Source organism: Ctenopharyngodon idella, chromosome 7, assembly GCF_019924925.1.
Source record: "Ctenopharyngodon idella isolate HZGC_01 chromosome 7, HZGC01, whole genome shotgun sequence".
Lineage (NCBI taxonomy): Eukaryota > Metazoa > Chordata > Actinopteri > Cypriniformes > Xenocyprididae > Ctenopharyngodon > Ctenopharyngodon idella.
Genome location: NC_067226.1, coordinates 27,363,947 through 27,478,314, shown reverse-complemented (window position 1 = coordinate 27,478,314; position 114,368 = coordinate 27,363,947). Strand labels below are relative to the sequence as shown.

At 37.8% G+C, this 114,368-nt stretch overlaps 11 protein-coding genes across 15 annotated transcripts in view; 7 read left to right on the top strand and 4 right to left on the bottom strand.

Moving 5' to 3' along the window:
* The first annotated feature begins 576 nt into the window (after positions 1–576).
* Positions 577–17,290, top strand: slc12a10.1 (solute carrier family 12 member 10, tandem duplicate 1). Its single transcript, XM_051900509.1, has 27 exons — positions 577–734; positions 988–1,328; positions 2,608–2,748; positions 2,832–2,907; positions 3,224–3,319; positions 4,752–4,891; positions 4,979–5,089; positions 5,917–6,028; positions 6,548–6,678; positions 6,849–6,933; positions 8,666–8,823; positions 9,510–9,617; positions 9,715–9,838; positions 10,157–10,258; positions 10,449–10,604; positions 10,693–10,792; positions 12,130–12,241; positions 12,374–12,505; positions 12,787–12,893; positions 13,600–13,682; positions 13,762–13,827; positions 13,908–14,012; positions 14,114–14,225; positions 14,918–15,004; positions 15,107–15,242; positions 15,320–15,387; positions 15,569–17,290. The coding sequence occupies exons 2-27, from the start codon at positions 1,020–1,022 to the stop codon at positions 15,705–15,707; spliced, it is 3,096 nt and encodes a 1,031-aa protein (XP_051756469.1). The 5' UTR covers positions 577–734; positions 988–1,019; the 3' UTR covers positions 15,708–17,290.
* On the bottom strand, positions 16,967–32,912 carry LOC127516150 (solute carrier family 12 member 3-like). Its single transcript, XM_051900511.1, has 26 exons — positions 32,198–32,912; positions 31,994–32,083; positions 31,443–31,518; positions 30,349–30,444; positions 29,612–29,751; positions 29,156–29,266; positions 28,953–29,064; positions 27,697–27,827; positions 27,508–27,592; positions 27,246–27,406; positions 24,661–24,768; positions 24,458–24,581; positions 24,270–24,371; positions 23,666–23,821; positions 23,459–23,558; positions 23,264–23,375; positions 21,843–21,977; positions 21,656–21,762; positions 21,482–21,564; positions 21,297–21,380; positions 20,765–20,863; positions 19,570–19,681; positions 19,405–19,491; positions 19,185–19,317; positions 18,632–18,699; positions 16,967–17,769 (listed from the first exon to the last, which is right to left on the bottom strand). The coding sequence occupies exons 1-26, from the start codon at positions 32,441–32,443 to the stop codon at positions 17,631–17,633; spliced, it is 2,997 nt and encodes a 998-aa protein (XP_051756471.1). The 5' UTR covers positions 32,444–32,912; the 3' UTR covers positions 16,967–17,630.
* A 3,020-nt stretch (positions 32,913–35,932) lies between these two features.
* LOC127516149 (solute carrier family 12 member 3-like) lies at positions 35,933–50,266 on the bottom strand. The gene is made up of 27 exons (XM_051900510.1): positions 50,151–50,266; positions 49,436–49,818; positions 49,190–49,279; positions 46,875–46,950; positions 45,843–45,938; positions 45,495–45,634; positions 43,924–44,034; positions 43,723–43,834; positions 43,285–43,415; positions 43,105–43,189; positions 42,832–42,992; positions 42,437–42,544; positions 42,228–42,351; positions 42,040–42,141; positions 40,992–41,147; positions 40,760–40,859; positions 40,565–40,676; positions 40,043–40,177; positions 39,856–39,962; positions 39,682–39,764; positions 39,486–39,572; positions 39,227–39,325; positions 38,894–39,005; positions 38,722–38,808; positions 37,154–37,286; positions 37,004–37,071; positions 35,933–36,760 (listed from the first exon to the last, which is right to left on the bottom strand). Exons 2-27 carry the CDS (start codon positions 49,679–49,681, stop codon positions 36,622–36,624), a joined length of 3,000 nt encoding a protein of 999 aa, XP_051756470.1. The 5' UTR covers positions 49,682–49,818; positions 50,151–50,266; the 3' UTR covers positions 35,933–36,621.
* A 3,081-nt stretch (positions 50,267–53,347) lies between these two features.
* LOC127516812 (uncharacterized) lies at positions 53,348–55,281 on the top strand. The gene has a single exon (XM_051901698.1). It carries the CDS (start codon positions 53,947–53,949, stop codon positions 54,697–54,699), a length of 753 nt encoding a protein of 250 aa, XP_051757658.1. The 5' UTR covers positions 53,348–53,946; the 3' UTR covers positions 54,700–55,281.
* Positions 54,769–57,282, top strand: LOC127515630 (kelch-like protein 33). The gene is made up of 2 exons (XM_051899512.1): positions 54,769–54,776; positions 55,547–57,282. Exons 1-2 carry the CDS (start codon positions 54,769–54,771, stop codon positions 56,547–56,549), a joined length of 1,011 nt encoding a protein of 336 aa, XP_051755472.1. The 3' UTR covers positions 56,550–57,282.
* On the top strand, positions 57,262–57,831 carry LOC127515629 (kelch-like protein 33; the record flags this gene model as incomplete). The annotated part of the gene is made up of 1 exon (XM_051899511.1): positions 57,262–57,831. A coding segment is annotated over one exon (570 nt), but the record flags the coding sequence as incomplete, so codon positions are not given.
* A 5,791-nt stretch (positions 57,832–63,622) lies between these two features.
* Positions 63,623–67,922, top strand: cbln11 (cerebellin 11). Its single transcript, XM_051901411.1, has 3 exons — positions 63,623–63,896; positions 64,069–64,203; positions 64,452–67,922. Exons 1-3 carry the CDS (start codon positions 63,689–63,691, stop codon positions 64,748–64,750), a joined length of 642 nt encoding a protein of 213 aa, XP_051757371.1. The 5' UTR covers positions 63,623–63,688; the 3' UTR covers positions 64,751–67,922.
* A 3,953-nt stretch (positions 67,923–71,875) lies between these two features.
* On the bottom strand, positions 71,876–75,917 carry LOC127516129 (kelch-like protein 33). Its single transcript, XM_051900469.1, has 4 exons — positions 75,363–75,917; positions 74,263–75,202; positions 74,004–74,174; positions 71,876–73,386 (listed from the first exon to the last, which is right to left on the bottom strand). The coding sequence occupies exons 1-4, from the start codon at positions 75,895–75,897 to the stop codon at positions 72,864–72,866; spliced, it is 2,169 nt and encodes a 722-aa protein (XP_051756429.1). The 5' UTR covers positions 75,898–75,917; the 3' UTR covers positions 71,876–72,863.
* A 5,660-nt stretch (positions 75,918–81,577) lies between these two features.
* Positions 81,578–89,076, bottom strand: si:ch211-63p21.1 (uncharacterized). Its single transcript, XM_051900981.1, has 7 exons — positions 88,847–89,076; positions 87,807–87,905; positions 87,644–87,721; positions 84,965–85,042; positions 84,819–84,889; positions 84,568–84,739; positions 81,578–84,334 (listed from the first exon to the last, which is right to left on the bottom strand). The coding sequence occupies exons 2-7, from the start codon at positions 87,876–87,878 to the stop codon at positions 84,116–84,118; spliced, it is 690 nt and encodes a 229-aa protein (XP_051756941.1). The 5' UTR covers positions 87,879–87,905; positions 88,847–89,076; the 3' UTR covers positions 81,578–84,115.
* A 2,936-nt stretch (positions 89,077–92,012) lies between these two features.
* Positions 92,013–100,865, top strand: si:ch211-63p21.2 (FH1/FH2 domain-containing protein 1). Its single transcript, XM_051901663.1, has 9 exons — positions 92,013–93,105; positions 94,264–94,407; positions 94,616–94,798; positions 97,395–97,514; positions 97,601–97,762; positions 99,121–99,350; positions 99,726–99,945; positions 100,157–100,271; positions 100,369–100,865. The coding sequence occupies exons 1-9, from the start codon at positions 92,659–92,661 to the stop codon at positions 100,395–100,397; spliced, it is 1,650 nt and encodes a 549-aa protein (XP_051757623.1). The 5' UTR covers positions 92,013–92,658; the 3' UTR covers positions 100,398–100,865.
* Positions 100,866–101,241: 376 nt separating this feature from the next.
* LOC127515600 (heterogeneous nuclear ribonucleoprotein C) overlaps positions 101,242–114,368 on the top strand; it is a 14,006-nt gene continuing 879 nt past the window's right edge. The window contains exons 1-10 of one of the 5 annotated variants that reach the window (XM_051899439.1): positions 101,242–101,401; positions 103,371–103,404; positions 104,973–105,017; positions 106,680–106,816; positions 110,226–110,298; positions 110,397–110,444; positions 110,607–110,767; positions 113,243–113,356; positions 113,527–113,645; positions 113,723–114,368. The exon at positions 113,723–114,368 is cut by the window's right edge and continues 879 nt beyond it. In XM_051899439.1, coding sequence (XP_051755399.1) covers positions 105,013–105,017; positions 106,680–106,816; positions 110,226–110,298; positions 110,397–110,444; positions 110,607–110,767; positions 113,243–113,356; positions 113,527–113,645; positions 113,723–113,824 — 759 coding nt within the window. In that variant the 5' untranslated portion in view covers positions 101,242–101,401; positions 103,371–103,404; positions 104,973–105,012 and the 3' untranslated portion in view covers positions 113,825–114,368. Of the gene's footprint in view, positions 101,402–103,370; positions 103,405–104,972; positions 105,018–106,679; positions 106,946–110,225; positions 110,299–110,396; positions 110,445–110,606; positions 110,768–113,242; positions 113,357–113,526; positions 113,646–113,722 lie in introns of all 5 variants that reach the window. The other 4 variants (XM_051899436.1, XM_051899437.1, XM_051899440.1 and 1 more) reach the window with 4 other exon arrangements.

The following is a 114,368-nucleotide window of genomic DNA, read 5'->3' as shown; positions in this document are numbered from 1 at the left end:
CCATGCTATAAAGCTGCTTTGAACACCATATTTCAAATTTAAGATCACTAAATTTTTTACTCAAGTGAACTTGAGACCTCGAGGCCATAAAGTCTACAGAACGTTTGTAAAAGGAGTTCCTGCAAAAAGATCATAAACTCACAAAGCATAGCCTACTACTTATGTGTCATTTAGTGTACATTTCGAAAATTAAGGACCACTTGTGTATAAAGTGTATATAAAGTACTTCCAATGCAAACGTTTTAATCTCAGTACAATGTAACCAGAATAAGAAACTTTCAATCATATCATAATATCAGAAGTCCGACTATTTTTTAAGCTCTTTTTACCACCCATTGCTTTTATTGTCGCCTTCTGTGTAATGTCAGTCTCCTATTAGATGTTATTATTTGGGTTAATGATTTATCATAGCCAGTTGACTCAGATACCGTTATCAGGATAATCCGAAGAGGAAACAGAGGGCGCTTGACATCTTTTATGTCATCAATTACGCAGAAACACGTCTTAGAACTAGCGCGCGTCCACGTGGGATAAGAGGAGGTGTAACTTTTGCTATAAATTAAGAAAGCCGTGATGATAACGAAAGACAATACTGCATAGCTGCTCAAAATAGGATGAAAGCTCTTTAGAATAATTTTGTTGGTGGTGTTGTGCTCTGTTCATTTTTTTTTCTCCGTTCATTCAGGAATTAAGTTTAAAAAGAAGAGGAGATCAGCTGTCAACCATTACATAAAGTAAGTTCTTGAATATTTTGGAAAATATTTTCTCCCCCCTTAAAGCTTCTAGTTTGCCATGAGTCCATGTCACACGTTTGATTGAAGTAGCAGAATTAGATTAGAAGTAGTGCAGAATCTAAAAAAATAAAAAAAATAATGAGAGGATATTTAGTTATTAACCATTTACATTTAAAAAAATGGTCTTAAACAGGTCTTTACATTAAAACATTAGGTCTAAACATTCTTAAATGCAATATAATTTCCTTTACAGACAAAGCAGTTCAGGAGCTTCAGGGTGCGCAAATGGGTCACCGCTTCTCCAAACGCAGGCCGGCGGGCGCAGACAACTTAACCCCAGGTCGCTTTTCGACCGGTGAAGAGGCTCCGCCGCATTACTCCTCTTACAACAGTGGCAGTGAGACGGCCATCACCATGGAGACACCAGAACGAAAGACATCAGAAGTTCCGAACTCAAGGCAGGACAATAGGCGTCCTTCCATTTACAGCACCATGGATGCAATGCCGCATCTAGAGTTTTATGCCAACGCTACTGCCACGGGCCGCATCAGGCGCAGCAGACCATCACTGGAGACTCTGCGCAAGGCTTATGATGTGGGTCGTTTGTTGGAACAACAGAAAAAGTACCAGAGGCTGCAGTTTCAGGACCGCATTTGTTAGACCCTTGTTTTATGTGACAGCGCCATCTAACCAGATCTAATCTATCCGATGAAACCGCATTTAAAAAAAGAAGAAAACGAGCGCAAACACGATCGCTACGTAAAAAATTACATTTTTTACTTTTTATCTTTTCACCTTATTTTTAACGTAACATGTCCCGCCGTTTTAAACTTAAATGTGCAATGCTTCTCGTTATTTTAGCTGTGCAAAATAGTTAATTGTGCTGCTTAATGTTGCAAATTGTTATTTTATATATATTATTTTAATGCATTAGCCTATTGTAGGTAATTAATAAACACGTTTTACAGATGAATATAAACCGTTTGACAGTTCATGGCACTTTTTTTTTTTTAGAAGCCTAGACATCTTGACATCTTTTATGCAGACAGAAATATAGGCCCTAGGCCATATTGTGGCCACAAAGGAAGAATTCTTCTCTCGTTTTAGTAAAATCGCAGCTACGAATTAAGAATTCGTTTACTATTTAATTTGTTCCCACATTTTAGTAAATCGTGGCCTCCTTGAACAAATTCGTTCCCTCGTTTTGACTAAAACAAGGGAATGAATTATTACAATGTGGATCAAATTTAGTAGCCTATACCTAGGGGACGAATTATTATACCGTGCACACGATTTATTTAATGAGAGAACTATCAGTAAAATACCAGGTTTTCACAACAAAACTCGCCCAATTGCTACCGGGGTACGTTAAAAATGAAAAACAATCCGCGGCAACATTGTTAAAGTAAAAAAAATTCCAACACTGAGGACGATATACAATTTTCCCCCCCACATGTCATGTGCAGGGCTCCAAACGTAACTTACTTCTGGGTTGAAAAAAAAAAAAATCTTTCCAAGAAAATTGAATTTATAACCAGAATGCAGAGGCTAATAGAATTAAACAAATTTGTTTAAAAAATGTCAAGAGGGTTGTCAGCGGTTATGTTTAGCCTTAGGAGTTGGTTAGGACAATATATAAATGAAGTCTTAATATAATTAAAAAATTAAAACACTAAATTAAATTGAATAGTGAGTGCTATAAAACACTGTATATAAAGTACGAGTTAGCCTACATACAAAAAAAAAAAAAAAAATGTCCTATAACTGTAGCCTGAAGTACTGAAAGATCATCTGCTGTAACGTAAGCTACTTGATTCTGTATGTAAGCCTACTTACTATTTTGCGTTTAAATGGGCGTCTATTTATGGTTTAGGATGGAGAATCTGGTAACAAATGTGGCTCTAGTACGGGAAGCGTTTCAGCGCTTCAAGAGTGTGGAAAAGAGTCTGAGGAAAATGGCCCAGAAGAAAAGACCTACCAACCAGTGCGCTTTGGATGGGTGACTGGGGTTATGGTGAGAACCAGTGAAAAATAGACACTCATGCTTGCAAAAGGTCGCGTGCCCATATGAATACATGCTCTGTTATTGTATTTCAGATTCGCTGCATGTTGAATATCTGGGGAGTCATTCTGTTCCTGCGATTGTCCTGGATAACATCTCAAGCAGGAATCCGTGAGCCTTTTTTTTATTAATATATAAAGTGGTTACTTTTTGGTTACTCTACTTGGTAAAAGACAGTCCAAGATAAACCTTCTGTGCAATACAATAAAAACAACTTCCTTTAACGAACCACAGGCCAGACAAGCTATTTACTTTAGTAAAGATAATGTTGCTCAAGAAATTCTCAATGAAAAACTTTTATAGAAGCACTTCCCAGAAATGTGTGCGTAATCTCTTACACTTATCTTTGATGTGTTTTGTCTATTCTCTGAACTGGAGCTCTGTAGAGATATTGGGTCCTATTCATTTTTTATTTCCTCTACTTTAGTTCTTACATGGCTAATTATACTGATGTCAGTCCTTGTGACCTCCATAACGGCACTGTCTGTATCTGCCATTTCCACCAATGGGAGAGTCTCTTCTGGTGAGTCACTTGACAAGAGCATGACATCAAACTGATGAGATTGTACTGATTTTGATTATAGTTGATGCTGATGCTTAATTTGCCGCGTAACTTGTCCTTCGCTGTTTGTGCTAAGGTCATATAATGATGTGGCTTATTCAAGAGAAGTGTGCTGTAACTTTTTCTAAGCAATTGGGAAAATTGGGACCTGATTGAAGACAAAGTCATATTTAAAGACAAAAAGTTGAATCTGGATCAGAATGATCTGGATTTGGTAATCAAGTTTCGCTATCCAGAATCAGGCAGTCCATCTTAAATTTGTGCCGTTTTTCAAAGCAACATTGTAGATTGGATCACTCTGATCCAGATCCAGATACAAACTTTTCCAGATGACTTCCAATAATCCCCAAAACATTACTGTACTGAAAAGCTTAGTATGTAACATAATGTTTACTTTATCACTGTAATAGATAAACAGGTCAAGTGCAAAATATTATAATTATGTATGCTGCATGATTCAAATGTTATATCATCTGACCAATTTAAAAGGTTTTAAGGTTTTTTTTTGTTTGTTTGTTTTTTTTTTTTTTTTTTTTTACATTTTTGTCTCTGAAATCCACCCTGAATCCACCCCGGGATCAGGATTCATTGCAAAACCCATGCACGAAAGTTAAAATTAAATAAAAGTAAAATGTAAAATAAGCAGGAAAGATATTCATTGAAGTAACCAGTGCATTTTCATTTGATTCATATTGATGGTATGAATTGAGGAAAGAACTTCAAAGCGAACACCAATCCTACTAAGAAGTTTTCAACTGAAGGATTGATCCAGATCGGAACCAAAAACCAAAAGCTTTTTTTTTTTTTCTTTTGAAGAAGCCATTTTTAAGATTTGATCCAATCCAGTAGCTGAAATCAAATTACTTTTGAACAACTGGACTAAAAACACATTTTATCTTAAAGGAAATTTAAATTTTATAACTGAAGTTCAATTACATATTAATTACACATTAATTACATACATAGCAAATTCTGGTCATTAGAGTATATATAACCAATATGTAATTGATGGTAATAAAATTATGGCCACATGACGTTTCAGTTAATAAGTTATGAAATTATGAAAATAGTACGAATATATAGTACTTAATTGGAATGTTCTTGGTTCTTGTTCTTGGAGATTGTACTGACAAGATGGTAATTTGATGGTAATGAAATTACAAGCATGCAACGTTGTAGTTACACTGTCAATTAGCAAGTCATGAAATGACCAAAAAGTACTAATAAATGACGTAACTGGCACGTCTTGTGTTAACTGGGTACTTCTTTGGCCAGTAGGCAACCACCCAGAATGCCCTAACAAACACATAGCAGCCCACTAGAAACCACTCAAAAGACTTTAGCATTCACATAGCAATAATGGCTCTCCATATGTCTCTCCTCCACCCGGCAGGTGGTGCGTACTTCATGATCTCCCGCACACTGGGTCCTGAGTTGGGAGGTCCCATCGGCGTGGTGTTTTCATTCGCCAACGCTCTTGCTTGCGCGCTCAACACGGTGGGATTCTCGGAGACAGTCAGAGATCTTCTCATTGTAAGTCATGAACACAGTCATTTTGTTGCATGACATTATGTTGTGTTTATGCCGATTGTGATATGATGTTTGTTTATGATGCAACAGGAGTATGACTCCCAAATGGTGGATTCAATCAATGATGTCCGAATTATTGGATCCATCACAGTCACCATGCTGCTTCTTATCTCATTGGCTGGGATGGAGTGGGAGTCAAAGGTACATTCCTCAAAATAAACATGCATTTTACAATACAGTCACTTCAGTTCAGTTCAGTGAGGGAAAATCTTCTTCTGCTTATACACACACACACACACACACACACACACACATATATATATATATATATATATATATATATATATATATATATATATATATATATATATAAATGTAAGATGTATGTATCTGAATTGCATATAAAATTACATTCATTTGGATTACACAGTTTTAACATAAACTAATAAACTAAATATAATGCATATCTGTCAGTAACACATAAATGAGCAGGTATGAAACAGGTAAGATTTCTACACACAGAAAACCATGTCATAGTTCATTAAGTAAGTTGTTGTGTATTTAAAACTCATTCAGTTTATTAGTACTATTACAGAAATCTGACCTTTTTTTATTGAAAATGAATGATTTCTGGTTGGTTTATCACTGTTTGAATGTCCCTTTACTGAGTTCATGGGTTCCCGTCCTTTTTTCCCACCTGAATTCATTTGATCTAATTTATTTGCCTGAGATAAAGCTTAAGTAAATCTAACCTTTTACCCTTTAAAAATGTTTGAATGATCACTTGTGGAATATTTATATTATTTTTTTTCTTATTTTATCACATTAATGAACATTTTTTGCACTAATTCTTTGAAACTTATACAATTTAATTCAATTTATTTTGATATTGAGCAGCTTTATCCTAATCTCTTGAACCTGCAGTTCCCTCACTCTCCTCTAGAGGCTCACAAAGCCCTTGTTATGAAACTGAGCGTCTCACAAACAGTCAGCTCATAATCTAGCATTTTTCCTTTATTCTCTCACAGACTCAGATCCTGTTCTTCTTGGTTCTCATGGTGTCCTTCGTCAACTACTTTGTTGGCACTGTGATTCCAGCAACTCCCCAGAAACAGTCGATTGGTTTCTTCAGTTACCGCAGTGAGTGTCAAACGCTTCTGTGTCTGTTTTTGCATGTGCAGCATCCCAAAAATAACTGTCTGTCAAGATCCATGATTTTTGGGTCACTTCCTAGAACTTTAATTGATTTAGAAATGCTTAACTTCTATAAAACAAGACAAGAGCACTTAATACCATACAAATAGCTTTAAAGCTTTATGTAAAAGTTGCTTGAAAATTTATGAAACACAAAAGTACAAAATTGTGACTTTGAATTTGTGACTTAAATTTTGGTCTTTTTCTTACACAAAGCTATCATATGACTTAAGAAGACATGAACTAATTTTATGGTGTCTTTTTGGTCAGCATAAAAAACTTTCCATGAAAAACATTAAATTTTGGTAAATTATCCATTAACAGCTTACAGGTTTTGAAGCAACATGAGAATGAATTAATAATGACAGATGCTTCATTTGTGCTGAACTTTTTCTTTAACTCACTCCACAAATTATCTTGCAAAATGTAACTAAATTATTTTGATATCAACGTTGTTTTTGCCAGGAGAGATCTTCTTGGAGAACCTCCTCCCGAACTGGAGAGGGCCAGACGGCGACTTCTTCCGGATGTTTGCCATCTTCTTCCCATCTGCCATTGGGATCCTTGCCGGAGCAAACATCTCAGGCGACCTAAAGGTAAAGAAATCTGCAAACATGTCAAAACCAAAGTGACGCTACTACACTTTGAGATCTTTACACATGGAGCATAAATACATAAATGAATAAATAAGCTTTACGTTTTGTCACAATGTTTTTGAAACAACAAATATGGTATTAATCAAATAATGTGTTGGTAAATGTTTCAGGAGCCTGAGATTGCCATCCCTAGAGGGACACTAATGGCCATATTCTGCACAACCATGAGTTATTTAGCCATATCTTCAACTGTGGGTGAGTATTTAATCAAGCGTTTAACATAATTTACTGAGTTCATTACATAATTTTACTAAATTCATATGCCACTAGAGGCAGCGAGTATCAGAACCAATGTTCAGTAAGTCAATTTATTTCTAATTAATACAGTTTAAGGTCCCTATTTTAACGATCTAAGTGTATTTTCTAAAGCGCATGGCACAAGTGCACTTAGGGCATGTCCAAATCCACTTTTCCTAGTTTAAAGATGGGAAAAATGGTCAGCGCACTCGGTGCATTATCGCTGCTCTTAATGAGTAATGGGTGTGTTTTGGGCATGACATGCAATAAACCAATCAGAGTCTCATCTCCCATTCCCTTTTAAAGCCAGTTGTGCTCGCGCCATGGCGGATTGGCTATTTACATGGCGGAATTTGCAACTGATCGCTTCTCTAGCGAGGAAACGAATCTGCTTGTGCGCAAGGTTAAAGCGCACGAGCAGACCATCTATGCTGGACAAGCCGGATTCCACCAAAGCATTTTGATCTTTATGCACACAATAATTTACATTGTAATCATTTTATTTTTAATATTTGGCATGTTTGTGTGCTGCTGCACATCCCTGTGTTTGTAATAAGTGTACGCACGTTGTGCACCCGCATATTACTAACGCGCTCTTTAAATAACAAAAAAAAATATATATTGCACCATTGACTTTAGACCAGGTTTCAGCTGATCAATGGCGCAGTCATTTTCAGTTGCCTCAAAATAGCAACATGCCAACAATGCACCTGAACACACCTCGTTTTCAGACCAGCACGCCCATGGGTATACAAATGGGCGCAAATGCATTTGCTATTTAAATAACGTGGCACAGGACGTGAAAATGAGAACAGTGTCGGGCTGAAACTAGCAAAAAACACTTGCGTCGTGCCTGGCGCCGCATTGCACCAGGTATATGATAGGGCCCATAGTATGACACTGTGAGTTTTGATATTGTGTGTGGTGATATTCTTGGAGAAATAGTTGAATAAGCCTTGATTTTAGCCGAAAGTCGAACAAGCAATAGCCTCAAGGCCTGTTCACACCAAGGATGATAACTATAACGATACAATAAAGATATAGTTCTAAAAATCGTTCTGAATATAAAAGAATAGCAGAGTCCACACAACAACTATATAATGATAACAACACAGAGAAACAATATCATTGGAATCACTTTCAGAAGGATTTTTTTCCAGCTGATGAACAATAAAAACATTGACAGCCAATCAGAATCCATACCGCTTTAAAGAGCTTGAGGATTTAAAGTGACAGATGACAAAACTTCTGTGTGTACATATAATAAACAGAATGATAATGTCCCTTGGTGTGTGCGCTAATATAGTTATTGTTATATAGTTATCTTAACAGTTATCGTTCTTGGTGTGAACAGGCCTTAAACAGTTAGTTCACCCAAAAATGAAAATTCTGTCATTAATTACTAAACCCATAAGACTTTTGTTCATCTTTGGAGCATTTTGTTCCTCCATAGACAGCTACGCAACTGCTACTTTGACGCTTCAAAAAGTTCATAAAGAGATTGTAAAGCTAATCCATATGAATTGAGTGGTTTAGTCCAAATCTGAAGAGACTCGATCACTTCATATGATGAACCGATTGAATTTAGGCTTTTTATTCACATATATGCTTGCAGTGATAATAATGGCAGCATGAGAATTTCTGTTTTTATTCTAGAGCAGAAGTTCAGAAGTCTGTGTTTGTCCCACAGGAGCGTGTGTTCTGCGCGACGCCTCCGGAAACATGAATGACAGTTTGCCGCTGAACTTCACTGAGGAGTGTGAGAGTTTGAGCTGCAGTCTGGGCTGGAACTTCACTGAGTGCGAGCAGAGCGGCTCCTGCAGCTTCGGCCTCTCCAACAACTTCCAGGTGACCAGCTTCACTTCTAACGAATTTATGATGGTGTATGAATGTAAGATGGGTTGGACTATTGGTTATAGTTGATCTAAAACAGGGGTCTCCGATCTAGGTCCTTGAGGGCCACTGTCCTGCAGAGTTTAGCTCCAACCCCAATTAAACACACCTGAACCAGCTAATCAAGTTCAAACTAAGCATACTAGAAACTTCCAGGGAGGTTTGTTGAGGCAAGTTGGAGCTAAACTCTGCAGGACAGTGGCCCTCCAGGACCTAGTTTGGAGATCCCTGATCTAATATAAATAAACCAAAATGGCACTCAACTGGACAGCCAGTGATCACCAGGAATTAGTATGGAGCAGGACAGAACAGGAAAAAAGTTTTTATTTTTTTTATTTTTTTATTTATTAATTTTAACTAATTTATTATTTAGGTTACTGGAGTTAATTATAATTTATTTGTATTTATTTGAATGTATTTATTTATTACTTTGGTTAAAAGAGTTAATTATTATTTATTTATTTATTTTAATTAATTTATAATTTAGGTTACTGGAGCTAGTAATAATTTATGTTTGTATTTATTTAAATGTATTTATTAATTCAGTTACTAGATTACTAGACTCTTTTATTTATTTATTTATTTATTTATTCATTCATTCATTCATTCATTTAGTTGCATTTCACTTTCACAATCCGCAGGTTCTGATCCAGGTCTCCGGCTTTGGTCCACTGATCTATGCTGGCATATTCGCAGCCACCCTGTCGTCCGCCCTTGCGTTCCTTGTCTCCGCACCCAAAGTCTTCCAGGTGAAATACCACACCTTACACAGATAATATCTAATGTGTAACTTCATAAGATCATCAAAGTGAACATGGCTCTTTTTTCCATCTCCTCTTGGTACAGTGTCTCTGTAAGGACAATATCTACCCATACATTGGCTTCTTTGGAAAGGGTTATGGGAAAAACAATGAGCCACTGAGGGCTTATCTGCTGTGTTACATCATCGCCATGTGTTTCATTCTGATTGGTGAGTTAAAAATATATGTGATAAAGCTACAAAATATTCATCTCAACTTGCATTATTCAAAGATAATACTATATACATGTATGTTTTATATGCACATTTGTTGTTTATGCAGTTTCTGGGTAACTGGCATAAATTTCAAATTCGCAGGATCATTTCAAATGAACAAAAAGTGTTTAAATAAGTGACCAGTTTCAAATATACATTCATATAACCCTAAAATCTTGATGTTAAATAGAATATGTCAACTACCATTTTATACTGCACAATATGGTATATATTTTATTGTATAAATGTAATGTTTCCCTCTCATCTTGGTAGCTGAGCTGAACGTAATCGCTCCTCTGATCTCAAACTTCTTCCTCTGCTCTTACGCACTGATCAACTTCAGCTGTTTTCACGCTTCGATCACCAATTCACCTGGTGAGTTCAAAATACCAAATGAAAATCAGTCTGATTATCTGTTCTGTAAATATTTTGAAGAGTATGTCATAATCATGTAAACTTGTATTGAGTTACATTACTTTTGAAAGTTTGTTCAGTCCAGATATAAATATTATTATGCTTTTTTCTACCCTCTGTGATTTCTGGACATTTCTGCTGCTCACCACAGGATGGAGGCCATCGTTTCGGTATTACAGCCCCTGGACGGGTTTGTTTGGGGCCGTTATTTCTGTCGTGCTGATGTTCTTGCTCACCTGGTGGGCCGCGCTCATCTCTTTAGGTTTAATCATCTTCTTATTCGGCTACGTGACCTACAAGAAACCTGGTGAGCAGAACCACGTTGACCCGTCAGATTAAAGGTCACATTGAAACGGTGTGCTTTTACTGACAATGATATTTTTGTGTCGTTCAAGAGGTGAACTGGGGTTCGTCTGTCCAGGCCAGTACCTACAACATGGCTCTGTCCTACTCCGTGTCTCTGGCAGGAGTTGAAGATCACGTCAAAAACTACAGGTCAGATGCTAGAGGAGGTGTTAATGTGATGTGAATGAGAGACTGTAGATGCACAGTTTGTTCTTAATGCATGTTCTTGGTTTTAATGTGAAAAATTCATCAGTGCATGTTAAAGGCTATTTAATAATGATAACCAACAGCCAAATAGCCATATAGGCCTTGTTTTAGCAAATTCTCATCCCGGTTGATGGGTGAAATCTCATAATTATGAGATAAAAAGGCATTTTTGAAATAAAAAGTCATAATTATGAGATAAGAAGCAAAAATAATGATGTACTAAGCCATAATTATGAGATAAAAAGGCATTTTTGAAATAAAAAGTCATAATTATGAGATAAGCAAAAATGATGACGTACTAAGCCATAATTATGAGATAAAAAGGCATTTTTGAGATAAAAAGTCATAATTATGAGATAAGAAGCAAAAAATTATGACTTACTAATAATAATTAGGAGATAAGTCAATTATGAGTTTAAAAGTCTTCAACTTTATAATCTCATAATTTTGACTTTTTAATTTAATAATTTTTTCTACTTATAATAATCATGTCTTTGTGTGTCATAATTATGACCATTTGTCTCATTACTTTTATTTCATAATTATGACAAATTATTATAATGTCATAATTGCGTCTTTATAATCTCATAAATTACATTTTTATGTCATAATTTAGATTTTTCTATCTCGTAATCATGGCTGCAACTAATTATTATTTTTTTCAGTTGATTATTCTTTTTTTTTTCTGATTAGTCAAATAATCTATTTATTTCCCCTGGTGATTATTTTCTGAATAGTTAATTAATCCTTTTGGTTAATTTACCAATAAATAATAACCGTCACTTCTGCCATTTAATCTTTCAACATTTTATTCAAACATTTTCTCATTAAAACAAATAAAACAAATTAATGTACAAATAAAAAATTCTCAACATAAAAATATAAAAATAAAGTGCCAAGAATTAAAAAGAATTTATTAATAATAGAAATGTCCATAAATCCAACATAAATAGTGCAAAAAAATAAAAAAGGGTATCATTCATGGTGAAGATTTGTAATAAGTCAGCTCAGTATAAATAGTCACAACCATATTCTAACTCAGGTAATCATAGTATCAGAACCAAAGATGGCGTTGTCCATAACACCGGGAAATTCACGCACTACCTTTGAATTAAACTCATGAGCTTGGCGTTGCTAGCGTCATGATGTACTGCTTCACAGCAGTTTAACCCATTAAACAGCCTTATTTTCATTCACATTAAATGAAATGGTAAATTACATGGTGTTTACCCAGAATAAGACCCATACTGTATATTCACTTGTTGGTTTCGTCTCATCAGGCCTCAGTGTCTGGTTCTGACGGGTCCTCCGACTCTGCGTCCAGCGCTGGTGGACTTTGTGGGCTCTTTCACTAAAAATGTCAGTTTGATGATTTGTGGAGACATTCTCATGGTAAGAACCAGCTGTATCATGTAGAAATGCTTTATTTTTCTTCTTTGGCAATTAAAAACACTTCTAAATGAGGCCATTTTGCCCTTAGAGGAGCTAAAAACTAATATTATGGATCCGTTATTGTCTCTTCAGGAAGAGAAGTCGGTTGTGTCCCAGCGCAACACTAATGACATGATAAAGTGGCTCAATCAGAGGAAGGTTCGTTCCTTCTACACGTCCTTCAAAGCATCCAGTCTGAGAGATGGAGCCCGGCATCTTCTACAGGTTACAAATGCCATGATGCTTCTGCTTCAGTGAGCCTCGTTCATGAAACATGAGCAGAACGGATCACTGTGCAAATCTGTTTTTACATGAATTATTACAGCGAAACAATTACTCTATGTAAAAGTGTTTTTGTTAATGGCACATAATGACTGCTTGTGTTTCATGCATAAAGGCCAGTGATATTTATTGTCTTTGCTGTTTATGATGCTTTTTTTCCCCTAGTGAGTTTATGGTGTGTTTAATTTTAACATAGAAAATGTGATCATTTTTCCCCTCTTAAGGCCTCTGGTTTGGGAAAGTTGAAACCGAATGTACTAGTGTTGGGATTCAAAATGAACTGGCAGGAGACCAGCAGTCAAGGCATAGAGGACTACATCAACACTATATAGTGAGTGAAAACTACCTCACAATGCCTAAGATCTGTCCAGAAAGAAATATCAAACTATATTTGATCATCAAAATTAATCACGTGTCAAGTTTTTATTATACTACTTTAATTTATTCAGATTTTAATTAAAAATACACAATGTAAATAGCCTTTTCCAAAGAGAATCTCCACTGAGAATGAAAATTACAATTTGGAGGAAAAATGTGAAAATTTATGTTAACAATTTACATTTCACATCTATTACAATTCATAGCATAATTTTTAAAAGTAAAGAGTGATTGTAAGTCTGCTTGCATATTGAAAATTGACAAACACATGGCCAGAAATGCAAAAGAATATATAATTCTCTTTATTGTAATGGAAAAAAAAAAAAAAAAAAAATTTAATTGTAAATTGTTACACCATTAAAGTTTTTGTTATACTACTTTATTTTTAATTAAAATCAGCATAAATTAAAGTAATATAACCTTTTCTAAACAGAATCTCCATTGAGAATTAACAAAATTACAATTTGGAGGGAAAATGTGAAAATTTGTTATTAGAAACATCAGAATCAGGAGATTCATCCAAATTATTGGATCCATTGCACTATATATATATATATATATATATATATATATATATATATATACATATATATAGTACAGTGTTAATACACCATAGACTCTGCCAGAAGCAGAAATGAAGTATTTTTCTTTGGTCTCAGTGATTCTTTCGACTCCAACCACGGCGTGTGTGTTCTGCGCTTGATGGACGGACTGGACATCCGAGACGAGTTACAGACTGAGGGTATGTCCTGTTCATCAGTGTGTGTGTTGGTTTTGTACATGTGGATTATTGCGGTAATTCTGTCCTGTTTATCTCACAGTCAATCAGGCCTTTGAGATAGACGAGGCCACCGAGTCTGATCAGCAGAATTCAGACGCCGATTCAGGTGAATCAACTCAAACCGATCGATGCGTCTTCTCTTTGTTCTTCAATCCTTATCTCACTTCTTTGATTCTGCCCTTGTAGACGTCGACAACACAAAGAACATGGTGAATGATCATATCAAAACAGTGTTCCAGAGCAAACAAGGGAAGAAAACCATCGATGTGTACTGGATCTCTGACGATGGAGGTGAGATACGGACTGTAATCATTACTAGGCTTCAGTCTTCATAATTTGGCTTTAGTTAACTCTAAACAATAGGGTAATATGATCCTCACTCTCTGTCTAAGGTTTGACTTTGTTAGTGCCGTACCTGTTGACCAGAAGGAAACGCTGGAGTCGATGCAAAGTCAGAGTGTTCATCATTGGAGAACAGCAAACCATGGAGAACGAACGCAAAGAGTGAGACTCGTGAATCATTAATTATCAGAATCATCTGAACCCTTTGAATCATCACCAGTATGATAGAGGAGAATTGAATATCTCAGTTACTTCTTCTAGACAGCAGTTAGATTAAATGGAGAACTTTCTCCCACTTCCCAAATGTTTCTCCTGAGAAAAAAAAAAAGACTCAAATAAGCAGAAGAGATCTCAGTAATGTCTCAAACTATGCTCACATTTGCCAAGATTCCCAAAGTCTGCCATAAAAAAAGTCAGGCATCTCAATATGAACTCATTTCTCAATCAAATTCTCCCAAGATCAAATGATCTCTTACTCTATAATCATTTGAATTAGCAGATTCATCAAGAGCATTAGACCTCATTATTTCAAATCTTGCATCAGAATCATTAGTATGAGACTCAAATCATCAAATTCAGACTCGTTAGAATCTTCGAATCATCTGTTATTAGAAACATCAGAATTAGGAGAGTCATTGAATCGCTGGAATCATTAGAATCAGCAATTTCATTAAACTACACAAATACAAGATCCTTAAAAATTCAAAGCATAAATTTAAAAGCGACGAGTGTTTTCTATCTTCTAAGTCTGCTTGTATATTGAATGTACATAAAAGCTGTCAGTAATTCTATCCAGTAATTTTTCTCTCTTGAATATTAAGTAATTTATTGAAAAAATGTCTTTTTTTGCTCAGAATGATGACTTTGCTCCAGCGTTTCCGACTGGACGTTCATGATGTCATCGTAATGACGGACAGCGAACGGCCATCACTTCCCAAAAAGTAGGTTTACTCCAAACGGAGTTGTGTGAAATCAGCGTGAAATCAGATTAAAGTGAATTTTAACACCCAAACACAGTAACAGAACTTCTTTGTTGTCATTAGTACAAGGGTCTTTGAGGAAAAAGTCGCCCCCTTCAGGCTGAACGAGGCACAGCTGGATGAAAGGACAGCACAACAGCAAAGGACAGAGTGTCCATGGAAAATCACGGACAAACAGATGGACGCCCTGAGACTCAAGGTGTGTGTTTGACCTCAATGTCATGCTCAATCATAAATCCCACTTGGCAGCTCAATTTTTCTATTCTCTTTTAATAGTCGGAGAGAAAAGTGCGTCTGAACGAGATCATACGGAGAAATTCGAAGCACGCCGCGCTGATTCTAGTGTGAGTATTGACTGTAAGACCATTAACCATTACTGGCTGCTGGTCAATATGTGATTCATACACAAAGAAAGCACAATCTGATAATAATATAGCCTCATAAATCATTTACATCTGAAATGTTAAGAATCATAATCGGAGGGTAAACAGACCTGTTAATTATTAATAAACCTGTGTGTTTCAGGTCTCTCCCTGTACCGCAGACGGACTGTCCCAGTTGTCTCTATATGGCCTGGTTGGACACGCTTAGCTGCGGTCTACACTGTCCCGTCCTGCTCATACGAGGAAACCAGCAGAACGTCTTGACCTTCTACTGCCAATAAACTGCTCATGTGATTTACTCACTTATGCTGGCTCTTTAGGGCAAAACACTATAGGAAAAAAACATTTTTTTTTTTCATACACTGGTCAATTTTGAGATTTTTGGCTAGTTCTCTTATTTCAGACTGGTAGGGAAAAAATACATTCAAAATACACTTTTAAGTGTTTATTTTATTGTATTTTGTCTATTTACGTCTGTAGATTTCATTTACAATACATATATTTAAAAGCCGTTTTCTTAAAAAAAAAGTTTTTTCTCCACTTCATCAAAATTTACAGTTTTATTCTTATCTATATTCTAAAGGTTTTTACAGAAGGGTTTGTTCATATATCATTCATATCATTTTAAACAACATTTTATTACTACAAACATGATGAAAATTATTTTTGTCTGTCTGTTGAGAGTATTTTCTGATTTATAGAGTGATTAAAAAGAGTTATTCAAAATCCATTCTATAAAACCCTTTAACTGTAAAATGTCAACAAAATCAAACAAGAATTTCGAACCTGGCTTTATCCATTGTTTAGATTTATGTTCTGGAAACGTTTGCAAATTAGTGCATATTTAAGTACATATTGCCTCATATGCATATTTAAACATAACATTTCAGAAAATTTATAATGCAAAAAATGTTTGCAATTCTTAATGTAATCAATCAATCGACTGGGGAAATATGGTGATATCTATTATTTTTGACCCTATTCACCTGTGGTCTCGACTCACTTGGCAATGTGCAGTTCATGGATTTTGCCGTAAAAAACTATTTAAAATAAGGTACAGTGGCCTCAAATACTTATCACACTTTAAAATGTGTGCATGCAATTTTATTATTAAATATTAAATTACATTTTATTATTAAATATATGATATGAGTTCATGCATTCCCTGAGAACTGAACCCATGACTTTGGCATTGTATGAATCTCAATATATTTGAGGCCACTGTAAATTTACCTGCATAATATATTAACTCTTCAGTATATCAAATGTGTTTTTTTTGTGTTTGTTTTTTTGCAGATTTATCTTCTTGCTTAAAGCTCATTATATGTATTATTGTATTTCCACTTTTTTTTTTTTTTTTAGTGTGAACTCATGTCTGTATCAAGGTCTTATATGGTGAAGGGCTGAAGTTGCTAGAGTGAAAGTGTAATTTAAATATTTTGTCATTTTAATTATGCTAGTGAGAAATATTATGTCTTCAATTATTAATTATCATTTTTAAGCTTTGAAAGGAGGCCAAGACACAGAAACACACAAACACTCCATGCAATGTTTATGTTTATTTCAGCTATAATATATTCTGTAAGTTGTGATGCTTAAAATTTCCATGTGATTGAACAGCTTTTATAACTTTTTTTTTTTTTTTTCCCAGCTTGGTGTAATGAGACAATCAGTGTTCATCATTGTGCTAAATTGTATTTTTCACATTGAAAAGCAGATCAAGAACATACTTGTAAATTCATAATAATCTAGTATTTATATTCAGTCAAAATGTAACATTTTCTGAAATATTCATTATAATGTTTTGGTCTATGAAATGTAATTTTACGAAGAAAGAACAAATAAACATTTTATAATATAATAATTTTGTCTTGTTTAAATTGCATGAAATTTCTACACTGAAACAAAGTTTCATTGCTTCCCTCCTCCAGCATAACTGCACTGTATTTTTACAGTATTTCTAGTATATTCTTTCTAGTTGACTCTGTTTGACCTGACATCCTTGATATTATACAGACATGTGATATAAATATACATCCACAGTAATACAATCATTGTACAAGAGGATTAAGCAGCTCATTTCAGTTTAAAAGCTCTGATTCACAGCAGCACGTTTAACATCTTCACATCAGTGAAACTGACAGCAGCTTCACGTGCAGTAATAAATGTGTTTAATGATAAACAGTTACATTAATGTGAGTGTTTTACTGGCAGTAGAAGGTCATGACGTTCTCTTGGTTTCCTCGTATGAGCAAGACGGGACAGTGGATGCCGTAGCTCAGCGCTTCCAGCCAGGCCATATAGAGAGAACTGGGACAGTTGACATCAGGGACTGGAAGAGAACTGAAACACACACACACACACACACACATTATTAATGAAGAGACATTAAACACACACACAACCAGTCAAACACTTCTTTAAATGCTTTGAATTAGTTTTAGAGACAAATACAACCTGTGCTTATGAAGTTGTTAAAAACAATATAAATTATATTTTTCTTTTCTTTGTTACTTTCCTATTTTATTGTTAATTATGTTTCAGTTTAGCTGGTCAACCAGCACAAATTAGCTGGCAAAGATGGTCAGACACCTTTTCTGTTGACCAAAGTACTCTTTTTGGTTAAGAGAGTTAAGAAGCAACAGCCAATTTTGCTTTAAAAATATGCAAAATGTGACAAATTGCTTGTGATGTCACTCATTTGTAAGTTGCTTATTGGCTGAACAGGGAAAAATGGGATGGGTTAACTATTCTAACTATCTATACCAGTGTTATTTTAGTATCACTGATATACTATTATAGTTTTTGTTAATATTTTTAATTATTTCATGGTAATACTTTACAATCAGGTTTGAATTCTTAACATTAGTTAACATGAACAAAGAATGAGCAATACTTCTACAGCAATTAATAGTCTTTGTTAATGGTAATTTCAACATTTAATAATACATTTTTAATACTAATTTAATACTAATTTTTAATACTAATGTTAACATTAGTTAATTCACTGTGAAATGACATGAATCGAAAATGAACAATTGTATTTTTATTAACCAACATTAACAAGGATTAATAAATGCTCGTTAATAAAATAAAAACAGAAACATAAATGTTAATTTTGTTATTTTTGTCATTTTTATTAGTTTTTTCTTTTAAATTATGACTATTTTAGTGTTTATTAATTTAATTTGAAGTCTATACTCACATTACAACTAAAGCAGCGTGGATGGAGTTCTTCTTGATGATCTCGTTTAGTCTCACCGTCCTCTCCACCTGAAAATAAAAGAACTCTGGCTAACGTTCTGGCAAGGTTCTCTAACGTTTGGCTAACGTTCTTCCAGTAACAATAATAAAATGTTTGTTCAAAGTTATTTGGTCATTAATAAAGTTCTCAAAAGATTAGCACTAAAACATTATTTATACATCGTTCACGGAATGTTTTTATCTGAAACATTTTAGTTGAACACTCGTCTGTTTTTAAATGTTACTACTAGTTTCAGAAAATTCAGAGAACATTCAAAAGTAACCTTCGCAATGTTTGAAGCATGATAAAATGGAATGTTCCCTTAACATTCGTAAAACCAAGAAAAAAAAACATTTTTAAAATATTTAAAAAACATTTTGAACATTCAGGAAACATTCAGAAATTAAGAAAGGTTAGCAAAATCTTCTTATTAGCAAAAATATATTTCTGTTAGCTGGGATCATTCTTGTGTTCAAAACGCCACACACACCATCACACACACACACACACACACCTTGGGTTTTATGGCCTCCAGGTCTTTGACGGAAACTTTCCATGGACTAAGTCTCTTGAGCTCCTGTACGTCTCCTCCAGCCTGTTCTTCACTCAGTATGAAGGAGGCGATGGTTTCCTTGTACCGCTGCAAACTACAGGAGCAGGGAGTTAGCAAACCACGACAGTTACTATAAACCTGCATGTTTGTGTATGCATGTTTATTTGTGCACGTTTCTCACTTTTTAGCTAGAGGAGCTTTATCTACATCTGTTATCACGACGATGTCCTCAATCTCCAGCCGGAATCTCTTTAACAGCATCTTCATGCTGAAATGAGAAACACATTGACTTGTCTGCATATCAAAACTATCTAGTTACAAAAACGATGATCATCGTCTCTCTGACTCTGTACGGTCTTCCTTCGTGGTCTCCTGGTCTCCTAAGATAAACACTCTGATTTTGCTCTTTTTCCAGCGGTTTCTTCTGGTCAACAAATACGGCACTAAAAGAGTCAGACCTGAAAGAGAGCAAGAGCATTCAGAATAAAAAAATGGGAATGCAAATGAATAGCACTGGAGGTTTGTTAGACCCCCTTGAGTTTTTCCTGTTTATCAGAACAAAACCATGTTGGTCCAGCAGCTAGACCAACCCAGACTGAACCAGATTTGAATTTTATGCTGTAATTTTTTCCTCAGGGGGTTCAACGGATTAGTTCACTTCAGAATGAAAATGTCCTGATAATTTACTCACCCCCATGTCATCCAAGATGTTTATGTCTTTCTTTCTTCAGTCGAAATGAAATTAGAGTTTTTGAGGAAAACATTCCAGGATTTTTCTCCATATAGTGGACTTCAGTGGGGTACAACAGGTTAAAGGTCCAAATTGCAGTTTCAACGCAGCTTCAAAGGGCTCTACATGATCCCAGACGAGAAACAAGGGTCTTTTCTAGCGAAACGATCTGCCATTTTCTAAAAAAAAATAAAAACGTATATACTTTTTAACCACAAATGCTCGTCTTGCACTGCTCTGCGATGCGCTACGCATCATGTAGGAAAGGTCACGCGTGACGTAGGCGGAAGTACCGCGGTAGGGTGAAAAACTCATTTTATCCTCCAACTTCAAAATCATCTGACATCATTGTTTTACCTTTTTATGTAAAGGGCGTTTGACTTAGTCTTTGCACGTTCACTTTGTAAACACTTGCTCGGTACTTCCGCTTACGTCACATGTGACCTTTCCAATGTGATGATCGCATTGCAGAGCTACAGCAAGATGAGAATTTGTGGTTAAAAAGTATATACATTTTTATTTTTATTTTTAGAAAATGACCGACAGTTTTGGTAGATAAGACCCTTATTCCTCAGTCTGGGATCGTGTAGAGCCCTTTGAAGCTGCATTTAAACTGCAATTTGGACCTTCAACCCGTTCACTATATGGAGAAAAATCCTGGAATGTTTTCCTCAAAAACTTTAATTTCTTTTCGACTGAAGAAAGAAAGACATAAACATCTGGGATGACATGGGGGTGAGTAAATTATCAGGAAATTTCTATTCTGAAGTGAAGTAATCTTTTAAGTATCGTTCAGGCAGTCATGTCTCACCTCCATCATCAGAGATCCAGTAGATGTCGATAGTCTTCCTGCCCTGTTTCGCCTGAAACACAGATCTGACCTGATCATTTGAGCCATCATCAGAAATTTCTGGATGCGGAGTCAAAAAAAGGAGGTTTATAACAGTCAGGGGTCAGATCACACCAAATGAAGCTTGACTGAAACAACACAGCTTTGTTGATTATAATCGAAGCATTCTGATTGGCTGACTTGAGTGATGACATCAGGACTTGAAGTGTTGATTATAACATACTGTTATTTAACAGTAACAGTATATGATTATTTAAGGCCTGTTCACACCAAGAACAATAACAGTAAAGATAACTATAACCATTTTAGCATTCAGTCATCATTCTGTTTATTTTATGTGAATTTATATGTTACTTTATGTGAATTATTTCACATTTAGAATGATTTTTCAAACTAAATCTTTATCATTATCGTTATAGTTACTGACCTTGGTGTTATATGTCCTCAGGTTTTGTCAAATTATATTTATGAGTGTAGAAAAAAGACTGGTCACCTGAATTTCGGTCGGTCTCGTCGATTTCAGATTGCTTGACTTCATCTGCATCAAATGCCGGATTCTCAATTGCCAATGATCGGCCTTCAGCCAAAACAAACCCACATCAAATATTATCTTACACATTAAACTGCAGCATCAGTCCACTTTCAATCATTATACTGTATAAAACACACAGTACACACCTGAACTCTGTAAATCATCTGTAACGTCCAATCCATCCATCATTCTCAGAATCGCGGTGCCGTAGCTGCAGTCAAATGCATCACTAAACGAGAAACATTAAACAATGTAAAAATAGAAAGAAATTCATGACAAATAAACTGATATTTGTGAACAAAAGCAACATCTGAACTCACCTGATGGTGTTGACGTAGTCCTGTAGGCTCTCAGGTTTACATTCCTGCCAGTTCGTCTTGTATCCCATAACGAGGGTGTTCGGCTTCAGTTTACCGAGACCTGAAGCCTAGAAAGATGATTGATTCTTTGAGAAGCACGTAATGAGGAGAAGAAAAAGGTGTTAGAACAGATTAGCGACGGTCTTACCTGCATGAGATTGTGTGCGCCATCTTTCAGACAGTCGGCGTTGAAGGACGTGTAGAAAGAACGAACCTTCCTCTGATTCAGCCAGTCCACCAACATATCGGTGCTGTGCTGAGGAAAACTGGACTTCTCGTCCTCCTGAAAGCATGAGAGTGCAATAAACCCACAACACCTTCACTTCACAAGTGCACACTGAATAAGCCATTTGGTGTTAAATTCAAGGTGAAATTGGGGTAATAAGCTAATGTGTGTCAGTCAGGTTATCTGTAAATCATTTATGACCTTTCACCTATTAAAAACAATATATAAAGTCAAAATTAAACACTGTTTGCAGTCCAATTTTACATGCTTAATATCATGCATTTCTGACAAAAATGTAGGTTTTATCCATTGAGAATAGATTTGATCAGGGATATCCAGTAATTGTATCTCAAGCTATTATTTGTGAAGTATCATTAAATATTGAGTCAAATTAAAATGTAATGTACATGACTCTGTACATCACAAATGATTATTGCAATGTGCATTAAGTATGTGTCACAGATGGGATGTAGCAAAGGAGAGTTGAGGCAGGATCTAAAAGCAGCAGTCAACTTTAATAAACAAATTAAAATAAACACTCAGATGATCAAGATAATGCACAGGTTAGACACAAATGAGACAACTGAGAACACAAACTGAGAGCTATAAATACACCGGTTAACTAAGGCAGGAAACAAGAGACAGGTGGGGCAAATCAATCAAACAATGAATCACTATGGAAACAAAAGAGAAACACAGGAAACACAGACATATAAACTGAAGCCTCGTTCAGACTGTCAGTCCAAATTCAAATTTTGTGCATATCCGATTAGAATCCGATCATATATAACAAGTGTGAATGGCAAAAAAAAATCACATAAAATGAGATTTTTATGAATCCATTTTGAGCTACATTCATATGTGTTTTGAAATCCAATTCAAATTTATCACATTTATGTAAATTCGTTTCAGTCTGACTGCTCTGATCGAATTTTGCGTGGTTTATGTGACTTTCTCACTTTCTCTTTACGTCAAACGTAAACATGTTAGATGTTGTTATAGGAAACATGCTGAAAGTCGCTGCAGAAACAAGGTTGTGTTGGACAAGCAGAAAACGACAATATAATGAAGGCACGTTGAATTATGAGACTGGTGGAGATGAAAGCACAGAATAAAGCCACTCATACCAGCCTCTTATGTTTCTGCTACTACCTCATAAGACACAGTAGTCCAGCACAGTGGCTATACATTGTCATGATGTAAATAAGACAACATCTCTATTGCAAACATCTCCATGTTGCCGTTGTTGTTTTTTTGCGTATTTAACCAATACATTATCATACATATTGTCTGCCAATCTGTGTAAGATTTTGCATAAAAAATGGCCCAGCTCCAGTTCTTACCATGATAATGTTCCCACAGATCATCAGGCTGATGTTTTTGGTGAAAGTGCCCACAAAGTCCACCAGGGCAGGACGGGCGTTCGGAGGGCCAGTCAGAACGAGACACTGAGGCCTAAGAGAGAGTTTATACGTGAGCGGTTGGTGTATCGTTATCTGTCGCGGTCAGTTTGGTAATGTTTACTTTTACAGTCTCACCTGAAGTTTTTGACGTGATCATTCACACCAGTAAGAGACATCGAGAAGGACAAAGCCATATTGTAGAAACTAGCCTGATAAGATGTGCCCCAGTTAATCTCTGAACACACAATCAGACAACAGTCAGTGTGTTTAAATAACTGAACTTACAGTAAATGGTTATACTGATCATAATTTGAAAAGTCATAATCTGCATCATATACTCACGAGGCTTTTTATAGGTGACATATCCTAAGAGGCAGAGGACAATAGCGGACGTGACAAGAGCTGCCCACCATGTGAACAGAAACATGAGGATGAAAGACAAGAAAGCAGCAAACAGAGATGTCCACGGACTGAAGTAACGGTACTGCGGCCGCCAGCCTGTGAGAGACAGATGACAAACATGAATATTAGACGATGGACCAAATCACTGTACAGATATATTTTAAACCCCATTTTCAATCTCTCACAGAACCATGATTAACTTTATCTTTTAATTTCCATTAATTTATCAATAATCATATAATAATAAGGTTAAAGTGTCTAAACTTGACTGGAGCGTAATTCTGAATGCCTGTTTTATAAAAAATATTACCTTAGATGGCAAAACAAGACCTAAAAATAAATATAAATCTAAAAATAAATGTATAGTTCAAAAGGTGCTGCAAAACAGAAATGACCATTGAATTTATATTTGTATTTTATATTATATAATCTTAATATTTATTTATTTATTTATTCATTCATTTATTTATAAATAGTTTGTCTGTTAATCCAATCAGTCCTTTACACAATGCAAAACTGATGATGATGATGATGAAGTTCTCACCAGGTGACTTGGTGATCGACGCATGGAAGCAGCTGAAGTTAATGAGGCCGTAAGAGCAGAGGAAGAAGTTGGAGATCAGAGGAGCGATTGTGTTCAGATCACCTGAAAGATCAACATGACAGCAAACTTTAAAGCGTCCATTGAGAGAATCACCTCAGTAACTGATCTGGAGGAGAACCAGGACTCACCGATGAGGATGAAAGCCAAAGCGATGGTGAACATGAGCATGTATCCTCGTAGAGGCTCATTGTTTTTCCCATAACCTTTCCCAAAGAAGCCGATGTAGGGGTAGATGTTATCCTTACACAAACACTGTAAAAACGCACATACAATGTTAATTGACTGCATGCAGGGTAAACAAGTTTATTATCAAAACAGTCACATCATCTACCTGAAAAATTTTGGGTGCAGACACCAAGAAACCCAGCGCTGACGACAAGGTGGCGGCAAAGATCCCTATGGTAATCAAATGGCCAGATCCTGAAACAGTGGTAAGAATCTGGAGAAAAACAGCCTTAGTCAGTCCATCCATCCATCCATCCATCCGTCCATCCGTCCATCCATCCATCCATTAATCCATCCATCCATCCAGCCATTAATCCATCCATCCATCCATCCATCCATCCATCCGTCCATCCATCCATCCATTAATCCATCCATCCATCCAGCCATTAATCCATCCATCCATCCAGCCATCCATCCATCCATTCAGTCCTTAATCCATCCATCCACCCATCCATCCAGCCATTAATCCATCCATCCATCCATCCATCCATCCATCCATCCATCCATCCATCCATCCAGCCATCAATCCATCCATCCATCCATTAATCCATTCAGCCATTTCAGCCATTAATCCATCCATCCATCCAGCCATAAATCATCCATCCATCCATCCATCCATCCATCCATCCAGCCAGCCATCCATACCTAAATCATCCATAAATTATCCATCCATCCAGCCAGCCAGCCAGCCATTATTCCATCCATCCATTCATCCATAAATCATCCATCCATCCATCCATCCATCCATCCATCATCCATCCATCCATCCATCCATCCATTAATCCATTCAGCCATTTGAGCCATTAATCCATCGATCCAGCCATAAATCATCCATCCATCCATCCATCCATCCAGCCATAAATCATCCATCCAGCCAGCCATCCATCCATCCATCCATCCATCCATCCATCCATCCATCCAGCCATTAATCCATCCATCCATCCATCCATCCAGCCATTAATCCATCCATCCATAAATCATCCATCCATCCATCCATAAATCATCCATCCATCCATCCATTAATCCATCCATCCATCCATCCATCCATTCAGCCATCCATGCATCCATCCATCCAGCCAGCCAGCCATTAATCCATTCAGCCATTTCAGCCTTTAATCCAGCCATAAATCATCCATCCATCCATCCATCCATCCATCCATCCATCCATCCATCCAGCCATCCATCCATCCATCCATCCAGCCATTAATTCATTCATCCATCCAGCCATCCATCCATCCATTCAGTCCTTAATCCATCCATCCATCCACCCATCCATCCAGTCATTAATCCATCCATCCATCCATCCATCCAGCCATCAATCCATCCATCCATTAATCAATTCAGCCATTTCAGCCATTTCAGCCATTAATCCATCCATCCATCCATCCATCCATAAATCGTCCATCCATCCATCCATCCATCCAGCCAGCATCCATACCTAAATCATCCATAAATCATCCATCCATCCATCCATCCATCCATCCATCCATCCATCAGCCATCCATTATCCATAAATCATCCATCCATCCATCCATCATCCATCCATCCATCCATTAATCCATTCAGCCATTTGAGCCATTAATCCATCGATCCAGCCATAAATCATCCATCCATCCAGCCAGCCATCCATCCATCCATCCATCCATCCATCCATCCATCCATAAATCATCCATCTATCCATCCATCCATCCTGCCAGCCATCCATCCATCCATCCAGCCATTAATCCATCCATCCATCCATCCATCCATCCAGCCATTAATCCATCCATCCATAAATCATCCATCCATCCATCCATTAATCAATCCATCCATCCATCCATCCATCCATTCATTCATTCATCCATCCATCCATCCATCCAGCCATTAATCCATTCAGCCATTTCAGCCTTTAATCCATCCATCCATCCAGCCATAAATCATCCATCCATCCATCCATCCAGCCAGCCATAAATCCATCCATCCATCCATCCATCCATCCATCCATCCATCCAGCCATTAATCCATTCAGCCATTTCAGACATTAATCCATCCATCCAGCCATAAATCATCCATCCATCCATCCATCCAGCCAGCCAGCCATCCATACATAAATCATCCATCCATCCATCCATCCATCCATCATCCATCCATCCATCCATCCAGCCAGCCAGCCATTAATCAATCCATCCATCCATCCATCCATCCATCCATCCATCCATCCAGCCAGCCAGCCAGCCATTAATCCATTCAGCCATTTCAGATCCCTCCCACTAGTCCATTGTTATTTTTTGTAATATTTGTATGCTATTATAGTATTTGATATTTTGAATTAGCTTTAATTTTCATATTTTAAGTTTTCATTTTTAGTAATTTTGTTATGTGCTTTTGCCATTTTTATTCGATGTAGCTTGAATGTTTTAAGTTTTCAGTATTGTTTGTTACCAAAAATATTTTTTTAGTGTTTTTTTTTTTTAAATAGTTTTATTTAACATTAACAACACTGCACTAGACTTCGACACAAGTATGAGCAACAGCAATGCCAAGGTCATAGGTTTGATTCCCAAAGAATGTACATTCTGATAAAACACTTTAAAAATGTAGTCTCTAGTTATTGTGTTAAATGCATTGATGTGAATGTAAAATCTACTCCACTTTACAGCAGTCAGAGATCACCAAACTTAAAAATTGTGCTAACAGGGCTGATGCGCTCACCTGGAAGTTATTTGCCAGTCCAGAGCTGCATGTGTAGTTCTGTTCACATCGGTCAAAGTTCCAGCCAAATTGACATCCCAGACCACTGCAGTGGATTGAAGAATTTGATAGTGCTAAACTATCATTCACAATGCCAGAAGCGTCTCTTACAACAGTTGAAGCTGAGGGGGGAGAGAGGGAAGTGCTTCAGGGAGGAGGACGGTTCACTAATAAGACGCACATTTCACTAATTTCACTAATAAATTTAAATGTCTAATCTCACCACATGTGACTGCGATAAATAAATAGCTCAAGGTGGTCCAGAATATGGCCAGTAGGGTCCCTTTAGGAATCCCACCCGATGGATCCTGGAAAAACATGGACGCACACACACACACATCATTTTGGTAGCATTTTAAAGGCACGCTGACTTTCTTTCATTAAATGTTCCACCTGAAAACAGTAAAATTACCTTGAGATCTCCACAGATGTTTACGCCAGACAGAATTCCTGTGGCAGAAGGGAAGAAGATGGAAAACATCCTGAAGAAAGATCCGTCTTTACCCCGGAAGGAAGGCAGCAAATTTGATAAGAAAATCTCAGCTGGAAGAATAAAAACTGTGGTTAGATTTAGCTGTTCCTTCACGAAACACTTTGCAATTTTTTGCAATTAGATATTGATGATAACTGATGGTTTGACCAAAGAAGACCTTCAGAATACAAGTATGAATCTATAATCTTTGGATAATCAGTGCCACCACTGCTTTAAAGAAGCCATTATGCCCTTTTACAAAGTCTTGATTTTGTTTTTGGGCTCTTCTAGAATAGATTTTCATGCTTAAATATTCAAAATCAAATTATTTTTTCCCATATTTGGCACTGTTGCAGCTCCTCCTTTCACAGTCTTTCAGTAATGCTCTGTTTAGTACCTGTCTCTATGAAGCCCCTCCTTCTGAAAAGCTAAATGTGGTTTATGCTGGTCTAGCTGATATACCACCATCACTTGATAATGTAAGTCATAATTATGGAATAAAAATAACATAAAATGTCAAAATTGTCAAGTCATAATTATGAGATAAGGCATGATAAAGTCATGATTATGACAGTCTTTAAAAACCTTTTGTAATAATTTTGACTTGTCACAATTATGACTGTTTAATCTCATAATAATGACCTTTTAATCTTATAATTATGACTTAATATGTCATAGTTTTAATTAACGTTATAATTATGTATATAATATATTTATCAAAAACATGAGTTTTTTCTTGTTTTATGAGTTTTCCTTATGGTGGAAATCCCTTCTTATTGTGGGCTTCCATATTTATGTGTTTTGTTGTAGCAGGACAAAATATCGACTCCCCAAATTATAAACAGGAGTTTACTGGATGCCCTTAAAGGGATAGTTCACCCAAAAATGAAAATTCTGTCATAATTTACTCACCCTCAAGTTGTTCCAAACCTGTATGAGTTTCTTTTCTTCTGCTGAACACAAAAGAGGACATATTTTGAAAAATTTTGGTAAACAAACAGTTGATGGACCCCACTGACTTCCACAACTGTTTGGTTACCCATATTCTTCAAAATATCTTCTTTTGTGTTCAGCAGAAGAAAGAAATTTTTACAGGTTTGGAACAACTTGAGGGTGAGTAAATGATGACAGAATTTTCATTTTTGGGTGAACGATCCTTTTGATGCCTGCATTGTATCTGGATCTTGTTTACTCACCGTGGTAGCCGAAAAATCCAACAGACTGCTTCTCTATACTGGGGGGAATGACTGTCCCAACAAAATAATTAGCCAAGGAGAGCAAGAGCGCAATGAAGAAAAGGATCTGAGCCTGTGGTGGAGCGAAAACCAAGAACAAATGGCAGTCATGCCATCAAAAGAGGCAGTGTTGGAAAATGAGTAAAGACAGGAGCAGAGGTTACCTTCGCCTCCCAACTCATGCCAGCGAATGTGATGCAGAGCAGGATGACGACAGTAATCGTCCCAATGATTCTCACATCATTGACATCGTCCACCATCTGAGCCTTATTGTCCTGAAAAGAGAGAAAACGACTGTGAATGAGATATAAACAGCTGTACTGAGAATTAGATTTTTTTAAGAATGTCAAAATGCAAATATGCTTAATTTTCTTCATGCAAAAAGTAATTTCTTGCAATATTCTTTTCTCTCATTAAAAAGACTGTAAATGCATATTATATTTACATAATATTTACATTTTCTTCGTAGAAAATATGGACAGTGTCTCTCTCATAAATCTTTTTAGTAAAATATTGAAAGTGCTTGTATGGAATAAAATTTTTCTGCTTTTTCTTTCAAGCAGCTCTCTGAATTTCCTGAAACACAACAATAAATACAATTATTCGTAAGTGTGTCTCACTTTGAGAACATCTCTGACGGTCTCCGCAAACCCCACTGTGTTGAGTGAACAGGCAAGAGCGTTGGCGAACGCAAAGAGCAAACCGATGGGCGCTCCAAGCTCTGGACCCAGACTCCGAGAGATCATGAAGTAAGTTCCACCTGAAGCAAATATCACTGTAAAATCTCTCTACATTTGTTAAAAACAATGCATTTATTCTACACTTTTATTCTCAGGTGGTAAAACAACACAATCCCATGGCAATTCATAACTATTTAACGTTTTGGCGAATTGGTGGCTTATTCGTATCTCTTTTGTACGATTTACTTATGCCCCAGTGACAGGTATGTTTAGGGGTGTGGTTTAGGGTGGACCTTCATGCTTACTTTTTTCTAATAATCATACAAATTCACACCAAAATCCCGAACCCGTGTTGTTGAGGCATTTGTGTATTTGGGTTTCTGTAGATTCCCTTATTTAACTAATTTGGGCAGGTGTATTTGTGTCACATGTGTTCCACCTAAAACTGTTGAGTAAAAGCGTGCAAATGGCATTTGTTGTAGTCTGCCTGGTTAATATACAACAGTTACATTTCCCCGTGAGATTAGGTTGAGTAAAGTTATCTTGTTTTAAGCATGTTTATATATTTTTACTGGAAAACAAGACAAAGATCCTGAATAAAACCAACATGAAATCAAACAGGTCTTATTGACTTAAAACATGTTGCTTTCTCATGGCAAATGATTCATTTGACTCACCAGAGTAGACCTTCCCATTGGTAGAGATTGCAGACACTGACGTCGCTGTGATTGTTGTGATGGTGACAGACATAAAGATAATGACGTAGGTCAGAACTACAAGCAAAAAAGGCAAAATTTAAGGAATTCCTTGAGGCACATATGTAAAATATCTGTAAAAATGGCCTATCAGTTCCTTGAGAGAGGAAAATACTACTGTTTAAAAGGCATTTGAGAATGTAAAGTGACTTTAAAGGATTTTTTCACTTTCAGATGAAAATTAGCCCAAGATTTTCTCACCCTCAAGCCATCCTAGGTGTATGTGACTTCTTTCTGATGAACACAATCTGAGTTATATTAATAAATATCCTGACGCATCCAAGCTTTATAATGGCAGTGAATGGGACCAACGAGTATGAAGCTCAAGAAAGTGCATCCATCCACATCCATCCGTTATAAATGTTCTCCACATGGCACCGGGGGGTTAATAAAGTTCTTCTGAAGCGAAGCGATGCGTTTGTGTAAAAAAATTATTCATATTTAATAAGTTATGAAGTAAAATATCTAGCTTCCACCAGACCGCCTTCCGTATTCAAGTTACGAAGAAAGTAGAAACTGGCGTTGCGTAAGTTACACTTTTTCGGTAAGTTGAATAGGGAAGGCGTAAGACGTAGCGCAAGCTTTTTGAACCGCAAGAGTTTTACACTTTCTTCGTATGTTGAATACGGAAGGCGGTCTAGTGGAAGCTAGATATTTTACTTCATAACTTGTTAAATATGGATATTTTTTACACAAACGCATCGCTTTGCTTCAGAAGGCCTTTATTAACCCCCCTGTGTGGAGTACACGTTAATGATGGATGGATGTGGAAGGATGCACTTTCTTCAGCTCATACTTGTGAACCCTGTCCACTGCCATGATAAAGCTCGGATGCGTCAGGATATTTATTAATATTTCTCTGATTGTGTTCATCAGAAAGAAGAAAGTCATATACACCTAGGATGGCTTGAGGGTGAGTAAAGCTTCAGTTAATTTTCATTTGAAAGTGAACTAATCCCTTAACTGAAGTTTGGGTATGATCTGAATTAAATAAACCAGATGAAGGACTGACTCACTGATTCCGGCTTGAGACGTGATCCACGGCAGCCGCAGAAACATAATGACTCCCCAGATGTTCAACATACAGCGAATCTAAAATGCATGGCAAAAAATTACAAAATTCAGATGCATTATGACCATTTGGAGGAAATGTACTTTTTTGATTTCGTTTGACAATGATGTGAAAACTGATGTGAAATTCATTCATATCTACTCAGTTTAGACCATCTGCTTTTGGGAGAATTTAATGACAAGTAGTTGAGTTCTTCGAAGGAGGAATCTGGCTTTTGACTGCAGTTGTACTGCCAAATCTAAGCACAGTTTGAGACTTTTTTCAAGTTATATTTTTCAGGGTTTTGCCTTTTTTATCTGATAGGACAATGTGAGAGAAGACATTGGGAGAGAATCGACCCTAAGCACAAGCTTATGGCTCTAACATGGAGATGTCTTTAAAGCCTAGAGGAAAAAATTCTGAGAAGTGGGAGATGTAAGCATTAGATAACCATTTAACATCTAGGAGAAACAATTAATGTTAAAGAGGTCAAATTTATGATTCCTCTTTTCTCACCATGACTCCTAGAACCCATCCAAAGCGAACGAGTTTGACTTTGGGCCGTCCATCATCCTCTGGTGGTGGAGGAAGTTCATCAGGTTCCGGCTGTTGAACACAGAGAATCGAGGCCAAATTTAAAAGTGTTGCCATCTAAACAATATTATGCACAATATTCATTTAGACTCAATCAGATGTTTTTTCATTCACATAACCACTTACTGGTTTGCGCAGAACATCCAGTGGTGGTCTGGTGCTTTTTATACGTCCCGTCCATGTGTCTTTAGCATAATATTCATATTTTGGAACGGGGTCAAGCGGATTGTAGAACGACATTTTTCTCTTGTCCTGCTCCTTCCCGTAATCAAACTCTCCCATATCCACGGTAACACCTTGAGGTGGAAGGTTGTTGTCCGGACGTTGCCGACCTGGGATTAAGTTTCTGATGTGATCAATATATCTGACCATTGTGGATTCTGTGGTACTTTTGCCTGTGAACTTCCTGTCCCCTCCTGCCTTAATCCTTATGAAGATCACAAAATGATCCTTCAAATCCACAAAAATCACACCAGACGATCACAGTGCCAAGTCATTCCATGACTCTGGTGAGTCGAGTGGACATGAACTGACATGAGCTGTCAGGAAATGAGCTGCATTTTCTTTTATACCTTAATTGAGCCTACTTGCATACACCCACAAACATTGTTACAGAACCATGACTGGTGGTGTTTTTTCTTGCTATCTTTGAAATCTTGTTTGAAAATATCAACGGGCTGGTTTCACATAGATCTGTCAATTAGAGACTGCCAAAAGCTAAACTCTTACTCAGTCATGTAGAAAAAAACTTGATTAATATAAAACTAGTCAACATTACAAGCAAGAAAAGTAAAACAAACACTGAAGTTTGGACATCTGAAGATCAGATCTCCTTCACCAAAAGTCACCATCATAAATGAAATGATTACAGATCATGTTGATGTGCAGACAGACACTTGATTGAGTTTCCTGGTCTGAATGACTTGCATGACCACAAATCAGATAGGCCTGGAAACCTGGGATTTTCCATGATTTGAAGCAAGTTTAAAGTTTATCCATCTGTTATCAGAGCAGCATGCAACATCTCAAACCTCCTCACCTCAAAGGAAAGAAAAAGACACAGATGAGATATTTTTAATACATCAACTGACAATGACTGAATGGAAAGGCTCTTGCTCAGACATTGCTATTTCATATCTCGTCAAGTCTCAAATGTTTTGCCTGAAGTAAAAGACCCAAATGAGTCAATAGTTGTCCAACAGTAAGTGTCTAGTGCTATAAAATGAATGATTTGATGGGAAATGTTTGAGTTCATATTGAGATCTCTGACCTTTGATGGCAAACGTTGGTATCTTGGCAAATCTGAACACCATCTGAGATCGCTTTCGAAACTCTAGAGAAGACACGTGAGATTACTGTGTTTTTCCTCCGATTAAAAATTTGACAAGCAGGGCATTTGAAAGATTTCTTAATTTGAAAAAGCTCTATGAAGCGTGAAGCTCCAAAAAACTCCCTTACCCTATACCCTCGAAAGGGTCATGAGCGACAGTTAGATCCAGTCAACTGCCCTATTGGTACAGTGCTAGAGTTCTTACAAGATCGCTTTTCATCTGGGTTGACCCCATCTACACAGAAAGTGTATGTTTCAGCTATCTCTGCCTACCATGCCCATGTGGATGATACCACTGTGGGGAAAAACCCGTTAATGACTTGTTTCCTTCGTGGCACCCAGAGGCTGAGGCCTGCAACACGCACTAGGGTTCCTGCTTGGGATTTGGCGATTATGTTAGAAGGTTTATCTGCAGCTCCGTTTGAGCTGCTTGAATCTGTTTCAGAAAAGTTTCTGACTTTAAAAACTGTTTTCCTTCTTGCCATTTTTCCCCTAAAGAGAGTAGGAGACCCTCAGGCCCTATCTGTATCCCCTACTTGCCTTGAGTTTGCACCAGGGATGGTCAAAGCATTCCTTTAACCTAAGCTGGGTTATATTCCTAAGGTTCTGACCAATGTTCCACGGTCTATAATGCAACAGGCTTTCTGTCCTCCTCCATTCTTGAACCCAGACCAGGAGAAGTTGAATATTGTGTGTCCAGTGCGAGCAATCACCTGCCCTGTGGAGAAAATCAGATCAACTATTTGTTTGTTTTGGACCGCACAACAGGGGACGTCCTGCATCCAAACAAACAGTGAGTAAGTGGATAGTCGAGGCTGTTTCACTTGCCTATGAAGTCTCTGGTCAGCAGTGTCCTTTAGCTGTTAGAGCTCACTCTACCAGGAGTATGGCGGCCTTCAAGGCCTTAATTTCAGGGGTTTCCCTCAAAGAAGTTTGTGATGCGGCTGGCTGGTCCTCGCCACTCACATTTTAAGATATTATGATCTTGACCTGGATGCATCTCCAGGGTCTTCAGTGCTCATGTCTTAGTGTGCCACAGTTTCACACAGACAGGCATTTTGGAAGTATGGCGTTTTGGTATATTGTTCCCAAAGTGTCCTGACGGATGCAGCGCGAGTTCCCTCAAAAGGGAACGTCTCAGGTTATGACTATAACCATAGTTCCCTGAGAAGGGAACGAGACGCTGCGTCACGTTGCCATAATCCCTGCATCCCTGTGATCGATTTGCTTCGGCAATTGAAGCTGAGGCCGGTCTTACCGGATGTGTATTCATCCTTTCCTGGTCGTGACATCACCTGCCCGTGACGTTCACTCTCGCCATTGGACTAGTTGACAGACGTGCATCAGACGCAATCACACTGGAGGCGTTCCCAAAGTGTCCTAACGGATGCAGCGTCTCGTTTCCCTTCTCAGGGAACTATGGTTATATTCATAACCTGAGACGTTCTCGCGCCTGTTATCAGCGCTGTATTTGAGAGCTGAAAGTGAACAAGATTCGAAAACTATGTCTCCCAATACGCCTGTAGTGGCGACACACACTTTGACAACCATTTGGTTCATTAGTTTTGCCTGTCTGGGATATTACATTTTTGACAGTGAACGAAGCTGTGAGGGTTAGAAATTCAGTGTGTTCAATGGATTATATTGTTCTTTAACAAGACAAGCTAATTGTTCAGATGACAAAATATTTAATCCAAAACATGTTTAGTCGACAAAACCTCCATAAAACATTTAAAAAAAGTTTTGAAAATTACTTGTGATCATAATCTAGGACCTTTATACAGTGCATGCCATTGTAAAGACTGTCTATCTCTCATGGTCATTCATTGAATAATAGGGCAGTGAGGCAACAAGTCAGCTGCCCTTTTTTGGGACACAGCCAGACTGGCATGCTTCTCATAATAGTAAATCATCTAAAACAGTTATTTCAACAGTGTGCACATTTAAAATAAGATCATTCAGAATTCGGAAAGGGTTGACCAAGCTTGAAAAACTAATTTTAAAAGAGATCAGTAATGTCTCAAATTGTGTTCAGGGCTGTCTAGTCTGATCAAAAGTCTCAAAATGAACTCAAACATGTCTCATTAAATGATCTGAGCTGCATACCACATACATTTTAAAGCTCTAAGAGAATCATCAGAATCATTAAACCTTTCAAATCATCAAAATAGTCTTAAAAGAGTGCGGCTGAATGAGATCACATGGAAGAAATTGAACCACGCTGAGCTGTAGTTCTAGTGTGTGTATTGACTGTAATACTATTAACCATTATAGCCTATGTGATTTTTTTTTTTTTTTTTGGAAGAGGCTGCTGGTCAATATGTAAATTATGTACAAAGCAAAATCTGATAATATTGGATTCGTAAATCATTTACGTTTGAATTTTAAGAATCATAATTTAAGGTTAAACAAACACAGTTGTTAATTATTAAACCCAGAGAGTGTGTTTTAAGTTAGTAGCCCCAAAACACAGTGACGCTGTCACACTTCAAAATGTGTGCATGTCATTTTATTAAATGCAAAACACCAAGTTCACTTTTCTTCATCATTTTTGATGTCTCAGTGTCTTTTTTATTTCAACATTTACATTTATGCACTTGGCAGGCCCTTTTATCCAAAGCAGCTGTAATATATTGTTAAATACAGCATTAATGTAGTTTTTTTTTTTTTTTTTTTTTACTTGGTGTAATGAGACAATCAATGAATATTGCAATGTTCGCCACAGTACGCAATTGTATTTTTCACACTGAAAAGCACATCGAGAACATATTTGTAATCTAACATATTTGTAACAACAACCTAATAATCTACTATTCATATGCAGTAATGTATGAAACATAATGTAACATTGTTATAATATTATTGTGTCTTGCTTAAATGGCATGAAACTCTTTTATTCTACATTAAAATGAAGGTCCTGAGATAAGTGACTTCCCTCCACCAGCATAACACCACTGCATTTCTATTATATTCTTTCTAGTCGACTCTGTTTGACCTGTATCATCCTCAAAGATTATACAGACATGTTATATGAACATGATATAAATATACATTCGCAGGAATACAATCATTGTACAAGAGGATTAAGCAGCTCATTTCAGTTCAAAGGGTCTGATTTACAGCAGCACGTTTAACATCTTCACATCACTGAAACTGACAGCAGCTTCACGTGCAGTAATAAATGTGTTTAATGATGAATGGTCACATTAATGTGAGTGTTTTACTGGCAGTAGAAGGTCATGACGTTCTCTTGGTTTCCTCGTATGAGCAAGACGGGACAGTGGATGCCGTAGCTCAGCGCTTCCAGCCAGGCCATATAGAGAGAACTGGGACAGTTGACATCAGGGACTGGAAGAGAACTGAAGTACATACATTCTGTTTAGAGCTGGTATCAGGCATAAATGAGCAGTTAAATCTGGTCATATTAGTTAAGCGAGTTACGAAGCCTCAACTGGTTTAGCTTTAGTTTTCAAAGGCCCCAAAATATGCAAAAGTATGACCAATCGCTTGTGATGTCACTCATTTGGAAGTCACTTTGAATTAATAAATGTAAATGACATATCATATGGGATAGGTCAACTGCTCTAACTATCAATACCCACATTACAACCAGAGCTGCGGGGACGGAGTTCTTCTTGATGATCTCGTTTAGTCTCACAGTCCTCTCCACCTGAAAATAAAAATTAGAGGAACTGATGTATTGTACTCATGTTCAAAATGACAAACACCAGCAAACACACATACACACACACCTTGGGTTTTATGGCCTCCAGGTCTTTGTCGGAAACTTTCCATGGACTAAGTCTCTTGAGCTCCTGTACGTCTCCTCCAGTCTGTTCCCCACTCAGCACGAAGGGGGCAATGGTTTCCTCGTACCGCTGCATACTACAGGAACAGAGAGGAAGAAGATTTTTTATATACTGTACATTATTACGGTTCCTCTATTCCCAGTATGTTTGAAACGCGCTGATTGGCCAGCTGACCCAGTACGTTGTGCATGTATCGGAAATGTAATGCCCCTTTACCATTATCGCGAGCTTAAAGGAGTAGTTCACTTTCAAATTAAAATTTCCTGATAATTTACTCATCCCCATGTCATCCAAGATGTTTATGTCTTTCTTTCTTCAGTCAAAAAGAAATTAAGGTTTTTAATGAAAACATTCCAGGATTTTTCTCCTTATAGTGGACTTCAGTGGACTCCAAACGGTTGAAGGTCAAAATTACAGTTTCAGTGCAGCTTCAAAGGGCTCTACACGATCCCAGACGAGGAATAAGGGTCTTATCTAGCGAAACAATCGGTCATTTTCTAAAAAAAATTTAAAATTACATACATTATGACCCTTACTCCTCGTCTGGGATCGCATAGAGCTCTTTGAAGCTGCACTGAAACTGTAATTTTGACCTTCAACCGTTTGGAGTCCATTGAAGTCCACATTCTACTTGCGGAAAAAATGGAACTGGCGCCGTTCGTTCCGTAAGTTGAATAGGGAAGGTGTAGGACATTCAGCGTAAGCTTTTTGAAGAATACGGAAGTGTAGTTTTGGCAGAACCACTTGAAGGTGATCATTTCTTTATATAAAGCGCATACATTTAAAAAAATTTTAGAAAATGACCGATCATTTCAGATAAGACCCTTATTCCTCGTCTGGTATCGTTTAAAGCCCTTTGAAGCTCCACTGAAACTGTAATTTTTACCTTCAACCGTTTGGAGACCACTGAAATCCCCTATATGGATAAAAATCTTGGAATGTTTTCCTCAAAAACCTTCATTTCTTTTCGACTGAAGAAAGAAATACATAAATATCTTGGATGACATGGGGTGAGTAAATTATCATGAAATTTTAATTGGAAAGTTAACTAATCCTTTAACCTCTGAAAGCAAAGACGGTTTTGCTTTCGCATCCAACACACAGTATTTCCACGGCATGACGACAAGATTTCAATTCACTGAAACCTCACCTTCTTTCTTTGCATATGCCTTTGGGTGGGAATTATGGTAATATTTTACATTGAGACATGACGTTTGACGTTTGAGGAAGAGATATCTGGACTTCGATCAAGGCATTTTAGGCAGGTCTGGATCAGTGTTCTCTGTTAGAATAAATCGCCTTGTGGGAGACTATAAGCTTTGTAACTTTGCAGATTATAGGCTATACATCCACAAACAGATAAATCTACTATAATACTATACTATAATAGTATTTATTTACCAAACAGTGTTCAGAAGTGGTAAGTAGGATGTTTCCAATAGCACATGAAGGCAGCATTACTACAAAGCTGCAAGTTTTTGTATATGTGTTTATTTGTGAACATTTCTCACTTTTTAGGCAGAGGAGCTTTATCCACATCTGTTATGATGACAATGTCCTCAAACTCCAGCCGGAATCTCTTCAACAGCATCTTCATGCTGAAATAAGAAAAATATTTAAAGAACCACTATTTCTGCATATCAAAACTAGAAACAGATTATGATGATATAACGATCCACTGACTCTTTACGGTCTTCCTGCATGGTCTCCTTGTCTCCTAAGATATAAACTCTGATTTTGCACTTTTTCCAGCGGTTTCTTCTGGTCAACAAATATGGCACTAAAAGAGTCAGACCTGAGAAAGAGCAAAAGCGTTCAAAAAAAGAAAATGGGAATGCAAACGGATAGCACTGGAGGTTTGTTAGACCCCCTTGAGCTTTGGCCTGCTTTACCAGACCAAAACCATGTTGGTCCAGCAGCTAGACCAACACTAACCCAGACTGAACCAGTTTGGAATTTTATGCTGTGATTTTTTCCACTGTGAGTTTAAGTATCTTTCAGGTAGTCGTGTCTCACCTCCATCATCAGAGATCCAGTAGATGTCGATAGTCTTCCTGCCCTGTTTCGTCTGAAACACAGATCTAACCTGATCATTCGCACCATCATCAGAAATATCTGGATGGGGAGTCAAAAAGGAGGTGAGATGTGCGTAAAAACCATTTACATCACACCAGCCAAATCTAGGTTAAGGAAAATTTAGTGCACCTTCACTAGCAGTGTCGATGGGGTAAAAGTGCACACACACAAAAAAAAAGACTTCAAATGTATTTATAACCTGAATTCCCATCGGTCTCGTCTTTTTCGGATTGCGGAACTTCGTCTGCGTCGAATGCCGGATTCTCAATTGCCGATAATCTGCCTGCTGCTCCATTCAGTCAAAACAGACCCATGTCAAACTTTGTTTTATGATGCAAACTGCAGCACCAATGCATTATCAAATCATTATACTGTATAAAACACACAGTACACACCTGAACTCTGCAAAGTATCCGTAACATCCAATCCATCCATCATTTTCAGAATTGCAAGGCCGTAGCTGCAGTCAAAAGCAGTGCTGAACAAGAAACATTAAACAAAGTCAAAATAGAAATAAATTCATGACAAATAAACTGATATTTGTGAACAAAAGCAGCATCTGAACTCACCTGATGGTGTTGACGTAGTCCTGTAGGCTCTCAGGTTTACATTCCTGCCAGTTCGCCTTGTATCCCATAACGAGGGTGTTCGGCTTCAGTTTACCGAGACCTGAAGCCTAGAAAGATGATTGACTGTTTGAGAAGCATGTAATGAGGAGAAGAAAAAGGTGTTAGAATAGATTAGTGATGGTCCTACCTGCATGAGATTGTGTGCGCCATCTTTCAGACAGTCGGCGTTGAAGGACGTGTAGAAAGAACGAACCTTCCTCTGATTCAGCCAGTCCACCAACATATCGGTGCTGTGCTGAGGAAAACTAGACTTCTCGTCCTCCTGAAAGCATGAGAGCGCAATAAACCCACAACACCTTCACTTCACAAGTGCACACTGAATAAACCGTTTGGTGTTTTGATGAAATCAAGATGATCTAAGTGTGTCAATAAGGTTTTTTTGTAAATCATATTTCCTGAATAAATGATTTCTGAAGGATCATGTGACACTAAAGACGGGACTAATGATGCTGAAAATTCAGCTTTGGTCACAGGAATGAATTACATTTTAAAACATTCAAATAGAAAACAGTTCTTTTAAACTGTATAATATTACACTGTTTTTATTTTTGATCAAATAAATGCAACCTTCTTTCAAAATCATTAATAATCTCACTGATCTCAAACTTTTCAATGGTAGTGCTTTAAGTCGTCTGTGTAAGATTCTTACCATGATAATGTTTCCACAGATCATCAGACTGACGTTTTTGGTGAAAGTGCCCACAAAATCCACCAGGGCAGGACGAGCGAATGGAGGGCCGGTCAGAACGAGACACTGAGGCCTAAGAGAGAGTTTATACGTGAGCGGTTGGTGTATCGGTATCTGTCGCGGTCAGTTTGATAATATTTACTTTTACAGTCTCACCTGAAGTTTTTGACGTGATCATTCACACCAGTAAGAGACATCGAGAAGGACAAAGCCATATTGTAGAAACTGGCCTGATAAGACGAGCCCCAGTTAATCTCTGAACACACAATCAGACAACAGTCAGTGTGTTTAAATAACTGAACATAAATTATGTTTTGATGATCATAATTTTTAAAATGTAAGTCAAAGGTCATTGAAAGCAAAGCAGATAAACAATGAAGTTACTCACGAGGCTTTGTATAGGAAACATATCCTAAGAGGAAGAGGACGATAATGGACGTGACAAGAGCGGCCCACCATGTGAACAGAAACATGAGGGCGAAAGACAAGCAAGCAGCAAACAGAGACGCCCACGGACTGTAGAAACGGTACTGCGGCCGCCAGCCTGTGAGAGACAGATTAGACACACAGAGCAGCTGTTCTCAAAAAGGGCTTCAAAATAGAGAAATCAAGATATTTTTATTTCTATTTTAATTCACCCCTCAACAACTATTTGTTTTCTTTTTCTTTGAAGACCCAGAATTCACACAGTCTTGGAATACCAGGATATTAGATGAAATGTCATTTTAAAAGTATGATTTATAGACCTGGAAAAGTTATGCACAAAATCTTATGGGCATTTTATCATAATAAATTCATATTTTTATAGACATGCCAAGCTCTAAAATGTTTTATCAGGGGGAAATTGTGTGTAAAATATTTTTTTAGAAATCCTTATCAGGTAAACCATGAATGACTGGAATAGTCATGTAAATTCATTGGTTAAATACATTCAGGACTTCTGTAATCCTGAAATTTAATTGTTTACATTTTAATTATATAATATTTATTATTTTAGTTTTGTATATTTATATTTTATTTTAGTCAATTTATAGAAACTGGGAGATTTCATAAAGTAAACTAAGCTTAAGAACTAAAGTAAGAAACACTGATAAAAACGACAAACCAAATCAAATGGAAGCCTATTTTAAACCCTATTTTTAATCTCCCATGGAGCAACAACTAACTTTTAGCTTTTCGTTTCCATCCATTTATAAATAATCAAATTATAATGAATAAAGTTAGAGTCTGAATTTGACCAGATCATATTTCTGAATGTCTGTTTAATAAAAACATTATCTTAAATATTAAAACAAGCTGTAAAAGTCCCTTCGGGTTCAAAATGTGATGCAGAGCAGGAAGGACCCGTTAATATTATATTTATATTCACGTTACATTATTGTTTATCTGTTAATAAAGTCACAATGCAAAACTGATGATGATGATGAAGTTCTCACCAGGTGACTTGGTGATCGACGCATGGAAGCAGCTGAAGTTAATGAGGCCGTAAGAGCAGAGGAAGAAGTTGGAGATCAGAGGAGCGATTGTGTTCAGATCACCTGAAAGATCAACATGACAGCAAACTTTAAAGCGTCCATAGAGAGAATCACCTCAGTAACTGATCTGGAGAAGAACCAGGACTCACCGATGAGGATGAAAGCCATAGCAATGAGGAACGTGAGACAGTAGCCACGTAGAGGCTCGTTGTTTTTCCCGTAACCTTTTGCGAAGAAGCCAATGAAGGGGTAGATGTTATCCTTACACAAACACTGCATGAAAACACACATACAGAAATGTTACAGTCAACTGTATGCAGGATAAACAACATTAAATCAAAATGGCTGCACCCTCTACCTGGAAAACTTTGGGTGCAGACACCAAGAAACCCAGCGCTGACGACAAGGTGGCGGCAAAGACCCCAATGGTGATCAAAATGCCAGATCCTGAAACAGTGGTAAGAATCTGGAGAAAAAAAAAACAGAAATAGCTATTAGTCAGTCTATCCATCCATGCATCCATCCACACAACAATCACTTAATATTCAGCAATATTATTGATCTGACTGTACTGACGCTACTGGATGAGAACTGAACTGAGCTGGACAATGACATCACTGCTTTCTGTTAAAGTAGCTTTACAGCCGAAATGAACCGTTTGCGTTATTGAATCATTTTCCTGTTTATCACTTTGAAACAATCTGTATTGTATAAAGCACAATGTCTATGTATCAACAGGGCCGATGCTCTCACCCGGAAGTTGTTTGCCAGTCCAGAGGTACATGTGCGGTTCTGTTCACATCGGTCAAAATTATAGCCGAATTTACAGCCCAGACCGCTGCAGTGGGTCGTATAATTCGATAGTGCTAAACTATCGTTCAAACTTCCAGAAGCGTCTCTTACAACAGTTGCAGCTGAGAATAAAGAGAGGAAGTGCTTCAGTGAGAAGAATGGTTCACCAATTTCAATTCATTTTATAAGAGTTTATGATATGAAAAGGTGTGACAGAAAAATGTTTCATCTCACCACATGTGATTGAAATCAATAAATAGCTCAAGGTGGTCCACAATATGGCCAGCAGGGTCCCTTTAGGAATCCCACCAGTTGGATCCTGGAAAACCACGGACACACGTCATTTCTGTAGCGTTTTAAGGCATGGTGACTTTCCTACTTTACACGCTCTGCCTGAAAAATGGTAATATTTACCTTGAGATCTCCACAGATGTTGACACCAGACAGAATTCCTGTGGCAGCAGGGAAAAAGATGGCAAACATCCTGAAGAAATATCCATCTTTACCTCGGAAGGAAGGTAGCAAGTTATCCACGAAAATCTCAGCTGCAAGAAGAAAATTGTGGTTAGGTTTGATTGCTCCACCAACCAACGAACATCAAGTTGAATGTTCATAATTTGACAAAGTTTTTTCAAGTTTCAGGTCTGGATTTCAACAAACAAAGGTGCACGACAGAGCTACATGGTTAATGCATGACGCCATGCATGAATCATATATGTTGTGTTAACGTTATATGAAGATGTACTGAGCTTGATAAACAAGAGCTTGTCATCTACTGTTTATTTGTCTTGTTGTAGCACGTCAAAATATCATACTTGAAGGCCACATTAGATCCGGATCTTGTTTACTCACCACGGTAGCCGAAAAACCCTGCAGCTTGCTTATCTTGAGAGGGGGGAATGACCGTCCCAACAAAATAATTTATTAATGAGAGCATGATTGCGATGAAGAACAGGATCTGAGCCTGTGGTGGAGCGAAAACCAAGAAGAACAATAGTGTTACAAGAGGCAGCATTGGGAAATGAGTGAAGACAGGAGCAGAGGACAATATACCTTCGCCTCCCAACTCATGCCGGCGAATGTGATGCAGAGGAGGATGGCAACAGTAACTGCACCAATGATCCTCACGTCATTGACATCATCCACCATCTGAGATTTATAGTCCTGAGAATAAAGAAAACAATTGTGGACAGCTGTGCTGCCTATTAACTTTGAGCTCAAATGTATATGCTATACACATATACAATGTACTTTTTACTTTCTGTCTTTTACTTCTGGTAAAACCGATCGACCAACAATATGAAATGGAAGGAAAAAACATATTTCAATTTTTGCATTCTCTTGCAAATGCTTTGCGTCCCTCAAGAAGCTTTGCACTCAAAACTAACTTTTTTTTGCTAACTTTTGAGTTCTTTGCAGATTTTGGTCCAATCAAATGCTCTCTGAACTGGCATTTGCAAGTTGCAAACACTACAAACATAAACTTTCTGTTTTAAAAGAAAAGATGTCAATGCAAGAAAATAAAATCACTGACATCCCATTTAATGATTCTTTGGATTACGAAAACATTTTAATGACAGTAGAATTAAGAAAATTTACCTCTAAAAAGTTCAATACGGTGACACGTTTTTTCTCAGTAATCCTAATGGGGACAGATTTTTTTGATCTGGAATATTTTTAATATAGAGTTTTTAAGTTAATATTTTATTAATTTAACAACATATTCAAATGTTCATTGATGTTTCTTAATAGTCACATGACCTGCAATTTGGGAAACCCTGCATTACAGTAATTAGAATGGGATGTTTTTTTTTTTTTTTTTTTAAATAATGTCACAAATGAAAATATACTTTTTTTTTCTTTCTTTTCAGCATTAAAGGGTTAGTTCACCCAAAAATAAAAATAATGTCATTTATTACTCAACCTCATGCCGTTCCACACTTCGGAGTGTTATGAATCAGTGCGTCGAATCAGTGGTTCGGAGCACCAAAGTCACGTGATTTCAGCAGTTTGGCGGTTTGACACCCGATCCGAATCATGACTCGAGCATGATCCGTAATGCTCTGAAGCTTCATGAAGCAGTGTTTTGAAATCAGCCATCACTATATAAGTCGTTATTTTGTTTTTTTGGCGCACCAAAAATATTCTTGTCGCTTTATAATATTAATATTGAACCACTGTACTCACATGAACTGATTTAAATATGTTTTTAGTACTTTAATGGATCTTGAGAGAGGAAATGTCATTGCTGGCTATGCAGGCCTCACTGAGCCATCAGATTTCAACAAAAATATCTTAATTTGTGTTCCGAAGATGAACGAAGGTCTTACAGGTGTGGAACGGCATGAGGGTGAGTAATAAATGACATTATTTTCATTTTTGGGTGAACTAACCCTTTAATAGTCTGTGAATGAACCTTAATTCTACATATGCATGTTGACTGAATCATGTCAAATTTACTATGACTCAGGGCAACAGAGTTGAGTCATTCGCCATCTGCCTCATCAAGTTGCTCAGTAAAGTTTTGAAAGTTCTTGTATGGAATAAAATTAGAAATGCTTTTTTTTTCTAAAAAAGCTGCCCTCTGAGTTTCCTTCAAGCCCTACAATGTGTGTATGTCTCACTTTCAGAAGATCTCTGACAGTTTCAGAAAACCCCACTGTGTGGAGCGCACAGGCGAGAGCGTTGGCGAACGCAAAGAGCAAACCGATGGGCGCTCCAAGCTCCGGACCCAGACTTCGAGAGATCATGAAGTACGTGCCACCTGGAGGAAAGATCGCAGATGAGCAAGTCTGTTTTCACTTGTTTTGTCAAATTGGCTGCACTTGTTTAAAAAATACACCTCACTAAATGTGTTTAAGACAAATAAAAACAATGCATTTCTTGGGCAATTTTACAAATCTCAGGTAAACTTATATTGTTTTAAGTATTGGAAAACAAGACACAGATTCTAAACAATTCATTTGACTCACCAGAATAGATCTTCCCGTTGGTGGAGATTGCAGACACTGACGTTGCCGTGAGTGTTGTGACAGTGACAGACATGAAGATAATGACGTAGGTCAGAACTGCAAGCAGAAATGCACAAATGTGTGTCAAATGACTTTAAATAAGTCTAGATCCTTTCAGTTCTCTGAGGGAGGAAATATTTAAAGGTGGGGTAAGCCATTTTTCAAAAACGCTGTTGGACATTGTTGATATTTGAAATCAACCCAAACACCCCTCTCTTCATTGCTCCGCCTCCAAAACTCACCCTCCAATCCTAACCACCCTGTTCTGAGTTGGTCTCGAACTTCGGCACGATCGCTACTGGCAGGTGAGGCGAGAGCACTAACAATGATGCTAAACACCTCATTCTCTAGCGGTCGTCAGAATGCAGTGGTTTGCCTGCAAACTCTCACTAGCTGGCCACTGTTACACACGCAGTGAAAGAGTGGATGTCTGTTTATCACAGCTGACGTGCAAAAAAATAATGCTTCATGAAAAATAAAGCACAGATGATGAACGAACGACAAGGAAGCACAAAAAAATTAACATACAGTACGCAAGAGTAAATACAAACAAGAGTTTGTTGTTAGTTGCCAACAGCACAGCAGCTCCAGACAATCAATGACACTCAAACCCAGTGTTACTCACGTGTAAAGCGGAAACAAAGCAGCCTCCGCGTCTGTTTTCAGGCCTTCCCGCTTAGCTGTCTCTAGCGCTGGAAAGCTTTTCTAATATTAACGCGTGTCCTAAAGCACTTGCCCAGTCATAAACCTTAATTCCATTCCAAACCTTCATCTCTCTTTCTGCATCTCTCTTTCTGTTTTTCTGCAAATCTCCCTCATGCTCGTTCTCTCTCCTCGACTGTCATACGCCCCCTAATGCTGATTGGTTAGACATTTGTTGTTGGTGTCGGCCCGAAACAGTGTTTTTGAAAAATGACTTAGCCCACCTTTAACTGTTAAAAAGGCATTTGGGAAGTGACTTTAACTGAATTCAGTAAACCAGGATCAACTCACTGAGTCCAGCTTGAGACGTGATCCATGGCAGCCGCAGGTACATAATGACTCCCCAGATGTTCAACATACAGCGAATCTGAAACAGAATCACAGCAAACTCATCAGTGGTGTGTAGATGTAAGAATTTTTTTATTGCAACGTTATTTTGCAAACTGGTGAGACAATTCTGAAAAAATGCTTCAAATGGACTTTCTTATGAAAGAATAAGCTTCAATTTCAATTCAGCTACTCTGATTAAAGAAATATGTGATAAATTATTATGTTATACTTAATAATACAATTATGACAATTATATACACTTTTATTTGAGAGTGTTACCTAAATATGTTTAACACAAAACAATAGGCTAATATTCATAATGACCTTACATAACATATATAAACATTATGATTTCACAAAGCTCTCACATTAGGAGGTTTTCTTGTTTTGCTTCATAGCTAACTTACATACAGCTTAATTTAGCTTCTGTATTTGTATCTTTAAAAAATTACTAATGTCATAGAGGGAAAAGCCGCAAAACCTGCCGAACTCCTGCATAGACACAGAATCCCTTTGCGCGCGCTGCTGAGGTTAATCACGCGATTGGCCGCTGCTAAAGTCAGTCAGACACGTTCTTGTCCCTCACGCGATTGGCCGCTGCTCTTCTCAGAAGCGCGAATGTGAGACTCGTGATTGGCTACTGCTGGAGCCAGCCACACGATTAGCCGCTAATGTAGTCAAGCGAAAGCCGCGCAAAACGAACGTTTACAAAATGTGTTCGCGCCACAAACCCACCAAACAAAAACTCTTCGGTTCTGCAAGAATCAAGTAGGTGACAAATTTTACTTTCAAAACGGCGAATTAACTGAAAAGTGAGCAGTTTACATCCCTGTTAAGCATATTGTACTCCCAGTTCTCATCACTGTCTGTAATGAGAATCAAATGAGTATCACTGAGAAAAACGAGAAGGTGCTTTATGATAATGATAATTTGGGTGAAATGTAGTGAGAGACGTGAGAATAGCCTACTGTTTGTATATATATATTATCTTATTATTATTATTATTTTATTTCACTTTATATGTATGTAATTTGGCTATGGGGAGAAATGTGACCTGAAATATATACAGTGCCACTTGAAAGTTTGTGAACCCCTTGCAGAATCTGTGAAAATGTGAAAAATTTTAACAAAATGAGAGATCATACAAAATGCATGTTATTTTTTATTTAGTACTGTCCTGAGTAAGATATTTTACATAAAAGATGTTTACATATAATTCACAAGACAAAAAAAAAATAGCTGAATTTATTAAAATGACCTGTAACATGTAGGTATCTTCTGTTGCTTCCAAAGGGCAGTACTAAATGAAGAAAACTGATATTTAAACAAAATAAGAAAAATTTGGACATCTTCATCCTGTTCAAAAGTTTTCACCCCTGACTCTTAATGCATCGTGTTTCCTTCTGGAGCATAAGTGAATGTTTTAACCTTTTTTAATAGTTGTGTTTGAGTCCCTCAGTTGTCCTCGGTGTGAAAAAAATGGATCTCAAAATCATACAGTCACTGCTGGAAAGGGTTCAAATATGTAAAAGATGCTGGAAATCTGAAGAATCTGCAGGGCCTGGAGGATTTTTCTGAAGAACAGAGCTCAGTTTAACTGCTCAGAGCAAACAAGGGACTCATGAACAACCGTCACAAAACAAAAAAAAGTAGTAGATTATCCAGGTAACCACACACAGTATTAAGAATCAATGGTTCACAAACTTTTGAACGGGGTCATTTTAATAAATTCAGCTATTTTTTGTCTTGTGAATTATATGTAAACATCTTTTATGTAAAATATCTTAATCAGGACAGTACTAAATAAAAAATAACATGCATTTTGTATTATCTCTTTTATTTTGTTAAAATTTTTCACATTTTCACAGATTCTGCAAGGGGTTCACAAACTTTCAAGTGGCACTGTATACACAGATGTATAAAATAAATATGGACAGCAGCTCAGACCATTTGCTCTATCTTGGCAAATATGAGTAGAGACACATTTTTAAAGTTATATTTTGGTCTTTTTTATTAGATAGGATAGTATTAGAGGAGACATTGGGAGAGTACAGACGAGAACAGGACTGAGAAAAAAGACCTCAAGCTGAGATTTGAACTTGGGTCACCCAAAGCACTCTGATCGTGAGATCTCTCCTTTGTAACCCTAAAGGGGAGACAAACTGGGTCTTTTTCTCAGGAGAAAAATCTGAGAAGCTGGAGAATTAAACATTAGCTTGCCTAGGAGAAACTGCTTGAGATGTTAAAGAGATCAGATATGATTGCTTATTTCTCACCATGACTCCCAGAACCCATCCAAAGCGAACGAGCTTGACTTTGGGCCGTCCATCATCCTCTGGTGGTGGAGGAAGATCATCAGGGTCTGGCTGTTCCGGTAGCAACATACATAGAATAAAAAACAAATTTTAAAGTGTTGCCATCCAAACAATATTCAGGTACAACATTCAATAGACTAAAATGTATATAAATTTAATTAGACAATTATTTTCATTTAAATAACCACTTAATTCAAATTTACTTACTGGATTGCGCAGAACATCCAGTGACGGTCTGCTACTTTTTATACGTCCAGAGAATGTGTCTTTGGCGTAAAATTCATATTTTGGCACTGGGTCAAGCGGATTGTAGAACGACATTTTTGTCTTGTCCTTCTCCTTCCCATAATCAACCTCTCCCATATCAACGGTAACACCTTGAGGCGGGACATTGTTGTCCGGGCGGCGCAGGCCTGGGATTAAGTTTCTGATGCTATCAATAAACTTGACCATCGTGGATTCTGTAGGACTTTAAACTTTAATATGTTGACCTTTCCTGCTTTAATCCTTATTGAAATCACGGAAATGATCCAACACATCCACGGAAATCACAGCGCCGAGCCGAGTCGAGATGAACTGACCTTCCTCTGCTGTCAGAAAATGAGTTGCATTTTCTTTTATACCTTAATTGAGCCTACTTACACACCCATTATTAGACGTACACAAACATTGTTGCAGAACCATGACTGGCAGTTCTTTGTATTGTGTTCTCTTGCTATCTTTGAAGTCTTCTTCAGAAATATCTACAAACTGGTTTCCCAAGATATCACATCTATCAAATCTGTCAAATACAGTTTGTCTAGCAACAGTTTGGATATGTGTGAACATTAGATATCTTTCTCCCAAAGTGAGCATCATAAATGAAATGATTACAAATGATTATTATTGGTCTAAATTACTTGCATGACCCCATATGACTTACTTGGTTAGCTGGGCCTAGAAATTAGCCATAAACCTGTGATTTTTCCATGCCTTGAAGCAAGTTTAAAGTTTGTCCAGCTGTTATCAGAGAAGCATGTGCAACATCTTAAACCTCACAAAATCTGCCAGAAATAAAGAGACAAATTAGATATTTTTAATACATTATGGCCTGGTTTCACAGACGGGGCTTAGATTAAGCCAGGGTTAGGTCTTAGTTCAATTGGGACATTTAAGTACCTTTTATAAATGTACCTTAGAGAAAAACTTACTGGTGTGCATCTTGAGACAAAACAATGGCACTGACATATTTTAAGATATGTCAGGGCAAGTTTCTTTCAGTTAAAACAGCTCAAACATGCATTTTAGTCTGGGACTAGGCTTAAGCCTTGTCTGTGAAACCGGGTGTAACTGTTTCTCCTAACAATTACTTTAAATGGGGAGACTTTTGCTCAGATGTTGCTCTTTTATAGCTCATCAACTCAGTCTCACATAGATATCCTGAAATAAAACAAACACAAATAAGTCACCCATTGTCATCCAATAAGAGTATTAAGCTATAAACTGAATGCAGAAAGCAGCTCAGATCATTTGATGTGAAATTTTTGATGGCAGAATTTAGTATCTTAGCAAACCTGAGCAAAATTGAGATCTCTTCTGAAACTCTTGAGGTTACTAGGATCTCTTTCTCAGGAGAAACATTTGAGCAGCAAACTTTAAAAAGTCACAATTTGCTTTTTAATTTCACTGTTGAGATATTAAAGAGATACGGTTTCCAAATAATAAAAAACATTCCCCAATTATTTTTATTAAATGAAATTATAAAAGAGCCTTGTTGTTTTCATGGGAAAGACAATGATTTGAACCAGCAGTACCAGCACATGTGCATTGTCTGATATCTGCTACTTTGGCTTAGTGTTCCCATTCATTTGTTATGAGTACTAACATGGAAATGTTTTGTAGATGTGGGGTTTCTTTGGCAACGTGTACCAGCTTCATGACGATTGTTCCAACTATCTATACAGGGGTATTTAGTAAACACACCCACATCCCAATCTAACCAATCAGATCTTAGTATGCAGGTTGTGTTTACTGGAACCATCATGCTTTTCATGAGGGCAAAATATGGATGGCCAAAGGATATGTAATTTATAGAGTGGCCATTAGCCAATCAGTTAGTGTTTTTGTCCATTCCTAGAATTTCGATTTCAAAGAGCACTTGAGTCAACAATCAGAACGGGCCGAAAGAACACAATAAACCTTTTCCACTGTTAATACAAGTTTCATGGAACCGCATGCCATAAAGAAGTTCATAAAAGTTTATTTTTATGAACAGTAAAACTTATTACCATGGCTTTTTTTGTCATTTATTGGGCACGTCCTTTAACACGTAGCCCATTTGGGTGGGCTTGTCCACTTATTTGGGACTTGTGTAAGTGACCTTGGGTCTCAAAGCGTCATCTCTGTTAACAAGTAGAAAGAAAAGTACAAACAAGAAATTCTGTGATGTACAGTATGCATGTACAGAACATTTTCATAAATTATTCAATGAAAAATGAAAGAAAACAAAATCTGAGTAAAATGCTGGTGATTAAATGCTCATTTTTTCTGGGTCTCAGATCTCAAGACACTATTATCCAGCATGTGTAATGCTTATCTTCTTTTCCGTGCAAATAGATTAAAACTATCAGGTTGATACATGATTTTTCTTAATTTTATGAGATCTTTAATGTTACATGAATAAAGACAATGATTTTTCATATGGTCACATTGGTGTACATTGAGTTCACTTTGGTCAGTTGACTATTTTTGTTTGATTTGATGTGCTTTTCAACAGTGTGTTCTTCCTGAATTTCACCCCAAACAGAAACACTATGACTGTGCTAAATAAGAATCAGTTTTCTGAAAAGTGCACATCTACTTTGTGGTAAACAGAGGAAAAAATGTTCACGAAAGTTAGTCAGCTGGGTTACTGGTATTATGTAGCACCGTGGTTTCTGGAAGGGCAAACCACCAACTCTCATGAAAACATGTTTCATAACCTAAAGTTTGATTCTGAGCAACACAGTTCTAAGTATAACAAAATGACTATAATAAAAGTTAGTCTTTTTTTTTTTTTTTTCTCTCCATTATCATTACATGTAAATATCATTATTTATTACTAAAAATAATTTTTAACATTCTTGAATAATTACACATGCAGTTTTATGAACTCGTACTATATTAGAGAGTACATGAAAAAGTTTGACTATTTAAAAATGATTCAAATGAACATATACATATTCATTTGAATCATTTTGATAATATATATATGTATAATATATAATATATATATGTGTGTGTGAGAGTGTGTATATATATCTATATATATATATATATATATATATATATATATATATATATAAATAAATAAAAATAAATAATGAACAGTAAAACTTCTTACCATGGCTTTTTTTTTTTTTGTCATTTATTGGGCACGTCCTTTAACACGAAGCCCATTTGGGTGGGCTCGTCCACTTTGTGTATTTAGGACTCTTGTGTAAGTGACCTTGGGTCTCAAAGCGTCATCTCTGTTAACAAGTACAAAGAAAAGTACAAACAAGAAATTGTGTTGATGTACTATAGCAAATTAATACATCTGGCATACTAAATTTAATCAGTGGCTGTAATAAACACAAACAAGCATCTTAAATGTCTCTTTCATAAAAATGAGTTGCCGCTCTTTATTTTCTTTAAAATGTGAAATGACACACCAGATAATATCTGTAAATGCTGTGACAGGGATGAACTGGCCTACATGAAAAATTAAACATTATGAATATAGAGGTTAAAAATGTAAAAGGACACCTACACAACATAGTTAACGCTGCATTGGCAAACAATGTAAATTTACCAGCTCTCACTGGGGACGGTACTGTACGTACTGTGATAAACCTTTAACTTTTGCTGCAAATCCCTTTGATGTAGCAAATGATAATGTCAAACAGGCGGGTCCGGTTGAGCTTTTGGAAATGTGTTTTGCTGTATTTCTGCTTGACTTCAAACTGATCTGCCTCTTTCTAAATCTGAACCGTTTCTAATCTGTCAAACCAAAATGTAAATGTCTCTGATGATTTTTCGTTAAAATATCTAATTTATTACCAAACAGAATGCTGTTGATTTTTTTGTTTTCAAAATTTTACCAAAAACATGACTAAACAAACTATTGAGACATCATTTCATATTTTCTTTTAACTATTGCATAATGATCATATTAAACAAGAATAAAAAAAAAACTAAAACTTCATATTTTTTTCATAGTTTTCATATTTTCATTTCACCAAAAACATATATTCAAACTTTCACTCAAAAAAAGAAAACATTACATGATACATTATTTTATATTTTCTTTTAACTGACAATAATTATCATATTAAACAAGATAAAAAAAAATAAATAAATAAAAAAACCTAGTTTTCTAGTTTGAGAACTGATATATCTTTTAATATATTCCTGATAATCATCATCAGCTTTAACAAGATTTAAAAAAAAAAAAAAAAAAAAACTTTTAACACTATCTTTGGAATGATTGTGACTTATTAATTGTAAAATAATTGTGACCACTCTGTAAAGGCTGCGGGCCTATCGAAATAAGATCTACTGACTCAGAACCTATAATTAGCATGTTGACTTCAGGGACATACAGCGTACATAAGCGCCGACAAGAGTGAGTGCTGTGAACAGAGAACGACGGTAAGGAGAAGTATTGCTAAAACAAGAATAAAACCCAGATAAAAACACCAAAACATCTGTGAGTTTTCATGGAATTTACAAGAAAATATCTGCCCATGGAATGGGAGGAACGCTGGAGGAGAGAGAAAGAGCGCAGGAAAAGGATGATAGAAGAAGGAGGAGAGAAGTTTGAGGAAGAGAACAAGAAGCTAAAATGGATCATGTCCTACAATGACAGCAGGATAGGAATGAAAGAGAGGGCAGTGAGTGATAATATGGAGGAAGATGAACTGCTGCAAAGTTATCATAGACAAAGTTACCCAAGCGAAATCTTCCAGACTCTGGGGGAGATGAAGATGGAGAACCTCCTCACAGATCTGATTCTGAACACAGAGGATGGGCTGAGCTTCCATGTTCACTCGCTTGTCTTGGCTGCAGTGAGCTCCCTCATCCAGCAAAAGCTCCAGGAGAAAGAGGGAAATGAGAAGGAGATCTCGCTGAGACTGTGTCCTGAGGTTCACGGTTCGGGTTTGGCTGCAGTGGTGGAGTTTGCCTACACAGGAGCCATCAGCAATCTGAACAAAGACAACATGCTGCAGATTCAGACTGCGGCTCTTAGTCTGGGAGCTCCAAGAGTCCTGGAGCTCTCCAAAGAGGAGGAAGATGGAAGTAACAAGGAAGAAAAACTAAGAGAGATCTCAGCGGAAAAGCAAAAGAAAGTTGGCCTGCAGTCCATGAAGGACTTGTGGACCAAGAGAGTGGGATGTGATGTTGAACTGGTTGCAGAAGGAACAGTTTTCCATGGTAAGACCCCTAGAGACACAGTAACATCCAAAATATGATTAGATGACCCACACAAATCGAGACCATTTGTGCAAGAATGAGTGATGCTTTGCCCATGAGTCATCACAATGCTAGTGTTGTGATTGGTTGCCAGGATGTTGCCATATGGTTGCTTATTTGTTCAACATTCTGTGTGTTTGCTTATGGGCTTGTGTAAAAAGAGTCTACCCTAAAGTCTCTGTGATATTCTGGTCTCTAGATTTGTCTCCAGTCCCTCTTTTAAAGTTAGATTTGTTTACCATCCGCCAGGCAAAAATCACACACACACACAAAAACTACAAAGAACAATATAACTCAATATTGTGGGTTCTTGGAGCCACAATCTTTAAGAGTGAAGAACAGAGGTAGAAAAAAAAAGACAAATATGTCAGTGACTTTACAACCTTTTGATTCCACTTCATTCCATCCATTATTCAAATTTGAATGTTTCAAAAATTTGAATTTGAACAGAAGAAAATGACAACTGTTTTCTCCTCCATTTTGTCAACTGCTGGGTTTGACTTTTATCCAGCTGTATATAACAAACATAGGCTAGTAAGAGCTGTGCATGTAAACCTCACTCCCCTGATCTCAAAGAGATGCTCTAGCAACTGACGCTAGAGGTTGCAGCCTTTAGCCTACTTGTTAGAGTGTCCGACTCCCATGCGGACGGGCCCGGGTTTGCGTCCTGCTTGGAGCGGGAAGGTGCGAACTGGAGGGGTTACATGTTGAAAGACAAAAATAGTTTTATATAGTTAACAATAGTTTAGTTATGTCAGCGACCATTCAAGTTTGAATGTTTTAAAATCTAGAAAATTTTAATTTTAACAGGAAAAGAAAATGACGTTCAATATTGTCCTTAAACAGTGTTGATAAAGTAGTATCTTTAAAACACTCAATTCTTTGCCTTCATGAAGCTCACAGGGTGCTACTGGCAGCCAGCAGTGACTACTTCAGAGGCATGTTTACCAGTGGTATGAAGGAGAGCCATCAGGAGTCTGTGTCTCTGCTGTTAATCGGAGCCGCTGAGCTTGAGGCCCTCCTGCACTGCGCCTACAGCGGCACTCTGGTGCTCGGATGGGGCTGTGTGTTTGAACTCACCTGTACTTCCCTCCAGTTTCAGTTTCAGCCTGCAATCTCACTCTGCCTGAAGTTCCTGGAGCAAGAAATGGATGTCCACAACTGCCTGGACGTGGCATCTTTCGCAGAGGCCTACGGGATGGCTGAGCTAATGGAGCAGGCTGAGGATTTTGTCCTGAGACACTTCCAAGAAGTATCTGCCACCCCAAAGTTTCAGGACCTCCCGGCCGAGAAGCTTCTGGCGTTCCTCCGATGCGATGCGCTGTCCACTCCATCGGAGCTGGCTGTTTTCCGAGCGGTCGTCGCTTGGGTGGAGGCAGATCCTGCGGAACGGCTCCCGCAGGCCGAAGAGCTAATGCGAGCAGTGCGTTTTCCATTCATGACCTTCAGAGAATTTCAAGAAGTTCGCGCTGTAAACCTGAGCATGGAATGCAGTGGAGAAGTCGAGGTTGAACTCTACAAATCAGCGTTAAAGGAGTTTGGATTTGGCATCTCTGACCGCATAGTGCAGCAACGTGTACGTCACCCCAAAGATACACTGGTTTTGGTCGGAGGCGATCAGCTGAATCCAGACATGGATCAACGACTTCCCAGCAAGCAGCTCTGGTTTGCTAACTCTCTGAGAAGTGGAACAGGCCTTGTGAAGGAGATAGAGTGGAGAATGCTGGGAGAAATGCCAGATCAGGCCAGATTTAGACATGGTGTTGGGGTCCATAATGGTCAACTATATGTAGCAGGAGGTTGCTACTTTTACGCAAAGTATGATGTCATGAAATCTGTTTACAGGTAATACAAGTTATATTTAAAGACCCCACAAAATCCAAAGTGCAGTTTTGTGGCTTGATTCAACAAACAATTTAATGAAGTCTTTTCCTATTAATTTAGCTAAAAACATATATAACACAGAATTTGAATTGCATTACAGTTTTTCTGTGGTCATGTCAGCCTGTATTTGCTCCACTTTTCTTTCACCTGTTTTCACTTTTTTTTTCTCTAACAACACCTGCACATCTGCATAAACAGGTACGACCCTGTGCAAGACCATTGGAAAAGGCTGGCAGACCTTCTGGAACTAAGGAGTAACTTTACGCTGGTGGCAAGAGGAGACACACTATATGCTGTCGGAGGAGACAAAGACATCAACACAAATCTTGACAGTGTGGAAAAATACTCACTAGAAACAGATTCCTGGAGGTAGGAGAAAAACTTAAAACAGGATAAAAGAGCAAGCTAAGCATTTCTAAAAGATACCTTAGTAATAATTAACTATATTCTTCCTGTTAACACATGTAAACACAGAATGATTTTATATCAATGTACTTACTGACACCTAGTGGCTCTCAGAAGCACAATAACATACCTGTAAATGATGGAGAATTTTCTGATTTTTCAAAGGAAATTTTTTTTTTCTCAGAGGTTCTTCTTTTATCTTGGTCTCAACTATAATTAATTGGGAGAACATAGACAGAACATATTCATGAAACAGACAAAAATGAGTCATTTGTAAGAGTATAGAGCTATTAAATATTGAGTTTTCTGTCCTATGGAACAGCTTCACCCATCCTTTGGACCAGGCCTTAAGTGGTCATGCTTCCACTGTCTGGGGAGGTGAAATCTTCATCTCTGGAGGCTTCAACTGCAAGTACCAATGCCTGCTGTCGATGTTTCTCTACCACCCAGTGAGAGGAACCACATACCTCGCTGACATGACCCATGATCGGGCCCAGCACTGCATGGAGAGCATGAGAAACCATTTCTACGTAGCTGGCGGGGTGTGCAACCTCCGTAAGTACTATACCAACCAGCTGGTCTGCGAGATGTACGACCCCATGCACGACACCTGGACGGTGTTCACTCCTCTTCCCATTCCCCACGTCGGTGCGGCCTCTGCTGTTCTAGAGGAGAGGATGTATATTCTAGGCGGTTATTGCCAGGAGGACTATAGCGAGGCAAGGCTCACGCATCGCTATGACCCTGTGACTCAGAGATGGGACAGCATGGGAAAGATGCCCGGTCCTGTCACAGACGTGCGCGCATGCCTCCTTCATCTTCCTGATCACATCAGAAAATGAAAAAAAGATGTGTTGCTTTTATTTGTATAGCCTTTATGTCTACGTACATAGGGAGCTGCCTTGGGAGGGAGCATTTTCTCTCAAATGAAAACTCATGAGTGACTGATTTGCAGCACGCAGTATAAGCAGCAAATCTGATTGTCTTACCATTAAAGTTATTCTTGGTTTTTTTTTTTTTTACTTGAAATAAAATAGCCTAAACTTTTAAAATATAAATAAAATCAAATTAAACTTTTTTAAATAAAAAATAAAAACTAGACATTAAAAAACTAATAAAAATGACAAAAAACAACAAAAATACTAAAACTTAAAATAAAAACTAACTCAAACAAAAGCTATAATACTAAAATAACAATAAATAATTATAACTAAAAAATAAACAAATTCTTAAAATAAACATTATTTTTAAAGGGGTCATGAATTGAGAAATCAACTTTTCTTTGAGCTTTTGATATACAGTGCTCAGCGTAAATGAGTACACCCCCTTTGAAAAGTAACATTTTAAACAATATCTCAATGAACATGTTGACAAGACTAAGTTTAATATAACATCTGTTTAACTTATAACATGAAAGTAAGGTTAATAATATAACTTAGATTACACATTTTTCAGTTTTACTCAAATTAGGGTGATGCAAAAATGAGTACACCCCACAGCAAAAACTACTACATCTAGTACTTTGTATGGCCTCCATGATTTTTAATGACAGCACCAAGTCTTCTAGGCATGGAATGAACAAGTTGGCGACATTTTGCAACATCTATCTTTTTCCATTCTGCAAGAATTACCCCTTTTTGAGACTGGATGCTGGATGGAGAGTGATGCTCAACTTGTCTCTTCAGAATTCCCCATAGGTGTTCGATTGGGTTCAGATCAGGAGCCACTGAATCACTTTCACCCTGTTCTTCTTCAGAAATCCAACAGTGTATTTAGGATCATTGTCATGTTGGAAAAGTGCACGATGACCAAGGGCACGGAGTGATGGTAGCATCTTCTCTTTCAGTATAGAGCAGTACATCTGTGAATTTATGATGCCATCAATGAATTGCAGCTCCCCGACACCAGCAGCACTCATGCAGCCCCACATAAGGACACTGACACCACCATGTTTCACTGTAAGCACCATGCATTTTTCTTTGTATTCCTCACATTTGTGACACCATACAGTTTTGAAGCCATCAGTTCCAAAAACATTTATCTTGGTCTCATCACTCCAGAGTATAGAGTCCCAGTAGTCTTCATCTTTGTCAGCATGGGCCCTGGCAAACTCTAGGCAGGCTTTTTTGTGCCTGTGCTTTAGGAGAGTCTTCTTTCGTGGACGGCACCCATGCATGCCATTCCTCTGCAGTGTACGCCGTATTGTGTCACGGGAAAAAATAGTCACTCCAGTTTGGCTTTCTACTTCTTTAGATAACTGCAGTGAACTTGCATGCTGATTTTCTTCAACCCTTCTCATCAGAAGACGCTCCTGTCGAGGTTTTAACTTCCGTGGACGACCTGAACGTCTCTCTGAGACGGTTGCAGTTCCATCTTTTTTTATATTTTTGTACCACTTTTGCTACAGTATTCTGACTGATATAAGTAAAGCTTTGCTGATCTTCTTGTAGCCTTCACCCTTCTGGTGTGAAATTATTTTCTTTCTCAGGTCTTGTGACATTTCTCTTCCATGTAGGGCTGTAATGATTCCTTGATTAAATTCGAATACTCGATTTTAAAAAATCCTCGATTTCAATTTGCCCGTGTCGAGTAACCGGTAAATACCGGAAGTGGCACTTTCCACGGACGAGAATCCATGAAACGCATTATTAGACCGTTTTCTAAGGCTGCACGATATTAAACCCGTTTAAAAATCATAATAAAGTATAATGCTATTGTGACTTTACAAAGGCTGTGAATTAATTAAATAAATGTATGTGCTGCAGGTTTAATATGCGCTGTAATTATTTACATACGTTATCCACGTGTGTCTCATGCGGCTCCATTCACAGTAAATGCTGCTTCATGTGAACTGTTATTTACATGAGTGGCGCGTCTCAAACTCCATCTCTGCATATGCTGTGAGTTTGGATTGCTTTTAATGTTCATCTGGAAACGCAATGTGCGACATTTAATCAGATTTGTAAGGTAAGTCGTCTATAAACCTTAGCAAACGCAGGAGAATACATTATACAGTATGTTTCTACTGTGCTAACTGCTCGTCGCAATTTCAAAATATAAGTTTAAGCCCTCATTTAAGTCCACATGTTCTTGTTCAAGAAATTACAGTGGTTGTAGGTGGGAGAAGAACAGGGTAAACTTTATAGTTGCTTGCCTTACTCACAGTATGTAATATGTATCTGATAAGAATATAACGCGTTGTCTAATTATAATGGAAAGGATTATTACTGCAGCTTCCATAGACATCAGTGTATATTTTACAAACTCTAAATGTATTGTTACTAGTACTTATGTGTATTTAAATATCTGAAACCTAAAATAAACATCATGTGATTGAAACACTGAATAGTTGTGATATGCCAAGCACTGAGTGCATCCCTCTCTGGCTCCGCGCACGCGCCCAGAGGGGGAGGGGGGGAGGGGTGTCTGGCATGATTACTCAAGGAATCGTTAGAATAATCGAACAATTATTCGATTACCAAAATAATCGTTAGCTACAGCCCTACTTCCATGTGGTGCCATTGCTGACAGCATGAAATGGGAAGCGGAACACCCTTTTATAGTCAGCTGTCTGCTGGACTTACCTGTGGTTGAATTCTTGTTAAATTAGACATTTGTAGTCTAAAATTTAGCTTTGCTCCAGAGACTTTCAATTGGGTGTAATCATTTTTGCATCACGCTAATTTGAGTAAAACTGAAAATGTTGTTCTCTAAGTTATGTTATTAACCTTACTTTCATGTTATAAGTTAAACAGATGTTATATAAGACTTAATCTTGTCAACATTTTGGAAATTGTTTTTGTGTTCATTGAGATATTGTTTAAAATGATACTTTTCAAAGGGGGTGTACTCATTTAAGCTGAGCACTGCATAAGAGGTCATCGTACTATAAGAATATCCTGTAAGTTTCAGAAATGAAAACTTCCTTGTTAGTCCAATATTATTGACACCAGACCCATCTAACGTCTGTTCCTGGAATGTGCCTATCATAGATAGGAGAAACGCCGCCTCCACAGTAGAAATCAACGCCTACTTCATCATTGCAACGTTAGCACCGCCCACTGGCGTGTTAGTGAGATGAGGAGGAGAGAATAGCAATACACCACGACAAAAATAACATTACCTTTCAAAGGATCCTTATGCTAGGAATATGGTTATTTTCAACAATGTGAATGTCTCAGTTGAGCTTTACTTATTCGGTATTTTAGTGTGGATTCTTTGGTAAATCAATCGCATTTCGGCGCAGGCTTTCCAAACAGACTTTTACGAAATGGACTCGAAAGTAATAGAACAACATGCAAGTAACTGTGTTAATTCTAATGCCTGATCTGATATGTAATGATTCATGTACAGTCAGTATGTACAGTCATTCTATGTGTCAGTAATCGGCTGTTCATCACTGCTACCTTTCATGTCACTATCTAAATATAATGCCATAGATCTAAATGCATTTTTCATGATTAGTTAACCTTGAGAGATGTAATAGTAAAAACGCGTTAAAAGAGAGAGTAATACTTAGCTATTTCAAATGGAAAGATGTTAGCCAATCACAGCAGTGGGCGTTTACACTGAAGTCTCACAGCAGACACGCCCCTTAAAACAGAGCGTTCAAATAAGATGACTAAAATCAGAGTAGGAAAAATGCCTTTTATTTCTAAATTATGGCAACTTTTGATGTAAAAAGCATACTAACATTATAAGTGCACCCCAGGAAACATTATAAAACAACGCAGTTCATGACCCCTTTAAAGAATTAAATTCTTATGACGGACCGTCAAGGCGACTAAAGGCGCCATCTCAACTGGATCTATCGATCCTGCCACGAGCTCCAGATTTATTTAAATTTCACTTCACAGACAAAACTTTGTCTGACAAGGGAAACTACCCTACACTAACAGATAAGCATATTTCATATTCGTGTGTGTGACTGTTTAGAAGTAGTTTACACACGCTTCGTGAATGAGTCACTCAGTTCAGTCAATTCACTTATCATTCAAAATTGTTTGAATCGATTCACAATTCAATCTGAATCATTCTAACAGTTCCCCCCCGTTTCAAGCAATACTTTGAAACACAGATAAATAAAACAGCTAGGCCTAGATAAAGTGGATATTTACCTGCAATCCATTGAATCCACATCTGCAAATGTTGCTTATCGTCTGTCAGCGATTACTTTAAATGAATATACTGCAGGTGCAGACAGACATTTTCCAACAGCAAACGCTTAACAATACGCGAAAACAGTAAACGTAACACAAAGTACCATGATATTCTCCCCTCCCCCTAAATGGTCTTGTTCTCTGTCACTTTAAGTCTTTTAGAGGTTATTTGAAACCCAATAGAACTGGAAATAAATAAATAAAATGTTGCTCACCCGTTTTGAATGCTGAGTGTTTTTACTAGGCCTACAGCATTTCCTTTCAAAATAAGGGTACTCCGTTTTACTTGAAGGGAGGCCTTTGACCAGTATTTTAACTGTCTATTTAAAACTATAGCATGCTCTGGATATGTTGATTTGGTATTTGTGTGTGTGTTGTTTATGTATGAGGTTTCAAAAGTATCCACACATATCAAACTGTAAAATTCTGCCTCAAAATTAAAAAAAAAAATGTCCAATGTCACCTTTAATGTAGCCTATGTTTTGAATTTGTGCATTACAGGTTCAAAATGACAAAGTTTCTTGCTTATATTGTGAGCTCACAAAACATATTTTAATGTTCATATAGCCTAAATAAGAATATGCATGATAATCTTATATGTACCCTATATGAACTGCATTTGTTACAAGACATGCACTTGTTGGAAGCTACGGTCGTTATCTCTGAGATTTTAGCATGTCATGCACATCCAGGTGTTCTACAATGTCTGCAAATCATGGTAAGCCAAAGAGGTGGTTTCACCTCTAAAAAACATTCAAATTTAAGGAAATGAAATGACATATATGCAAGTGAGATGGGTAGTTTTTAGGCCTGGTTTGTTGACTGGTTAATTTCCACTATTAACTAGTAGATGCCTGCAGTACACCTGAGCTTTATGAGGACAAAAATCATGTTTTTTTTTTTTTTTTTCACTTAATGGCTGTTCAAAAGTAGCAGAGTGTATTCTGATGAAATAAAACTTTTTTTTTTTTTTTTTGGCTAAAATTTCAACCAAACCATTGATTTATTTTGTATTTGTGTAATTTATTATTTGCAAGGAGTTTTATTTTGTTGCATATGCTGAATAAAAGAAAAATAGAAAAAGAGTTTTGTTCCTTAGACTGGCGGTGAACTTGAATAAAGCCGGAGGAAAGGTATTAGGATAGAACTTATGTCTAAAAATTTCGTTAAAACACCCATGCTATCTATGATCGCAGGATCTTTGTAGGGGGCTACAGCACATATACATCTTTTACACCAATATCTAGCAATAAATGAATCTGCTTTCATAAGATTTGAACATAGGACTAGTGAAATTAGTTAAGCAGTTTGTAGCCTACAACATAATGGACATTCACTTGTGCAATTCCAGAAAGTTTTCATATTGATTATTCAAATTTGAGTGTTTATGTGTTTTTTCCTCAGACGTAAGCAGTAAATCTTATCACTGATCTAAAAACTCCAAAGTCTTAATCATTAACCAAGAGTAGCTCTATACAAATAAGAAGCACGGTGACTGTAGATCTTTGCTCCTCTCTTTAGTACCAGAGAAACAGTCGTAATGGCTTTATTTCAGATCTTCTTAATCTCGATACTAAGTTCCTGCATGGCACAGGATGAGGATATTATGACTCCTGTTGTGAATATATACACTGAGTTGAAAGAGCTTAAAGCTTCTATTAATGGACTGACAACGGATCTGAATGCTGCTAAAAATGAACTAGAAGAGCAGAAAAGCTTGATTCAGGACCTGCAGAAACAGATCAAGGGTAAATTCTCTAAATTGTTTTGGTTTGGATACTGTATTTTGGATACTAACATTGTTGTAAATTTGCAGCCATTACCATTTAGCATGAACAAGCATTATTCACATTTCCTTGGGGAAATGTAATGGTTTTATTTATTATATAAAGCAAACTAACCTGTCTTCTCCACACACAGAGAGTCCAAGAGTGGCATTCACTGCATCCATGTCAGCAACAGAGAGTACAAGCCGAGGGCCTTTCAGTACAGAGACCAAACTCATCTTTGATAAAGTCCTAACCAACGTTGGCGACGCATACAACCCTGTCACAGGTTTCTGCATATTCAGTTTGACTGTCTGTGGTTTAAAATCCTCAAAAATTGTGCTTGGTTTCATTTGTAATGAGACCCTTGCTTTGTTCTGCTCTGTATAGCATTTAAAACCAGAACGTACTCTATGCAAATATGCAAACATACATGCAGAGTATTTTTTTTTATGCTCCAGTTTTGGTTTAGTTGATTAGTCATTGTGCTGCTTTATTCTATATGTGATAAAATGTGACTTAAAATATCTGTTGCAGGAGTCTTCACAGCACCTGTTAAAGGTGTTTATTACTTCAGGTACTCAGGCTCCGCCTTTTCCTCCCATGATATGGGTCTGAGCATCTTTAAAGGCACGGCGCGATTTGTGTCTTCATACGAATATAATTCTGGGGAGCGCAACGACCAAATGTCCAATGGAGCCGTGATGGAGCTGAATGTTGGAGAGGAGGTTCACGTGAGGCTGTGGATCAGATGCTGGATCTTTGTGGATCGACGGTACAACTATTCCACTTTCACAGGCTACCTGCTTTACCCACAGGATTCTGCTTCTGTATAATTTAATCAAGGTTAATTATTTAGCAAAATGTCAAAAAGAATTGTTTAACAGTCCTGAAAATATATCTCATGTTTCTTCAGTGTGAATGAATGTAATTAAAAGGTTACTATTTCAGGTATACAGACAAAAACAAGTGTTCCTCTATTACTTAAATTGCTCTACTACAGGACATTAGTTGTCATTCAGGCACTTGGCTATTCAAATAGGGACTTACCCTAGACATTTCTTGTTTATATAAAGTTATTTAGAATACAGACTAGCTGAACTTTTTCCAGTTTTTCCAAGTGAGTGGCCAAAAGTGATGTCTGAAGAGGATATTTGTTTTTAATGGCCCTACAAGTTTCATTAATATTTTAGATTTTTTTAAATAGTTTAAATACAAGGGAAAAACAAAACACTAAACTTGGTTAATGTTCTCTTTGTTTTGCATAATTAGGGGTTCAAGCGCGTAGCACTGAAACTATTGTAGTTGTTAAAATTTCCAAGGGTCAGCCTTCTCCCCTAAAAGTGATTTTGGCCACTATTGTACATCCCTAGATGGGAGGATTTCTCATATTTAACTAACTCCCTAACAAATTTGTCCCCAAAAAATAGTTAAAGGGATAGTTCACCCAAAAAATTGAGCAGTTTAGTCCAAATTTTCTGAAGCGACTTGATCACTTTATGTGATAAACCAATTTAATTTAGGCTTTTATTCACATATAAACATTGATCAGTGAACATAAACAGAAGCTCAACCAAACATGCTTGACACGTGAGAACTTTTTGCGGAAACTCAAACGTGCTGCATAACACACTACAATGAACCTCATTGGTTCTCGCACATCAAGCAAACGTGCTTGAGCTTCCGTTTACCACAACTGATGTATGAGTTGATGAATGTTTATATGTGAATAAAAGCCTAAATGCAAGTTTAGCCTAAATTAATTTTATGATCCCTTTATGAACTTTTTGAAGCAGCAAAGTAGTAGTTGCGTAGCTGTCTATGAAGTGACAGAAAGCTCTCAGATTTCATCAAAAAGATCTTCATTTGTGTTCTGAAGATTAACAAAAGTCTCACTGGTTTGGAACGACATGAGGGTGAGTAATTAATGACAGAATTTTCATTTTTGGATGAACTAACCCTTTAAGTAAACCCACAAACACAAAACACCTGTCAAATGAATGTTCTGGATTAAATACAAACTAAGCTTGGTTGACTGTATTTGTGACACACTGTTGATTAATTGATAAAATTGGCCCTCAATTTGTAAAAATGAAGAACATGTTGACAATAATGTCAACATAACATCTAACATAAATTTTCTTTGTCATCCAATCCCAAAAACACATTTATTTGTTAAGTTAAAGACAATGGTGCATTTTGATGAATTAACTGTAATATATCTCAATATTGAAGAATGGAAATATTTTATTTAAATAAACAAATATAAAATCTGACATAAAGCTTCAGAGAATTTAATATTAATTTAACCATTGAAGTGATCAACAAATTTCATTGCATATGTATAACTGTTTTATTTCAGTGGGTTTTTTCTTTGAAAATGACGAGTTTAATCACGTGGCCATGTCAGTAATCTTTTCAGAATTTCAATGGACTGTACATTCCCTTGCTTGTAAAATTTGCAGTATTTTCTACTGTCTGTATGTCTATATATATTGTGATTTTCCCTGTTCAAATTATTTTTTAAATTATTATCTTTTGCACAAATCGAAATTCTGCTCCATTCCATTCTTGTGGTTTGTTCTGAATATGCCATTGTTTCTTATCTTGCCATGTGGTGGAGATCATGTATGATGCAGTAACTCTTTAGTTATGTAAATATCTTTACATTGTGTATCTTGTGCAAATTGATGACAAACGTTACTTATAATAACAATTCAACTAATCCCATCCAAATATGTCATGTGATCTGGGAAAACCCTTCGGATGTCGCGATGAAACGTTTTCAGTAAAGTCAAAAAATAGGTTGAATGTCATTTTTTTTTTTTGTCAAAATTGGGTTTTCATTCAATTATTATTCTATATCATCTTGTCTATCATCTCTGAAAATATCTTGGCAAAATTCGCCTGTTAAGTGCAGAAAAATAGCGATTTATAGTGGCAAGCTGAAAAGACTGTCTTTCTCTATCGTAAAGAACACACCCGGCTGACGTGAAAAAAAAATCGGCCATAGCTTTCCCTTTCTTAACACTACAAAGACAGTTCACCTATCAAAACAAACCACATAATATGTAGAATGAAGGTGTATTAATGCAAATTTGCCGCCAGTCCTGTGTAAACTATGGCACACACAAAAAAAAAAAAAACATTTCTAATACAACGTTATCGTAAGAAGGCGAAGCACAAGAGAACAACGGAGCTATAATGCATATACATGTTCTAATTATGTTTATTACAGGTTGAATTCAAATCAAATACTGCCAAACTGCCCATACTACTTCTGAATAGGATGTCTACTTCATAAAATGTATGAAAATATGGAAATATATGGTTCAGATCACGCAAATAATTGGAGGCGCCCTTAAATGGTCAGTAATAGAGCTTGGGTGTCATCTAGTGAAAAATCTTACTGAAAGCTCATTTTTTAAATATATCAACCTAAAATTTGGAATGTTGGCATTTTTGGTTTTGATTTTCTTGCAGTTAAGAGTAAAACATGTTTTGTAATAAGTATATTTTTACATTTTCATAAACATAAACTTCTATTACTTTTTTTGTTTCTTTCACTTTCATAATTTCTTTCACTTCTACAATAATGTGCCAAGTGTCTTCTTTAAAACAAGAACATCCTTATGTCTGTATTCCAAAGCGTTCTTGAATTACAACCATTTATGTTTGGATAGTGCATTTTTATGTCTGATCAGAGCGATCAGCCAACTTCAGATAACCATAACTTTTGTTACAGACAAGCTATGAAAGAAGTAAAAACAGATGTGATAGGTAAAATTTCACCATGTGATGAGTTTTCGCAGATCACATCACATATGGATAAAGACTCTGAATCACCTGAGATCCTGATGTAACAGATCTGCTCTTCATTCTCCAATCTGCATTGTTGTTAGCTTGATATCTACACAAACACCCTCACAAACTGATGGATGTTGAATGTACGACAGGTTTGATATCAGGCCATACTGACAGGACTCCAATAAATACACTTACACATAGGCTGCTGTGATTCATGATTGTTTACTGCTGTTAAATGAAATAAAGCATCCTCTTAATGGCTGTGTTGCACTGCATACATAATTTATCCACAGTGTACACTACTCATTTCGACTGCTCTGTGCAGTTAGATACACAGTACAACTAGATACATACAAAATGTATAACAGAACAGTATTAACATCACAAACCACGCTTTACATGAAGTCTATCGTAATAAATACAAAAATATACAAAAAGACATACCTGTTAAACTAAATAAAGCATGCTCTTAATGGTTGTGTTGCACTGCACACATAACTCATCTAAATAAAATATAACGTCTTGGTTACAAGCCTAACCTCAGTTCCCTGAGATAACGGGAATGAGCATTTCATCAGTTAACGCTATGGAGGGAAATTCCATTTCTCCGAAATTGTGAAGCTTGATTGAATTGCGTTTGTGCACCTGCACAAACAAATGATATTTCAGCCCGTCAAAACGGGCGGGGCTATTCGCCTATATAAGTCGGCTCAGAATGCTATTTTACTCAATCTTTTGACTAAAGAGCAGCAAGCAACGACTTGCATGCAGGCACAGTATCACGGCAAGCTACGCAATGCTTGTTTCTGTTATCTCAGGGTACCAAGGTTATGCTAGTAACTGAGACATTCCCTTTCATTACGGTTCTTTCAAATTGTGTTAGTTGCTAACGATGTGGGCAACACAATCCAATAGTGCCGTGCTTCTAGCTCAGAATGAAGAACCCATCCTGTGAGCCTATGGGCATTCAGGAATGAAGGCCCAAGTTAGGCTGCTAAGATTCCCAACTAGGACAGGATTTCTTAGTCAGGTTTCAGGCTGACAAGCTGAAACTCATGAGTCACTTCAGATAGACCTCGAGGGGTCAAATATGGCTAAGCAGACAAAATCTGTACCTGAAGAGCAGGGATGTCTAAATTATAGAACCCGGTGGACGGCGAGGACCAACCGGCTGCCGTGCAGATGTCACCAATGGATACCCCTCTTGACCATGCCCAGGAGGAGGCCATTCCCCTGGTGGAGTGGGCCTTCACACTGATAGGACATTGCAGACCCAAGGAGGCATAGGCCAGCACTATTGTGTCAACTATCCAATGGGATAGTCTCTGCTTCATTACCGACAGCCCTTTAGTGCGGCCTCCGAAACACACAACAAGCTGCTCTGAATGCCTGAATTGGCTAGAATGCTTAACATACATTCTAAGGGCCTGGACCGGGCAGAGTAGCTGCAAAGACACCTCATCTTAAGAAACAGGAAGAACAGAGAGAGTTATTACCTGTGCCTTGAACAGAGTGGAAAGCACCTTAGGCACCTTGGTTTGAGGATGACCTTACGGTCACTGGGCCCAAACTCAAAGCAGGAAGCATTCACAGAGAGCGCTTGCAAGTATCCTACTCACTTGAGCAATGGCAGGGACAACAGGAGGGCGGTCTTGAGCAAAAGGGGCCTCAACTTTGTTCAATTGTTTCCAAGACCCATTCTGACACACCCAGAACAGCAAGGGGCTGGAGCGCCACAAGCAGCAGGTCACCACACTGTGGCGAGGGACCAATGCTCATGGGAGGTGGTCCATGGCAGGACTCTGTCTTCCATCTGCATGCCTGATGAATCAAGACTGCTTCCGCTGTGGCTTAGGGTACAGCGCTAACTTTGGGCGGGGACCCTGGCACTTAGTGAAGGGGTAGCACTTGGCACTGCAGGGGTGCTGTCTGACCTCAGGCTCTGCCTTGGGTTGAGGCTAAGCAGATGTTGACACAGGCTTGATGGGCTGCTGAGTCGACATGACCTCTGGCGACTTGAAACAGCAGAGCTGGACCGCTTCGGTAAGAAGTGGCGCATAGCTTGTGACAAATTCTGGGCTGCAGTAAAGCATTACGCAAAACCATGGGGAGTCAAGGAAAACTGTTTTGTCTGCATCCTTGATCTCTGTCAAATTTAACCACAGGTGGCGCTCTAGCACCACCAAATTGGCCATCACATGGCTGATCGCTTGAGCCATTGTCTTAGTAGCGTGCAAAGCAAAGTCGGTTGCACTTCACAGCTCTTTGAAAGCAGCAGGGTCTGGGCCGGACACATCCATAGCAAGGAGGAGTTTGGCTTGAAGCATTTGAAAGACCGCCATCATGTGGAGAGTGGATCCAGCTTGATAGGCTCTGGCCGTTAAGGCAGACATGACCCTGTACTGCTTTGAGGGGTGAACAGCCTTGGTTTTCCATCCCAGGGCCGTGGGCAGGCAGAGGTGCAGCAACGGCCTCCCCTATAGAGGAAGCTTTCTGTAGACTTTTTGCTCTGCACCATCAACAATGGTGGACAATGGTGGACAATGGTGGACGCGGGTCGAGTAGGGGGCATGACACAGTCTGGTAAGTTCATCATGAATGAACAGGGCAATTCCCTAGCGGGGGGCTCACTGATGGTGCCCCAGCTGCAGTGGCTAATGGTATCTATATTGGTACAGACACTACAAGTTCAGACCAGGCCCAATATCACCTGGCTCCTTAGGCAGTAGGGGGAGGAGTACTCCATTGGGTCTTACCATGTCTCTGTATCGGAAACTGCCAATGGCATAGTGTAATTGGCAAATTCCTTCTTCTCAGACTCCTGAGAAGAAGGGAATGGTAGAGCACAAGGGGTGGAGCCGTTTTTTGTTAGAGACTCATGCTCTTGTAGTGAGAGCAATTCATCACGATGAACGTGGCTTCAGTGTGGGAAGAGCCCAGGCAAGCGACACGCTTAGAGTGCTCATCCGAGGTGCAGGGAAGCCCTGCATGTGCCACACTCATGGCACAGCATTTTGAAACAAACGCCACAAAAAAATATGCTCTGTTAGAGTTAAATGCTCATTCTCACTGGATAGCCGTAGGGGAGAAGGGCCGTTCTCAGCTGCCAAACTTTCAGCGCTGTTCTCAGCTGCAGTGCTGTAAGCGCCGTTCTTAGCTGTCAAGGTGTCAGCGCTGTTAATCCGCTGCTGGGGCTTTTTCCACGGTGAGCAGGAAGGTATTCTGAGCCGTTTTATATAGGCGAATGGCCCTGCCCATTTTGGCGGGCTGAAATTCCATTTGTTTGTGCAGGTGCACAAACATGATTCAATCAGGCTTCAGTATTTCAGAGAAACGTAATTTTTCCCCCATAGCGTTAGCAACTAACGCAATGTGAGCGAACTCTATTGAAAGGGAAAGTACAATTAACAACCTTGTGGCCTTGCTAACGAAAGTGCTATCCAACGAAAGTTCACAAAAGGCCATATAACTAATACAATATACATTATTACTCGAATTAGATGGTCAAAATATCAACTAAACTAAATCATGAACATAAAATAAACTCAAACTCTACTTAATTTACATAAAAATCAAATAAATATTCCTAAATTTAGATGGACAAGCATCCCCTCTAAGCAGACTAGTACATGCAGTTAATAACCGCTGCTGAATTCAAAAGGATTCACAATAAAATTAAAATCCAAGTTGTTACACTGACAATGTAATACCAAGTAATACATGCCAGATTCTGTTACTGTGTGTACTTTTTAACTCTTTCCCCACCAGTGTTTTTTTTTTTAATTGCCAGCCACAATCAGCAGTTTTGATAATTTTCACAAAACTTTCATGACCCCCGAATATTTTGTTGTATGAATATCTCAACATGCAATATATCAAAAGAAAGAACAGAGCCTCTGCTTTTAAAGAACAACAACAAAAAAGTTTTATTCTAGCTTCATGCATTCTTTTTTATCAACACTTGAATGTGGATGTTTCATTAAAAAAGCAACCCCTAGTGGAAAAAAAAACCTATACCAAAACGTATTTAAAATACATTTATTTTATACTAAGTATACTACAAAGGTAACATATTTACTGACATATTGCTTGAGACTTACTGTTTTAAATATTTTAATTAAACTTTATTTGGAGTACTTCTTTATAGCACAATGCACATTTCTCAATATTAAGCCTAAAATGTGTTTAATATCACTATTAGTAAGGATAGTATGATCACTGTATAATATCAGTCTTTAAATACAAGATATTTAAAGACACCTAAAGTATACTTGTATTCGGAGGCTCGAGCAGCCATGGAAATGGTCGAGCACCCACGGAAAATATGAGATATTGTGGAACACAAAACTGGACACGCTCTCTCAAATATACAGTGGTCACAAGATATTGCGTGTGGACGCGCAAACATTGTCCTGTGCCTCTCTACGTGCTCTTGGGTTAAACGCTTATTGTAAACAGGTATTTATTAAATTATTTTATTTAGTGAACCGCTACTGATCATCAGGTAGGCCTATATCAGTGAGAGAGTGACTCACGACAACACTCATGGAAAGAAAGTGTTTTTGTTTGGTTGGTTGGTTTTGTTATTTCAAATATTTGCAGTCTGTGCATTTATCTTCACGAGACATGAATATCTTTTGTGTAATGAATTCATCAAACGCACCATCAAACGGAAAATAAGATAGTACTCTTGAAAAATTAAAACGGATTATGGAGTGTGGGCACCCACCGACAGAAACATAAATTGGCGCCTATGCTTGTAATATTTCCATTTTAGCACAAACAAATATACTTAAGTATATCTTTAGTTGGATATCAGCACTACTTCCGGATAACTAAAGTGCATTAAGTACAAAATAAGTTGTTCCAATTTAGCAGACTTTAAGTATATTAATTTAGTATACCAAAAGTACAATGGCAGGGTATTATGTAAATGTATAAATATGTAAATGTATTTGTAGTATACTTATCTTAAAACAAGTTTATTTCAAATACACGGAAAGCCAGAAAATTCCATCAATGGCGGAGAAGCGTTGTCTCATAAATGACGGAAAATTCCATCAATGGTGAGGAAAGAGTTAATACTCAACCCTTACATTGCTGTGTGTATTGACCATTTATTGTATTTAGGATATTCTCCTTTTACTGTCTAAGGTGAGTAGGTATGGGCAACACACAGGCAGCTATGAATGTGTTCGGGCCTGGTGTCACGTTCATGTTCTCCCAATGTTTCGTTGCAGGATCATAGCGGTGCACTGATTTGGTATCACTGTAGTTCTCATTGCAGTAGCCTCCAATTATGTAGACCTTCCCCTCTAAGACTGCTGATGCTGCCCCTACATGTGGCACTAGAAATGGCATAATGGCACTCCAGGAGTTGGACACAGGATCATAAACCTCACAGGCTAATTGATCTGCCAGACTGCCATCAGCATCGCATGAAACCCCACCAGCCACGTACAGATGGTCACCCAGAGTCTCCATGCAGTGCAGGGCTCTGTTATTTCTCATCTCAGCCAGGTAAGTGGATCTTCGTTCTGGATGGTAAAGGATCATAGACGATAGGCATTGGTACTGGCTGTTAAAGCCTCCGGATAGGAAGATTGCGCCATTCCATACACTGGCTGCATGACAGCATAGACCTTGGTCTAATGGGCAGACAAAACTGGAGAAATAGAGAAAGAAAAGCTTTGAAGAGAGGGGCCAGGTTTACCAACATCACTCTCTCATATAACCAAGCTATTAGGAAGAGTTTGACATTTGCAATATATTTGCAATATGTTCTATGATATTTAAATCTACCTCACTCTTACTCCGAACAAAGTTTAGTGAAGTAGGACATGATCCTGAATCAACATCGTTATTGGTCCTGAAACAACAATCCTCATTAATCAGGGTAAGCGCCAAATGAGGATATGAGGGATAGATGTACAATATGTTGTAATTTTATGAATCTGGCTGTCGGTTAAATTCCTAGTGACACAAACCTCTGGAAAACATTTTGTGAAAATTAGACCTTAAGATAGTACAGTACAAACGGTACATCTATCCCTCACAACCTCGTTTTCATTTTCTCAAAGTTAAATATGGCACCTACCCTTATTCGTAAACAAATCAAATATTAGCGTAAGGGTTTGATCTGGGGTTTGGTTCTTGAACAACATTCAGACATATGTTAGAGTTTGCAGTTATGTTTGGCCTGTGATTACTTGCTAGACATGTTGTTTCAGGAGCAACAGCTGATTTTTTTGGTTGTGTGTGCTATTTATTTACTGTACTAACCTCCAAGAATTTGCGTTGGGGCAGTAGACCTCTACGCTCTCCATGTTGACCTCTGAGTCTCTCTCTCCCCCAATAGCATATAGTTTACCATTCAGGACGACTAAAGTGAAGCTGCCTCTTCTCTCATGCATATCAGCCAACCTTTGCCAAGTGTTTTGGATGGGATCGTACCTAGATCAGAGATTGAACAAGTAGTCCATAGTATGAGGGGGTAAACTTGGACAAGTTTAGACAGAAGAAGCCTCATATTTCATCTTACATGTAGGTGCATTTCATGGTATCAGCTTTTCCATAATAATGCCGTCCACCAACTACGTAAAGCTTCCCTCTCATCACCCCAACTCCATGGCTGAATCTTGGTTTCTCAGGTAAAGTTCCCAGCATTCTCCACTCTACTTTCTTCACCAATCCGACGTGGTTCTGCAAAGAATTGCTAAACCACATTTCCCTGCAGGGTCTACGTTTGTCAAAATTATCAGTGATTCTCTCACCCCCAACAAGGACTAGAGTGTCTTTAGGCATGTAGACCCTGAAATTTGACTGGACATCTGAAGAACTGTTGAAGAACTCCTTATTGACAGACCTGTAGAGTTTTTTGGCACCAATTCCCAGCCAAGACGTTATAGACTTGACTTCTTTGAACTCCATAAAGGTCATGAGGGGAAACCGGATGTTTCTCATCAGCTCCCTGGCGAGTTTCACCCGTTGTATGGGAAAGGCTTCGATCCAAGACATGACTGCTCTGAACACGGGCAACTCCGATTGAACGCAGAGGGAATTGCTTTGAAGGTACTTCTTCAATTTTTCTACAGGAAGATCGTGGAACTTAGGAGTGATGGACACATCTTGAAAGTGCCTCAAGACGAAGTCATTGGCAAGTGTAAGTAGGTCAGCCATTCCATAGGCCTCTGCGAAAGATACAACGTCCAGGCAGCTGTAAGCATCTATTTCTTGTTGCAGGAAGTTAAGGCATAGTGAGAAGGCAGTTTGAAACTGTAATTGAAGAGATGTACAGGTGAGATCAAACACGCAGCCCCATCCAAGAGCAAGAGCCCCACTATAGCTGTAGTGGAGGAGGGCCTCAAACTTGTCAGCCCTGACTAACAGCAGAGACACCAATTCCTGCCTGCTCTCCTTCATACCGGTGGTAAACATGCCTCTGAAGTAGTCACTGTTGGCAACCAGGAGCACCCGGTGAGCTTCATGAGGGTGGGAAATAAATAAAAGTTTACAAGCAGTTTAGCAAATGCAGAGGGCATCAAATTAATACTGTGACATCTACATGTCTATGATATGGAGGAATCATCTAGATTTATGTGTAGGAAACTCAAACCTCTATCATATTTACAAGTCTCTCACCATGAAACACTCTTCCCTCTGCTTCCAGCTCCACATCACATCCCACTCTCTGTGCCCACAGCTGTCTGATATGCTGTAGACTATCATTCATATGTTCCTTAGCAGAAATCCTTTTTCTGTCTTCTTTCTTCCCTCTTGCCTTGTCCTGTTCTCTTTGTTCTTCTTCAGTGCAGTGTTCCAGAACTCTCTGAGCTTCCAGGCTGACAGCTGCAGTCCAGACCATCTCCATATTGTCTTTGTTCAGAATGCTGATGCTCCCTGTATAGGCAAACTCCACCACTGCTGCCAAACCTGAACTATGAACCTCGGGCCCCAAACACAATGCAAAAAACCGTTCTTGTTTGGGCTTCTGTCTGAGCCTCGTCTCAATAAGGTAACTGACTGCAGCCAGGACAATAGAATGAACCTGGAATTGATGTCCGTCCTCTGTGTAGATGGTCAAGTCAGTGAGGACCGAATACAACATCATGTTCTCCAGAGCCTCGAAGACTGAACCTGGGTATACTGGATCAGAATATAGCTTCTTAGGATACATGTCACAATCATCAGAATCTTCAAAACTGCAATGTCCTTCATATTCATCCTCTTCTTCCTCCTCCTCCTCCTCCTCCTCTAACTCTTGATTAAGCATTTTCTGTTCTGAGCTGGAGTCTGTCATCTGCTGCTCTTCATCTCTAAATGTTAAACCTCTAAAAGTTAAGTCCTTCTCAGAACCACCAATGTCATCAGTACTGATGGAGGCAGCAGCAAAACAGTCATCTTCATCATCATCTTCATCTTCATCATTATCATCATATTCATCATAATCTTTATCAGTGCCTTTATCTTTATGTTTACACGCAGCAACTAAACCATTTGTAGACCTAACAGGTGAACTGTTGCTATATTCTTTATCATTATTTTTACCATATTTATCAGCATTCTCTACATTACTGTTGTCATATTTATTGGCATCCTCTTCATCACTGGCATTATCATTATTTGTACACATAACAACAACACTGTCACTGTTTGCAGGCATAAAAGGAAAACTAGCACTACATGCTTCATCGTCATGAACAGCCTTCTCACTTTCCTGTGTTTGTACTTGCAGCTCCTCTACTTCTGACCGCTCATATTCCTCCACTGGATTCTCCTGGTCCTCCTCTTCATCACTCACATCCATCCACCCATTACCAGCATTCACATTTTCATCCTCTCTGGCTGTTCTCCATGAACTTCTCCACTCTCTCTGAAGACACTGCTGATCCATTGCCATTGTGTCTTCAGGTTTCTGTAAAGAGAACTCTGTCAAAATTCCAACTATATCCTTACTTCTAGTAAAAAAAAAACAGGACAAGTTGCATCAAATCTGATCCTTAACTTCTGTTGAATCTCTCTGTTGATGTGAGATGTTGTGCTGTAGTCAGGTATGCAAAAAAGATCTGTCTCATGAGCTCACACCGTTATCATCATAACGCTATTTTTACCTCTAGCATTCAATAAGATCACATCTCAAGCCATCTAATGTAATAACTTACTCTGCTATTCCTTTTCAAATAATGTCACCAATTCCTCTTACTTTTCAGCCCATATCACTCAGTGTGATTAAAAGGAAAACAGGTTGTTTACACCATTTTGTGTCAACTTCGAAGAACATCATGGCAGAGATTATCTTCCAAATCTAAAATATCATTTTAATAAATGTTACTCTTGCTTTTCTGTGATGAAATCTGCAGTTCTCAGTAACATTACACCTAAAACATCTAAAAAGAAATGACCTTTTGCACTGATCCTGGACCAGTGGCCTTTCCACAACTCAACACTGTGCTGGGATGATTTTAAAAGAGCAACTTTGTGATCTTGCCTGCGTGAGAACACTGTGACTGCAGTGTTCTGGCTCAGTTCTATTAAGTGACATGAATTGAAGGCCAAACATATACAATAGTAAAAAAAAAAAAAAAAAAAAAAAATTTGTTGTCCTTCATCCTCTTTTTTTAACAATTTAAAATCTCTTTTAAATGGATGCCATTTGCTTTGATATTTGTCCTCTAGGCAAATGCAATTCCAACAGGTGTGAGAGTGGTTCCAATTTCCAGACACCAAGTATGGTAACCCATACTTAGAATTTGTCAGATGCATTTAACCCATCCAAGTTAGTGCACACACATTAGAAGCAGTAAGTAGCGAACATAAACACTGAAAACTGTGGACACACAGTGGGCAGCCATTTTGCTGTGGCGCCCGGAGAGTCATTCTGGGCCATAAGAAACTTTGGAGAAGGTTCTGGGAGCATGTGATGGCTTAAGGCTTTAGATTCTAATCGAGTCAGTAGAATCATGTTTCTCCTCCACAGCCTAGGAATGCTATCTGGGTCAAGGAGCTGGGGGCAGATAGAAACAAGCAATTTATAGACTTGCAGGTTGATATTTTTCTTTTTTAAAATGCTTTAACTGAAACATCTCATGACAAAACATTTTACAGATTTAAAGGTTTTTATTTTAATACTTTAAAGTTTCATATGACAGTTCTGTTTTTAATAATAATAAAAATAATAATAATAATGCTATAATATAGCCTTGCTATATTCTTCAAATATATATATGCATACACACATAGCCCAGATCATTAGGCTTCTCCATGTCTTTTGTCTGTTAATGTATGGAAAGCGAGACAGCAGATGGAAACCCATGGCTATTTAAGAGCTACAAACAGAGGAGAAAATGTCACTGTCAGCCTTGGACTGGAAACCTGCCGGAGATGCCAAGAGGCCACGGGGAGACAGACAGAGAGAATATGCTCATGCTTAGACTCTAGCAATGCCTAATTGCCTTTTTAATTAATACAGTGACCAAAAGTGTCTGGAAATTGAAGCCACTCTCACACCTGTTGGAATTGCATTTGCCTAAAAAAAGAAAGAAAAAAAAAAGGATGAAGGACAACAAAAACATTTTTTTATTAACCATTATATGTTTGCAGATGGTTACTATGTCAATGACCTTTGTAGGCTTGAAAATCAACGAAGACTTTTGCTTTCCTGTTCCAACCCCCTCTTTTCCATTTGGAATTCCTAAAGTTGCTGATGTGCTGAAGACCAAGATGTGCTTACATCAGGGGACAGCTAGCTCTCACACCTTTAGTACGGTGGGGGATGGTGTAATCTGCTGATCTATCAGTCACATGGTCAAGGAAGGGATAAAAGTAGAATGTAACTGTTGCTCTGTCTCTTTTTTTTCCACTGGGCCCCTTTCTTGGGTCAATTTTTTTTTATGACTCTTCTCTTCTTTGTCTCTTCTTCGTGGCCTTTCACTTCCTCTCTATCTGAGCTAATTCTACATGCATACAGTTTTATACATCTAATTTGTAACAAATTGAAGTGTAACCACAACCAAATAACCAACTCAGTTATAACCTATGCGCTAACTAGTTTTGATTCAGTATTAACATTAAAGCTGCAGTAGGTAAGGTTTGCCTCTTTGTCGCCATCTCTGTTTGAAACCTGCAATTGCAGTTATTTGTGGAGGTAACAACTTTATGTGGGTTGTGCATCGGCACGGCTCCTCAGCGTGGATGAATCTAATGTTTTGAGGTGTATGTGTGAGCTGTGAGTCACTGCACCAGTGTGGATATTCACTATACTTTGATACTGTACTACAGTCTTGGAAGTATGTCCAAAATAATAAGTTTCACCGGAAAATGTCATCAAAAACGCATTTCTTTAACCTGGCATACACATAACACATTACCAATTTATATTTTCAAATCTGTTAAAGGATTATTAGGCTGCATAAATTAGGTCAGCCGGAACCGGGAACACTTCCTATAACACCTGATGTACTCGTTACATCAGAAGAAGAATGGCATCTACGCTAATATTAGTCTTTCTGGTTATCCCGAGGTTCACCGTAGTCAACCGGATCCAGGCCGTATCCAGGTGAGACCAAGGACCTGCGCCTTGACACGACCACAACGCAGCCCTGAAGTATCAGCAGAGATTGAGTCAACTAGATCATCCACTCTGAGGGCCTCATCGACACGACAGCCACGACACAGTTCCTCAACAGCCGTGATGAATACAATCCTCAATTGGATGGAACTGGAATAAATACTTTGAATGTTGCGATCCTGTCGGACTTATGATAGCTACCTGAATCGTAACAAAGCACTGTTGGCCAGAGGAGAACTGGCCCCCCGACTAAGCCTGGTTTCTCCCAAGGTTTTTTTCTCCATTTAAACACCTATTTGCCACTTGTCTGCCACCTGATGTCACCTGATGGAGTTTGGGTTCCTTGCCGCTGTCGCCTTTGGCTTGCTTAGTTGGAGACACTTGACATTTGACTTGACATTTGATATTCAACAGTGCTTTGATCTGCCTGCATTGACACTATTCTTTTAAGAGCTGCTGTGCAGCCAAATAATGTACCAGTTATCAATGTAAAGCTGCTTTGACACAATCTACATTGTAAAAAGCGCTATATAAATAAAGGTGACTTGACTTGACTTGAACAAGTAAGTAACATGTCTGCCACTTTTGTTCTGACCAACTGAAAAAAAAAAGTTTTATAATAGGACCGGTCGCATTCCCTTTTCTGCTGTAGCCATTCCGCAGTCCGAAGTCTTTTGCTTTTTACTACTGGTGATTCACCAATTGTCAATGATGATGGTCGTTTTTACCTTTCTTGATTACAGCTACTGTAAAAAGAGGCTACAAATGACCGCCACCTGAAGCATCCGGGACTCCTTCTTTATGTATAGACTGTAAAAAAAAATTTATGACGCACGTTCAATCTCTTCCATTGTAGTAAGTGAAGCCGCCAGTGTGCCAATATGGCGCTGACATCTTGAGTCTCGAGACTGCGCAGTAGTGAACTTGGAGCCTGAGTCTGCGCAGTAGTGAGTGCGAAGTGGAGCCACGATATCAAGGTCCTGCCCACACTCCCCCAGAATTGGTTAATACAGTTTACTGCAGAACAACTCACTATGTCGTTGTGAAATAAACAGCTCTGGAAATGTAGAAATTAAAGTTTAAGCTCCAATCTCTTCCAGAAAAAAGTCAGTTGGTGCTTCAGTGACTACTTCGCTCAGAGAAGCTGTCAATCGTGATGTCAAAACCCGCATTTTATAGCATCAAATAACTAACTAAAACCAAACTTATTTAAAGAACGAGCACTTGAACTAACATCAGCATGATAAAAACTGCCTAAAATGACAGAAACCATCTTTGGAAATAATAATATTTGACATGTAAGATTGTTTAGTTTGTCTCACGTCCCATTACATTACATGGAGAGGGTGGGGTTTATGACCTGTACTGCATCCAGCCACCTGAGGTCGATCGAGACGCTTCGGCTTCACTTTTCAGGACTCATGTGGCACACTTGATGTGTACAGTAATGACGCAAAGGCAAACTCGTGTTCCCCGTGGAAAACTACCAGTACCACTCAAATTTAAAAAACATTATTACAAGCTTACCGTTGTGAATCGGGCTAAGGTAAGGAGATAACTTTGAACACTGACTGTTAATGTACTTGCTCAATAATTAATTTGTAAAGTTGAAGTTGTAACCAAAAAAAGTTACGGACTGCAGCTTTAATGTGCTACCTATTGCAATTCACTCCCGTCACACTATAGCAATGCTCTCCCACACATTTTGATATTATAACTGCACTTATTTTCATGATTGGTATAAGTAGCAGTGGGTGGTAGAAATTTACAGTTTAACACCATCTTGCTGATAATGTTTCTTTAGTCATTCGGCAATCCTGCAGCCTTAAGCACTGCAGGGAAACCACCTTTACACCTCCATATGAGCCTCTTTGAAATGTCACACTCATAACGACTCTACTATTGGCCCAGAGAGCTGCCAGTCAAGCAGCCCTGAGGACATGCCTCTTCTGTTCCAGTGGCACTTGAGTGATTCATTCTTTCTCACTCTCAGTGCAAGGACGAGTGCTCATATATTTTGCTAATGACAAACAAACCTCTTCCAAAGCCACAGCAACACCTACAGTCCATGAGTGGACTGTGTGCTGCAACTCAACAAATAAACAGAGAAAATTAACTTCATTATGAGCTTCAATTTATGTCCATGTTTTAACTTGTGATGCCTGTCACTGTAATATTGTATGATTACATTTACGGCTTGTTTTTACCTTTAAAATGTTGATTAATCTCTCTCTCTGTATAGTATTTGTTAAATACTTTGTGTTTTAAAAGAAAATCAGACACTTAAGACTTGCTGTCAAACTATAATTTTAATTCTCTTAAAATCTAGACACAGACTCATTTTACAATACCATTTTCACAGGGAAAAAATATATAAAATAAAAAGGAAAATATGCAGTAAGCAAATATGAAAAATTGTGAGATCTAAAATAAGCTGGATTGAGGTACAGATGCACACCGGTAGTAATTGTTGTAGCGATAACACTCATAAACATGCAGCTGATAACTTAAGAGGAAAACTGTGAACGTTCACGCTCAGATAATGAATTAATGCAGAGGGACTATGGAAAATGTTTGTCTGAACTCATTTGACCTGACTTACGCTTGTGCTTCTGTCAGTGAATATTGCATCTCAAGACGGTTCAAATGAGTCAGTCGCTGTGAAACACTGCAGTAAAGCCTTTACAGTGAGACAAACAACAGCCCTTTACACAGAGGAATGAATCCATGAACACAAACGAAGAATCAGGAACAGATGAAAGACACAAGAAGCCAGAGGAACTGAAACTCTTAAGAGCATATTTACACAAAAAAGAGTTCGTAAAACGATTGATGCTTGCATAGATTCAGCCCACGTGTGGCGGTGGGCCTTTGGCCCCGATGTGCTTCTCTCCCACACATGAAGAATTAGATAACAGCTCTATTTCTGATGACACTGAGAGACGGTGCAATGATTCACTTCATGAAGATGATGTTAAAGTCAACATGAAAGCAGCTTTCCTCATAAATGTTGTGCATGATTTAAAAAATGTTTGTTTTCGTAATCTTTCATTAAAGCACTGTGAAATGTCTTTCTTTTGCACTCAGCAGCTGTTGTGGGTGACACAGCCTTTCTAAAATCTTTCTTAATTTAATGCTGGTTAATGTACTAAAGGTTATGGCAATAATAACAAATGAGGATAGATCTTGCTCTTGAGGGTGAACTCGACCTTCATCCTCCATGTCTAGTTCAAAAACCTCCTCACACTAACTAAACACCCACTTTACATCATCGCATCAAACCCAAAGAAAAAACTAATCCACATTTCAAAGAACCAAGTACGTTTCACAGGTCATTACTTAAATCTTTTGTATTATATAAAAAATATAGGCCTATATATATTTATTTTACTAAGCTGCTGAGTCAATCAATTTGAGCTCTGGTGCTTTTTATTATTATTATTATTATTTACATCTAATGAAATCCATTTCAATGTGAAATGTAATTGGCCACAATTACCGTCATTTTTCCTTGTGAAGAGATGCTTTTGTTACAAAGTACTTTATACTCAAACACGATTAACTGTGGAAACGTTTTTGCTCTTGTATTTTTGACTAGATGCTTTGACATTTTGACTCAGTACTTTCACTTAATTACATTATCGCTGTAATTTCACACTCCTGATCATGTTGTGCATCCAAATGTGCTTTTTGTTAAATAAACTGGATGTCTTTGGAGTCCGATAACTATGCAAGCCCATTTCAACCACATAAGAAAAAAAAAATCATGCTTAAATCGCAAAATATCATAATTATGACATAAAAAGTTTAAATTATGACATACTAAGCCATAATTATGAGATTAAAAGTCATAATTGTAACATAAAAAGTCAAAATTTTGACCCAAAAATTCTATTTGTCATAATTGACTTTTATCTAAGAATTGAGTTAGTGTTATAATTTTGAATTTCAACGTTTTATCTCATAACAGAATTTTCATAGTTCCAAAATTATGACTTTTATGCCATCATTTTGACTTTCTCATAATTGAATTTTTTTGTCACGACTTTTACAAAAAGTCATAATTCTGACTTTTTATCCCATAATGATGACATTTTATGTCATAATTATAACTTTTTATGACACAATTATGACTTTTTTGTCATAATTATGACAGAATTTTTAAGTTTCATAATTATAACTTAGTATGTCATAATTTTGACTTTTTCTCATGATCATGACAGAATTTTCAGTTTCAAAATTATAGTTTAGTATGTTATAATTTTTACATTTTATCTCATAACTGATTTTTTTTTGTCATGACTTTTGTGTCATAATTTTGACTTTTTGTCTCATAATTATGACTTATGAAAGTTCATAATTATGAAGACATAATTATGAAAGTATTTTCATAGTTTCATAATTATAACTTAGAATGTCATGATTTTGACTATTTATCATAATTACTATTTATCATAATGATGACTTAGTATTGTCACAGTTTCTCAATTATGAGACTTAGTATGTCATAGTTTTGACTTTTTATCTCATAATTGTGACTTATGTCATAATTATGACTTTTTATTTCACAATTTTGACTTTCTATCTCAGAATTGTGACTTTTTATGTCACAATTTTGACTTTTCATCTCATAATTATGATTTACCAAAGCATTTTATTTTATTATGTTACAGAAATGGGCTTTCATAGATAACACTGTACAGAAGGGTTCAAAATGAAATGTCTTCTAAGCGTATGATCTAATATACTGTACATGTGGACAAAACTAGAGAAAAATGAATTGATTCATACAGTGTGGAGAATTATACAGTGATGTTGTAAGGCAATGTCAAGTATCTGTGAGCGGTAAGAGGAATGACATGAGAATGATGATAATGGATACGGACAGAGGGACGATGAGCAGATAGCAGGATACGGGGAGGGAAAGAGGGACAGGGAATGCTGTCAGGAGCCATTTCCCCCCATCTGGTTTGTCATCCGTCGCGGCTTGAGTCTCTCGCGCTGCACAGCGGCAGATGACCAACGGCCGCACCTGAGACACGCTCTCCTGCGGGACAGGGAGAATGAATCAAGAGGAATCTACAGTCTGGGGTCTGCTTTAATAATTTGGTTCAAAACTCTGATTCAACTAGTCATTTACTTCGTATTAATATTAGTCCATATGTGATATCTTACATATTTTTATATTAATAATTACAAATGTAAGTCATTTCAGACCCGAATAATTAAGACATATATTCCAGCAATGTCATCTAGATACAGTTGTTTAATGTCATGCACCTCCAGTATCGTCCTGTTGTGTGTGCGATGAGGACTGAGTCGTAGACTCCAGCGGTGAGTCCTGTGGCTCCGCCCACCATCGTCTTCGCTCTCAGTGGTATCCTGCCGCGTGATTCGCTGACGCTTTCTCTTCCGGGAGCTGATTCGCTGGAGGGAACCCACAATCTGGAGCCTGAATGAATCACAATGCAGATAAATAGTTGTAGAAGTGGATGCAGTGCAGTGCATGTGTGCATGTGTCAGTCACACACCTGTTGTCCGTGTCCTCGATGTCTGCATCTGCATCACTGTCTCCCTGAGGATGAGACTGGACACACTCCTCCTGACACATGAGTCACACATTGAAACACACACACATGCACTTATACATTCAGAGACATGCAGATGCTGCACTCACCTCTGTGCCATAACCCTCGGAGTATCTAGTGATCATGGGTCTGTTCTTACCGCACTGGACACACTTCACACTGGAGTCCTGATGAGAGACAAGACACGCTGTTTCACGCTAAGACATGACCATTTTTAAATTATTTACTTTTATTTATTTGAAGTTCTTGCTACACAAAACAGATGATAAAATGGTGGTATTTAAATGGATGAAAAAATCCCATAGATTTACATTAAAAAGAGTGATTGGCGCCACATATTGAGACCAAAATATTGGGTATTTAATATAGTAAAAACAGTAATATTGTGAAATATTATTACAATTTAAATTTAAAATGTAAAAAATTTTCAGTTTCAAAATTATAGTTTAGTATGTTATAATTTTTACATTTTATCTCATAACTGATTTTTTTTTTGTCATGACTTTTGTGTCATAATTTTGACTTTTTGTCTCATAATTATGACTTATGAAAGTTCATAATTATGAAGACATAATTATGAAAGTATTTTCATAGTTTCATAATTATAACTTAGAATGTCATGATTTTGACTATCTATCATAATTACTATTTATCATAATGATGACTTAGTATTGTCACAGTTTCTCAATTATGAGACTTAGTATGTCATAGTTTTGACTTTTTATCTCATAATTGTGACTTATGTCATAATTATGACTTTTTATTTCACAATTTTGACTTTCTATCTCAGAATTGTGACTTTTTATGTCACAATTTTGACTTTTCATCTCATAATTATGATTTACCACGTGAATATACGTGAATATATTTCAAATGTAATTTATTCCTGTGATCAAAGCTGAATTTTCAGCATCATTACTCCAGCCTTCAGTGTGTCATGGATGGTGTTGGGTTTTGTTTCATGGTTTATTTTCTAGTTCATGTTTCATGTTTGCATTGCCTTGTTTGCTATTGTTTGCCATGTGCTTCCTGTTATCATGTGTTCCTTTGTCCCCATGTGATCATGTCATGTGATTCCCTTGTTCTTATGTGTTATGTTTTCATTGGTTCATTGGTTGAGTGTGCACAGGTGTCTCTTGTCTAGTGATTAGTTCTTGTGTATTTAAGCCCTCATGTTTGCCATGCGTCTTGGTGAAGTATTGTCCCTGTACCACTGTTAGTGAGTTTTATGTAAGCCAAGCCAAGCCATTCACATTTCTGGAGTTAAATAAACTGCACAGTGGATCCTTGTTACAGAATACTTCACCTGTAAAGATGAACCCAGCAGCTGCCCTCCTGCGTCTTCGCACGATAGAGGACTATGTTGATGAGTTTATTGGACTATCTTATCATGTGGATTTTAATGATGTTTCCCTTAAGGACCTTTTTCATGTGGGCTTAAATGAACCCACTTGCTCTAGGCTACCTGGGGGGAAAATCCACTGGTCTCTGGCGCAATATATTGATCATGCCCTGTTGATAAGCGGATCATCATTCACCGTATTGCAAAGGAGGAACCCAGCAATTCCACGTTGCCTGCCCAGCCAGAGACTCTTCACGTCATACCTGCCCAGTTAGAAGACTCTTCACTGCATGCCTGCCAAGCCTGAGTCTCTTCAAGTCATGCCTGCCACAGCTGCCATGCCTGAGCCCTCAGATAAGATGGCTGCCATGCTAGAATCTTCAGAGAATGTAGCACTGACCATTATGGCCACGACCATTTGGTGTGTGTGGGCTGCACACATGTTGGCTCCAGGCCCTGACCAGCGTCCAGAGGGGACTCCAGCCCCTGACCAGAGTCCAGTGATGGCTCCAGCCCCAGTGATGGCTCCAGCCCCTGACCAGTGTCCAGTGATTGACTCAGTGGCCTGGAGCCACTGGGACTGGAGCCACTGGCCCACCATCCCTGGAGCCACTGGCCCACCATCCCTTCTCCAAGACCGCCTCCGCTCCACCACCCTCCTGAACTGAAGGGTAGAGGGTTTTTTTTTTTTTTTTTTTTTGGGTGTCTGGAGCCTCCCATAGAGAGGGGAATATGTCACGGATGGTGCTGGCTTTTCTTTCATGTTTTATTTTGATGTTCATGCTTATGTTTCATGGTTTATTTTCTAGTTCATGTTTCATGTTTGCATTGCCTTATTTGCTATTGTTTGCCATGTGCTTCCTGTTATCATGTGTTCCTTGTCCCCATGTGATCATGTCATGAGATTCCCTTGTTCTCATGTGTTATATTTTTAATTGGTTCATTGGTTGAGTGTGCACAGGTGTCTCTTGTCTAGTGATTAGTCCTTGTGTATTTGAGCCTTCATGTTTGCCATGCATCTTAGTGAAGTATTGTCCCTGTACCACTGTTAGTGAGTTTTATGTTGTTTATGCCATTTATGCCAAGCCTGCCAAGTCTGTTTTGTATTTTGTTTACGTTTTTGGAGTTAAATTAACTGCACTATGGGTTCTCCAAGACTTGCCTACAGTGGATCCTTGTTACACAGTGTCACATGATCCTTCATTCTAATATGCTGATTTGCTGCTCAAGGAACATTTCTGATTATTATCAAAGTTCAAATCAGTTGTGCTGGTTAATATTTTTGTAATACATGTATATTCATGATTCTTTGAAGAACAGAATGTTCAAAAGAACAATGTTTGTTTGAAATAGAAATCTGTATAATAACGAACGTCTCTCTCTCTCTCTCTCTCTCTATATAATATATATATATATATAAACTTACCTCCTGTGGGTGCTGATCACAGAAGGTGGTATTTTCACACAAACACACACCTGTACTCTGTCCACAAGCCCCCATGTCCTACAGAGAAACAAATTGAACGTGTATTTCCAATTATGACACTCACAGATTGTCTCTGACACATACAGACATGAGACATTCATACCTCACAGTCATTGTCCGAGTTGTCTGAGAACAGGCCATTTGAGTCGGAGTCTTTTCTTCTCATCACCTCCATCTCTCCCTGACTCACTCACACTTCCACCTACACCGGGTGAGGGATAAAAAAAGAAACAACACCAACAGAACCACTTCCACTGAAACTGCATTGCCAGTATATGCTCTACAGCAGGGAAAGATTAGGCTGAATACAAATGATAACTACTAATATAATTAAATGCAACCATATAATCATACATAGTTAAGACTTTTGAAAAGGAGGAGATATTCATACCACAGGCTGTTAAATCTGTTGTTTGCAATTATAACACGCATTTACAAAAATTGTATATTTTCTATTTCAGTGTTCATTTAAGCTAATTTTGGCCTATGCACTTCATGATAATTACATTTTTGTACATTACAATGTAAAAAATATATTGCAATGTTTCAACAGTGACATTATTGGATGATGATTCTGGCACTGAACTGACAGTGACAGTGATGTGCGCGTGACAAGTGTTTTGAAGTGGTTGCACCATCAGTTTGAAGCATCATGCAGCTGTCTGAAACTGAAACCGTCTTGGTTTAGATCATATTACGAAATGCATGTAGCCTATAAAATTATATTTATACATACTGTTTTCTTTCTATTCTAATCATCTTTTATAAGGAACTGCGTTTTTAAGAAAGCCTAGATGAATTCAGCTCAATCCCACGCGCATCTGTCCCGCGCGCTCATTACGTAATAGAGGCGCACATATTTTATTCGCGTAGTTATTTAAAACATATGTTTTCTCCGTATCATCTTTCGCAAACACTTTAAATAACATTGCGCAACACCTCCGCTTCGTAACATATGCAGCTTGGGGGTGATGTCAATCATTTAAAGTAATTATAAACACAAGAAACAAACTAAAAACTAAGAGTTTCATATGAAACAAGCGCGTGACAATATAACAATCGCGTCAAATTGTTCGTTATCAGCGCAACAAAAACCACTGCGGTAGCTATGTGAACTTCTTAAAGCGTTCACTCGTCACTTACCTTTTCTGAAAGATGATACATCCTCTCAATCTTTTGCGTCCAGAAATATCATTTGATCGCTCGTAGATTTTGCGCGCTTAATAACAAATCACGACGGGTCCTTCCCGGCTCTCGTGAACACGGAAGCGTTCGGTATCCCGAAAATGTTTGACATTGTAGTTTCGGTGTCAGTCGCTCGTCGAATAATAACGGTGCAGTCCGCGGGACCGCGCCTGCCATAAATAACATTCCGGAGCAGGGCAAAGGAACGTGCGCGCTCCCGACGTTGAAGGCGGAGATGACGTATGGCGTTTCGAAGTGCCAATGAAATGTTGTCGTGACGTTGACAGCTTCTACAGCTTCATCACTGGAAGTACAAGGTTCAGAGCAGGTAAAAATAAATAAATAAATAAATAAAAATTAGATAGCCTAACAGAATACAATTTCAAATAGTTTTATTATATTTATATCATTTATATAAAATGTATAAATGTACATTAAAACATAATATAGGCTACTTTGAAACATAAAACCACATTTAAACATAAATATAAATTCTAAAGGAATACTAATGGAATTTATATTATAATTTGTAGCTCATCCTAAATAGTCTAAACCAAGAATCCTCTTAGAATCAATTCTAGGATTCGAATGTACAAAATTAAAAGAATTAGAATTCGCTTTTGAATAAGCACTGGGTTCCAAAAAAAAAAAAAAAAAAAAAGGAGGACCGAAAGACATTTATAACTAGCTGTTAAAGTCTAGCAGTGAATAGCTTTATTCAAGGACGCACATTTAACACTGCTGGAGCTCAACAGCAGCCCTTCTGACTCATGCGTCTCTTTCACATCATAAAGAGAATGAATATGAATAACGTTTCACTGATTCTAATCAGAGGTCATTCCCTTTGGACCGAAGTCTGGGACTGCCCTCTCAAAGCCTCTAGCTAATTAAACATCATTAAACACAATTACGGACAACATTCAGTCCTGTGATACCAATCACTTCCCCTGAGTTTACAAACAAACATAAACAGCTTTTGGAGACAGAGCCATATGGGAGACGTCATTTTGAACAGCCCAGTGTTCACTTCGGGAAAGTAACAGATTCTGTATTGTGCCATTCAAAGCATGTTATTTATGGTATACTATTAGGCTTATAAATGTAGAAAAAATAAATTCAGCCCAACAAACATTTTTTGAATGTCTCTATATCTGTGCTACAAATGTACTTTATTGCAGTAAAATACAAATAAAAAAATCTTCACTACTTCAAGCCAAATGGTTTTTAAGAGCTGAAGCTGAAACAAACAGCGAAGACTTTTGAATGTGTTTATAGGAGCTGAACTGGAAAATTCTGCTGTGTGATACTTTTTTTTTTTTCACAAAAACAGGCACTTCGGTTCTTAAAGCAACTTAAATTGAGTTCTTCAGTTCTTTAAGTTTATTTAGTTGACTTTTTTAAAGGTTTAGTTCACACAAAAATGAAATTTCTGTCATTAATTACTCACGCTCATATCATCCCAAACCCATAAGACCTTTGTTCATCTTCTGAACACAAATTAAGATATTTTTGATGAAATACGAGGGTTTCTGAACTAGCAATGTCATTGCACATTTTGAGGTACAGAAAGGTAGTAAAGACATTGTTAAAGTAGTCAACGTGACTACAGTGGTTCAACCTTTATGTTATGAAGCGACAAGAATATTTTTGTACGCAAAAACAAAACAAAAATAATGACTTTATTTAACAATTTGGACTGTTGTGATACGCATTTGAACTGTTGTGTCACGCTGACTTTTTTAACAATGTCTTTACTACCTTTCTGGACTTTAAAGGGTTAGTTCACCAAAAAAAGAAAATTCTGTCATTTATTACTCACGCTCATGGCGTTCCAGACCCATAAGACCTTCGTTAATCTTCGGAACGCAAATTGAGATATGTTTGTTTAAATCGATGGCTCTGTGAGGCCTACATAGGGAGCAATGACATTTCCTCTCTCAAGATCCATAAAGGTACTAAAAACATATTTAAATCAGTTTATGTGAGTACAGTGGTTCAATATTAATATTATAAAGCGACGAGAATATTTTTGGTGCGCCAAAAAAAAACAAAATAACGAATTATTTAGTGACGGCCGATTTCAAAACACTGCTTCAGGAAGCTTCGGAGCATAATGAATCAGCGTGTCGAATCCACAGTTCGGAGCGCCAAAGTCACGTGATTTCAGCAGTTTGGCAGTTTGACACGCGATCCGAATCATGATTCGACACGCTGATTCATTACACTCTGAATCTTCCTGAAGCAGTGTTTTGAAATCGGCCATCACTATATAAGTCGTTATTTTGTTTTTTTTGGCGCACCAAAAATATTCTCGTCGCTTTATAATATTAATATTGAACCACTGTACTCACATAAACTGATTTAAATATGTTTTTAGTACCTTTATGGATCTTGAGAGAGGAAATGTCATTGCTCCCTATGTAGGCCTCACGGAGCCATCAGATTTAAACAAAAATATCTTAATTTGTGTTCCGAAGATCAACAAAGGTCTTACGGGTGTAAAACGGCACGAGGGTGAGTAATTAATGACAGAATTTTCATTTTTGGGTGAACTAACCCTTTAAAAGGTCCAATGACATTGCTGCCTATGTGTGGTTCAGAAACCCTCGTATTTCATCAAAAATGTCTTAATTTGTGTTCCAAAGATGAATGAAGGTCTTACACGTTTGGGACGACATTAGGGTGCGTATGTAATGACAGAAATTTCATTTTTGGGTGAATTAACCCTTTAAGGAAACAATTCATATTCTGGCAGATAGAGAGCAACCTAAAAACACTTTTAATTACCATGGAATATATTATGCAATAGAGTTAGATGGACATTCAGATTCCAAACAACCAAATATAAGTAACAGTTATAGTGATGATTGACCAAAAATCTATATGCAGTTTAAGTCTGAGCATGGATTGACTCTATAGAGGGATATCATCATAACCTGGGAAAACTGGGAGAGACTGAAAAAGAGGGAAGGAGAGCAAAAGGGTGGTGACAGAGAGATAGTGAAGTTGTGTGTACAGAAGCAGCAATATAAACAGGAGATGCTGGAGAGATAAGGAAATTAAGGGAAAGGGCGCAACTCAAATAAACACTCAAACACACATACTCTTTTCCGTCTAAACGACCCCTCATAATGTCTGGGACACAGACGGAGTGTAACGTCTCTTTCACACATGCTGGTCACCGAAAGAGCTTCAACGCAACAGAGTGCTTCAAACGAAGACGATGGCGTGATGTGGGAGAATGTGCAAGAATCTCTACTATAGCATTTGAGTTGTCGTAGATGCTTGAAATGCAGTTCACTGAAGAGCTGGGCCTTCTGAAATACACATTACATGATGTGCTAATTTGATTTGACCCATCAGACAGATGCTGGAGAAGCTCAAACTCAATGTTGACTGATTTTTGCGGCTGAAGCTACTGTGGAGATTTTCAGAGGAACTACATCATCTGCTGCAAAAAGTGTGCTGCATATTCTGGGAATTTTTTTTTTTTACTTTGAAGAACATCGAAACAAGTTTCTTTATTTTTGGTACAAGGCAAATCTCATAACGTTGGAGGATCATTTGCAAAGCTGCATGTTCATGATGCAACAATGAACGGACACTGATTAAGGTAAACCATTCCTCTAAAGTAGCTATATTAAGACTGGATATTTGGTCGTTGTTTTTATTTGGAGAAGAAGCAGAACAAGGTTCACCACCTAAGCATCATTTTGCACAACATTCATTTACTTTCTAGTTTTTAAAAAATAAATCACCAAGAAGACCCAATGAAACAAGCCGAATCCTTTCTTCTCGACACCTCCGGGACGTCCCTCATAAACCACGCCCCCTTGCTCCGCCTCAATGCTCTCGACTTCTCCGACCTATGGGATGACGAGGATCTTGAGTTGGACAGTATTGATGAAGACTCCTCCCTCACTTCAGCCAATCAGATTGCAGCCTCACCCATCCCTCCGCCCCCTCCCCCTCCCCCTTCAGCCCCTCCTCTTCCTGTAGCCAGTGAGTCGCCGCGGCTGTCAGGCTGTCGTACTCTGAGGCTCCACTGGAGCGCGCTGTTGAATCTGCAGCCTTTGCCAAGAGTGGGTCGTTTCGGGCCTCATTCGATCTGGGCAGGTCTGGAACCGGTTCATCTAGACACCAATAGACTGGAATACTTGTTTGAGAGCAAAAGTAGCAGCAACAGCGCCCTCTGCAGTCTGATGGAGCGACGACGGGTAAGACTTTAATGTTTGCATAGACATCCAAAAGTAAACCTTTCAGTAAAGGCTGGAATACACTACACAAATTTTAAACGGAACAGATTCTAAAACATGGGCATCATACACTTGCCGACTTTGGAAATGGTTACAGATAAAAAAAAATGAGCATCAAACACTAAACCAGGCTTTTCATCCAAGGAGCCACAAATGAGTGCACTCTTAAAATAAAAGTTCTTTATTGGCTTTAATCACTCCGTGAAGAAGCTTAAGCATCCATTGAATCTTTTCATTCTACAGAAGGTTCTTAGATATTTTTTAAAATGTTTTTCACACTAAGAAAAAAAAATTTCTTTTAATAACTTTTCAATGAAAGGTTCTTTGGGGAACCAAAAATGGTTCTTCTATCGCTGCGAAAAAGTTTAAGGGATCTGTTAAAAAAAAAAAAAAAAAAAAACAGTGTAAAAGTATAAAAATAAATAAATGTTAAAAACAAGATTAAATAACTAACTAAATAAAATAAATAATACATTGATTAAAATAATTAAATTGATTTAAAAAATAAATAATACATCTACAGTATAGCACAGTAATATATAGCGAGTAGAAAAAAATTTAATTATGTAACATAATAGAAACTAAATACATTCCAAATAATATTTAAGCATATTTATAATATTCATTTTCAAGGTATAAATTTGGTCTTTTTACATGAAAACATATAGCTGTCTTTTAAATTTCAGGATAGTGGGCCCTCGTACCAGAATGATCATATTTGGGGGTCCATGGCATCTAAAAGATTGAAACCCTGCACTAAATGACTGAGAATCACAGACTTTTCAAGGCGTTCCAAAAACAACAACAAATATCCTCGTTGCTATGAGACACATGACAAATGTAAACAACATGTGTTCCAAAATCGGTTCAAAATATCAAACATGTTTGATCTCTTCAGACTGAATCAAAGTCTGAAGCAAAAAAAAAAATCAGAGTCTGTGTGATTTTCTGTGAAATCTGTCAACTCCGGCTGCACAAAATCTGCAGACTGGCTCTGACTTTAGGCAACTATAGCTTTGATTCATTCAGACTGCAAATCAGGATTTCCAGTCTCAAGTCTCTATTGAACCTTTCAGCGTTTGTGCTCCACATCTCTCTTTGTCTGTTTCGATTGTGCAGCAGAAGCAGCCGTGTGTGTGTGTATTGGGAGTGAAGCGCAGTAACATCATCACTATAGCCCTGAGCAGTCTGCCACCGGCCCACCTGCTTCCTCCTGCTATATTCAGTATGGACAATACTGTGCTAGACAGAGAAGACATCCAGGTGTGCTCCCTACAGTTATGTTCACTTTAAAGTAATGAAATCAAAATTTTGTCACTTTGCTTTCTAAATACATGGTCTTATTTTGCAAGATTCACCAAAGCAAAAAAAAAAAAAAAAGTATTATGCAAACGTAAAAAACCTGCTTACATATGATGTAGTCTACTATGAAAGCAGGAGTATTTGGTGACATGCATTTCTTATGGTTCAGAGGTTGCAGATGTTGGTTCCCACTGAAGACGAGCTGAATCTGATAAAGGAGGCGAAAGCTCAGGCCCCGCGCTTACCTTTGGGCCCCGCTGAACATTGTCTCCTGACCCTGGAGAACGTTCCTCATCTGAACGCCAGACTGCAGCTCTGGGCCTTCACTCTGGACCACGACAACCTGGAAAGAGTGAGAGAGAAAGAGAAAAACAGTTCTACATTTGCTGAGGAAAAACTGAAGAGTGTTCGTCAGTGAGCGCATTCTTGACGCAACAATGCTTAATAAGCTGACAATACTTGTGGCCATGTAAATGCATTAACCCTTTTTTCTTTATCGGAGTAAAGGCTTAAGCATAAACCGGTCGACACTGCTAGATTTTTGCCCCTTACCACGATTTCGCCTGCCATGTAAACACATTAACATGCGTTCTGTGGGCTCATTTACTCTTAAAAATAAGGGTTCTTTATTGGCATTTATGGTCCCAAGAACCTTTATCATCCATGGAACCTACCATTGTACAATGTTTATAATGAAAAAAGGGTCTTATGATTATAAAAATGTTCTTCACAATATAGAGAAAAATTGTTGTTTTCAGAACGGTTCACTGAAATGTTGTTTGGGGAACCCTAAACAGTTTTTCTATGGCATTGCTGTGAAAACACTCTTTTAGAACCATTATTTTTAAGACAGTTGAAGTGCGACCGCGTCGTTGCTGTGGATTTAAGCACATCCAGACAGAGCAAGTGTTTTGCGGTAGGGGACAAGGAAATATATCCCAGACTCCATCTCTTTCTTGACCCAATAAATTATAAAAATGTGTTCTCATCTCATGCAGAAGTAGTACAGTCAAAATACTGCATCTGTAACTGCATGATATGGAGAATATGAATATTTTGGAATACTCTTGGGTTGTTATTTAACATCACAGCTGACATAACCAGTGTTAGGGAAAGTTACTTTTAAAAGTAATGCATTACAATATTACATTACTCCTTAAAAAGTAACTATTGTGTTACTTTTTATGGAAAGTAATGCGTTACATTACTTTTGCGATACTTTATCTCATCTGGGCTAGGCTGTTTCTTTGTTTGTTTTTATAACAACAAAAAAGATTACACAACACACATAACGCCTCTGCACTCCCGATTTCTCTCAGCATGGGGACAGGAGAGCCGTCAGTCAATAAATGGGAAAACATTACTTGCGTAACTTATTTGAAAAAGTTACTCAGATATTTTGCTGTTACTTTACTAGTTACTTGAAAAAGTAATCTGATGACCTAACTCGCTTTACTTGTAATGCATAACTCCTAACACTGGACATAACATATGAAATACTCTGAATCAGATACACAAATGTTTAGGTTTATGTCCACTACTGGGGAATAACTGCATTTTTTAAAAAAGTCTTGTAAACATGGTTTACTTGCCTTGCCAGGTTATTGGTTTGCATGTAAACCATGACAACGGGTTAAATTGATAAGTTGATTTTTGGGAGTTATCAGCATATCGGTGTGCATGTAAACATGTTCATTGTAAACTCACGGCAATGCTGAAATTGACTTTTCCAGCAATTTTCGAGCAACCACCCAGAACACCCTACCCAGCTTACATGGCATACATGGGGCCAATGTAGGCACGATATAGGCTTGAGGTATGGGCTCTACGTGGGTTTGTCCATCTGAATTGGCCCCACAATGCAGTGTCCATGCAGTAATATGCTAAAAACAAACAAACAAACAAACAAAAAACACTCAGAACACCTTAGCAATGCCCACAAGCTCCTGCATTGTGGCAGTCAAACACCACTCAACATTTTTCAGGAATGTAAACTCTAATGTCTAATATCACATTTTACAGCACACCTTGTGCTTTAGTCTCAAACATCAGGGTTTGTTTTCTGCAACTGTTTCAAGTGTGAAACAAAGTGATTCATAATTGATTATTCAACACTCTCATGGCAATTCGTAACTGTTTTATCTTTTGGTGAATTGGTGGCTAATACGTATAAATTCGTATGATCTCATTCATATGCTTTTGTACGATCTTCTAATGCCCCACTGATGGTAAAATGTTTTTTTTTTCTAAAAATCACTTGTTTCCATAATAATAACATTGTACGAATTCTTATGAAATCACTATACCTCATACAATAATTGTTTTCTCGTGAGATCAGGTCAGATCCCAGCTAACAGGGAATGTTCTCATAACTTTGGCTAATGTTCTGGCAAGGTTCTCTCAAAGTTATGAACAAACGTTCTTCCAGTATCTTTAATAAAATGTTTGTTCAAAATTATCTGGTCCTTAATAATGTTCTCAAAACATTAGCACAAAAACATTCTTTATACATCATTCATGGAACTTTTTTTTTCCTGAAACATTTTAGTTGGACATTCGTCTAATATTTTTTAAATTTTACTGCTTGTTTCAGAATGTTCAGAGAACATTCAAAAGTAACATTTGAGTAATGTTTGCAAAATTATAAAACGGAATGTTACCTTAACATTTGTATAACCAAGACGTTCAGGGAACATTGAGAAATCATTCAGGACTAACATTTTCATAATGTAATGGGAATGTTAGCAAAATGTTCTTAGAATATTTTTGTTAGCTGGGATTATCCATTATTATTTGAAATAAGGTAAAATCTGTATTGATGTGAATAAAAAGCATCAACCAAAGAGCATTCAACTGTTTTGATTTCCGTTGTCTGTGATGTCTGCTCATTTGTAGTGTTTGTTTTTGTGCTCTTCTGTTTCATGCTTGGCTTATGTGTGTGTAAACAGGAAATCGCAGAGCCACTCTTCCATCTGAAGCTTGCCATGGAGCAGCTAGCGGCCAATCAGACGTTCCGCTGCATACTTGCTACTGTGCTAGCCATTGGCAACTTTCTAAATGGCTGTAAGGTGAGAATGCCTGTATAAAGATGTGCACACAGTGACACCTAATTACTTGTAACCTGCACATTGCATGATGTGTGTGTTTGTTATAGGCGAAGGGGTTTGAGTTGAGTTACCTGGGCAAACTCTCTCAGGTGAGAGACACACACAGCCGGCAGCCTCTTCTTCATCACGTGTGCGTGTTATTGCTCCAGCTTTACCCACAATCCTCTGATCTATACTCTGACATCACTGCTGTCACAAAAGCCAGCAAGGTATGTAACTGTTTTGACCTAAGAATATTGTGTATACTGAATGTGAATGTATGTAAAACAGTATGCATTGCAAGCTGTAAACATTTCAAATCACAGTATATTCTGTGTATATTACTTTGCATGTTTACTTCAGCCAGTGGCATACAGTTATCAGCTCAGAAATAAATGATTGAAATGCATTTTTAATTCAGTGCTGTGTAAAAATGCCTCTAATGTTGGCAATCTAAGCAAATAATGACCCAGGAAGATGACCAAAACTGATATGACCTGTACTCAAGTTCGGTGCATTACATTGTGGGAAACACATGCAACGAAACAAAGAGATTGCTTAAAGATAATGCTGTCTCCACCTTACCTGTTTCTCAACAGCTATGTAATTCTTTTCTTTGGTTCTTCAACTATAAAACTGATAATGTTCGCAAACAAATCTCTGGAGCATCTGCTTTCACTGCTTCACTACTCCACCTGGGTTTCCTGGTACTTCTCTCATTATTTTCCCACATCTTGATTCTGAGGATCTGAAAAGGGAGGTATCTAGCATGAAACCTACCACGTGCTTGCTTGATTCTATTCCCACAAGCTTATTTAAATCTTGCTTCAATGTTTTGAGCCCTGCTGTCCTCTTATAAATGACTCATTGCAGACTGGGGTTTTTCCAGCAGCATTTAAGATTGCTGCTGTAACTCCTGTACCAAAAAAATAAAATGCTGCCCTGGACGATTTTGATAATTTTCGTCCTATCTCTATGTTCCGTTCTTGGCAAAAATACTTGAGTGTGTTGTTGACTCTCAATTGTGTAACCATCTTACAATTAATAACGTATTTGAACCTCTTCAGTCAGCTTTTTGTAAATTCCACAGTACTGAAACAGCTTTGGTAAAAGTTACCAATGATTTGTTGATGGCTTCTGACTCTGGTGCAATTTCCATTCTCATCCTTTTTGATCTAAGAGCCCCTTTTTATACTGTTGATCTATTACTCATCCACCTTGAAAGAGATTTTTGTTTGTCGGGGACAGCTTTGAAGTAGTTTAAATCCTATTTTACTGACTGTTCTCAGTTCATTTCTATGGGTGGTTACAGGTCTGAGATTAGCTCTGTTTTCACTGGTGTTCCCCAGGGCTCAGTCTTAAGCCCTTTACTTTTTAATATTTCACCACTTGGCCATCTGTTGCGATCACTTGGCCTCTATTATAAAATATAAATATAATCTTAGTTAATTCAGATAGGTTTTGAATGATATCAGTCAATTTGAAGCCTGTAATTTATTTTGGACATGTTTCCTAGTGACTGTGTGTTTCCTTCTCTTTTCTCATTTTATCCCTCTTTTCCTGTCTCTGATGATCAATTGCACACTAGTGTGACTACACGCAAGTGCAAGTGAATCTCTCCCAGCTTGAATCTCTTTGTAAAGCATCCTGGGATCAACTAAGACTTCTTGAGAAGGATGGAAAGAAGAAGAAAGGTGGAGGAAGAAAAGAGGAAGGTGGAGAAGAGGCAACGCTCAATCATCGGCTCCACCAGTTTCTGAAAGACTGCGAGGAGAGGTTGAAGGTGCTACGAGCAGTTCACCGCAGAGTCATTAACAGGTAAAACGAGTTGGTTGCCAACTAAACCAATTAAATGGCAACATATCTGAGGCATTTTCATGGATAATTTTGCACTGATCCACATGCAAAAAGTTATTATGCTCTCATATATTAGCCAAGTCTGTTTATGAAAAGTCTGTCAACAAAACTGATTTCAAGCATTTAAGTGAACTTTAGATCAAAAGATTTTAAGGTTATGAAACATTGATTCAGTCCAGTTTGTCAAAACTCTTGACTGGTATAGATCATTTATTAAATATTATTTATTATGCTTTCAGATAATGATTACTAGTGTTTAAATCCATTCCACAAAATTCCTCTGACAATGCAAACAAAGTCTACGGGTCCATCTTGTTCATTTTTCCTTGCACTCAGATTCCACTCGTTCCTGCTCTTCCTCGGTTACTCGCGTTCCATGGTGAGAGAAACAAGTGCAGAGGCGTTTTGTAAGACCGTTAGTGACTTCGCTCTGGAGTACAGAGCCACTCGCAGTGCTATCCTTCAACAGTGGGAGAAAGAGAAGGAGAAAGAGAGGGAGAAGGACAGCCAAAGCACACCTAAAATCAAAATTAGACTCCAACAAAGCCCATCTGATGTAAGTAATGGGCTCTAATTCACAAATAAGGGCCCAAAACTCCTTTTATAGATGTTTTAACAGTTTAAAAGTACACAGTCTCACTTCTCACAACAAAGTAAGCCTATGCATGGAACGCTTTTTATTTGATGTTATATTTATATTTTGGAGAGAGAATAAGGAATCGTTTTTAATTAGAAAGCTAGATAATGAAATTACTTTTTCACTGTAGGAGAATCAGGAGCAGGTGAAACTTGAGGAGGCTTTGAAGACTCCTGGATCGTCATCATCTTTTCACTTTGACTTCACTCTTCCACGACAGCGCAGCAAGATGACCGACAAGAGAGGTATTATAGTAATCGTTGTCACATTCAGTTGCATTCAAGTAAAGTTGAAAATATTCACAAATATTAAGGCTTTTTTTTTTTTTTTTTTTTTTTGCAGGTTGTCACTCCCGAAGGCTGAAATGGTGAACTCCAGTCCTCATTCCTTTAAAAGTATTGCCTGTTGATGCGTTAGCTTGTCAACTCTATATTTTTGAGTATGGAAAAAAACTTGAAATCTCTTTTCTGTGATTTCTTTTGCATTGCTACTACTTTGTTTATACAGTAATGTTTTAGTACATTAATGGTACAGTGGTGTAATAAACAGTCTTTTAGCATTCTTTGCCATAATTTCCTGTAATGATTCTGAATTTGAAACAAATTCAGTAGTCTATATTTGTAATATAGCTTGATTAGCATATCTTGATTAGCAAGGCTTTGTTTTGTTAGCAAGACTTTAATTTCTTTGTTAAGTTTAATTTCTTTAATACTAACAACAACCATGGTGCTAATGGTTTACAGATGCTTGAAACAGTTCAATATCAAATACCATAGTTAATTACAATTATTGTTCATTATATAAAACAATAATAAATGAATAAAAGATTTCCTTGTTCGGAACATTTCTTTCACTTAATTTATTGACAATAAATTTACCACATTTTATTGTAGTAGAAATAACTATTTTGTCAGGAAATGTGGTTTACCATAGCTACATTTTTGTATTTTTGTTTTGTGAAGAACCTTTTTTCAAATTTAACGCCCTGTTAACTGTATTGATGGGATGAAAAGCTTTTGTAAAGCGATTACTCCGGGGGAGGATGCTGCTAACCAAATCCTGCATCCACCAATCGAACGTGCACTTAAAAAAAAAAAAGAAAAGAAAAGAAAAAAAGAAGAAGAAAGAAACGCGTACAAGAGAAGGACGCGTAAATCCACCAATCGATGTCATCTGTCTCTTCAGCGCGTTGAAATGCAGCCAATGAGATTAGAAGATATGTAGAGCGGGGCGGGGCTTATTTTCAGTGCGCATTTGCTCGACGCCATTTCGTGCACTCGTCTGTTGGTCGGTGTCTACTGAACGAGCTGGTACGGACTGTATCCACAAAACAGTACAGCACCGAATTTTAATCATTTTTAGTCTTAAACTCCCGGTGAGTATTTTGATTCGAGAGATTTTTTGTCACTTTTTATTTTTGACTGACTTTGAACTATCTTTGGAGAATTTTTGTGTTTTTATTTTTAATGCATTTTTCTGGTCATTTTCTGCTTGGCTTTGGTGGCGTACATTTTGTGATGCCGTGGTAGAGCAGTGAAAAAAACATATGCTTTGAGAGGATCGCACCATTTTATTTTTATTTTTCAAAGTAGGAGTTATTTTTCACCCCATTTTTTTGCAGGACTACTGCTAGAGCAGCTGGTTTATTTGATTTTTGAAGTTATTGTGGAGGAAATTTCTCATGGACCGGTGGTTGTGTTTTCAAGATGGGGTCGTTTTTCCCTCCATGTCCGGGATTCAGAATATAAACGCGTTTTAAGTCCATTTTTAAGATGACAGACTGTTTTCCCCATCATGAGTAGACTATTTTTATTCAGCTGTAGACATTTGGACTGAGCATGTCCTTTTTAATACGGTTATTTGGGCGTTATTTTTGCTCCTATTTTTGAGGGTCGTTGCTTTCCGAAGCGTTCCAGTCGGAATCGTGTCAATTGAATTTTCAGGCGACGTTTTTGCAGGTTTTGAATTTTCAGCACTTTTAATGGACTGAGAAAACACGTTTTCTGTCTCATACAATAATCTATAACAACGCATGGACCATTTAACACTTTTTACATTTGCATCCCAGGTCTATGCGAAATCATGTAAACGGTCAATCTTTCCATTAAAAGTACATTAATAATGTTGAATTGAGCTGGTTGCATTACTATGAAATAAATGTTTCAAGAAAGCCCAGTGGGCCAAGAACAGTATTATTGCCTTTGCTCATGTGCTCAACTGCCCCATGCTGCATCTATTCAATTAGATATTACATCATATTTAATTAGATATTACATCATATTTGTGTGTAATTCAAGAGTTTAGCCCATGATGAAGCTCTTCTAGTTGTCTTGTTGAATGTCTTGATTGATATGAAAATGCCCCCCCTCCCCCCAACAAAAACAAACAAACAAACACACACCACCCACACATATAAGACTTGAACAAAATTTTCAATGCAATATCACATTTTAAAGTGATTTAATTTTGCTGTCTTCTTTCTGTGCTTGATATAGATTATACAAGTATTTGTCTTTTGTTTTTGTTAAAAAGGTATCTTGTATGAGAATGTGGAGTGCACCAAATCATATTCCCCACACAATTCCCCACTAGGCACACATCAGCATCATACTCCAGCTAAAACCTGTCAAGACCAGTTTGTGGTTTTGTTTTGATCTATAATATATGTGTAGATCAGGGGTTCCTAAACATGAGAATCATACACACCCCAGCATATTGGGTATGTATAACCCACCACTTTCATTACATATAGTACATTTTATGATTTCAGTGTTTTATGATTACTCTTAGGAATATTTTGTACAATTATCATTTTTTTATATATATAGAACAAAAGCTTGCTTTTAATTATAGAATATGGGGTGGGGGAGGAATTATAAACATATTGTAATTGAATCAGTCTCTGCTTTTACACAAGAAACAAGTGTTGCAATGTGACTGTCATTACCATTTTAATCTACAAAGCTACAAAAGACATAATCTCTATGGCTATGAACAGTGTTGTTTAATGAAATGGGATTGATCCAGTGTTGTCGCATTGCAATGCTCTTATTTTTCACAGAACTTGCAACCCACACTTTGGGAAACCCTGGTCTAGACTAAGCACCACATGCTGTTGATGTCTTTGTATACAAAATGCACATTCTGCTTTTTAAAGTCATGGAGGTCCCACTTTCATTATCAAGTCTACATTTTACACCATATTTGTCATGAAGACTTCAGGCCTGTCAGTGCACTCAATTAGTTGTTTTTTAAAAAAAAAAAAAGGTTTCCCTTTAGTGAGCTAAAAGGGACACATCTCAGATGTTCATTTCTGATTTTATTCATTTTGCTTTTTTTTGTAGTTTTTGAGGCAGCTTTTTTGACCCACGTCAATCCGTAAGTTGGTTTTACTTTTATTCTCCACTTCCGCACCAATCTTCCTGAAGTGTGCAGACTAGACTCCCGTTTGTTGTGTGTAGCCTTTACTTGCTTTCGTCACCTTTACAACTGCCATAGAGTTAAAAATACTTTATAAATAGTGTATAGACTTGTGCATTTTGTTGTTTATTTAGTGCAATTAGAGAAATGTTCATAGTATGAATTTTCTTAAGCAAACAGGCTAGCAGAACACTAATCCAAAGACACACTATATTTTTCTGAGCCACTCCCAACATTTGATACTGAGGTCTTATTTTTGAATTGGTGGTAGTGTACTATAGAGGACAATTACAAGTTTATGTCTACTTGTTCTTCATTTCATGCCATTTAAACATATTTTCTGCCTTTCCCCAACCAATAAAGTTGTATCCAAGTACAAAGATGAGTCTTCAGCATGTTGGCTGCCATGACAGATTGTTGTAGACAAATTTCTAGAACACTGTGGTACAATATCTAAATTTCACATTTAAAATTCATTGATTTGCCATGAACTTTCATTCAAATTATTCTAAAATACCCACATTTACACCATCGGATCTTCATTTTGCAGAGGTGAAAACAACGTTAACTAATATAATTTGGTCTTAAGTCTTGACTTTATAAATGCTGTGCAATTGAAATATTGAGACATTAAAATTGTCTTAATCCAAATACCCACCTTTACACCATTGGGAAAAGAATGTTGTTTTCAGCACATTTTAGCTTTGACTTTATAGAGTAATGCTGTACAATTTAATATTGAGACATTGAAATTGCCTTCATTCTCAAATTATGTGAGGAAAGACAAGGGATCATTTCTACAGTAAGGTTATTATGCAACTTATTACCAATTATAGAAACTTAAAGGTCCTAATTTCCCTAAATTTATGTTTATTGTCCTACTATCTATCATGGAGCCTGAGGAGATTTCTTTTTAATTTGCACAGACCTCTGACTTGCTTTGTAATTGGCCTTAAACTTTCATTTCTATAATACTGAAATTTCCTACAGACACACTGATATTCATCTCTTTTTGTTCAGTGGGCTGTAATACAGATTAATGGTGTGTCTTAAGCTGTGCCGAGGGCATCACTTGATAGACCTTTTTAATCTCCCTTGGTGGCAGTTTCAAAGAGTTTTTTTTTTCATTAGTGCAGGATTTGATGCGTCATTTCATCACGTGGCTAAGAAACGTCACTCTTATCTGACACTTTTGCACATTTCTCCCCTAAATTAAAAGGGTTTTAGTTTGGGACCATGTGACATTGGGTTTAAATAACATTATGGTGGCATGGCTGTTCTGTTTCACTTGGGATATCTGTTTGGATTTAATTTTCTTTGCCTCAAGTATTGTGCACCAACCACTAGGTGGCAGCAGCCAAACACTAGTCTGCGTGTTTGACCTTGGGAAAGTGTTAAAATTGATGTGACGTCTGTTAAAGTGCGGTGGGTTACATCACCCACCCACACAATACGACCTTCACCCACAATGCACTGCTGAGCAGCAGCTCAACGGTGTCCAATAACAACCCTCTTCTCTCCAACAGAATCAGGCAGACAGACGACTCGACCTGAATTACAGACAGAATGGAGTGAGTTTTGAATATTCAACCCCCAACATCCCCCTCAGCACACTTAAATATCTCAATGTGCACGTTATGTGGCGATCTAAACGTCCAAAGATATTTCCAAACAACAGCACACTGCCAAAACACTGCCCAGTCCAGCTCAAATATACCAGTTTACTGCTCAAATGTGTTGTAAGCACAGAAAATGATCCGCACACATAGTGTCATGGTACTTCACAAAACCAGATACATTTTAAGTGCATTTCCACCCATTTTACTCTTCATCAAACCCATAAACAAAGCAAAGTGATACTACAACACCTCTATACTTTAACTTGATAGCAGCTGATTAGTTTCACTTCTGTATTTTTAGTTTGCATGCAATATCTCAACAGCCCATACATCACGTTACCCATCAAGTCCTGGTGTGTGCAGATATGAACAGTCGCCCAACAAACTGCATAAACTACAACGTAGACGCCCTTCTAGTTTATGTGTGAATCTTCTGATTTCAAATGTATATCTAAGCACATTATAGTACAGGAAAACTTCATATATGACTGCTGTGGCTCTGAATTAAAACATACTAGATATAACTTAAGAAACTAATGTAAATTATGAAGCTTAAACACTTTATCTTGATTGTTATAAACTGTATATATATCTTGAAAATGTTTGTTCTTACCCCAAATGTCTTGTTTTCGGGTAATGTTCATAATAATGGACTAAATGAAAATGTGTATGTATAGATCGGGACTGTAATCTTCATGTGGTTCTTTTTAAATCTGTAAGAATTCATTTTAAAGTCAACATGAAACCAAAATGGACCCCATTTACTCAATACGTGTTTCTTTTCTTCTTTTTTTTTTTTTTTTTTTTTTTTTGAGCGATTCGTAAGTGCATGTTATTATAGAAGTAAATTGGGTTGTGAATTCTGTTTCATGTTGACTTGAACACTATATATTTCCAGAACCGGTCTCACTAGCTAGTTTCCATCCACATATTTTTATATGAATTATGCAGATATTGCGTTAAAAATGTGCATAAAATCTTAAAATATGCATAAAAATGTAAAGCATGCACTCAAATTGAGTTTTTGTATCCGATTAAAAGATATGCGCGTGAACTATTATGGAAATGCATTTATAAATTCTTTAATGCGCAACAACAGATTCTGCCTCAACAGGTCATGTGATTGGGTAACTGGACTAATCAGCAAACAAATTGCATCGCACAGCATCTCAAATGTTGTTTTAGTAATTTTGAAATGCCTGAGCTAAAGTCTGTCATAAATATGACTTGGTGTAATTACCTCCCAGAACTGTCTCACACAGTTGCGTTCCCAAACATCAGGCATCCGAACACAAGATAACATGACAGCGTTTGTGTGTGCAAAGTCATTTATTGTGCGGGAAAAAAGCCAAAGTCTTCCCCGGTTGCAGCAACTTAATATTTATTATTGTTACTTTGCATAAGTTTCCTGAGAAGTGGTGATTTTGTTCTCTTGAACAAATGGGATGAAAGTCTATTATGCAATATTTCAATTTTTCCAGTTAAATTTGCAATTTTAGATGGAAACATAGTTACTGAGGCCGGTAGTGGTGTTTTCGACAAGCTAATTTCTCATTTTTCTTTCCTGTCTTTGTCAATCTTCTGCACCCCATCCATTCCTCTCTTTTTGCTCAGTCATTCCCCCACAACCAGCAGCCTGATGGCCAGTAACGTCACCAACAAGACGGATCCGCGTTCGCTGAACTCCCGAGTCTTCATCGGGAACCTCAACACCATGCTAGTGACCAAGGCTGATGTGGAAGCCATCTTCAGTAAGTACGGGAAGATCGTGGGCTGCTCCGTGCACAAGGGCTTCGCATTCGTCCAGTACGCCAATGAGAGGAACGCCAGAGCGGCGGTTGCTGGCGAAGATGGGAGGATGATCGTTGGACAGGTGCTCGGTAAGTAGAGTGACGTCCCACTGTGAAGATGTCATTAGCTATGTTTCCATCCACCTATTTTTATACGCATTTTGGGATATTGCATAAAAAAATGCTGGATGGAAACGCCAAGATGCGCGTAAATTCTAAAAATGCGCATACAAAACTTATGCGTTCAACTGAGTTGGATAAATTTATGCGATACAAAAGCATGCACATGGAAACACTTTTACTGAAATTCCTTGATGCGCATCAAAAAAGACATGTGACTTTGCGATGGGACGGCACAACTGGACCAACCAGCAGACCAATCTCGTTGCACAGCATCTGAAATGCAGTTTTGGTCATTCTGTAATGCCTAGGCAAAGTCTGTCGTTATAGTGGTTCAGCACAATTCCTTCCCAGAAGAGCCTCACACAATTGCGTACACAAACACCAGGCATCTCAACTTTTGTGACAGCGTTTGTGTTTCGTCTGCGCGCTCTGAGGGCGGCACAAGTAATTTATCATATACTAAAATTATAATATATAGTGGCTTCTACTGCAGCAACTTACATTTTTCTGATATTTAATGCCAGTTTATCAGGAAGGTCATGATTTTGTTCTCTTCGACTCACTGGATGGAAACGGTGCTTTATTCGCAAATGTTTTATGAGATATTCCAAATTGCGCACAAGTTAAATTTGCAACTTTGGATGGAAACATGGCTATTGTAGATGTCAGGTTCATTTCTTACCTTTATTATTTGAGGACATTTTAGTCATTTTTAAGTTAATCACAGACAGTCAATGCACTCGGCGGCAATATTTGCAACACCTCTAGGCATGCAAGTCCAACACATATGTACTTGAATGGGGCAATAATGAAATCTCAAATGACATTTCAAATCAGCAACTAATCTGACATAAACTGAACCATAAAAGTGTATATTTTAGATTGGACCAGCCAATGTGCATGTGCAGCACTAAGTGTGCATCTCAGGACTGTTTCTATCACAACTGGAGCTTCTAAAGGCAGCTACAGTGATGTGATGACTTGACAATTGGTGATTGGCTCTTATTTCGAAGGCGGGACTTCTTATGCCATATTGTGAATAGCATTTTCTCTCATTTGTAGTAATATGAAAGAACCATCTTGTTGTGTGTATATATATAGTCTTTATGATACTCACAATGATACTTGCCGATACGGTCTTTATCAACAAAGTAAACAACACTGCATATTCTTCACTGTATAAATTAAAATATAGATTAATCCTACTAAATCTACTAAACTGTTTATGTTCACTTAAGACATAACCAGTGGTGTTTAAGTGAATACTCGCCAGGCACTTTGACATACACTATATTGCCAAAAGTACTGGGACACCCCTCCAAATCATTGAATTCAGGTGTTCCAATCACTTCCATGGTGACAGGTATATAAAATCAAGCACCTAGGCATGCAGACTGCTTCTACAAACATTTGTGAAAGAATGGGTCGCTCTCAGGAGCTCAGTGAATTCAAGCGTGGTACCGTGATAGGTTGCCACCTGTGCAATAAGACCATTCATGAAGTTTCCTCACTACTAAATATTCCTATTGGTAGGCCACGTAAAATCACAGAGCGGGGTCAGCGCATGCTGAGGCGCACAGTGTGCAGAAGTCGCCAACTTTCCGCAGAGTCAATAGCTACAGACCTCCAAACTTCATGTGGCCTTCAGATTAGCTCAAGAACAGTGCGTAGAGAGCTTCATGGAATGGGTTTCCATGGCCGAGCAGCTGCATCCAAGCCTTACATCACCAAGTACAATGCAAAGCGTCGGATGCAGTGATGTAAAACACGCCGCCACTGGACTCTAGAGCAGTGGAGATGTGTTCTCTGGAGTGACGAATCACGCTTCTCTGTCTGGCAATCAGATGGATGAGTCTGGGTTTGGTGGTTGCCAGGAGAATGGTACTTGCCTGACTGCATTGTGCCAGGTGTAAAGTTTGGTGGAGGGGCGATTATGCTGTGGGGTTGTTTTTCAGGGGTTGGGCTTGGCCCCTTAGTTCCAGTGAAAGGAACTCTTAATGCTTCAGCATACCAAGACATTTTGGACAATTTCATGCTCCCAACTTTGTGGGAACAGTTTGGGGATGGCCCCTTCCTGTTCCAACATGACTGCGCACCAGTGCACAAAGCAAGGAACGTAAAGACATGGATGAGCGAGTTTGGTGTGGAGGAACTTGACTAGCCTACACAGAGTCGCACAAGAGTTGAAGCTGTTATAGCTGCAAAGGGTTGGCCAACTCCATATTAAACCCTACAGATTAAGAATGGGATGTCATTAAAGTTCATGTGCACGTAAAGGCAGGCATCCCAAAACTTTTGGCAATATAGTGTATTTCTGTGTGTATTTGACCATTTAGGCGCAAACCCGAAGCTCTGTTAAAGTTCACTTTTCTTGTCCATGTTCTGCTTCCATCTCTGAGTGTGCGCACAGAAAGCCGTTTGGGGAACAATATCTCTTTCGCAGTTTCATGTAGGCTGTATTTTATGGCAATCACTCATCTAGCTGATTTGGATGTTAAGTTTGGGCTTTTAGGGTGTAACGAAAGCGCACCGCTGTGAAAGAAAGAAAATACACTAAAATCGCATAGCCCTAGTTTCTAGCTGTTAGTGCTGTAGGGTTGCTGTCGTTGCATTGTCTCTGCAGTTGTCCTTTTCAGACACCTGGTAGAACTACCAGACCGGTATATGTAGTGAAGCAATTTTGGCTGCGCATAGAAAAATAGTCTTGCGAGTTTTGCTCTTCTGATCAGCCTTTATAGAGACCAACGATCAAACACTATAAAGTTATTATTGGCTGATAACGATTGGCGCCGGATCAATTGGAGCACTCTTAAATTATTAGACTATGTTAAGTTATATTGTCACAATGCAAAAATCTTAACGGTCCTAGAATATGTATGCAAACATTTTTATTTATATTTTTGTTTAATTTTGTGGTAGAAGCTATGGAAATAGTATATTTTACAATAGCAGTAGTAAACATAAACACAATTTATAATCCCTCTTATTTAAAAAAATATATATTATTTTGCAAAGTCTAACCAATAATGTGTAATAAGGCATAATTATTGCAAAATAATGCGTCCCCTCCCAAGTTTTCGAAATGCCCCCCGAGTCACGCGAACCTGTGATGATTGCTCCTATAAGCCCCTCATATTCACATTTACATTCATTCATTTAGCAGACGCTTTCATTCAAAGTGACTTGTCTCATGACCACTAGGCCACATGTCAGTTTTTTTGAATATTCAATGTTTCTGCTTTTTTAGATATTAATCTGGCTGGTGAGCCAAAACCTCATCGGTCAAAGACTATTAAACGCTCTGCAGGAGATATGTACAGGTTTGCATTTTATATTATTATTCTGTTTTATATAGTTGAATTATAATGTTATGCAGAAGTATTTTCCCCTTTTAATTATTTGCCGCCTTCTCCCACAGTTCTTCGTTTGATCTGGACTATGACTTTCAGAGGGATTACTATGACAGGTAAGCGCTCACTATTGAAAAATTCACTCACGTTTAAACTGATCAAACGCTTTGCAAAGAGCTTTTTTTTTATTATTCATTAAAGGCTTTTAATGTCTGTCTGAACTCGGATTTGACGGATTCCCGGAACGTGTGTGTTAATCTGAGCGGGTGTGTTTTCAGGATGTACTCGTACCCGTCGCGGGTCCCCCCGCCCCCTCCTCCCCCGCTGTCGCGAGCGGTGATCCCGTCCAAGCGCGCGCGTGTGAGCGTGAGCGGTGGCGGCAGCCGCAGGACCAAGAGCAGCTTCTCCTCCAAGAGCAGCCAGCGCACCTCCCGCACCAGTGAGAGCTTTCTCATGCTGTATTATCCATTTTACACTCCCCCCTCTATTCCTCAGGGTTCCTATGCAGTTTGGAAAAGTATGGAATTTTATTTGAGGAATTTCCAGGTCTGGATAAGTAAGGAAAAACATTTGTGTTTCCAGACTATTGCCTCTCTTCAGTTTCCTAAAATAAAAAATTAAGAATTAAAAAAAAAAAAAAAAAAATATTATATAAGCAGTGTTTTCATTGCAAAAATTTAGTGATCCTTTAGTGAGTGTTGAACACAATTGATTAAATTCAAGGCGCACATTTTCATTACGCAAAGCCTTTTGTCTTTTACCTTAAGCGTGTCTCTTTTCAACTTCACTTATCGAATGTGCATGTGCCACTCACACCAGCAACAGATAAAGGAGCAAACGATTATTTAAATCAGACCCTACCACGATCAATCTACGATATCAGTATCAAACCTGATATGCAGGTTATAATGCGTTTTAGGTTTCTTCTCTTTATGTATGTCTTATAACTTTGAGAAAACCAATGAAAAAAAGCGAGATAAGAATATCTACAGATGACTGTTCTATATACCGATTATAATGCTGAAAATGTTGCTGTATAAACCATTTGTTAAATATGGTCTGAAAAATCTACAGAGAGGTTTGGAAATTTTAGTCTGAAAAGTATGGAATTTTAAAATGGAAAATGTATAGGAACCCTGATTCCTTGTTCTAATTTAAACCTATGTTCACTACTACAATGTGTGTGTCTGTATATAAAAGGGAAGTTGCACATACTCTTCATTTAGGCTGCATTTGTTTGATAAAAATTAATATTGTGAATAGGGATGTAACAGTACACAGAAGTCACGGTTCGGTACGTACCTCGGATTTGGGGTCACGGTTGGGTACGATTTTGGTAAAATAACGAATAACGATTTTATGCAGAATAAGGCATTAATATCTGCTTAAGTACTAATAAACACTAAAAAGCAACAAGTTAATAGTGTAGGTTATAGGTCCTTTTTTTTTTTTTTTTTTTTTTTGCAGGGCTGATAAAAACAAAAGGTATTTGGTCACAATCAGCTACAAAACTGGAAAGCATCTCATGTTATAAAAGTGAAAAATAAATAGAATAATGAAAAATAAAACTTGTGCATTAGGAGTGTTACAATTTGCTCCACTTAAATTATATTTAAACATTCAGCTTAAAGGATTAGTTCACCCAAAAATGAAAATTGTCATTTATTACTCACCCTCATGTCATCCTACACCTGTAATACCTTTGTTCATCTTTGGAACACAAATTAAGATATTTTTGATAAAATCCGATGGCTCATTGAGGCCTCTATTGCCAGCAAGACAGTTAACACTTTCAGATGCCCAGAAAGCTACTAAAAACATATTAAAACAGTTAATGTGAGTACAATGGTTAAACCTTAAAATTATAAAGCGACAAGAATACTTTTTGTGCCCCAAAAAAACAAAATAACAACTTTCAACAATATCTAGTGATGGCCGATTTTAAAACACTGATTTCCGATTTCTGAACCACTGATTCGAAACAAAAGATTCGTAAAGCTTCGAAGCAGTGTTTTGAAATCGGCCATCACTAGATATTATTGAAAAGTCGTTTTGTTTTTTTGCATCTGAAAGTGTTAATTGTCTTGCTGGCAATGGAGGCCTCACTGAGCCATCGGATTTTATGAAAAATATCTTAATTTGTGTTCTGAAGATGAACGAAGGTCTTACAGGTGTGGAACGACATGAGGGTAAGTAATTAATGACAGAATTTTCATTTTTGGGTAAACTAACCCTTTCAGCCCAAGCCTCCTATATTTTATTTTCTGCATTCCACTCCGTTTTCAAAGCATTCTCCACAAGCACAGAAAGACTCATTCAACTCATCTAGTGGACTTTGTTTTCAAGCACTTAAGTCATGCACGTATGTGCTGTTTTTTCTGCTATTTTTCCTGTTGTGGTGGTTAGCAAACAGCGTTGTATTACCGCGCATGCCCCTTCTGGATTGGAGTGTGGATAGCCCGTGACTGACTGTATTCGTCGTACGGTTCGAGATGAATACATGTACGATTACACCCCTAATTGGGAATAATGATTACAGTTTTCAAAATAACTGTTTCCTGTGTAAATATATTGTAAAATGTAATTTATTCCTGAGATGTAAAGTTGAATTTTCAGCATCATTACTCCAGTCATTAGTGTCACGTGATCCTTCAGAAATCATTCTAATATGATGATTTGCATCAGCTTTGCATCACAGGAATAAATTACATTTTACAATATATTCACATAGAAAACAGCTATTTTAAATGGTAATAATATTTCACAATATTGCAGTTTTTACTGTATTTTTAATCAAATAAATACAGCCTTGGTGAGCAGAAGAGACTTTTCAGAAAACATTTCAGAAATCTTACTGACCCCAAACAGTAGTGTACATTCAGGCTAATAAGCAACTGTATGTGTGCGTGTGCAGTGAGAGCTGATGATCTACAAACCATTAAGAAGGAACTGACTCAGATTAAACACAAAGTGGACTACCTGCTGGAGAGCCTGGAGCGCATGGAGAGAGACCACAGCAAGAAATCAGGTACATGCCACACAGATAAAACTATACCAACCAAAGCCAGTAAATCTAGTAATTTCTAATGACACTAAACTAGATTGCAGAAGACCTGTTTATATTTTTACAATTCTGTTTGTTGGCACAAAAATGACCACCTTTACACAATCACTGATTATTTCTGTGTGTCTGCACAGATGTGAAGGGCGCTAAACCAGAGGAGGTGTCGCCCCAGCACTCCAGCGGGAAGAAAGAGCGCGAGAGCACGGAAATGAACGACTATGAGGACGAGGGAGACCTGCTGGAGGAAGAGGAGGTGAGAGAAAGAGAAACAACAGTGTGAGAAATCATATTGCCTCGCTCATATTCACTCTACACATTTGATTTGTACAGATCAAGAGTCGAGGAAGGGAGGATGATGAAGAGGAGGAGGAGGAGGGTGAGCAAGAGGAAGGAGAGGACGATGGAGACAGCGCCAACGGAGACCATTCTTAAACGCAACAGTCACGGACACACATGCATGCTCACCGTGAGATATAGAGTAGATCCTCTGACCCTTAATTCACATTTGATGTTTTATTTCATAAGTCCAGAACGATAAGACTCTGTGGATCATGATAACGAATCTCTGCTTGACAAATGACGTTTTTAGACTGATCAAATGCATGAAACCCTGATTACAACCACCTTACTATGAGATCTCAGAATTCTTGCATTAAAAAAAACAGCCAAATGGTAAGTTTTCTGCTTTAGGATTGATGCTTTTGGCTGTAGTGAAATCTGTCATTGTCATTATTGCACAAGTTTGCAGTAAACTTACCATGCTAAGCTGTTTTAAGGCTGGCGTTCTGAAAGCTTGAATGTGTTTGCATAAGATTGAGGAGGAACTACTAAGCTAGATGTGTTATGATTGGATTTTACCAAAACAGTTGGTTATAGGTTGTGCATAGCTGAAGGTTGGCGCAAAAGAACTAGTTTTGTTGAACAAACAGCTAACAAACCCTTTTTGTCAATAAAAATCAATGTCCTAAACAACAAC

Coding starts and splice junctions, on each gene's coding strand:
- slc12a10.1 (XM_051900509.1), top strand. CDS start 1,020: ATGGGTCACCGCTTCTCCAAACGCAGGCCGGCGGGCGCAGACAACTTA. Junction 2,749..2,831: donor GATGGGTGACTGGGGTTATG/GTGAGAACCAGT, acceptor ATTGTATTTCAG/ATTCGCTGCATGTTGAATAT. Junction 12,242..12,373: donor TTTGTGGAGACATTCTCATG/GTAAGAACCAGC, acceptor TTGTCTCTTCAG/GAAGAGAAGTCGGTTGTGTC.
- LOC127516150 (XM_051900511.1), bottom strand. CDS start 32,443: ATGGTCAGATATATTGATCACATCAGAAACTTAATCCCAGGTCGGCAA. Junction 21,978..23,263: donor TCTGTGGGAACATTATCATG/GTAAGAACTGGA, acceptor TCATGCTTTCAG/GAGGACGAGAAGTCCAGTTT. Junction 19,318..19,404: donor AAAGCTCCTCTAGCTAAAAA/GTGAGAAACGTG, acceptor CTGCTCCTGTAG/TTTGCAGCGGTACAAGGAAA.
- LOC127516149 (XM_051900510.1), bottom strand. CDS start 49,681: ATGGTCAAGTTTATTGATAGCATCAGAAACTTAATCCCAGGCCTGCGC. Junction 43,416..43,722: donor AGGGTTTTTCGGCTACCGTG/GTGAGTAAACAA, acceptor TTCTTCTTGCAG/CTGAGATTTTCGTGGATAAC. Junction 42,142..42,227: donor TATGGCTTTCATCCTCATCG/GTGAGTCCTGGT, acceptor TTGATCTTTCAG/GTGATCTGAACACAATCGCT.
- LOC127516812 (XM_051901698.1), top strand. CDS start 53,947: ATGGAATTTACAAGAAAATATCTGCCCATGGAATGGGAGGAACGCTGG.
- cbln11 (XM_051901411.1), top strand. CDS start 63,689: ATGGCTTTATTTCAGATCTTCTTAATCTCGATACTAAGTTCCTGCATG. Junction 63,897..64,068: donor CCTGCAGAAACAGATCAAGG/GTAAATTCTCTA, acceptor CTCCACACACAG/AGAGTCCAAGAGTGGCATTC. Junction 64,204..64,451: donor CGCATACAACCCTGTCACAG/GTTTCTGCATAT, acceptor TATCTGTTGCAG/GAGTCTTCACAGCACCTGTT.
- LOC127516129 (XM_051900469.1), bottom strand. CDS start 75,897: ATGTATCCTAAGAAGCTATATTCTGATCCAGTATACCCAGGTTCAGTC. Junction 75,203..75,362: donor AGAGGGAAGAGTGTTTCATG/GTGAGAGACTTG, acceptor ACCCTCATGAAG/CTCACCGGGTGCTCCTGGTT. Junction 74,175..74,262: donor ACCATGAAATGCACCTACAT/GTAAGATGAAAT, acceptor TCTCTGATCTAG/GTACGATCCCATCCAAAACA.
- si:ch211-63p21.1 (XM_051900981.1), bottom strand. CDS start 87,878: ATGGAGGTGATGAGAAGAAAAGACTCCGACTCAAATGGCCTGTTCTCA. Junction 85,043..87,643: donor GTGATCAGCACCCACAGGAG/GTAAGTTTATAT, acceptor GTCTCTCATCAG/GACTCCAGTGTGAAGTGTGT. Junction 84,335..84,567: donor ACAACAGGACGATACTGGAG/GTGCATGACATT, acceptor CCTGTCCCGCAG/GAGAGCGTGTCTCAGGTGCG.
- si:ch211-63p21.2 (XM_051901663.1), top strand. CDS start 92,659: ATGAAACAAGCCGAATCCTTTCTTCTCGACACCTCCGGGACGTCCCTC. Junction 97,515..97,600: donor ACTTTCTAAATGGCTGTAAG/GTGAGAATGCCT, acceptor TGTTTGTTATAG/GCGAAGGGGTTTGAGTTGAG. Junction 97,763..99,120: donor CTGTCACAAAAGCCAGCAAG/GTATGTAACTGT, acceptor ATTGCACACTAG/TGTGACTACACGCAAGTGCA.